The sequence below is a fragment of the Malaclemys terrapin genome, chromosome 6, assembly GCF_027887155.1.
Source record: "Malaclemys terrapin pileata isolate rMalTer1 chromosome 6, rMalTer1.hap1, whole genome shotgun sequence".
In the NCBI taxonomy this organism is placed as follows: domain Eukaryota; kingdom Metazoa; phylum Chordata; order Testudines; family Emydidae; genus Malaclemys; species Malaclemys terrapin.
In genome coordinates, this window is record NC_071510.1 from 44,916,652 (window position 1) to 45,060,830 (window position 144,179).

At 40.6% G+C, this 144,179-nt stretch overlaps 4 protein-coding genes and 1 long non-coding RNA gene across 8 annotated transcripts; 2 read left to right on the top strand and 3 right to left on the bottom strand.

Annotated features, from left to right (window-relative positions):
* Positions 1-1,745: 1,745 nt before the first annotated feature.
* Positions 1,746-19,735, bottom strand: ISCA1 (iron-sulfur cluster assembly 1). The gene is made up of 4 exons (XM_054031661.1): positions 19,555-19,735; positions 11,241-11,294; positions 5,965-6,070; positions 1,746-4,404 (listed from the first exon to the last, which is right to left on the bottom strand). Exons 1-4 carry the CDS (start codon positions 19,633-19,635, stop codon positions 4,256-4,258), a joined length of 390 nt encoding a protein of 129 aa, XP_053887636.1. The 5' UTR covers positions 19,636-19,735; the 3' UTR covers positions 1,746-4,255.
* A 68-nt stretch (positions 19,736-19,803) lies between these two features.
* On the top strand, positions 19,804-68,350 carry TUT7 (terminal uridylyl transferase 7). Of its 4 annotated transcripts, none has more exons than XM_054031656.1 (29): positions 19,804-19,878; positions 21,960-22,477; positions 29,736-29,914; positions 30,732-30,848; positions 31,979-32,156; positions 32,625-32,713; positions 33,216-33,267; positions 35,598-35,667; positions 36,566-36,692; positions 38,432-38,551; positions 39,626-39,760; positions 42,493-42,673; positions 43,013-44,160; positions 44,288-44,438; positions 45,193-45,279; positions 47,446-47,546; positions 48,221-48,278; positions 49,064-49,167; positions 51,629-51,718; positions 51,800-51,913; positions 52,042-52,119; positions 54,325-54,502; positions 55,767-55,814; positions 55,902-55,993; positions 56,871-56,986; positions 59,194-59,516; positions 64,455-64,531; positions 64,760-64,823; positions 67,316-68,350. In XM_054031656.1, the coding sequence occupies exons 2-29, from the start codon at positions 21,991-21,993 to the stop codon at positions 67,381-67,383; spliced, it is 4,632 nt and encodes a 1,543-aa protein (XP_053887631.1). In that variant the 5' UTR covers positions 19,804-19,878; positions 21,960-21,990; the 3' UTR covers positions 67,384-68,350. The 4 variants fall into 4 exon arrangements, with proteins under 4 accessions (XP_053887631.1, XP_053887633.1, XP_053887632.1 ...); XM_054031658.1 differs by having other exon boundaries at positions 45,196-45,279; XM_054031657.1 differs by lacking the exon at positions 19,804-19,878 and adding an exon at positions 19,928-20,744.
* Positions 52,773-85,355, bottom strand: LOC128839028 (terminal uridylyltransferase 7-like). Its single transcript, XM_054031663.1, has 5 exons — positions 85,216-85,355; positions 84,661-84,749; positions 84,099-84,150; positions 81,163-81,456; positions 52,773-54,011 (listed from the first exon to the last, which is right to left on the bottom strand). The coding sequence occupies exons 1-4, from the start codon at positions 85,337-85,339 to the stop codon at positions 81,449-81,451; spliced, it is 273 nt and encodes a 90-aa protein (XP_053887638.1). The 5' UTR covers positions 85,340-85,355; the 3' UTR covers positions 52,773-54,011; positions 81,163-81,448.
* Positions 85,356-93,725: 8,370 nt separating this feature from the next.
* LOC128839029 (uncharacterized) lies at positions 93,726-95,806 on the bottom strand. The gene is made up of 2 exons (XR_008445353.1): positions 95,371-95,806; positions 93,726-94,371 (listed from the first exon to the last, which is right to left on the bottom strand). It is a non-coding gene; the product is annotated as an uncharacterized LOC128839029 (long non-coding RNA).
* A 42-nt stretch (positions 95,807-95,848) lies between these two features.
* On the top strand, positions 95,849-112,089 carry LOC128839027 (iron-sulfur cluster assembly 1 homolog, mitochondrial). Its single transcript, XM_054031662.1, has 4 exons — positions 95,849-96,142; positions 105,585-105,638; positions 107,984-108,089; positions 109,519-112,089. The coding sequence occupies exons 1-4, from the start codon at positions 96,062-96,064 to the stop codon at positions 109,665-109,667; spliced, it is 390 nt and encodes a 129-aa protein (XP_053887637.1). The 5' UTR covers positions 95,849-96,061; the 3' UTR covers positions 109,668-112,089.
* The last annotated feature ends 32,090 nt before the right edge of the window (positions 112,090-144,179 follow it).

Below are 144,179 nucleotides of genomic sequence, written 5' to 3' on the forward strand. Positions count from 1 at the left end.
CCAGAAGTGACTTGTGCCAGATGAGCCTTAATTCCAGAAAGGGAAAGAGCATCACACTGAGGGTGACTATATCCATGTACTGTGTTTCTTTCCTCCTAAAGCCCTGGGATTAACCACATTCATTTCACACCTTTGAGCTCATGTACACTCTGCCCCATTAATCCATCTTGGACTATTAACATGCCAAATTTATTAACTGTTTTCAAACAGCTATTTCTCTTCCCGCAAAAGAACATGCCCTGACATTCCGCAAAGGGTGAATCTGGTAAAGTGAATTGCTATAGTCAATACTGAGCAAACAGCCGTGTTAAGATCCTGTACTTACAGCCAGCAGAGCTAGAAGACGCCTGCTGGAATTCCAGGCTTCCCAATTATATAAAACACTTGAATGTACCCTTCATGCATCATGAAACATTGAACTTTAAAATAATGACAAATGGATTTACAAAAACGTATTTCTCCTAATTTCTCCTATCACGCAGAAGTCCATATACGGTAACTAAGGTGGCCACTACAGGTGGAAGGATAATAAAGAGCATAATGCCTTCTAAAACTCAGCATAAAAAAATACAATGTGGTGTGTGTAGATTAGGGGTGTGAAAACTTTTTGGCCCAAGGGCCACATCTGGGTATGGAAATTGTATGACGGGCCATGAATGCTCACGAAATTGGGGATTGGGGTGCAGGCTCTGGGATGGGGCTGGGGCTGGGTATAAGGGGTTGGGGGGTGCAGGAGGGTGCTCCGGGCTGGGACTGATGGGTTCGGAGGGTGTGAGGGAGAATCAGGGCTGGAGCAAGGGGTTGGGGCACAGGAGGGGGTCAGGGGTGCAGATTCTGGGCGGCGCTTACCTCAAGCAGTGGCATGTTCCCTCTCCGGCTCCTACGCGGAGGTATGACCAGGCGGCTCTGCGTGCTGCCTCGTCCGCAGGTGCTGTCCCTGCAGTTCCCATTGACCTCAATTCCCAGCCAATGGGAGCTGCGGGGGTGGCGCTTGGGTCAGGGGCAGTGTGCAGAGCCCCCTGGCTACCCCTACATGTATGAGTTGGGGGGGGACCTGCCGCTGTTTCCAGGAGTTGCGCGGAGCCATGGCATGCACACAGCGGGGCAAGTCCTGGACCCCGTTCCCCAGCGGAAGCTCGAGGGCGGGATTATAATGTCCAAAGGGCTCGATGCAGCACACAGGCAGTAATTTTCCCACCCTTGGTGTAGATAAAGATTTTACTAGCACTTCTTTGGGATGACCTGGATAATTCTTGTTTTCTCTCACTTGTGAGTCGCACAGCCACTGCAAACTCATGCCAATAAAACCTTTATACCAACACCAGATCTATTCTATACAAAATCTTTTCCTACCCTTAGAGGAATCTATGATATGTATATTTGGCAGGTAGACATTTTAAAAATGAACATCTGGCTGCTTGAATTTCAGCCTTAAGAGAGAAAGTTGAACAGTTTAACAAAAAACTTAATTACCCTTTATCACCCTACTTTTCCCGTTAAGGTATAAAGATGACTTCAATGTATGTATATTCTCAGACTAGCAAAATATTTTCATTTTTATACTTAAAACTGACATTCTTATTACATACCTACTGTATTTTTCCAATGTTATTAGCACTTCGAAAACATGAAGTGAATATTCCTCAGTGAACATCATTTTACAAGCCATACAATGTTATGCTATAACTGAGCTACTTGTATGAGCCTGAAGTGCTCATTTTTTACAGCTGTGCAAAACAAGAGTATTTAATGTTATCAACAGGCAGTTATTTATTACAGTTGAGAACTCTACATACAGTACTGCACACATTATAGGTGGACTAATTAACAAAACTATATTCATACATAAGTTACTAGCATTTACATAAATGTACTTTAATAGATTGTGCGTTAGGTGTTTTAGTAAATACAACTCTCTTCAGAGACTATTTCACAGAATATGAAAGTATAAACTTTCACTCACAGAGCATATACACAAACCCATGAATATGCAAAAGCCCTCAAGAACTCAAAAACAGAGTTAGAGTGAATACAGAGATAGCACTTTTACCAACCACCTGTTACATTCTTCTTTTTTTTTTTTTTTTAATTTCCAGTAAGGAATAGATTTACAAATGAGAGAATTAGTCTATCATTGGGACTACTTTAGACATTAGCTCTACAACGTCACACAGACTTGATTTTTTTGGCAGGAATGGAGGACTGTGGCATTAGAAATTCAAATCTACTGAGCCTGTTGTCATGTTTTCCCCATATACTTTGTTGCTGTTCTATAACTACTATATATAATAATGCAACTATTTGTGTATGACAGCTGATAAAGGAAAACTCCAGTGTTTTTACATCAAAATTGCATACATTACAAAATAATTAAAATTCAAGTATGAATATTAATTAAGCAATACACGTGGAAGCTTCAACCTTCTATTCTTGTGGGCTGTGCTGACTACTGCAGGGAGGATGCCATAGATTTATCTCCTCCTCCCTCAACCAGTTCTAGCTGCATTTCCAGTCCCTCAACAGGTAACAGTCCACAGTTCTCCCTCTCAAGTACCAATAAACTGCTCTCCAGAATGAATCCACCCCTGGATAGTAAATCTCCAGGTTTTATGCCTTATTCAGTCCCATCTCCTTCCCCCACTCCAGCTCCTTCCTTATTTAAAGCCAGCATTCAGGTATTCCTTGTGAGCTCCCTTCCACCTCTGTCTCCTCCCCTGCCTCCCAACTTTCAGCTCAACTACTCTAGTAACAATATCTTCTTCCCCTCTCTACTCCTCCTGCAAGCTGCACAAGTGAGTGGCTTGGTGCATAGTGGCCACTTAAATTACTCTGGCTTTCCAGAAAGCCTGGAGAGATATTTACTGATACCTGAGTAGTTGGGGAGGAGGTGCTGAAGAATGATACATGTTGGGAAGATTGGTGTGTAGCCAGAAGGATCTTAATGTGCGAGAGGGAGATAAAACTAGTTTCTTTCTATCAAAGCAAATGGCTTCTTCCAAGCAATAAGTTTTTGTCTTCCCTTAAATTAATGCTTTGCGTCAGTTTAACAAAAAAGCTAATTTCATTGATTTTATACAAGTCAAAGATTCTGAGCTGTTTTTATAAACTACAGTGGAATTTTCCTTTTACAAAGTTATCTTCACCTCAAACAACTGTTGAACAGAATTTAGAGTCAACCTTACCAGGGAAAACCTAACATCTACTCAAGTTACCAATGAGGTTTCAGCTGTGACAGAAAGTAAGTCGTGAGTATGACGACAGGAAAGTGACAAAATTCCTTCCACCATCATAAAACAATTTCCTTGTTGGGTGACCAGACAGCATAGGGGGAATACATACATGTACTGGGTTGGAAGCAGTTTAGGAATTTTGCTGTCTTGGTCAACTGGGGGAAAAGACAGATACATGGGATGTGGGAAAAGTAGGCCTGTGCACATTCTGCCTTAACATTCAACTGGTTGAAGATGTTGCATTATTCTGGAACACCACACTACTTGTCTTCCTAGCTGCAACAAAGAGATTTCCTTTCCTTGTAGCAAGCACAAACATTTATATAGGCACTAAGATAACTCAAAATGAAAGGGTGAGCATAACTTTGGAGACTTGAATTAGCTCATTCCACTATGTAGCCACAGTTGGTGACATAACGTATGAAAATTTTCGCACTAGAAAGTAGGATTTCCTCCCTCTTAGAACTTACTGATTTTTCTTTGCAAACAGATCACCACTAAATCCATAATCAAAGCATCAAGGGGTGAAGACATTGGAAACATCTGTCAGATACATACCTTCTTTTGTGTGTGTGTTCTTTTTAAATGAGTATAAATTAATTCTGAAACCTATTCATACATATACAGTCCTACCATTTTCTTCTAATTAAAGCAGAATGCACATGGAGTCTGTTCTTACATCACACAATTTTTGGGTGACTGGTAGCGGTGAAGGAGAGGGAAATGACAAGAAAAGGAGAAATATTGAGATTTATTTCCCATCATATATGAAAACACAGAAGTGCTACTGCACCTCGCTGTTCTTACTGTCTAGAGCCCAATTCACCCCAAATTACTGCATAAATACACCAGTGCTGAAATTTAACACACAGGTTACATTTCCAAAATGCATTCGCTTTATTTTCCTTGAAATGCAGCCACATGTTACAAAGCCTAAAAACCTGAAAAATGTGACAGCTTTAGAAAGTCACACTGATGAAGAAGTGTTTCATGGTGTTAAAAGCCAAGATAATAATCCTGAGATTTCAGATGTTAAAGCTTTCTCCACAACCACATGTTCCTTTGATGTTTGGGTTATTGAAAACAAATTCACTGGATAGTTTGTCTTCTACGTAGTCCATTTCAGTTCCTAGAAGTGTCAGCTGTGCTTTCTTTTCAATAAACACTCTGACTCCTTGAATGGGACAAAAACAAAACAACTGTTATGTAATCTTGTGTTACAGTACATTCTGGTAGATAACTGATATAAAACGAAGCTAAAAACTGAGGTCTGTCAGTGAAATGTGCTGCATTTTCTTATTACTTTCAGGATATTCATCATTTACTTGCCTCTGTTAAAGAACTCCAGTTGAGATTACTATCACTTGCTATCTGTAAATGGTTGAGTATTGATATTATGGTGTATTTATTTACACTTCATGAAGGGTCAAGCCAATGTAATTGTGTAACTGTGTGATAAAGTGCAGCTTTGACACTCCCACAGACTGGAATAAGATGTAAATTTTTAATAGTGAGAGTAATTAACCCTTGGAAGAACTTAAAGGGCCATGGTGGATTCACCATCACTGACAATTGGAATTTTTTTTTTTAAAGACATATGATGTAGGAATTATTTTGGGGAAGTTCTATAGCCTGTGTTATACAGGAGGTCAGACTAGATGATCACAATGAACCCTTCTGACCTTGGTGTCTATGAATTATGTTCATTAATCCATTTCTACTGGGATTACTAACATTCCAAAGCTCTGCACTGCTTTCAAGCAGCTGACTTTTTAAAGAAAACCTGCCTCAAAAATATTTTATTTCCTTCTCAAATGGATTATCCTTCCCCTTGCCAAAGTTATATGGCTGAAGCTGAGTTACTAGCAATATTTAGTTCTGTACTAGTGGGAGGTGCAAGGTCCATCCTATATACTAGAAAGTAAAACGATCAGGGCTAGGAATTAGTGCTTCTCAAGTCTTAATAGCTGGAAATCCTGCCTGTTCCAATAACATACAGAAGTTTTACAGGCTGCAGGATGCTGAACATTAAGACTGCAGTTTTGATTTATAGACTATTTATGATTTCTCATTTTAATAAGCCAATTTGGCTTTGTAGATGAAAAAATACCAATAACGATGAACCCAAGGGAATCCATTAGTTTATATAAAAGCAGTGTTTTTGGAAGGTCCTTTGTTTCATCTGAGTATATTCAGTGCCAGTGTATATCAATGTAACTCAGGGATGCAGCAACCCCAGGGGCCTGGAGCCACCAAGGTTAGCCAAAAGAAGTAGGCTGTGCTGACAAAGAAGTGCTTGTGACAAAATCTGCTGGAGGATGTGCTCCACCAAGCAACCTGCACAAGGAGGATCCTATGATACTCAAGCATTAACTTAAAGCTGCCACCCCACCACCAGATGTAAACATAGCCTCCCAGGCCCTGGAGAACTCCAACCCATGGTACAGCCTGGACATATGGTGGGGAGGGAAAAGGATGCAATTTGTACCCTCTGGGCTAGCAGTATTTAATTTAATCCAGGAAGTTTTAACAAGTGGGTACTTTTACAATGGAATCTAAAGTGACAGCAACAGCAATTCTTACTAGGGTATTCTCTCAGTAATTTCATGCAGCTAGTAAATTCTAGCCTGTCTCTACTCCATTATAGTTTGGAAGTTCAGTAATCAAGTTATTTTGCACCTGCCCTCGCCAACCTTTTACTGCTTCAAATAGATACAAACAAATAAACACTCACCATCTTGAACTACTTCTTCATCGGAGTCGCCTTTTGTTTTTGTATAGTCTAAAGTGTATGAAAGTCCATTACACCCCCTTGTACGAACTCCAACTTTCACACCTACCTGAAATATAAGAGTTTTATTTAAATGTACAGTGTGCCAGCAGAGAGTTGGAAACTCAGTGCATGAATCAACTCGATAGCTACCACTCAGTGTTTTCCCCGTCATCTAGGGTTAAAATTAGGATGAATTCATTTTAGGAATGAAGAGCCAAAATGTTTTGGGTTTCTTTTTTTGGGGGGGAGGGGGAGGAGGTACAGACTGACTAGAAGAGGGAGTTGGAACTTTTAAGTTATAAATGCATAATATATACTCAAACTGAAGCCTAACTCCTATGCACTACACTAGTACAATTTATACCTATAATTCTACACTAGTGGTAGTAATAGTGATGAAAATGTCAATGAAGCAGAGGCACTTCTACCATCATATTGTCAGGGTTAGCCTGAACCCTGCTTCTACTACAAGTTCCATTCTACTTTTGCTATCACATGCAGTGTTGCAATGGTGGAAAACTACACATATAAGTTTTCCTATTGTGGACAAAGACCTACAGTATGTAAAAATAGCATTCTAATGTAATTCACTAATAAAACTGTTGGCAAACTTGTAGGTGTTTGGTCTTATAAGCAGTTTGGAAGAGAAAATCTTGCTTCAAAGCCAAATGGTTTTATGACTTCAAATGAGACAGTTTATGCTTATATAGTACTGTCAGTCCGCAACACTTTACAAACTTGAACACTCACTCATCATAGAAAGGAAGCCAGTTCTAGGGCTTAATGGGATGCATTCCAAATTCTCTCACCCGGCTCTCATCCGCCCCAGTAAAAATCACAGTACAGATCTTCTGCATGCCTGTTGCAATGAGTTGCAGGCTGGTGCTTACTTCTCCTCATTGTAGGAGCAATTGAAGCAATTTACGTAATGCTGGCAAGTTTGAGGCTGAGCCAAATACAGTTACATTTTCACAGCATTGCTATGCTGATTAGTGGAGAGAACCTCTATTTCACAGTATACTAAAAAGTTAGATGGGTTGCAATTTTCATTATCCATATTACCACTCAGACCTTCCTATTTTTAAGATCTGCTCAACATTGACCCAGGAAGCCACACTGACTCATAATTCAGTCCAGGGATGGCCCAGAACATTTTGGCACCTGAGGCGGGGAACTCAAATGACGCCCCATGCCTCCTCGCTTGGGCCAAAACTTTGAAAGGTCTCAATTCTGCCTTCTTCCTATTCTACTCCTCTCATGGTACTGCTCTTCTACCTACCCCAATAAAGGAGAACTAACAACTTAAAATGCCTTGTTCAAAAATTTTAAGTAACATTTAAGTTTCAAATGCCTGAACAGCAAATGTAACTTTTCTTGTCTGCATAGTAAACACTGGCATTTTTATCTTTCAAAGTGGTGCTTTCTGTGCCTTCTTGACTGCAAAGATTTGAACTGCTTCCTGAAGGTCCACAGTCTGGGCCAGCTCATGCTCTATTCAGATGGTTGCAAGGCCGACCAGCCTCTCTGGTGTCATTGTGGAGCGTGTTAGGATATAGATATTCAGGCCTGTCTGTAAAGGCCTATACTTTAAGAATTTACGGGTATTCTTATCACTTAGCTAGTTACAGAGGTATAAAAGAAAGAATCAAAATCACTGGCTGTCTGTGAAAGACCCTTCTCGTACTGGGACAGTCTGAGGCTCTGTTCTTAGGCTAAGTAAGGCCTTTGGCTAAGCAGCAGAGGCAGCCATAAGCTGAGAAGTGAACGGTCACATCCTCACATTCCCAAACTAGTCACATTAAAATAAGGCAATCTGGGGCTGTTAGGAAGATGATCCGATCTATCACCTCCAGATAAAGGGAAAAGCCTAGAACATGTAAAAGAAAATTTAGTTTGATAGTTTTCTGTCTGGTAAGAACTCACTTATCAATAAACACAGCTGGAAAACCCTTATGTCTGTATAAATGTAGTTGTAAAACCCTTATTTCTGTATAGATGTAGTTGTGAAATCCTCACTTCTGTATTGTTTTGCATGTTTATTTGCATGGTCTCTGTCTGGTTCTGTAATTGTTTCTGTCTGCGGTATAATTAATTTTGCTGGGTGTAAACTAATTAAGGTAGTGGAATATAATTGGTTAAATAACCATGTTACTGTATGTTAGAATTGGTTAGTTAAATTTCAGTAAAATGATTGGTTAAGGTATAGCTAAGCAAAACTCAAGTTTTACTATATAGTCTGCAGTCAATCAGGAAATAAGGGGGGGAATGGGAACAGGGAATGGGAACAGGGATGGCTCTGTGGTGTCAGAGCTGGGAAGGGGGACACTGAGGAAGGAAACTAGAATCATGCTTGCTGGAAGTTTACCCCAATAAACATAAAATTGTTTGCACCTTTGGACTTCGGGTATTGTTGCTCTCTGTTCATGCGAGAAGGACCAGGGAAGTGAGAGGGTGAAGGAATAAGCCCCCTAACAGAGTGTAGATGTGTTTTTATTAACTTCAGCTTGGAGAAGCTGCGTTCTCCACTGGCAACTGTTACAGGAAGTGTTAGAAGTTTGTGCAGAGCAACAAAAGCATTTGGAAAGAGGGTGGTCATCTTATTTGTGCACATATATTCCAGAACAGCCTTTGGAGTTGATCCTGCTGAAATGCATCTTGAAAGGGCTTTCATTTCATCACCTAAATCACTCGCATCAATATCGCGCATGTCATCATGTGTCAACATGGTCTCTAGTGCCCTGCATTGCTGGTGTAGGGCTTTTTCAGGTATAGTGAGGAGTTTTGGAATATCATACAACATCCCAAATATACTGCTGTGTTCCTTGAGCTGCATGAAACGTTCTTCAACTGACTGTATTGCACAATCTAGCACCTGGTTAAAGAATTCAACTTTGAATTGTTGTTTGGAGTCTCTCATGGGATTAACCCGTGCCTTGTAATCAAAATGTCTTCTTCTTCGGTGACTCTCGTATTCTTGAATGGGTGGGAAAATAGCTTCAGTGTGCCAACTTCTATGCACTCTTCAGAACGTTTTGAAATCCCTCATCTGACCGGTAAGACTGTAGGTATGACTTTGCTTTGTCCAGTTGTTCCATTGCTCCAGATATATCAAGGTCAACACCTTGGAGTCTCTTGCTTACAAACATTTATTTCAAACAGTATGTCATCCCACAACACTAAGCCACACAGAAATTTGAAGTTATGTATGTTTCTGGTGATTCCATTTCCCTCTGCCACTGTTCTCCCACAAACAGTTCCTGTCATAGCATTATCCTCCATAATGGCAACTATGGTATCATCTATCGTCCCAATTTGGTGTTTGATAGGCTTTATCGCCTCCACTCGACTTTCCCATTGTGTGGCACTCAGTGGTTTCAGTGTCAGAGAGGATGTTCCCATATGTTGCTTCAAAATTTGCCATCGATGAGCTGATGCAGAGAAAAATACATTGATGCTTTGAATTACATTAAAATATTCAGATGCTGCATCACTGACCATCAAGTTCAATGAATGAGAACAGCATGGGACAAAAAAAGCTCGAGGGTTTAACTCTCGGATCCATGTCTGCACTCCTCTGTTCTTTCCTCTCATGTTGGCACCATTATCGTAGCCCTGACCTCTCAGGTCAGCTATCGCAATCCCTGTATTTTCCAGCTTTTTAAGAAACACATTTGTCATACCAGCTCCTATAGTATCAGCAATGTCAAATTCTAGAAAATGCTCTCTGACAGTTACCATTGCGGGGACATTTTCACTAGGTTCTGTTGTTGTTACAAAATGCACCATTAAAGTCATTTATTCTGTATGGCTGATGTCAGGTGTGCAGTCCAGAATAACAGAGTAATATCTTACTGACTTCAAATTTGCCACAATCTTCTGTTTGACTTTTGTTGCCAGGAACTGTATGATCTCATTTTGAATTGTTTTTCCAAAGTAGTGGTGTGTGTACATTTCTTGGGTGGTGACTCTTCTTAGGTGTCTCTTCCTAGATGCTCCTGGACTACAGCATCAAACTCAGCCATCAGCTCCACAATTTTAAGGAAGTTTCCATTGTTTGGCACATACAGCTGATCTGAAGTGCCACACAGTGCTAGGTTTTGGGTAGCAAGCATTCTCACAATGGCAATGAGCCTTTTCAGAACATTTTGCCAGTAAAGAGACTCTGATGCAATCATCTATGGTGGCCTTTAACCTTAGTCTCATCTCAAGCTCTTTCCACTTATAGAATGCTCTCTGGTGATTTGCTGCCTTCTCATGGCATGCCAGATTTTTCCAGTCCTTTGTTCCTGTAGAACCCAATGTGGCTGGAACATTAGACTGGAAGAGTTTGCAACAAAAACAGTATGCAGCATTCTGGGTTTTTGAGTACATAAACCACGGCCTCTCCACTTTGTCACCATTGCAGATTTCACGCTTGTGTGTGTGATAAACAGAAAGCGAGAGAAGCAGTTGTGAGAGTGGCCCTGGTAAGAAGATAAGAGACAGACTTTCTTTTGGGCATAGTACTTGCTGGAGCAGACTTGGATCTCTGAGTAAGGAAAACACCTGCTGTTTGTTTTTACTGTGTTCAGAGAAACAGGACTTTGTGTACATTCTTGTAAATAAACAGGATCACACCAAAGAAATACCTGACTATTGGCATCAATGTATTCTCCTAATGGAAACAAGCAAGGCCCCAAATACTGGCTAACCCTCAGGCCAGAAGGGGCAACATTATGTGGACATAACATACTTCACAACAGAATAACCCGCTTTGAGAAATTCTAAATTTTCATAAATTATTTGAAGAATACCTTCACATCAATAGTTGGAGATCTCTTGCCATACTAGGAAATCATTACCTTACTAGCATCAACAGATTAGACTAGTTTCATTAAAGTGGCAATATGGACATACTTTAAAATTTTGTTAAACCTTTAAGAAATGCATGCTGGAGTTTAATCTGTCTCAAAGCTTATGACAGTTGACTTATTGTCATTATAGTCATTTTCCCCCACCTCATTTGATTTTTGTATATGAAAATAAAGCTTGTTGGATAAATGCATTTATTAAAAAATAACGGAAGATCTCATGTCTAAATGGTGTCCACAATGATTGTTTCAAGCTGTATTGTTTTACACTGATCACAAGTACTACACAGGACAGCTGTTAGTATAATAATAATTAAGAGTGCTCTTCATAAGGTAAGCTAAAAAATATTAGAATAGCATACAAGAATGCCATCCATTTGTACTTACATGATCAGGTTTATCTTTAAGAAGCTGTTTTATCTTATGTACAGCTGATGGAGTCTGAAAAATAAAAAGATTTTATTAACTTTTCCTTGCTTTGAAAAATGTTAAAAGTTCTGAATAATATTCAGTCGTTTATTGCTTCTACTGTCCATTACAAATAAAAACTCAGTTTCATTCCAGCTTCACAGCTCTCAAGTTTTCACTTTAGCGTATCCTCCCGCACATTAGAAATCCACCTCTCACATTGGAGTCACTAGTGAGAGTATAAACTAGCCATTCAACTTGTTGTGTTTTTACAATTAACATGCTAAATTGCCTAATTTTAAGCTGTCTGTCAGACGTAGACTCAGGGCTTGTCTACACTCACCGGAGGATCACGCTGCGGCGATTGATGCATCAGTGGTTGATTTAGCGGGTATAGTGAAAAGCCGCTAAATTGACCGCCGATCGCTCTCCACTAACGTACTCCACCTGATTGAGGAGAGTCAACGGGACCCCATGGTAAGTAGATCTAAGCTACGTTGATTTGAGTTACACTAGTCATATAACTCAAATTGCGTAGCTTAGATCAACTTTTCCCTTTAGTGTAGACAAGGTCTCATAGAATTAAACTGGTTAATGCACATGAGAATTTACGGAAAAGAGCAGAGTTTATAAATTAACTTCACCACAAGCTGAAAACATAATGTAAAGGGGATCAAATAACCCCCCGCTTTCCGCCAGACAGACTACACATTGGTAGATAATAAATGAATACATCACAGGAAGTTAGAGACTAAAATTTAGATTCCCTTTTTGAAAAATACAGTACTGAAAATTGAGAAACTTCTTGAGAAGCTCGCCACAAGATTTTTTTGTTAAGTTTGCAACCATATACTGCAATATTGTACTCGTGCATAAAACCCAGAAAATGTTAGTATGCCTTCATTGCCCAACCTGAGTGAAATGTTAGAATAACTAAACATAGATCGTGAGACTGAGAATTTTGAAATTCTTTCAGTTTAAGATGATAAAATAAGTTTTCTTGTGTTATTAAATTATGATCTTTAATCTAATAGTGTTTCTATGAGAAGCTAGCCAGACTTTGGCTCTGCAGAAATCAGTTTTATCAAGGTCTAGGTGCCACAGAACTGGCTTCAGAAACAAATAAAGCCATCAAAAAAATCTACTTTATATACCTGCAAGTTGCCTGATGTTCAATCACCAGGGGAACACAAGAATTGCAGTACCAGAGACCAAACACACTTAGCTCAATAGCATGTCTCCCATAGTGAAGATTGGCAACTAATGCAAAGGAAAATATACGCCCTCATAATGGTATAAATCTACCAAAAGAAACCCAAAATTGACAAATGCATTCTCCCACTTATCAATGGTGATCAGGAAATTTCCATGGTGAATGGGGGCAGTTTCTACAGAAGTTCAGTTTTCATTAATAAATAAATAAAAATCTTGCTTCTATAATTGTGAAGATAACCTTCTCAAGTCGAAATAACTGTATTCTGATGCAGTTTTCCTTCTGCATCTGATAAAACCATCAACTAAGTCTCATGTCCCGATCTTAGCACACAGCCCAAGCGAACAGATGCACTGAGGAGTTCTGAAGTTTAAACCATTGTGTGTCATAGTTCTGAGGGGTAAAACTATTACATCTATAATTTGTGATTTTTTAATCAATTCCTTCCAAGCCTGTCTCCCAAATCCTATATGCATTTGGAGTGTTGGCAGCTATTCAGATAAGTCTTCTGGATAATTTTTCCAGCTTAATCTATGTACTGAAGGGAAACTTCTTGACCCGAGCTGGAAATCAGTTTATGCCCCAATAATCCTTTGACTTCATGTTGTATTCTTGCCAGTAACTGTCACAGATAACCACTAGAAAATTTTTATTTTGTGGGTTTGTTTTTTTAAATTAAAAGAGATACGTAAGGTTATGAGTGCAAGATAATTTAAGTAATGTTATGGTTGAAACCTCAAATCACTCACCACACAAAAGGCAAGCTTCCTTCAAGACAATATCAATTTCCTCCAGAAACTCTGCAACATTAACAACCTCCCTCCGAACATCATCCTTGTCACCATGGAGGTCACCTCCGTACATGCCAACATCCCTCATCATAATGGCATTGCTGCCTATCTCAAATACTTACAAGAGAACTTACAACACTTGGATATCCACCCTAAACACATTGTCAAACTCACCCTTTTCATCCTCACTCACAACTTCACATTTAATACCACACACTTTGTCCAAACCATGGGAACAGAAATGGGTACTAGGATGGCTCCCCAATAAGTCAACCTCTGCATGGGCCACCTTGAGGAAGCATTTCTGGAAAAATTAACCATGAAACCAACAATATACCTGAGATAGACTGATAATATTTTCATTGTCTGGACAGAAGAGCTAAACTCCCTCAGATTTCCACCACAACTTGAACCACTACCGCCCATCCATCAAACTCTCTGTAGAACACTCCCACATCACTCCCCACACTAGCATCAACTTCCTGTACACCAGGGGTGAAAGTAACTTAAATTTCTTACGGTATGGTCGTATCACAACCCATCCCACCTCCACTCCTATACACTTTACTTCATAGATCCCTTTGCATAACTCTGATACAGTAGCTGTCCACTCGTTATATTCTAGAGTATTGGTAGTAGCTTTAAGGGTATGTCTACCCAGTTGACGTTAAAGCCATGGCAGTGCTTTAATGACGGCTATGTAGCTATACCCTTTTGTGGATGACTTTCAGCTTGTTCATTTGTTGAGGCCTGTGGGGTGTCACAGACCAGCAAACAGCAGCAAGCCCCTCCAGTGGGAAAGAGGTGCGAGATAGAGAAGTTTCAGCTGGGGCGCCAGATGCTGCAAAACCCAGCTTGTGTGCTGCCAACCCCACGGCTTGCCCCCCAGCCTCTGGCATGCCACAGCTGCCTGCAGCAGTCCCTGTTGCAGAGACTCCCCCAAAGAGCCCGGACACAGGAGAAGAAAGGAGCGTCCCTGGCTCTGGTTCTCCCCGATTGTAGCCAGGTGAGCTTTCCCTCCTGCAGCTGGCTGAATAATGAATGAACACAAGGGCTGGAAGCAGAGCGCAGTGCCCTGAGCACGGAGCGCAAAGACACCCTCCATCCTGCAGAATGCACACACCACTCGCTCCCCAAGCTGCCTCGTCCCCCAAGGGCCCTCGCATGTGGATCTGCATGTTGGAGAGCAGGCAGCCCGCAGGAGAACCAGCCCAAGAGCAAATCAGGTGGGGAGCAAGGGGCTTTCTGCACAATCACACTCCTGGGTCCTGCTTGTATTGTGCTCCTTAGACCCCCCCAGCCTGCTGTCTTTCGGCTCTCCTAATCTCCCAGGTCAACTATGATTCCCTCTCCAACTACGCTTAGGGGTGGTTGGTTTGCTTGCAGAGAGGGATGTTTGCTGCAAACATGTGATAAATCAGATTTTTTGTTATTACTTTAGTTAAACCTAGCCTATTTTACCAATTGGTACTAAATGCTTCAGCCACTTTCTTACCAGTACGTCGTATTGGCCTCTTACTTACTTTCACCTCTGCTATACACCACTATTAGCTTCAACAATTGACCCTACAAACGACATTATATAAAAAAACCCACGGATCACCACATTACCTGCACAGTTCCAGAAAAATCTGTTCTCTACAGCTAGATACTCAGATACCACAGAATATGCTATTAAGAGAAAGTCTCGGATACACTTCTTAATACACTTCAAACAAGGACACTCTACCAGAGAAGTAGATTGCACCATGGAAAAAGCCACCCAAATGCCCTGGAAAAAACCTGCTTCGATACAGGAAAAAAAAAAAAAAAAAGCCCAATGATGGCACACTGCTATCCCACCCCCACACTGGAATCCATCTGGGGTATCAAATAATTATAACCCATATTTAATGGCCACCACATCCTGAAAGAAATCTTTCCCAACCACACTCTTGGCCTTCAAACACCCCCCAGGCCTCGCCAAGCTGGGCATCAGAAGCAAGCTCCTCACAGACCAGGATACAGCAACTCAAAGTGGCACAAGAACTTACCACAACAACAGATGCAAAACTTACAGACATATCACCACTGCAATGATGATCAATTACTCCGCCCCCGATCACACCTTTCAAGATTCGTGGAACTACACATGCTTATCACAGTATGTGGTGTACATCCTCAAGCACATCAAATGCCCCAACAACTTGGGAGAAACCAGACAATTACTACTCTCTCAAATGACATTTGCATAGAAAAATGATAAAAGACAAAAACACTACCACCACGGGTAAACACTTTTCACTTTCAATATCTGTCCACAAAGGAAATCTGCACAATATCTTCAAAAGGCGAGCCTGGGAACTTAAATTCATAACTCTGCTAGACATCAAAAACAATGGATTCAACATGGACATTGCTGTAATGAGCCATAAAACCAATTTGTAACACCCATCTCCCGCCTGCTCAACCTTAACTGCCCACTTCAAATCCCTTATGCATACCAATCTAACCCTCAAATGACCACTTTAAGTGGCCTCTTGTGTTCTGCCATAAGTTTACCAATCTATCCCAACTTGTATTTAGCTCAGACACACTGATTTCCTTCCCCAGATCTGAAGGGCTCTGTGCAGCTCAAAAGCTTTACGTTCCACCAACTGAAGTTAATCCAATAAAAAAAATATTACCACACCTACCTTCTCACTCTCATAGTTGAAATTTAACATGAAAAAATGTCAGGCAATTCAAAGTTATGTTTTTCGAGAGCACTTGTATCTCACCTACTCTTTCTGTAAACTGTAATTTTTAGGACTGTTGATTAATCACAGTTAATTCATGTGATTCATTAAAAAAAATTAATTGCGATCAAAAAATGTATCATGATTAATCACAGTTTTAATCACACTGTTAAACAATAAAATACCAATTGAAATTTATTAAATATTTTTTGACGTTCTTCTACGTTTTCAAATATATTGATTTCAATTACAACACAGAATACAAAAGTGTACAGTGCTCACATAATATTATTTTTATTACAAATATTTGCACTGTAAAATGAGAAACAAAAAACAACAAAAAAAGTATTTTTCAATGCATCTCATACAATACCATAATGCAATCTCTTTATCGTGAAAGTGCAACTTACAAATATAGATTTTTTTTTGGTTACATAACTGCACTCAAACAAAACAATGTAAAACTTTAGAACCTACAAGTCCCACTCAGTCCTACTTCTTGTTCAGCCAATCATTCAGACAAACAAGTTTGTTTACATTTACAGGAGATAATGCTGCCTGATTCTTATTTAAAATGTCACCTGAAAGTGAGAACAGGCATTCATATTTCACTGTTGTAGCCATCACTGCAAGGTATTTACATGCCAGATATATTAAACATTCATATGCCCCTTCATGCTTCAGCCACCATTCCAGAGGACATGCTTCCATGATGATGACACTCATTAAAAAAATAATGCATTACTTAAATTTGTGACTGAATGACTTCGGGGAGAATAGTATGTCTCCTGCTCTATTTTACCTGCATTGTGCTATATATTTCATGGTATAGTAGCCTCAGATGATGACTCAGCACATGTTCATTTTAAGAACCCTTTCACTGCAGACTTGACAAAATGCAAAGAAGATACCAATGTGAGATTTTTAAAGATAGCTACAGCACTCGACCCAAGGTTTAAGAATCTGAAGTGCCTTCCAAAATATGAGAGAGATGAGGTGTGGAGCATGCTTTCAGAAGTCTTAAAAGAGCAACGCTCTAAAGTGGAAACTATAGAACGCGAACCACCAAAAAAGAAAATCAACTGTGTGCTCCTGGCATCTGACTCAGATGATGAAAGTGAACATGTGTCATTCTACACTACTTTGGATGGTTATCGAGCAGAACCTCTCATTAGCAGGGATGAATGTCTTTTGGAATGATGGTTGAAGCATGAAGGGACATATGAATCTTTACAACATCTGGCACATTGCGACACCGGCTACAACAGTGCCATGTGAACACCTGTTCTCACTTTCAGGTGACATTGTAAACAAGAAGCAGGCAGCATTATCTCCCGCAAATTGTAACCAAACTTGTTTGTCTGAGCGATTGTCTGAAGTAGGACTGAGTCGACTTGTAGGCTCTAAAAGTTTCACATTGTTTTATTTTTGAATGCAGTTATTTTTTGTACATAATTCTACATTTGTAAGTTCAACTTTAATGATAAAGAGATTGTAGTACAGTACTTGTATGAGGTGAATTGAAAAATAATATTTCTTTTGTTTTTTATAGCGCAAATATTTGTAATAAAAAATAAATATAAAGTGAGCACTGTACACTTTGTGTTCTGTGTTGTAATTGAAAGCAATATATTTGAAGATGTAGAAAACATCCACAATATTTAAATAAATGGTATTATATTATTAACAGTACGATTAATCGCGCAATTAATCGAGATTATTTTTTTTAATCACGATTAATGTTTTTAATTGCTTGCCAGCCCTACTAATTTTGTATTTCTTTATTTTTGGAGATGCAACACTTCAGATGTTAATATACTTTCCCTCATTAATTCACAAGTGTCCAATTTTAAGTCTTACTGATCAGTTACCCTCAATAATAGCCTGTAGCATGTGAGTTCTACAAGTTAAGCATGTCATTTAATAATCATACTCCTTTTGCTGATTTTGAAGGCCAACTTCTACACTAAATTATCTGCATACAACCCCTGTTTTAGAATGAACATTTTTTTCTGTGTGTTTATTTTGTTGCTCTTTTGACTGGGAGGTTGACAGTCAAAGTTCAGTGGCTGGTATGATGACATTAGTCATGGTTTCTCACTGAATAGCGAGGACTGTGTGAAGGTCGTCATCTTTCACCTTCCGAGAAGGCCATGAAATGGCTGATGGACCTACAATTGTATTAATAGAAGGTTGCTCTGAAGATGCCATGCACGAGAGAGAGAGAGAGAGAGAGAGAGAGAGACTGGGCAATGGAGGGCAGAATTAGGTCCTAACTTTTTTTTTTTTTTTTTTTTTTTAAATCCATCAAGTGCCACCCTTTATACAGTGGGGGAGAAGGATACATAAGAACATCTAAGTAGGCCTCTGTCTCTTTCATTTCTATCATTGGTCTTCTTACTATTGTCTTTTCTAAAGAAAGTAGTCCTTGTATCAGAAGCCCCCTCATTCACAAGTGTGCCTGCTCATTTCAGTGCCCTTCTCCGAGCCTTATTTCTGCATTTTTAGGTGAGGACATGCCATAGAGATCTATTCTGACATGACATCAAAAGAAAAAAAGCAACTGGCGGTCATAAGCATAAATCTTACCTATTTATACACTTATATGTACACATGCAAACACATTACAAGCAGTTCAATAGGGGCCTTAGTCGCATACAGCACAAGGAAAGTACCCTTAACGTAAAGTGCCCCATGTAAACCAGGGGCCACTTGAGAGGTACATTTCTATAGGGCAATCATGGATTAAAAAAATCTTGACTGTACTTTCTGCAGATAGGTAGAGAGAAATGCAGGGCTGACCTGTGCTAACATTGGTACAATTGACTTACCACCACCACAGCTTCGGCGACATCCCTGTATGGCTGAGTAGGTGGCATCATTTGCTAGAGTTTCTTGAATTGTTACTGGAGGCAACAATTTTGCCAACTCCAAACATTCAAAATAGTGAGTCAGTCTCGTAAAAATCACAAGACTGGTTTGAAATTTGAGGTTTAAAATATACACTTGTGCATGTGTGTGTATTTCATTACAGGGATCTTTTTGTGCGACTTCTGGTTCCCGAGCCCTTACCGTGCGTTTACTTGCCCCTTTCAAGCTTTCCTGCATAACCAGGAGAGGTGACAGCTCCTTTAAAGGTAAGTGAAAGCCAAGAGTCTCGTGTAATCTCGTGATTCCAGGAGCAGGGGCTTTACGGGAAAACATCAAATATCGCCAACGTCGCAATGAAACCTTGACAGTCGGCGACCCAGGATTCATCCCAGCCCGCCCGCCACAGCTCTGGCCTGCGACCCAACCGAGAGCGCTGGCCAGGCCCGCAGGCGAACAGCCCGCCCGGAGCGGGGTCCGGTCATTCGCTCCCTCGTGTCAGGAGCCCCCCCGGACTGCTGCTCAGGACAGGCCCTGGAACCGCCCTTCGCCGCGGCAGGGTCTGGACAGCCTCGCCCGGAGACGCGCCCCACACCCCGCCGGGCACCGGCTCCGCTCACCGCCACCCCGCGGCCCCGCAGACCTGGCCCTGGCCCTGGGGCTAACAGCCGCCGCGAGCGCGGCGCACCCCCCGCGATACTCACCAGAGTAAGGGCGGCCCGGGTGGCCTGTATCTTCCGCTTGCTCACGGCCCGGACCGTGGCTCTGACCACCGAGGAGGCCATTCCGCCCCTCAACCCCGTCCTCTCCTGCTGTCCATGGGCACAGGGCAGTGCGTTCTACTTTGCCTCTAGTGTCATGGCGGCCGGAGTGTGATGTCATCGCTGCGCGCCGGGCAGGTTGAGGTGCGTGATGACGGAGGGGGAGCGTTTCCGGAAGGGCTGCGCGGACGGGTTTGTGCAGGACTTCAGGCGCTTCCGCCTCGAGTCGGCACAATGAAGAGGGAGCAATAACCGGAAGAGCCGAGGGTGAGCGTCGTTCCCGGGGCCGCAGCTCTGCTTGAGCACTTCCCACGACCCCTCCGCGGCTGTTGGGCTCCCGAGCGCGCGAGCCTGACCCCCCCCCCCCCCCGGCGGTGACTGCGGAGCAGCTTCCCCGCCCCCTGGCCTTATGTCCCTACTCCCCCTCCCCCCTGCGGCCCGGCCTGTCTCGCTGCCCCGCGGCTCCTGGCACTCCCCGGGGAACCCCGTGCCGGGGCAGGCACGGGAGCAGGGGCTGGGCCCCTGAGTTCTTGCTAACCCCTCGTCCCCCGTTGCTGGCCCGGCCTCTCGACCCTAGCGGGCGGTAGTTGTGCGCTGCGGGGACCGGCTCCCCGGGGGCGGCGGGCCCCCCTCGCTGCCGGCCCGGTGAGGTGGCCTCACGGGTCGGCAGTTCGCAGCGCGAGTGTCTGGGCCAGGGCCGCCCGCTGCGAGCGGGGCTGGCGTATCCGCTGTCCTTGCTGGAGCCCGTCAGGTCCTGCGGGGGCGGGGAGGATGGAGAACGCGGGCGTGCCCTGCCAGGAAGGCAGCAGCGGCTTGACAGCTCAGCCTCGTGATTCCTGCCTAAGTGTAGGGCAAACCCCTCCTGTACTTTGACTCTCAGCTTCCTCCTGTGTGTGGTGCATTTCATAATCTCCCCTGGTTGGATGTGTATTTGGGTTTTTCTGGGACAACTATAAAACATGTTACTAGATCACTAATATATAGTTGTATGGCTGATTCTTTGTTAACTTTCCACACACTCCTTAGATTATTTTGAAGGGTGTAAAACTCTCTTTTTAGCCAGTAGCCTGGAGCAATTGTGGAGCTCCACAACACTGTGTAATCATGGATTTAGTATCAGTACATCCATCTAGGTATTTACCTAATTTATTATGTTTTAATTTTAAGTGCAACATCTGTGTGGTTTAGACCACTTCATTTGAAAATAACCTATTTTATTTATAGAAAAGTTCATAAAATATATGAGAGAGAGAGAATTCAAGACTTTGTGTCAGATGTACACAGGTATTTAGGTTCCTAAAGATGCAGGTGTAGGGCCTAGTAGGATTTATGAAAGCATTTCAGCAGGTTAGTCACCGAAGTCCCAATTAGGAAGCTAACTCACTCAGGGTACATCTGCACTGTGATAAAAGACCCATAGCATGGCCACAGCTGCTCTTGCAGCTCAGCCTGCAAGGGTATGAAATTGCAGTGTTCACAAGCAGGAGGGGGGGCCTCAGAGCTCAGGTTCCAGCCTGGACATCTATACTGAAATTTTTAGCCCTGCAACCTAAACTCTGCAAGCCTGAGTTAGCTGACCTAGGGTCTGTGAGTTAGTGCCTCAGTTTTTTTTTATTGTAGTGTAGACAGAAGGTTAGGTGCCTCATTGGATTTTTCAAAAGTGCCTGTCTGCATCTTTAGGTGTCTATATATATCTTTGTACATTTAGCCTTTTCTTCCTCTATGTGTGTGCTGCTGTATCTAAATCTAATAATTTTCAGTTGGGTGACATGTTTTGTTTACTCATCCCTGGGTTTAGCCCTTCAAAATGTTGTCTTAAATTTGAGTTAAAGCCTGAGGGTGGGGGGGAGATTGATGACAGGCACAGTTCAGTTTCAAATTAAATTAGTAGTATTGGTTTGATACAGAATAAAGAAATACAGTAAAAAGAAAATGCAAATACTTGACATTTAGTGATATAGATCTTGTTTGTGGATTTATCACCAAAAGCAAAAGGTGGGGTTGGGGAAGGGTGGATAGGTCAAAACAAAAAAGTTGATTGCTAATTTGAAAAAAACATTTTGTTTCAAAACGAATGTTGAAATAAAATGTTTCATCAAATTTATTTTTTGATTAAAACTATTTACCATATTTGCAAATAGTTTTGGTGCCCTGATATATTCATATTTTGGTAAATTTACCACTTGTTGGGGGAAAGAAATTGCCCAGCTCTAGTCTTTATACGATGTGCAAGGTGTACTGAGGAAAACCATGAGTTACTCATTTGCTAAACCTGTTACATTTTTATTCCTCTTTAATCTGTTGTTAAACAGTTGATTATTTAAAACTACCACCTTCTTTTTTTCCAGGTGCAAATCATTATATTGAAAATCAATTATAATGGGAGATGCTGCAAAAACTTGCTTTGCCAAAAGAAAAAAGGAGAGGGGAGTTCTAGATGAAGAGGAATTGAAGAGGAACCCTTTACAACAGGACTATCACCCCATGGAGGATTATGGACATGGCAAAAAAATAGATATGGGCTTTCCGAAGAAAAAGGGATCACAAGGTCACTGTGGAAACAGTCCCAGAAAAGGACCACATAGTATTCTGAGTAGCTCAAATTCTTTTAAAAACATGGGTCACAACCAAGGGGTAAGGATAAATGATACCCAAAAAGACCAAATTAAGAAATGGATATCCGATGACCATCGTGGCAATTCAGACAGCTGGAGAGAGTACAAATCTACAGTTGGGATTCCTGTGCTTAACAGGACAAGAAAAGACTCTTTTCATGAGGTAGAAGGTGCAGGAAGCAGAAATGTCAGAAGACAGCTTCAGAAAGACTTAAATGAAGAAATGTCAGACACACAGAAAGGAAACTCTGGTAATGAACACATTTTTTTACATAGTTTTTAAAGTAAAATCGATTACTGTGTGCTTGTCCAGAAAGTACAACTTTAAGGTTCACTGTTAATGCAAAAAACTAAATAAAACCATTTCTGTTCCTTAACACTTCTATCTTGCAAAGTACCGACTGTACTCAATGGCAGCATTTTAAGCAATATTGTTACAATATTTGATACAAAGATTGTTTTTATAAACTGGTAGTACTATGAAACCATCTTGTTGGTTTGATAAGTTAATCACTTTATAAACTTTAGACAAGTATATAATAACAACAAGTGTGATGTCCCAGTCTGCAACTTTAATATTCTGCATTTTTCCAAGCTACAGCTCGATATAAATCTCTCCAATCTTTAGGCAGTGTTGAAGAAGTTGCACAAGTGATTGATATTACTTGCTGCAAGACCATATGGTAAACTTACACACAACTTGTTCAGTAAATTAGCTAAAAAAAGTGAAAAGGAAATGGGAATAAGACAACATGGAAAATAGCTAACTTAATGTTATCTTCTCATGCAGGTAACTTCTATACATGTTTCAATCTGTAACTTTAAAATAAAACTATAAAAGTCTTACACTATTGTGTAAAATAGGAAGTTGTCATGGGGGGGAGGGGGCTTATTCTGATTTGAATAGGAACTTTTCCTCTGTGAGGAGAGAAGAAGAAGATCCACACTATAGAGACATATTCACCAATCTTGGCATAAAGTGTCCTGATAGCAAACTGACCTTCAAGTAGAGAAGTACTAAATTGATGGTGGGACACTGTAAACCACATGCTTAGAAAGGTTTTAGTTTTTTAAAAAGAACAATGAATGACTGACTTGTCTCTATTCTTCCCCTGCTGCCCCTCCTCGCCCCCAAAAGGGCGAGGAGTGTATTTTTTTTCCTTGTGCTAAACCTTGTAAAGTTTAACTATACTAACAGCTGCTATCTAGATGTTGTCTTTTGTTAAACTTCCTTGAGAACAAATGGATATAAACTGGCCGTCGGGAAGTTTAGGCTTTAAATTAGACGAAGGTTTCTAACCATCAGAGGGGTGAAATTCTGGAACAGCTTTCCGAGGGAAACAGTGGGGGCAAAAGACCTCTCTGGCTTTAAGATTAAGCTTGATACGTTTATGGAGGGGATGGTTTGACGGGATAACGTGATTTTAGTCAATAGGTCAATAACGTGCCATTGCTGGTAATTAGTAACAATGGTCAATGATGGGATATTAAAAGGTACTACAGAGAACTTTTTCCAGAGGGTCTGGCTGGAGAATCTTGCCCGCATGCTCGGGGTTCAGCTGATCGCCATATTTGGGGTCGGGAAGGAATTTTCCTCCAGGGTAGATTGGCAGAGGACCTGGAGGTTTTTCACCTTCCACCGCAGCATGGGGCAGGGGTCGCTTGGTGGGCAGGGGTCGCTTGGTGGGCAGGGGTCGCTTGCTGGAGGATTCTCTGCGACTTGAAGTCTTTAAATCATGATTTGGGGACTTCAACAGCTGAGTCAAGGGAGAGAATTATTCCAGGAGTGGGTGGGTCAGCTTTTGTGGCCTGCATTATGCGGGAGGTCAGACTAGATGATCATAATGATCCTTTCTGACTTAAAGTCTATGAGTCTATGTAAAGATTTGCAGTGCCATTGCACAGTGCTAGCGAGTGAGAACTAGAATAGCTTGATAAAAGGGGAATTTTGTTAAATTGGTATATGATAGCATTTTGTGTCTGGAGATATAAATGAGGTGACTGGCAATATTAGAACATGAGAATGGCCATACTGGGTCAAACCAATGGTCCATCTAGCCCAGTATCCTGTCTTCCAACAAGTGGTCGGTAACCAGGTGCTACAGAGGGAATGAACAGAACAGGGCTATTATTGAGTGATCCATCCTCTGTCCTTCAGTCCCAGCTTCTGGCAGTGAGAAGTTTATGGACACCCAGAGCCTGGAGTTGTCCCTGACCATTTTTGCTAATGGCCATTGATGGACCTAGTCTCCTAATTCTTTTTGGAACCCAGTTATACTCTTGGCCTTTGCAACATCCTCTGACAAATTCCACAGGTTGACTGTGCGTTGTGAGAAGAAATACTTCCTTATGGTTGTTTTAAACCTGCTGCCTTATTTTCATCGTGTGACCTCTAGTTCTTGTGGTATGTGAAGGGGTAAATAAGACTTCCTAATTCACTTTCTTCACACCATTCATGGCTTTATATATTTATATCCTCACTTAGTACTTCAGTATAGGCAAAATTAAAGATGATGAATACAGGTATTGAGAGGGTTTAATGAGGTATTGGTAAGAGAGAAATGGAACAGTAATGGAAGAACTAAAGAGAGAAAATATGGAGGAAAATGAGAAGTGAGGAAGAAATAAAGGCCATTTGACATTTAGCAGGATGATTAGGAACATTAATACAGAAAAGGTCAAAAGAGAATTCTTTGAGTTGTTGAGGTTGTGTGTGGGAGGGAGAAGGGGTGTCATTTTTGTTTCTTCATTTAAATTGGATATTTGTCTTCTGTCCTTCAACTGAAACTGTCTTCCAAATATTTCAAGAAAAATCATACTTATACCATAAAACAAATGCATAAATCAGGGGTTCTCAAACTGAGGGTTGTGACCCCACTGGGGGTCATAAGGTGGTTACAAGGGGGTCGCGAGCTGTCAGCTCGGTGGGGCTGACATCCCCAAACCCCCATTAAATTACCTCCCCCCATTTTTAATTTATAGGGAGGGGTCACAGTTAGAGGCTTGCTGTGTGAAAGGGGTAACCAGTACAAAAAGTTTGAAAACCACTGGCATAAATAATCTGTAACAAATTGTTTCCTGTATGAAAGCTTTAAATATGGTACTCTACAGTTAGATAACTTTAACACTAGTTGACAACAGTCCATCCTGAGGTAGACTTGGCTTTGACTCTCAGTCCCTGTGGCACACTTTAGCTGTGTCTACACTTAAAATGTGGCAGTGGCACAGCTACAGCACTTCAGTGTAGACACTTGCTGCAGTGATGGGAGGGGTTCTCACATCTCTGTTGTTAATCCACCTCTCTGAGAGGCAGTAGCTAGGTCAAGAGAAGAATTCTTCCATTGACCTACCGCTGTCTACTCCAGGGGTTAGGTCAGCATAGCCACATCTCCCAGGGGTGTGGATTTTTCACACTCCTGAGAGACGTAGCTATGCCGATCTAAGTTTCCAGCGTAGATCAGCCTTTAGTTGTCCTTAAGTTTTTATTACATCTCCCCATCCCTTCAACTCCTTCACTCAGTCAACTGCCATAGAACCTCTGGCTCCCATGTTCCGTCTGGTAGCTGCTTAAGCACCGTCTCCCTCTTTTACTAGAGGCGCTGTTGTTTGCCTCATTGCGGCTGGTTAAGCAGAACTGAACTGAGGGCAACCCGTAATGAATAAGTGAACCAGGTTTCAAGATTGAAGCTTAATCTTGGGCACTAAGGGTATGTCTGTACTGCCAAAGAAATCCTGCAGCAGCAAGTCTCAGAGCCCAGGTCAATTGATCCGAGCTGTTGCTACGGGGCTAAAAATAGCAGTGTAGATGTTCCCATTCAGGCTGGAGCCTGGGCTCTGAAACCCAGCAAGGCGGTGGATTACAGAACCCGGGTTCCAGGCCAAGCAAGAACATCTACACTGCTCTTTTTAGCCCCATAGTGTGAGCTTGTGTCAGTTGACCTGGGCTTTGAGACTGGCTGTTTTTTTGCAGTGTAGGTGTACCCTGAGCCTTTTGGTGGCTTCTTATGGAAATTCATAGCTAATATTTGTAAGCTTATATCCTCCTGTACTTGACCGATACTGAATGAGCATACAAATTTAAATATACCAGTTAAGTGGGACTATGCAGATCAAGTCACTGTATTAGATTTTCTATTCATTAAGCAGTAATTTCAGACCAAGTGTTAAGAGGATAGAATATTCAGATTGTGAGAGATTTGGTGGTGTAAGCTTTTTTGTTTCATTTTTAAAAACTAAAGGAAAGCTGATACAGTGAGGACATGGGATGAGTTGCTTCTTATACTCTGTTTAAATACTTAGTTTACCATTTAGTTGGTCTCAACCAATATTATACCTATCAACTAATGATAGGAGTTTTTACTCACTTTGCATATTGTTGTTTTATAAACAGCTATTTCAGTGCTCACAAAAATTAGTATTAACTTATGATGAGCAGCAGAATTCCATGCATTGTCACTTGTTTGATATCCAAATTTTATTAATCAGAGCATTTATATTGATCATGGAGAGGGAGAGTTCTGTAAGAGCATAACGACAGGACTATTGCAGAGCTCAAATGTTTTACTGCCATTAGCTAAAGAGTCAGTATGAAAGAATGGCAGGGAGGGGGTGACACCGAGTAAGTCAAAGTGGGGAAAAGTCAGTCAGAGTTCCTTCTCTACCTTTTTGCTTTCTAGCAGAGTACTATCTGGGCCTAGACCCTGCTTGCTCATTCCCTTTTACTATCTGCTTCTGGCTGGTAGGTACCAGATAAATTTGAAGGACACCTCACTAGCCTGCTGCTGGTAGGGAGAAAACGCACACTCTACCCAGCCTTGTTGCAGCTATGTGGAGATGGGGGTCTCTGCTCCTCTAGCCTTACTCCAGCCTCTTGTCTGCTGCAAGAATGGTGGGTTGTGTGGGTCTGCTTTTGGGTGTTGAGTTATACTTGCAGCCTCTGGTCATAGCTTTCTCTAAATGGCAGCTGAGTGAAATTTACATTATTCTTGTCAGTTACGCTGCTGCCCACAGGGTTCTGAACAGTAGCATTAAAGCTACATACATGGTGGTAAAGCAGGACTCCCAAAAGGATTAGAAACTTAAGATTTTATTGTTTTAAAGTTGAGCTGAAACTGATTGTTTAGACCGCTTGCTTCCTAGGAATATTTCCTACTTGCTATTGGCATGAGGGTGGTTAGATTTTTCCACGTTTTTACTTATTTATTGGCTATTGAGAGGCTTCTAAACAAATCTCGCATTGGTGAATTCTTAGAGTAGCTGGAACTATTGTTAATTTTGAAACTGTGATTCACATGCTCTTTAGCAGTGTGTAAAAGTCTTCTGGCCCCTCTCCCATCACTTTCTGCAGGATTTTAAGTTTAAAAAAAAAAAAAAAGTTTTTAGCCCATGATGTAAACAGATGCAGTATTATCTTCCTCAGTTTGCAGGGAGAGGGCTCTGTTGCTGGTAGCTTTGCCAAGCTATAGAAGAGTGACACTAACAAGGCTGTGATCAGTTTCATGGCTGCCTGTCAGAACCTTGAGATCCAGAGTTTGAAAACTCCCTTGAACCGAATGAATAGATATTTTGACCAGGTGAGTGGACTGAGTCAAGCTAGAGAGCTACTGGCTTGTTTTCTTGAGAGGGAAGAGAAGAAAGGTGGCCACTAAGCTGCTGTTGACTTCACAGGCTCTGAAGCCTAAGGAGTGGAGTGGGTTTCAGAGCCCAAGCTCCAGCCTGAGCCACAACTTCAAAGTGCTGTCTACACAGGTAGATTTTAGAACACTAGTGTGAGTCCTGCTAGCCCAAGTTTCAGAGTAGCAGCCGTGTTAGTCTGTATCCGCAAAAAGAACAGGAGTACTTGTGGCACCTTGGAGACTAACAAATTTATTAGAGCATAAGCTTTCGTGGACTACAGCCCACTTCTAATAAATTTGTTAGTCTCTAAGGTGCCACAAGTACTCCTGTTCTTTCTGCTAGGCCAAGATTGTCAATGTGGGCCGGGAGGTTTGCTTTTGCTTGATCCAAAATGCCGTGTAGACATATCCTTAGCCATTGGGTTAATTTGTCAATGAGCAGCAGTGAAATAAGTGTTTTTATACTGCTTTTGGAGGAAAGCTATGAACAGCAGATGCGGGCACTGGATTTATTCACTTAGGAGGATTATCTTTAAAAAAAAAAAAAAAAAAATGAGATGAGTAAAATACCAGAGACTTGTCTTTCCCAGCTATTGCAACAGACTGAAAGATATGGGTTCAAGGGCAACCTTCCTAAATATCAGAGCATGAATTCTCTTTCTCCTTGTTGGAGTTGGCTTCTAAAAATCAATACAGGAAAAAATCTTAGGCCTGTGGAAGTATTTCAGAGTAAGAAAGATTTTCAAAAGCATTTGGAAGAGCCCATTGTTCCGGCAACTTTATTTAGGTGCCTAAACTAGAGGTGAGCTGCAATCCTGCCTCTCATTTGAAAATCTGGCCTGTAGTTACTCATTCCTGCTGGAGCCAAAGATCACTTGTTTTTTTTATTTGTACACTTTGGACCAGTGACTATCAGCATTTTTGCAACAGTAAAGCTGCTCACAAAGCATAGATAGTATATTTACACCTAGACTTCTGCCACAAGCTTAACTGTAAACACAACAAATTTATCATACTGTCTATTTTGCAAGACTTAGCTGTATTAAGTTGTACATCCATTTTTACACAAGTGGATTACTTTATTGAGGTGAAAAAGGGGCTTTGCTTCCCTTTTCTGAGTTGCTAAAAGGGATCACTATCTTGTTTTTAATTTGCTATTTTATTTGTCTCTAGACAATCGTAGCCAATATACTGGTACAGTTGAACAGTGGGTGATACCACAAGAGCAATAAACTTGCATTTTTGGGTATAAAACAAATAATGTTGCCATAGTATCTTTACATGAGGGCTATACTTTACGTGGGAGTAAGGAAAGGGACTTCTGGGGGGAAATCTGCACTGTGTCTTATATACATGACACATGCACTTTTTACTGCCTGGGTATAATTTAGGTATAGGGGTGCTAACCTTCATGTCATTTTCTTAGGTATTTCAGTATTCTGAAGTATCAAAATTCCTATATTAAAATATTCAGGTTCAGAAGTGGGGACTCATCCAGTGTCAGTAATTCTGTAGGGATAGTATGTCATCTCATCTTAATCCCTTAGAACTTGTGAGTCTTAAACTGACCATAGAACCTGTTGCCATTGGCATTAACCAGTGTTGATCAAACAAGAATTTCTAAATAGCGTTACTGATTTTTTGTGGGTCAGACTGTTGGTTGATACTTCAGAGGTCATTCTCCAGTAGTCGGTAAAAGTCAAAACAAACATACCTTAGGATATAGTATGAATATGCACCACCGGGAAGTGGGAGGTATTGCAGTTGTCAGAGAAGATGCCTTGCACAGGACAGAAAAATCTTGTCTGCCTTATTTAGGGCATTAGTTTCACACTCATTCTGTTGTGTGCTCTGAAATGATGTTACAGTATATTTGTTCTGATGACTCTTTAAGAAATGAAGAAACATAGGAAACCAAGGAGATCAAGAAGGACCGGAAAAGAGGAGTATGATCAAGATGACTATATGGAAGGCCCGGTTATAGATGAGTCGATGCTATCAGTGAAGGAACTACTAGGGTTGCAGCAGGCTGAAGAGCGATTAAAGAGAGACTGCATTTACAGACTAAAGAAGGTGACAACACACTCTTTGTATATAGAGTATTTCCATATTTTATCACATAGGTTTTAATCTGTGAATTGAAGATCAAAGGCTTGCACTTTTACTGAAGAATTGCACTTTATTAAGCTAACGGGTCTGTTAGTGATCCAATCCATAACATTTTAACAAAATGGGTGTTCAGTGGCTGGAAATGAATAAAAAGAGGATTAGTGTACCCTTGCTTTTGACTATATTTAGTATTAGAATTTCCAAGTATCTCTCTATGTAATATTCAAATAGCTTGGCCCTAAGAATGGGGTTTGGTAGGGTTGCCACTCGTCCAGTTTTACCCAGACAGTCTGGTTTTTGGCGTCTGTGTCCGGGTGCAATTTAGGGTTGCCAGGTGCCCAATTTTCGACCAGGAAGTCTGGTCGAAAAGGGGACCTGGCTATCCTAAATGGCATCTAAACCAAAAGTTTGGTTACCACAGGGCGGGGGGAGACACCAGGTCATGCTAGCCTCTGCTCAGCTGGGGCCACTTCCTACCTGCAGGCGGGCTCCTTGAGAGGATCCAGCAACTGACTGGGAGGAGGAGGAGAGGAGCGAGCAATGCTGATAAGGCCTGGGGAAGCAGAGGCAGAGAAGGGGGTGGGCCTGGGGGAAGAGGCGGAGCAGGTGCTTGGCCTCGGGGGTCCAGTTACGAGCAATTAGAAAGGTGGCAATCCTAGGGCTAGGAAAGTGGGAGGGTGTACTTTTGGACTTCCTAGGACAATTTAACTAACCTTGACAGATGTGTGAAATGAAGGTAACATCTTTCTGTATCTTAGTGAATAAATTATCTCAATTTTAGCGTCCTCGAAACTACCCAACAGCCAAATATATCTGCAAATTATGTGATGCTTTGATTGAGTCAGTGACATTTGCTCATAAGCACATTAAAGAGAAGAAGCACAAGAAAAACATAAAGGTGAGTTAATGACACTTTTACAAATCCATGCTTTATATTTGTTTAAGTATTGTTATCCTGCTAATGATGATGCAATTATATTAGCCCTGAAGTCTTGCCTTGTTCTTACCATGCTTAATATTCTGCTAGTGTTATAGAGAGTGCTTCTCTATATAATGTCTACCAATGTCCATTGACATTAAGAAAAACGAATTATTTGCTTTTACCAAAAGTAATTTGAGACTTTTTTCCAGCATAGAGTGAACTCAAGACTGCCTCTAGGATATTACGGATATCTCCTAATAACTATACATTAAATGAAAGCTCCCTTTAATGATGATTCAGTATTATTGTGTAGGTCATAACTTTTAAAGTTTTGTAATAAAAAGCTGTAACAACTTAACCATATTTAGTGTTCATCAGTTGTGTTATAGTATAATGTATCTGCTCTCTTCTTAATATGTCATTTACTGGCGTTCTGACAGCTATAATATATTTGATTTTAAAATGAGTTGGTAAGAATGAATTTAAACATTTTAATTGCCATTTTCTACGTACGGCTCCTCCTGTAGCAGATTTTAGCCTAGATAAAATGAAAAGGTTCTTGAATACTCCAGTATGAGAGAATATATATCTATAATTAAAATAACAGCTTTAGCTTTATATTTATTTAAAACTATTGCTAGCATAACTGCACTTGGCATTTTATTATTACTGAAAGAAACTCCTGCTGCGCCTGCCCTTCTTTCCCGCCTTTGCCCCAGAAGACAAAAGGAATTGAAAGGCATGTACTGGGTTTCCCTTTTGTCTTCAACTTCATTATCCCATACCATTTCTTGTAAGGAGAAAGCGATATTTTTCTATCCTTTTATATAGGTGTATGGATTTTTGTAAATTATTGAAGCCTCGTGAAGTCTCTAACTCTCTTTATCTAGATAGATGATATACAATGATTCTTTCTACCTACCCTGGTTTCTCTAGACCTTAATTGTGTCCTAACACATCAACTGTTTGAAACTGGTTACTAGCTCCATAGTATAGATGGGCAGACAGAAATGTTTATGACAGTAGGTTGTTTGTACCCACCCCTACCTCATTAAAGCAATTGAAGAGAGTAATTTAAATATGTTAAAATATGGTTGTCCTTGAAGGAAAAGCAAGAAGAAGAACTGCTGACTACCCTGCCTCCACCAACACCTTCCCAGATACAAGCTATTGGCGTTGCCATTGAAAATGTAGTGCAAGAGTTTGGCTTAAATAATGAGGATTTGGAACAAAGACTCAAAATTAAAACAGCGATGGAAGATTTATTGCACCAAAAATTGCCAGGTATAACTCTGCCATTTGGTTTGATTGTCAAATATACTAAAAAGAAAAAGCATCTTTCTCCAGAAGAGTAATCTTAATCTCTAAAATTTTGACAAGTTGTACCACTAATATAATTTGATTTTGTCAGTATGTTCTGCTTGGTGATGTAGTGCCAACATTTTGGCCTGAAGGTTGCTCTAAATTACATCAACTGTCACTGACTTAGTGGCTGGGAATCAGCAGGGCTTAGAGGAGGCCCAAGCCATGCCCTGTTGGGTGAGGCCTCAGTCCCTTCATCAGCTGTAGGGATAAGGTGTAGGAACTGTTGTGCTACTGAAAGATACTTCAGAATTGGGGTGATCCTCTGATGGCTTTCTACACCAGTTCTAGGACTAGAATCTGCTGGCAAGACATTGCAAAATGGCTGCACTGGAACCCAAGATTTGGATTAAGATGTTGAGTAAATTCAAAAAATTCCTTTCTTTGCAGATTGCTCGCTAAGGCTGTACGGCTCCTCCTGTAGCAGATTTGGTTTCAAAACTTCTGATGTAAACATTGATGTCCAGTTTCCAGCCAATGTACGTAAGCACGTTTTTATTATAGATGTAAAATTGACTTTAATTGACTTTTATAGTGACGTTTAAGCAAGTAATAACAAAGATGCCAAGTGGTATTTACCAAAATGTATTGATCCAAGGGGAGCTATCGTTAACTAAAATCTTAACTAAAATCATCTTAATCTGTTGTGAAAGTAGTAGTAGTAGTGGTATTACTCTGTGCTAATAGCATCTTCAATCCAATGAACTCAAAGCACTTTACAAACACTAATGAGTTAAAACTCACCTCCCAGCAACTGTGAAGCAGATCAGGATATTTATACCCATTTTACAGATGGGGAAACTGGGCTATAGATGTTGTGACTTGCCTTAGGTCACACAGTGAGCCTGCACCAGACACAAGATCCTTCTCTGTCTTTTCAATATGAAAGTATTAGTTTAAACTACTGAAATATTTGAAAAATATTTTTTAATGATGGATTTTTAATAAACTTCTATTCTATTATATGACTCCATTTCACAGATGGCTCAACCAGATGTTCTCTTACTTGTACAAGAAAGTCTAAAGAATAGTGGTAAGAAATACTTGTTCACTGCTTTCAGTTTCATTTCAAAATCACCCCTTGCGATCATCACAATACTCTTTCTCTGAATGCAAAACATTTAAGTAGATGCATCAAATCAAATGCTTGCTTCATTTTTACAGAATAATGAAAGTCTGTCTCCGTATATAGTTTCATTCTTCTTATACACTAGTAAATTAACAGGTACAAGAGTAAAGGTATTAAGCTTACATAATTGGAGGAGGGAGCATTTTCTACATTGAATTTCAAAATGTCTTCACAGCTAAGGAAAACAGTTGGCGTTTTTATGTTGCTATATTTACTTGGTCAGTGATCTTGCAGAGTCTTAAGCATGTGAAGTAAATGAGACTACACAGTGCATGAAGTTAAGCAGGTGCCTAAGTCTTTGCAGGAGTGGTGCCTTGGATAGAATTATATGGTGGTAGCCTAAAATTCGGTGTACCACAACACTCTACGGTATAACATTCTGTAATGATCCACAAGCTCTTTCTGTGAGCACTGCTGATGGTAACACAGAAACAAAGGTTGATTGTAATATTCCTCTGCTAGTTCATAATGTAGTGCAAATCTCCCTAGGATAAGGTGTGCTCCTTTACATACCTTTATAGTCTCTCATCAACAGAAGATGGCCCAATAAAAGATATTACTTCACCTACCTTGTCTCTTTAATATCCTAGGACTGACGCGGCTACAACACTACATAATTAATGCTGTCAGACAAACTGTTTAGCTTGTCATGTGTAGCTTGTCATGTGTATTCTGACGAATGACTTACCCTTAATCGATAATGGTAGATACTAAATGCATCACTTGTATAATGTCTAAAGAATTTAGCTGCTTTAGTATTTCATTCAAATACTAGCTCCAGTATGCCTTTTTTTTGCATATCTTAATGTATTTATACCTTCCTCGCTAGTTATTTGCATAACCTGGGGGAGAATGAGATTAACTTTGTCCTTCCACTGTGGTTCAGCAATAAACAAACATTTGGGTATAAAATAGTAACCTGTGCTTTGGAACAGTGAACTCTAATTGGAAATTAGAACATGGAAGAAGGCATTTATGTGACAAGTTGCTTGTACTAAAATTGATAAAGAATAAAGCATTTCCTTCATCGTGCAAGGCCTCAGGAGCACTTCCCAGTTAATTTCTTGCTGTTCTGTAGTGTCATCAAAGAATGCTTCTACACTAATAGGTCGTGTGTGTGTGTGTGTGTGTGTGTGTGTGGTAGGTATTTGGTTGCCACTTTAAAGAAAGTCTGTAGGGGTTCATCCTGGGAAAGTAGGTGTTTTCATTTACTGTAGCTCTCCTAATCTGTCTTTCCTATAGCTGTGGAAAACATGCTGAACAAGGCAGCATATAAAGCAATAGATCTAGATCATTTTGACTGGCTGATTTCAAAGCTGTTTTGAACTGGTCAGCAATTTTAAAACCCTGAATGCATGATGTGCTGTAGTTTGTTGGCTATTTGAGCAGTGGCTGACCCCATAAATATAAAACAAAAAAACTAAGTAAACTGAGGTGATATCAGACTGAAGCCTATTTGAAAGGAAAAACGAGAATGTGAAGAGACCAACAATAAGAAGAACTGGGTGTGAGAATTGGATTGTATAAAGTTGATAGAGGAAAGGACAGAAAAAAACAGAAAGGTGGAATGATCCCAATAAAATAGACCTATTAAAGGCAGATTTATATAATGTCAATAGGGCTGGTGTAATATCTAGATAAGAGGTCTGAATAGGATATTGAGGAAAATTAGCTTAAATGGTTTCATTCTGTTTAACTGAGATTACCCTGCACCCCTTCATCTATCACTTTTGTAATGTTATCTGTTGCCTGAAAAAGCACTGAAATTATTCTGGATCTTTAACCTGACTACAGTAAAACCAACAACCTAGATGAATACATTGAAAACAATATTAAGCAGGTATGCTTATTGATAGCTAAAGTATACACTATTGAAAGGTGTTAAAAAAAATGCTACAAGGAAAAATTAAACAAAACTGCTAAGCCGCTGCCTCTTCTACCAACAATGTGATCTTGTTTAGAAACATTGCAAGTTTATATAGTTGGACCACATTTTTCCTTTCATATTTTCAAAATCTAAATTAACATGTCTGTCAATACTGACCCACCAGACTTAACTTTCTACTTTCATGCCTGAGTTGGTCAGATCTCTAATTAGAGGTGATACTTTTATGAGCCAGACTGATAGACCCTGAATTTATTTCTACTCCTTGCACTACATGAGTTTCTCCTTAAACACAAAGCTTTTTATTAATAATGTGCTTAATGTGGCTTTTTCTTTTTTCCCCCCCCAGAATCTTTTATTGATGTTGATGCAGATTTCCATGCTAGAGTACCAGTGGTGGTGTGCAGAGAAAAGCAAAGGTCTCCGTTGTCAATTTGTGTGTTCTAATAGCATATAGCAATGTAAATTACACATACCCACACCTGAAAAAATAACATTTCTGTACTAAATTATTACAGTTCCATGGATCTTGACACAAACACTTATGGGCAAGTCATTCCTAGCCTAGAATAAGAGGGTAAGGGTTATTTCTTCCTCAACCCCGTCTTCCCCAGTCCTCTTTTAAAAAACAAACAAAACAAAACCTTTTTATTTTTTCACTGCACTGGGGATGATTGCTAAAGTAGAACATTTCCTTTCTTCCCTTCTAGACAATGCAGATTTAATATCAAATGAAAAACCCTAAAAAACAATGCAAGGGGAGTTTAAATAGCTTTAGTGCTATGAGAAAAGGAGTGAGGCATTTTATTTTGCCCACTTACCACATACCACTTAAGATTCATGAAATATTGTGTAACTAGCTACTGATGTAGAATCTATCACCAGTTGTTTGCAGCTACTTGGTCTTTCATTAGTGATTTTTTTTTTTTCCCCTGCACTTGAAAATAGTTTATGAACTTCTTTAGTAATGGGGTTTGGTACAATGAAATTATTTTGATTCACGGAAGTAAATGACAGTGTATGATGTTTTAGTTCATTGACTAAATGATTTAGTTGCTTAAAAAAAATCTCCAGAAAGTGAGTGATGAATTGTTGTGAATTTTAAAATGATTTTGCTCTTGTAAAAGCTTAAAATGTTTAAATTGTAAAACTAAATACACAGGTTTTGTTTGCTTCCTTTAATTATAAAGGAATCTCTGAGGCTGTTAAATCTCTCATGATAGCCTCTATTTTGTGATAGGTTGTAAGATTTCATCTGACATATGGCTTTCCTTAAAACACCTGCAGGATTTTCAGGTTGTTTCTTTGTCATTGTAGTGGCCTTGTTTGTAAAGTAAGTGCAGGGAATGAAAATGCTTGTCTGACGACAAACCATTTGGCTACTCTTGGAAAACTAGAACCAACTCTTGTACCTCTAGTGATTGCCTTCAGGTACTGGGCAAAGGTGAGTCTTTTTTTGAAATAAAAAAACACAAATGGGTGTTTGTCTCAAACAGTTCTTTTTGTCCAACTCTTGTGTGATGAGTTTCTCAAAACAGGCACCTGGATAAAAGAAAGTAGGCAGTGTATAAAAGTTTAACCAAGATACATCGTGGTTTTCATGGCGTTCATATTTTTAGTCTAATGTCATGCTAGTAAATCTGCAGTTGTAGTTTAGGAATGTGATTGCTCTAAGTCTCTTCTTGGGGAAAAAGTTACTCTTTGGTCTGAAATTTTGCATGATCTAGAGCAGGGTTCTCCACCTTGAGGTATGCGGGCAGTCACAAACAGATTGCAGTTGCCCTGTCTTTCTGTTGCTACATTAGGTTAGCTAGGTGGTGCACCTTGCTATGGGAAAGGTGCTTCCAGTATTGAAAACTGAAAATTGCTGTTTAGATTGAGTGACTTTTTTTTTTCTAACTTTACAAGAAGAATCTAATCAGTTGCTTGAATGATCTAAATATAATAGTATTTCATGCTTTTAAGACACTTTCAGTTGTTTTATTCGGTTCTTATAATTCAAAAGTGTGTTTGAACTTTAAACATGACACACAGGTTATCCTCCTATGAGGAATACAATATTATGTGCAGTATATTATTTTCCTTGCCAATTATGTGCATGCACTGACTGAGATTATTTAATTGATGCACATATGAGTAGATAATTGCACTAAATTATAGTGTACACAGCAACCACACTGTGCCACATCGCCTTTCTAGTTAAAGATCTCTTTACATAGGCAGCATTTTGTATATGATAATAGAGGTTGATGTGAAACTCTAGCTGGAATTTCTTGACTTTGTACAAAAAAATCAACCATAATGTTGCTTAACAAGCTCTTTTGTTACATGCTTGCTGGGAGTCTAACTACATTAATAGCAACACTTTCAATTTATAAAGATGTTGGTATGCATATCTTCATCTGTTAGTTTTTAAAAAATTGCCTATGAAATCCCAACTTCTCTGCCCCTGAGGACCAGCTGCAAAAGTGATTCAAGTGCATAGAAGGGGAAGATTATTTATCAAGAATTCTTAAAAGTTTGTCAAATGATGTAATTTTCACATTTGAAGTTAATGGAAACAAATTAGGAAGAGTTGGTGTGGGGAAAAAATGAGTGAAATCTTAAATGGTGAAGTTTGAAGTCATAAATAACCCAATCATCTTTGTGAATGTTAGACAGTACTCTGGGTATACATACCAGATATGCCACCTTAAGTCTTGATTTCTGGAATAGCTTGAGACGATTACAGTACAAAGATAAGAGTCACAATTCTGAATTTATTATACAATAACTCTTTAAACTGAAAATAAGCAGTTTATTAAAGAAGCTGAAGGGAATTATGTCGAGATCTCATTGACTCAATGTCCCTTCACCCCCATTGAAAATCCCAACCATTGCATACAACCAATAGCTTGTATGGCTGGAAGTTTATCAGAATGGAATGCATACAAGAAAAGTGATTTCAATATTCTTATACTAGAACACTGGCTGTGATTTTAATGACTACATGAAGTCCTTTGGAACCAAACACATCCCACAACATCGGGACAAACTGGTTATATAAATCTTCGCTCTCTTAACAGTATTTAAGTTGACTGCCGGTTTTGCAAATAGGAGAATGATGATAGATACCAAAAAGACTATTTGTAATAAAAAGCCTGGTGCGGAAAAATGTTAATGTGTTTTTCAATTTTTTTATAGCTGTGTTGTGCTGATCGTCCTGAAGAAGGAGGTTTGCCAGCTTACGTGTTTGCTTTAATGGTCATTTTCTTTCTACAACAGAGGAAGGAACCATTTCTGCCTGTTTATTTGGGATTGTGGGTATGTGCTACTTAAGTATTACCAATCTGAGGGTGATATTTTCTAAATCTGTTATAATTTTAACTTACTTATTCCCTGCTTGTTTCTTGCCTGTCCCTTGTGCAAGAGAGTGACACTTAGTCACCAACAGCAAAATATCAATATAGTTTTTGTGTGCATAATATATGTTAACCTTTATTGTGGCATGTTCTTTTGGTTGAGCAATTTTAATTCCTCCCCCTTGTGCGCAGGCATTATGATGCCATCTTTAATTATGTGATCATATGCTATTTTCCACAGGATACTAGCCTCATTCAGTGCACGGAATGGATAGTGCTCACTTAATGAACAGTTGTTCGCTCTTTTGTTTTCTCTTTGTTCAGTGTGTGGCCTCATCTCCTTCGCTGCACAGTCCTGATTCACTTCTAATGCAGGTCCATACTGTGCACTGATGGGGCGGGGGTCCTATGGAAAAAAAAATGTGCAGTTATGCAGTTAAAGACTATCATAATACCTGTGCACAAAGGGATTCATTAAGGTGGTATCCTATGTGCAAAATTTTCAAAAACTACTCAGTAACTTTGAGTGGGACTTAGGCACTTAAAGTTTATCCTAGGCCTAGAACAGACTTCTTCAAACAATTATCTATTTTATTATTAGCATATTTCAGAGTTCTTTACACACTTGTCATTTACATACAGCTCTTGATCTTGGTAAAAGAATCAAAATCAATCTATGTATAAAATTGTATTTAAAGCCATGTGATGGAACCTCTAACAAAGTAAAGATACAACTATAAATCATAACTATATGGATATTGGGGTAATTTCTCATTTTGAAAATCTACTAATGAGTTGTTGTGTGAATTGGTAACATTTAATCAGAAAACAGATTAACTGGGGAGGAAGTACTCTATTGAATGACAATTCAGTAAGCCTGTTTTTATTATGGGTATAGTATATGATGATTTTTGTACGTCTTTAAAATACTGACTTTTTTTTCTGGATGATTAATACTATGGAAGAGGCTGGTTTGAAATCCTTCAGATAAAAAAGATGTCCAGTGTTTTTTCCTCTTTTCCTCTCCTCTCTCCAGATTGGAGGATTCTCATTAAACAAATTGGTGAACTTCAACCTTAAAGATGTTGAGAATGATATCGTGATCTGGGAGTATAATCCTGCTGTTAATGATGCTGATTCCCCAAAAGAAGCTTCTCCTAAAAGGGGCAAGGTCTGAACCATTTCAGTTACTTCAGTATTAATCTAGAAATCACTCTCAACAATGACCACCAATTTTTATTTTAAGTGAAGTAAAATTGTTTATGTATTGCGAAGCTAAACTTCATAATTTAGTGGCTGTATGCAGTGTTGTGGCCTTGTCAGTCCCAGGATATTAGAGACACAAAGTGGGTGGTAATAAAAATTTATTACCTCACCCACCTTGTCTCTAATTCAGTGACTGGTTTTCTGTGTGTATGCGACATCCTAGCATTTAAAGACAAATGTGACAACTACTAGGGGATCAGGACGTAATTCTCAGTCTTAAGGTATTTGTGATGCTTGCCAGAGATACCCAGGGTTGTAAGGCACCTCACTACCACTTGCCCACTGTGGATCACTCTCTGACTCCATCAGCTACTGGCAACACAAACTTTCCCCTTCAGGCCTCCACAGACCCCACTCACTCTTTCCAGGTTAGTGATAGGCACACTCCAACACCCGAGTCCTCCAAGCATGCCTGCAGTGTCCAGTTCCTAAACCACTGGACACTCACACAGTTACCAGACCCGCTGTTCCCAAAGGGACAGTACACCGCAGCTTCCCAGTTACTCCTTAGACCACAGCTCAGCTTAACACACAGCACTTAGATTTGTTTATTGTGAAAACAAGTATAATTTTACTTCACAAAAAAAGAGCCAGGGCCTACACTTAACTAACAACATATTTTTCCTGTCTCATAAAGGTTGCCTCACCCAAAAAAATCTTGTCCCAGCTTTTAGCAGCAAGGTTGGCTGTGACCCTCTGTTCATAAGAGATGCATGCTGTCAGCTTGTCTCCTAGGTGAAGGATGTAGTTTGTGTCTCTACAGTTACAGTACACAAATCCATTGTCTTAACTTGTGAACAGGATTCCCCTCCTCTCCTTCCATTAGTAGTTTTTTCCTCTGTGCTCCTTTCTGGTTGGTTTTTACAATCTCTTGATTAGCCTTGTGCTCAGATTGTAGATAGGCTTCCATTTGTGAAGTAGACAATACATAATACACTTGACTAGCCACCCAGAGATAAGCATCTCTTCTCTCTTGCCTGACAAGAGAATGTTTATCCCCTTCTGTTGAGCTGCCTTAACTCTCACTGAAAATTATGTGCTTAAGGTCTATGTGTACCTAACTCCTTACATATTGTCGGTGTACACATCTCACGATGATTATGACGATCAGTGTGACACAGGTTTTCATTAGAGACCTTACATGACACTCTTTGGTGAACCAGTATGCAGATAACAGATCTAGGAGATCCCTGTAAACCTCAGCCAGTTGGTACCAAGAGGTCCCAGGGTCATAGTATTGGGTTAATAATATCTGTTAAACTAGGGGACAACCGTAGTTGACAGAATTCAAAAAATCCTATTTCAAACTTGACTATGTCTAATGAGTAACTTAATTTCGAATTACTGTTGCACGATAATTGCTCCTCTTTATTTTTCTTATCTAATAACATTGCTCTTTTTAGAAATAGAATACCTGTATAAATTCAGTTCTAATCGCACATGGGAGTGTTTTATAATAAAGAAGTTACATAAATTTAATCCAATAATGGCTAACATTTATAATTTTAAGTGTAAAATACTCCATGATCTTTTCTAAAGAGATCTTATTTGGTAAAATACTAAGCAATCTTTATATAGATAAAATATGAAATCTTTAAAAATAATTTGTGCTGTGTTTATTAATCAGAGCCATTATAAAATCACATAAACTAAATTCTTACCAAGTATATTAAGATAATGTATAGCCATGAAAGCTAGGACCACCTGAACAGGACTAATCTAAGGAAAAGCATAATGTACACTAAAAGACTGTCAATAATTTGTCATAATACCAAAATGGACTAGTACTGAATCCCAGTATCCGCAGTGTCTTTTGCTTCATGCCAAATTATTGATTGTTTGCCCTGAAAAACAACTCTAACCAAAGAGGACAAACTTTCAGAGTTGGCAGAATAAATATCCAAAAACATTCTAAACTATGTAATTTGCTCTGTCGCTTCCCCTTCTTGCTTGAGGTGCACATTTTGTGCCTGTACATTTAAATGACCATAGAAGGTGATTCTTTCTGAAAAATGATTTGCATCTGATGAGGTTATATAGTTCATCCTAACTGATGTTTTTATGATCTGAAATGCTTACTTTGAAATGTATTAATTATAGCACAAGAACATTTTTATTTAAATACACAATCATGATTAATATTAGCCATAATCATAAATGTCACTGTCCAACCATTATTAAATTTGGTTTATAAGTGTTTGAGGTATTAGTTATCTTAATTTACACTACCTCTTTAAATTGTCCTTTTCTGTAGCTGTAAAATGTGTATTTAACTCTCATAATGTTGTAGTTTCCCTTGTTTGAGTAGAGCATTAATTTTTATTGTTGAGACCTGAACACTCATTGCAGAGGTAATTTCTAGCCATTGTATTATCTGTTATGGCTTCATTACAATATTATCATTGTGACTTTTCCTCCACACCACTTCAACACTTAAGTTACAAGTTTATTTAAAAACTTATACTGTTACTCTGCATTTTTACTTGACTCCGTGTGCGTGCATATAGGTATCGGTGACTGTGTGTGAGTGAAAAGCAAGTTTTAGACTGGCAGAATGATTTTTCTGCCCCCCAAAAGAGGGTTTTTCATACACCTTAAAACTGAAGAGGGTTTAAGCTTTTGCTTTCTAATTAACAGGTTCCCTTAGTGTTTGATTCAGGACACCAGTGTTCAGCACCAGTTGGGCAGCTTTGGGTAGAACTGCTTCGCTTCTATGCGTTGGAGTTTAATTTGGCTGATCTGGTCATCAGTATACGACTCAAAGAAGCAGTGTCTCGTGAATCAAAGGACTGGCCTAAAAAGCGCATTGCTGTGGAAGGTACCTTAAGTCTGTCAATTAAGAGTTATCGGCCCTCTGACTTAGCAAGTACACTGTCAGATATGTTAGAAAAACAATTTCAGCCATATGTTTCAGTATGATACGATTAAATGTATTAAGTGGCATATGATACATATACAGTTTACGCCACTTAGTCTAGAGCTCTGTATTTATTGCTAATGTGTTCCTAAAACAGTGTATTAACTTAATTGACAATATATCTAAATGTTGTAAGAGAAAACCGGTCTAATCTAACCTGTCTTTGCTTCTTCTGTATATCCATCAATGAAGTTATAGATTTCTGTATTCAGTTAGCTCCTGGCTTTCTTTTTCTTTCAGACCCTTACTCAGTAAAGAGGAATGTGGCAAGAACTCTGAACAGTCAGCTAGTATATGAATATATTCTTCACTGCTTAAGGGCAACTTACAAATATTTTGCTTTGCCCCACAAAAAACCTACAAAATCCAGCCCAAAAAAGCCTTTGAATGTCAATGAGGAGACATCACAAAGATTAGAACCTGAAAAGGATGCCATAAAGCATGATGCCACTGATAAGCAAAATGTAGCTGACAAAATGGGGGAAGTGATAGCAGCGGATTGTATTAATATTACTGATGGAAGTATAGACATGCCTGAGGCATGTACAATTGATCCTTCAAAGGTGTTTGTCTCTGAAGGCCTGACTGAAGAAGAATTGGCAGATGATATAGGACATTTGGGAATTGCCCAGGAAGATTCAGACTTTGTAACTGAAGAGATGATTTCTGGTGATAATGAGGACTCTAAACCAACCTGTGTAGAGACAGAGAGTGGAAATGATGATGAGGAGGAAGAACATGACCAAGATAAGAAATGGCAGAAAAATGTGATAGTTATTGATCAAGGCTTGGATGAATACAGTGAAAATGGAGATCTCCCTATTCCAGCAAATGAGCATGATATTGAAACATACAGTATTTCAGAGACTGAAGATGTTCAGAGCACTGTAGTCACAGAGAGGGATGAGTTTGGTTTAGAGTGCAATGTAATAATACTCAGTGATAAGGCTGAGATGGATGAGGAGAGCACAGAGGAGATTGATGAACTGGATGATTCCCTGAACAAATTTGCACCTTCATTACAAGACCAGATATCTGAAATCAATAACTCAGATGAGGATGGGGAGGAAGAGGAGGGAGAACAGTCTCTTATCCTAAACCAAACAGAATGTGGTGGTATTGTGACTGCTGAAGATGAGCTGGACAATACTTACACTGCATCTGGGGATGAAGATGCACTGTCTGAAGAAGAAGAAGAATTGTCCGTCTCTGTTAAATATGAAGAGACAGAGCTGGGAAAAAATGTAGATAAATCTCTAAGGGTAGATTTGAATGAAGGGGATTTTGTAGAGAAAGGAAGCCTTTGTGAAGAGGGCATACTAATAGGACAATTTCTGGAATCTGAGCTCTTTTATGAATTTAATAAACCTGCTTTCACAAAGGGCAAGGTAAGCTCTTAACATCTAACCACCAGGAAATATTGCTAACAGTTTAGGACATATTATATCTAAGTATAGTTCTGATACATTAAAGGGCCATAGATTTAAAAAAATGTCTTGCTTTCTATTCACACAGTCTCCTATGGTGGTATGTAGCTTGTGCAAACGAGAAGGTCACCTAAAGAGGGATTGTCCAGAAGACTTCAAAAAAATTGAGCTAGACCCTTTGCCAGCGTTGACACCCAAGTTTTCAAATATTTTAGATCAAGTTTGCATCCAGTGTTACAGTAAGTCATCAATACAGCACTCTTTCAGTATGTTTGTGGAAAATATGAATTAGTTAGCTAGATTTTAATAGTACTGTAGGGAATTCTCTTAGGTCAATAGTATCAGTGGAGCTGGGTTTTGAAAGTAGCAAAACTAGTACAAAAGGTAAGATTCTATAGGGTAATGACATTAGTTTAATTGCTAAATTGCACCTGATATTGTTACATTCATAAGTCTAAATTGTACCTCCAAAGAGTAAAAATCCAAAGTGTGTAGGCTGATCTCATGACTCCTTGAATTAAACATGGAGTCAATGAAAGCTGCTGGATATTTGATATTCTTGAAATTTAGGCATCTACACATAGACTTCAGAGCCTATATGAGGCATCCTTTTTCAAAAAATGTTGTCCGACACTCTTTAGTGCGGTTGTTTGTGTGGTATTTTGTATCTCATTACCAGAAACTGCTGTTTGAAAGCACAAGGCAACATATTTCTACAAAGAACAATATGCTGATTTCAGATTTTTGGAACCATTTCCCCCCCATTTATTTGGTCTTTCAATATGGCACCCTTCACTTCTGACCGGACAAAATGTACTGTTTTCCTAATGTGTTTTTTTTCTTTGACTTAGTATTTTTCTTCTTCCACCTACTCCTCCCTCTCTTCCCCTCCCACATCAATTTCCTTTTTTTTCCCCTTCCTGTCACTTAACTGTGGCAATGTTTTTACATACTTTGCCTGAATTGGTGTGTTTCTGGCTTTTTTTTTTAAAGAAGATTTTGCTCCAAATATTATAGAGGATCAGGCTCGTGAACATATACGGCAAAATCTGGAAAGCTTCATCAGACAGGAGTTTCCAGGTAATTGTGTAGATTCTTTCATACTCGTATTTAGTTGTTGTTTTTTTTTTCCCCAAGTTCCACTTTTTTAATATTTTCAACAATTTCATTTTACCAGTATAAATAACAAAGTTAGCTAATTTAAACTTCTTAAAATATTCTGTTGCGTAAGGTTATACTATATGACTTTAAATTAAATTGGAATATTTTCTGTTGCAATAATCTCAGCTCACTGTTACAGCTTGATGTCTCCACCTCATACGTTATGCCCTCCCTCCTGGAGCTTGTGCTCTTTCTTAAAACAAACAAAAAGCTCCAAAAATATGTCAGTTTATTTTTTTTTACATCCTGTTGGTGAGAAATAGTGAAAAGATCATGACATCAACAGGAATGAACAACAGCCATTTTAGAAACCAGTAATCACAATTTTATAATAAAACTTTCATAACTAGCATTTTCGTTGCAAATTTGTCAGTCAAGCTTCGCTGTTTCAGTCATTGTATTCATTCTTGTAAGACTGCTACAGACTTTCTGAAACGCCTGTCACACCATCTTGGAATTTTGATCAGGCCAAAAGTATCCCCTTTCTTTTCAGTTAATCTAAGAAATAGCTTTATTTTTCTGCCCTTATTCTCAGTATAGAAAGAAAAATGTACTGTCTGTATATTACAGGCAGTCATATTATCTTGTGTGGGCCCAGGAGAGCAATTTGCTCTCGGATTATTCTAAAGCAGAGGCATAACACTTGGCTATCAGCAAAGCTCAGTAGACTGGAGCTATGGTTTCCATTTCTGGAAATATATAGGGTAACCACCTGGGCTTCAGTTCATAGTCTTGCCAAATTTGTATGCAGGCTGGATGTGGAATCTTTGGCCGAAGATTGTTGCACCTGTAAAGACTTGTCTTAACCCGAAGAGAGTTCTTGTATCACTTATCCAGATCCTCAAGGATTTAGCTCAAATTCTCGTGCTAATAATCTAGTTAGTATGCCATTTAATTTTTTCCTGGGTGTGTCAGACTCCCATTTGATCCTGGGTAAATTTCTTAATCTCTGTATCTTCATTCCGAATTGTAAAATGGGGATTCTTCCCTACCTCAGAGGGGTGACATGAAGTTAAATTCATTATTTCTGAACTACTCAAACACTGTAAGTATCATGGTTATACAGGAGGTCACATTAAATTATCATAGTGTTTTCTTCTGTCCTTGAAATCTGTGAAAAGTCAGTTAAATATATTAACTTTGATATTCATCCTAAATTTTATATTTAATCTTAATTTTCATGTTATAGCTAAGACTGGTGGCTTGTCACCAGAGGAGGGTAGGGATGTGGGGGCTATGCTAATCACTGATTTAGTTACTTCCAGGCTCTTTTCCAATCCAAATCCCCATTACTATTCAGACCGCTACAGGGGCCTGAAAATCATCTATCACTACTGCACCTGCTCCCTAGGCCTCTGCAGGATACTAAAGTTGTTCAAAAATTAACAAAAGCCAGAAAAGAGACGTTGCAGGGATACTGTCATCTTGTAAAACAAATTGAAATATGAACATTTTGTGCATACTCTGGCTATAAAGAACACCTAAGATTAACTGAAAGAATATATTGGGGGAGGGATTTTTTCAATTTACACTTGTTCATTTTTCAGCACCTAATGTATCGCTATAGCGCTTTCTCTCTCTCTCCTCCCCCTCCAGTATCTTCGTTCCTGAAAAGAGCCCTTTAAACATCAGTAAGAAAGCAGAGAAGCCCTCATTCTATAGAAAACTGACAAAAGGAAATTTTCAGGATATACTGTTTAAATAGTGGTTTACCTTATGCTCAGCTTAGTCAACTTCCAAAAATACAAATTGACAGTGACCCTTTTAAAACAAGATTGCTTTTTTATTGTTCGCAAACCTTTTTTTCTTAATGCCAAAAATGTTGAAAATTTTGCTGTATTGTTTAGTCATTGTTTTGACAAAAATGCCTTTTATTTATTACTCTTAAAATTTAGTGAATTAGACCAGTAACTTTATAATGTTATCTATAGAAAATCAAGAAATATGCCCTATATTTAATAAATATTCCTTGTAAAGTCCATTATTACAGGAAAGTGGTGTTCAACATTGGCCAAATCAGACCCTAGCTATTAAAACTGGACTGATGGTATGTCAGATGTAGTTATAGTATCATGTCCTTTACAGGAACCAGGTTGAACTTGTTTGGCTCATCAAAAAATGGCTTTGGCTTCAAACAAAGTGACCTTGATATCTGTATGACAATTGATGGACTGGAAACTTCTGAGGTAGACTTAGAGCTCTTTTGTATAACTTGTACTGGTATTCTATAGACACAGTTATTGTTGCTGTGAACACTGTCTCTTGACATCCTTTTGCAAAAAGGACTTGCACAATAGCTGAAAATGTAAATAGAACTTCTACCAAAAAAAGTAAATTGGCTAGTGTCTTGCTGCTAAGTCAGCTAATCTGATTTAAGATTTTCTTCCTTTACCACTGAGCTTATTCATGGATTCTTCAGTGAAGTGATAATATTGTTTGACATGGAAATGAATGAGGCACATCTGGTTCAGCATCACAGTGTTGATGCATGGTAAGCTAGAAAAAGAAGATGGGGTGAGAAAGAAGCAAGTCTTTCTTTTCCGTTGATATAAATTAGCAAATGCTTTAAATGCATGTTTATAAACTCTTTTAAGAACATTAGGGTATCCTTTAGTGTTGACTTGAACATACTTTGCATTTTGAAACTGTCTGGTATGAATGCCGCTCAGTGTACAATTTAGGTGTCTTTTTAATGATATGGCTTTAAGCCTAATGACAGGCAATGAATGGCACATCAACTGAAATGGCTTGGCTAGGACACGTTCTAATAGTAATGATTACGTGTAGCTTTTCTAGAATTTTGAGGTTGGCACAAGATATTATCAGTGCACTGAAATGTTTTTTTTTCTCTCCTTTTCAGGGACTTGATTGCATAAGAATAATTGAAGAATTAGCAAGAGTACTTAAGAAACATTCAGGTAACTTTCTAGAGAATAAGAGTGGGTAGTTTTGTGTACATGAATTTGTAAACTATTTATGGAGTCAGAAGGTTCAGGGTATAAGTACACAGATATTAAGATAACACTGAACTCTTTAGTGCATTAGTTAGCAGGATTGGGAACTTAGATTGTGAACATTTGTAGCTCTTCATTGCATGACTAGGCCATTGAAGTGTTCTAAGGTTTGTAGGAACAGGCCTAAATTAAACTCTGATACTGTGTTAACATACATGAAAACAAGTTGTAAGTTACAAGTTTGACCTTCAGACAGTGGTTATAGGTTTTTATTTACATATCCATTGTTTGTTGACAAGTAATAATAATAATATTAATAATGCTGAAGATGGCACACACTATACATTAGTTTAATGCAACAATATATTCCTGTAAATCACATTTAAATGCCTTTTCATGAGGATTTCATACATTTTAAAATTAACTCACTCTATACCAGATAAGTATTTATGCTATTTTGCTATTTAAACAGTTTAGTTTTCAGCTAACGTTAAGTGAAAACTAATGCCAGAAATGCTATGAATAATGAAGTGTTTAAAATCAATATTAAAATATAAATTAATTTACGATATGTATAAAATAAATTAATTTATTTTATTTTTTATATATATAATATGCAGAGTTAAAAGATAGCTTTGATATCTGCCCACAGGCTTTTAAAGAGATCTGCTGAAATTTTTGTAAGCTCTTGGTGGTAGTTTTGATACCGTTATTGTTGTATTAAAGTGAAAGCCCAAATTCCTTCCTAGGTCTAAGAAATGTCTTGCCAATAACAACTGCTAAAGTGCCAATTGTCAAGTTCTTCCATGTGAGAAGCGGTCTTGAAGTAGACATCAGTTTATATAATACACTGGTAAGATAACGATTATAAATCACCTATTCCAGTTGGATTTTTAGGTTCTAATCCTCCATTTGACTCTTTCTAGGTGAAGTCAAAGGAGGCAGAGCAGCCGTTTTCTGCTAAGATGATAGTAAATTTAGTTAGCTTAATAATAGCAAACACCAGTGTTTTGGAGTATATTGATCCTTTTGTCGGACTTGCAGGGAAAGGAGTAACCTCCTGAGCAGAGAGAAGACCATAGCTGCATGTGTTAAGTGTGGGGATTGTCAAGGTATCAGGGCTGTCTCATCTCTTATAAAATAAGTAGTTTTCCATTGCACGCTATGCTCTGGAGAATTAGGCTGGTGAAAGGTAGAAAATATTAGCTAGAAAAAATCTTCCTTTTACCTGATTCAAATCTAGCCACACAAGGCTTTTTAACTCTGAGGGTTTTAATTCTAGATTATCTGGATTGTGGGTTTAGGAACTGCCCCAGAATTTATGCTCTACAGCATGCCTACAGTAGTAGCTTCATGCTTCACTATTCTGAGGTATTATCCTTTTGGATGCTTCTGCATATTGTTTGTGAACAGATGAAAGTTAAAAATCTTGATAAGCTCCTCCCACCAGAGCAGGTGGTAACCCCACTCTCCTAATGAACACTTCCTTTCTGAATAAAATCGGTTTTAATGTGCAGAACTAGATAAATGGTTTTGCTGCACTCCTAATAACTGCAGCATTTCCCTTTTAATTCAGCGCACTTAACACAAACACACACACACACACACACACACACACACACTCGATTAATTGTGCTGTTAATAATAGAATAACATTTATTTAAATATTTTTGGTTGTTTTCTACATTTTCAAATTGATTGATTTCAATTACAACACAGAATACAAAGTGTACAGTGCTCACTGTATATTTTTGATTACAAGTATTTGCACTGTAGAAAACAAAAATAGTATTTTTCAATTCACCTAATACAAGTACTGTAGTGCCATCTCTTTATCATGAAAGTTGAACGTACAAATGTAGAATTATGTACAAGAAAATAACTGCATTCAAAAATAAAACAATGTAAAACTTTTAGAGCCTATAAGTCCTCAGTCCTGTTTCAGCCAATCGCTCAGACAAACAAGTTTGGTTACAATTTGCAGGAGATAATGCTGCCTGCTTCTTGTTTACAATGTCACCTGAAAGTGAGAACAGATGTTCATATGGTACTGTTGTAGCCGGCGTCACAAGATATTTACATGCCAAATGTGCTAAAGATTCATGCTTGTGCTTCAACCACCATTCCAGAGGACATGCGTCCATGCTGATGATGGGTTCTGCTCAATAATGATCCAAAGCAGAGCGGACCGACGCATGTTCATTTTCATCATCTGAGTCAGATGCCACCAGCAGAAGGTTGATTTTCTTTTTTGGTGGTTCGCGTTCTGTAGTTTCCGAATTGGAGTGTTGCTCTTTTAAGACTTCTGAAAGCATGCTCCACACCTTGTCTCTCTCAAGATTTTGGACAGCGCTTCAGATTCTTAAACCTTGGGTTGAGTGCTGTAGCTATTTTTAGAAATCTCACATTGGTACCTTCTTTGAGTTTTGTCAAATCTGCTGTAAAAGTGTTCTTAAAACGAACATGTGCTTGGTCATCATCCGAGACTGCTATAACATGAACTATATGGCAGAATGCAGGTAAAACAGAACAGGAGACGTACAATTCTCCCCCCAAGTTGTTCACTCACAAATTTAATTAACACATTTTTTTAACAAGCGTCATCAGCATGGAAGCATGCCCTCTGCAATGGTGGCCGAAGCATGAAGGGGCATATGAATGTTTAGCATATCTGGCACATAAATACTTTGCAACGCCAGCTATAAAAGTGCCATGTGAACACCTGTTCTCACTTTCAAGTGACATTGTAAATAAGAAGGAGAGTATCTCCCGTAAATGTAAACAAACTTGTTTGTCTTAGCGATTGGCTGCACAAGAAGTAGGACTGAGTGGACTTATAGGCTCTAAAGTTTTACATTATTTTGTTTTTGAGTGCAGTTATGTAACAAAAAAAAGTACATTTGTATTTTCTTTCATGATAGAGATTTCACGATGATATTTGTAGGAGGTGAATTGAAAAATACTGTTTCTCATATTTACAGTGCAAATTCAATTTAAAATTATCTAAAGTGAGCACGGTACACTTTGTATTCTGTGTTGTAATAGAAAACAAAATATTGGAAAATATTTAATATATTTCAATTGGTATTCTATTGTTTAACAGTGCAATAAAATTTTTTTTAGTTAACCGCGTGAGTTGCCCTCATACATATGCAAGATTTTCGAGCCAAGTGGTTGTGAATCATTGTAGGTCTGTGCTCCTCTCAAGTAAATAAGTCGTTTTCAAAGCCTCCCTGATCAGAGGCTTTAGCTAACTACCACTTTTTCGGCCTCACTCCCTGTTTCCCACACTTGACTTCCATATTTATTTACAGGCCCTGCATAACACAAGACTCTTGTCCTCTTATGCAGCGATTGATTCCAGAGTAAAATATCTGTGTTACACAATGAAGGTCTTTACAAAGGTGAGTCACACTTACTTCAGGCATTCTGGAAGTGATAACACCCACAGTAAAAAGTTTTATAATTAGCTTTTCTCTTTCCAGATGTGTGACATTGGAGATGCATCTAGAGGTAGCCTTTCCTCCTATGCATATACTCTTATGGTGCTTTATTTTCTTCAGCAGCGAAATCCACCAGTCATTCCTGTTCTCCAAGAGGTACCGTATGTCAAGAAATAAATTGGTCCCAGTTAAATTTTTTGTGTGTGCATTATTGACCCAAAATAGGGATCAAAAACATCAAGTCTGAACAGCCATTCGCTGACTAGTTAACTTTCCGTTCTTAGATCTACAAGGAGCCAAAGAAGCCTGAAATTTTAGTTGATGGTTGGAATGTTTATTTCTTTGACAAAATAGATGAGTTGGTGAGTCTTTTATATTCACTTTTCTGACATAGCATTATTGTGTAATAACTCTGTAAAGTGAAACTAACTCCTGGTAAGGCATGTATTCAAAAAATGCAGTAGATGAATGTAAAAGCTAGTTACTAACAATGACATTTGCTAATATATTTTGCATATGGGCTGAAAAAGAGAACTTATCATTTAGTTATATAAAATGTCAGCTATTATTGGACATAGCTGTGTCAGCCTTTACACTTGGAAATGTGAAGCGATACTTCAGCATCTCGCTTTAGTAATCCAAACACGTTTAGAACTATATTGATAATATTCTTAAAAGAATCTGCTAAATATTTTTCAGCTGTTAAATGAAGCCAGATATTGTTCTAAAACCAGGTGCCTTAGGACATGATATTTTGTTTGGAGGAGAAAAGGATAACATTATTCAAGACAGGAGTACTTGTGGCACCTTAGAGACTAACAAATTTATTAGAGCATAAGCTTTCGTGGACTACAGCCCACTTCTTCGGATGCATATAGAATGGAACATATATTGAGGAGATATATATACAAACATACAGAGAGCATAAACAGGTGGGAGTTGTCTTACAACTCTGAGAGGCCAATTAATTAAGAGGAAAAAAAAAAAAACTTTTGAAGTGATGATCAAGCTAGCCCAGTACAGACAGTTTGATAGTCTGTTTTTGAAGTTTTTCTGTTGTAATATAGCCACCCGCAGGTCTGTCACTGAATGACCAGACAGGTTAAAGTGTTCTCCCACTGGTTTTTGAGTATTTTGATTCCTGATGTCAGATTTGTGTCCATTAATTCTTTTGCGTAGAGACTGTCCGGTTTGGCCAATGTACATGGCAGAGGGGCATTGCTGGCACATGATGGCATATATCACATTGGTAGATGTGCAGGTGAACAAGCCCCTGATGGTATGGCTGATGTGATTAGGTCCTATGATGATGTCACTTGAATAGATATGTGGACAGAGTTGGCATCAAAAACAGACTCCAAAGAGAGACTGCTGAGCTAGAATTGATATGCAAACTAGACACAATCAACTCCGGTTTGAATAAGGACTGGGAATGGCTGAGCCATTACAAACATTGACTCTATCTCCCCTTGTAAGTATTCTCACACTTCTTATCAAACTGTCTGTACTGGGCTAGCTTGATTATCACTTCAAAAGTTTTTTTTCTCTTAATTAATTGGCCTCTCAGAGTTGGTAAGACAACTCCCACCTGTTTATGCTCTCTGTATGTGTGTATATATATCTCCTCAATATATGTTCCATTCTATATGCATCCGAAGAAGTGGGCTGTAGTCCACGAAAGCTTATGCTCTAATAAATTTGTTAGTCTCTAAGGTGCCACAAGTACTCCTGTTCTTCTTTTTGCGGATACAGACTAACACGGCTGTTACTCTGAAACCTGTCATTATTCAAGACAGAGAGCCAAGCATGAAACTTGAAAGCAGAGTATCTTCTTTGTAAAAGGGCATGCCAGAAAACTTTTGTGTAGAACTGTACATATTCGTATTTATTGGCTTAGCCTAATAAAATACAAAATCTCTGATTTTATTAAAACACTTGAAGCTGAGATTTCCAAGGCAGTATAGGGGATAAAGCCATTCACTTAAAATTATTTGACATATAATGGAAATGTGTGAAAATCTCAGTTTTGTGCTGTCAAGCAACCATAACATAGTTAGTCGTCTACAGTACAAGAGACCAGTACACCTGTGAATAAATATTTTTGCCAAACCTGAATGCTTTGCATTCAACAGTAATCATATCAGGTTTGTTAAAGAATAATTGCTGATGTGCCAGACTGCTGCCTTCTTCCCCACCTGATGATAGGCGACACAACTCTTCAATGGAATAACTTCATGTTGAAGGGGCACCCAGCCTAAATGTAAATTAACAATATATATATCAATGTTGCATGCTATCAAAAATAAACAGTAAGTTGTTTAAAAAACACATTGCTAATCTTCACACTAAGAATACCTACCAACCATTTAAACAGCAAAATTTGATTATGAATATTAACCTTCAAACTATAAAAGGATGGAAAGTGATTTAGAATAACTCTCTAAACCAAACTTGTGTATAACCACAATTGTGTGTAATTTAACACTCCCAAATTATGAATGTGCATTTGCTTAATCTGTCTGAATCACTGAATCTCAGAGGAAAATATTTCTTGTTCTAACTTCCAGCCAGCCTGTTGGCCAGACTATGGTTCAAACACTGAATCTGTTGGGGAGCTATGGCTGGGACTTCTCCGCTTCTACACAGAAGAATTTGATTTCAAAGAACATGTTATCTGCATCAGAAGAAAAAATCTGCTTACAACTTTCAAGAAGCAGTGGACCTCCAAATATATTGTTATTGAAGGTATTGTAGGAGTTAATACATAGCTCATTGATGTATGGAATTGCTTAAAAATCCATTTGAATGAACCTGCTCTTCTTGCATATTGTTTTTCACTTTCATCCTGCTGGATTAGGATCTCCTCCTCCTAAATAGATTGAGTGAACTCCTGACTCTTCAGAAATTAGGCACAAAAACCCCCATTGACTTCAGTAGGGTTGGAATTTAGCCCTTATTTTTCAACTGAAATAAAGTTGAAAAGCGAATTTTACATTTTATTTTGTTTGGAGATCATTGTTTAGAGAGGATCATTTTTGTTTGAGGGTTGACTATCAGAATGGTTAAGAAAACTGGAATTCAGTCCATAGTCTGTCTGTCTCTCACTCTGTAATCTTTTTCCTGGTTCTTCAGAATCTGTTTGATTTTTAGCTTGCTTCTACTCCAACTCCACTTAGTTCTTATAATCATATCCCTTGTTTGGAAAATATTAACTGTCAATTAAAATCAGTTTGACTGGCTGAAACATTTCTTCAGTTAGCTTTTGTATAGCATTATGCAGAATGTTGTAATGATGCAATGCATTATGTTTTAAATCAGTTCCTTTTTGTTAGAAGACCGAAACCCTAATCCAGCAAAATATGTAAATACCTGCTTAGCTTTTATGCATATGAATAATCACTCTGAGGTAAAATTTAGTTTAAGTTCACCAAATATTTAAGTGCTGTATTTCAACAGGGTCCATATGCAGGAAATTTTGTTTTGTCAGGGTCAATATGTGGGAAATCTTGTCAGTGCAGACATTATTTTTCTAGCTGATCTAACTTTGATAGAAAGGTGGGGGGGGGGTTCTCTCACCTTCAAAAATTGCTCTTTTTCAACATTTTGGTCAATTTGGTTCATAGCTGGACTGCTGAGATTCTGTCTTTTGAATATATTCTCTTTCAGTATATGGAGAAATCAATTCCAGGGTAATGATTCCGCATCAGAAATAGCAACATTAGATTGTTTGTTTGTGTTCATATTAATCAGTTTGGAGGAGGGATAGCTCAGTGGTTTGAGCATTGGCCTGCTAAACCCAGGGTTGTGAGTTCAATCCTTGAGGGGGCCACTTAGGGATCTGGGGCAAAATCAGTACTTGCTTCACGGTCCGGCTAGTGAAGGCAGGGGTCTGGACTCGATGACCTTTCAAGGTCCCTTCCAGTTCTAGGAGATAGGATATCTCCATTAATTTAATTTATCTTTCACTTTCATATGAACTTTAGTAATACCTACAAATTTCTTCACACAGATCCCTTTGATTTGAACCACAATCTTGGAGCTGGCTTATCAAGAAAAAGTAAGTTACCCGGTCCACAAGCATTGCACAAATCTGCTGAGGGTCTTGTTCATTTAGACAATTAAGTTTTTTTCTTTTATTTCCTAGTGACAAATTTTATAATGAAGGCTTTTATCAATGGCAGAAGGGTATTTGGTACCCCAATAAAAGGATTTCCTAAAGAATATCCCTCAAAAATGGTAAGTGTCTTTAGAATATAGCGATACAAACTCATTCACCCTCTACATTGGTATCGAAGTCCCTTAGCTACTGTGAAGCTTCACACATGGCTCAGATGAAAACAATTGCACTCTGTTAAGAACTTATTGTAATTTATGCATGGCAAGCAGAGAGTTTCCTTTCAAATTTCAGTGGTAACTTCCATAGTGGTGGTTCTTTTGGCTTTTGCTATAAGTTATTGATGGATTGTTTTATTTTTTTAACACTTCCATTGTGGCAGCACCTGGTAACATCAACCAGGTTGGGGCTCCATTGTACAAGCATAGAGTAAATCGTAGTCTGTCCCAAACAGCTTAGTCTAAAATGTGTTGTGTTAAACAGGCTGTCCTAGAGCAAAGCAGCAGCCAGTGCGTCAGAGAGCCAGTTAGGACAAGCCCTCACCTGTAACCATGTTATACAGCTCTGACTTGCAGTCCTATTACAGAGCGTGGGACATGGTTGTAACTTTGTTCTCATTCAGACTAGAACGTTCATAGCCACAAACGAGGTCAAGAAGGCTAAACTGAGTTCTTTGTAGAGCTGCGGTCAGGTAATGGCCTTCCTGATTCTATAGTAGGCACCATAACAGAGTGATACAAAGCACACCTACTGAAAGGTCTCCCATGTAGGCACTCTTTGCCGGCAGGAGACAGCTCTTCTGCCAGCAAAATAAATCCACCCCGAATGAGCAGCGGTAGCTTTGTCGGTTTTTTTTTTTTTTCCCCCCAACCCCCTTGATCAACAAAAAGGCTATGTCTAATCATAGCTGGCTTAGGTTTCCAAGTCTTGAAGAAGGAAAAAAAAAAAAAAAAAAAAAAAAAAAAAGTAGGTGCACAACACTACATTCTTTCCTTTTAGGAATACTTCTTTGACCCAGAAGTCCTGACAGAAGGAGAACTGGCCCCAAATGATAGATGCTGCAGAATTTGTGGTAAAATTGGGCACTTCATGAAAGACTGTCCCATGCGGAGAAAGTATGTATATTTTTAAGGGTTCTGTGTTTTTGGTAGTTCAGGGCTCTTTACCTTTATTTGGAAGGTGGATTCCTTAAGTAATTCTAGAGTAGAAATAGTAATTTGACATTGCAGAGCATTTTCCCTTATTAAACAGAGAATAAGTGTTTCACTTAACTTTGAATTGTTTTAACTTCTGTTGGGTTGTCACTCCTATTACTTGTCTCAATGTCTTTTAGTGTTTTTGTATAGCAATATTATTTCATAAATTCTGAAATACATGTTTCACCCAATGGGCTGTTCTGCTATCTTAGGGATAATATTCACGCTGGTTTAAAAAGCAATAGCATTAGTTGGAGAGAATCTGAATGCGAAGCTGACTAGCTTTGTGCTGGAGAGAGAGAGCTCATGAAAACTTCCTATATGTTTTGTTTAATAGCTTCTATTTATGGAATCCAAGAGCTTCCCAGCAAAGTACGTGTTGTGGTGATTACTGATGCCTAAAAGCAAGCAAAAGGCACCACAACATGAGTTTAGATATCTGCTCCCTAAAACAGAGCCTAGTTTACACACAAGAGCAAGGCTTCCTGGACTTGGTAAACATGTTCAAGATTCAGTCTTTACTACAGGAGACAAATGCTAAACTGATATTTTAAGGAATCCTGGGCTTTAGATGGTAAACTCCCTGAGCTTGCAGTTAAAATGGGTAATGCAGAAATCACCACTGAAGCAGGTAAAGATGGAAAATCATAAAATGGTGAAAAGCATCAAATAAATTTAAGAGGAGGAAATCATAAAAGCTTTAGTTGAAGGTGAATGGAAAATATGTTAGCCCAAAAAAGTCAAACCCAGACATGTGTATTATGAGTCCGGTGGAGGAATACAAAGGGGTTTGTATAAATTTTTGAGATGTTGGATTCGAGAGAGAGTGAAAATTGACACAGTGGAGGGCCCAGTGTTTAAGGGGCTTGGATTACTGATAGAAATGTAAAAGTAACAGAAATCAGATTCATCCCTCTAGTTAGAAAATTTGAGCAGAACCGCTAAAATAGTCCAGTGTTGATCAGATAATGTTCTTCACCAACTGACTCCAAGGACATGGGCTATTGCAGTAAGGGATTGCCTCCTTCAGAATGCTTTCCTTGAAGGGAAAATGTGACTCAGTGGTATTCCTATCCATGTTAAAGACATGAAACAAACCTGTTTTCTGTGGAACCAATTGGCCTGAAGATCTTCAAACAAGCTTTAAAAAAGCAGCAACAAAACACTTCCTTGGAGGCTAGCAAATCAGGAACACAAGCAGAGACTGTCTGAAGTATCCTTTTCTGTATATTGTTTTATATTTGATTAGTGAATTGTGAAATGGATATTGCTGAGACATCTAGGTTAAGAACCAAGCATCCTGTGCCTAAGCAAATATAACATAGCAGAAGTCACAAATAAAGAATATTGGGTATATTTTCAAAAGCCTCTAAGTGGCTCTGGAACACAATAATTTTTTAAACTACCACAATTTGTTCGAATTTTAATGCCATTAAATTTCTTTTTAGCATTTTGCTTAGAGCCTTTCTCTTAAGTGGATGGACTGCAGCAGCCATTGCCACCTTAAGTAATATTTTAGATGTTTATTATATTGTGATTAAACTTGTTTGTGCATAGTTAATTGTCTTTGTTAGATTCCAAGTTAGCGTTAAAGTAAACTTTGAATATAGTGTGTGAGCACTCAACTGAGCTCTAAACTAAATGTCATTCTTCCTTAATTTTTAATATAATTTTTCTTATTTGTATAATAATGCTGTCAGTCCAAATTTGAACAAATTTAATCCAATTCAATTGTGGACTGAGCACTTTATATTCAGGGTTTTGTAAAAAGGAAGAAGTTTGTACAGCTAGATTAGAAATCCATGAAAATTATTCCTAGAGTTAGACACTTTGGTTGTAAAGATGTCTTGCTTTTTAACCATGGTTGATGGTATGGTGCTTCTTTACTACATATTGCTCATATTTTCCATTAGAGTTCAGCAGAAAGTTTTCCTTAAGTACATAAATTAATATTATTAAATTTACTTAATATTTTATGTTGGTTTTCCCACCATGTAGACTTCTAGAAAAAAGAGAGATACTTTTATTCATTTTTGTTGCATGTTGCAGAAATCTTCTTAAAGATTTCTTGTCTCCATCTACTGACAGAGCCTATTTGCTTTTCTGTCACTGTTTTGCTTCTGCAGGTTGAGACGACGACATGATCATGAAGATATTAAAAACCAAAGGTATATAGAGAACAACGAGAAAAGAAGCAAAGAGGACAAAGAAACCCAAAATAAAACTACAGAAAAAGATACCTCAATGAAGGAAGGAACGATCCTATGTACACCTCAGAAAAACAAACTAGGGATGGCAACAATGGACACGGGAAGAGACAAGGCTTCCAGGCAGTCAGCAGAGAAGTGGAAGCGGCAGGAGGACAGGGACTTAAGAGAAAAACGTTGTTTTATCTGTGGGAGAGAAGGCCACATTAAAAAGGAGTGCCCACAGTATAAAGGAGCTGCAGGTATGAAACCCAAATACACTCTTAAGACATCTTAGACAGACCCTATAATTTTGGAGTATTTAACGAGATTGACTAAATGGGTCTGGATTAATGTCTCGTCAAATATACTGAGCGTACATAGTACTGAATGCTACTTTTTTTAAAGGGACAGGATGCAATTGTCCAATTTCCCTTCTTAGTCGTCTGCCTGCCTTAAGGACACTCCCTGTCGTCTAGAAAGACTAGACATGATTTCCACTAGAGCCAGAAAACAGGCTGCATAGCCCAGTCCTCAAAAGTATTTAGGCTCCTAAATTAGATTGAAATCAATGGAACGTAGGTGCCTAAATACCTTTGAGGATCTGGGCCTGTGTGTGGGGAAGAATTAGTTTTCCTATTTCCAGAGGCTGTTTCCACTTCCCTCAGAATTCCTGTTAGCTCCATTTTCAAACTTTAGATTCCATTTCAGTGCATCATACGTCCATGAAGGCTGGCCACAGAGCTATGCTCATCATCTTAAACTACTGCATTCTGAATAAGTTTAAGCATTTGACATAAATGCTTCCCCCATAAATTGTTTTAAACAATTCCCAGTAAGCACAAAGTGGTTACTACTCAACAGGATATGGAAATGAAGCTTTTCAAATCAGCAGCCAGGCAGAGGGGATCCATTTCCTGCAGCAACCATTGTCATCTTGTGGAGGCAATGCTACTTTTTCTCAAAGACCACTGATTCAGGGAGGACTTTCAGACTGACATGGAACACCTAGGATGAGGCCAGTTCCTCCTTGAAAGAGAAGACAATTGCCAAAGAGTCTTGGTATGCTGGGTTGATCCCTTATCCAATTTCCTGAACAGACAGATCTTTCCTCCTCATCCTGCTGAGATGTAGTATCTTAGAATCATAAGGGATCTCAAGAGGTCATCTAGTCCAGTCCCCTGCACTCATGGCAGGACTAAGTATTAGCTAGACCATCCTTGACAGGTGTATGTCTAACCTGCTCTTAAAAATCTCCAATGATAGAGATTCTACAGCCTCCCTAGGCAATTTATTCCAGTGCTTAACTACCCTGAATTTTAGGAAGTTTTTCCCTAATGTCCAACCTAAACTGCCCTTGTTGTAATTGAAGCCCATTGCTTCTTGCCCTATCCTCAAAGGTTAAGGAGAATACTTTTTTTCCCTCCTCCTTGTAACAGCCTTTTATGTATTTAAAAACTGTTATGTCCCCCCCTCTTAGTCTTCTCTTCTATAGACTAAACAAACCCAATTGTTTTAATCTTCCCTGTTGGGCATGTTTTCTAGACCTTTGATCATTTTTGTTGCTCTTCTCTGGACTTTCTCTAGTTTGTCCACATCTTTCCTGAAATGTGGTGCCCAGAGCTGGACACACTATTCCAGTTGAGGCCCACTCAGTGCAGAGTAGAGTAGAAGAATTACTTTTTGTGTCTTGCTTACAACACTCCTGCTAGTACATCCCAGATTATTATTATTATTATTTTGCAACAGTGTTACACTGTTGATTCATATTTAGTTTGTAATCCACTATGACCCCCCAGGTCCCTTTCTGCAGTACTCCTTCCTAGGCAGTCATTTTCCATTTTGTATGTGTGCAACTCATTGTTCCTTTCAAAGTGGAGTACTTTGCATTTGTACTTTTTGAATTTCATCCTGTTTACTTCAGACTATTTCTCCTGTTTGTCCAGATCATTTTGAATTTCAATCCCATCCTCCAAAGAACTTGCAATCCCTTCCAGCTTGGTATTGTCCATAAACATTATAAGTGTACACTCTATGCCATTATCTAAATCGTTGATGAAGATATTGAACAGAACTCATCCCTGAGGGACTGCACTCGATATGCCCTTCCAGCTTACTGTGAACCACTGATAACTGCTCTCTGGGAGCGTTTTTCCAGCCAGTTAGGCCCCTACTTTATAGTAGCTCCATCTCGGGTGTGTTTCTGTAGTTTTATGAGACGGTCATGCAAAGCAGTATCAAAAGCTTTACTAAAGTCAAGATATACCACATCTATTGCTTCCCCCCAATCCACAAGGCTTGTTACTCTCTCAAAGAAAGTTATTAGGTTGGTTTGACACGATTTGTTCTTGAAAAATCCATGTTGCCTGTTACTTATCATCTTATTATCTTCTAGGTATTTGTAAATTGATTTCTTAATTATTTGCTCCATTATCTTTCCAGGTACCAAAGTTAAGCTGACTGGTCTGTAATTCTCTGGTTGGTTCATATTTCCCTTTTTATAGATGGGCACTATATTTGCCCTTTTTCAGTCCTCTGGACTCTCTCCCGTCTTCCATGACTTTTCAAAGATAATTGTTAATGGCTCGCATATCTCCTCAGTCAGCTTCTTGAGTATTTTAAGATGTATTTCCTCAGGCCCTGGTGACTTGAAGACATCTAACTTGTCTAATATCAGAGGGGTAGCTGTGTTGGTCTGTATCTACAAAAAACAACGAGGACTCTGGTGGCACCTTAAAGACTAACAGATTTATTTGGGAATAAGCTTTCGATGTATCTGAAGTGTTGGGTTTTTACCCACGAAAGCTAATGCCCCAAAAATTTTTTTAGTCTTTAAGGTGCCACCGGAGTTTTCGTTGTAACTTGTCTAAGTAATTTTTAACTTGTTCTTTCCCTATTTTAGCCTCTGATCCTACCTAATTTTCACTGGCATTCATTATGTTAGACATCTAATCACCACCAACCTTCTTTGTGAAAACCTGAAACGAAGTCATATAGCACTTATGCCATTTCCACATTTTCTGTTATTCCCCCCTCATTGAGTAACAGGGCTACCCCGTCCTTGGTCTTCCTCTTGCTTCTAATGTATTTGTAGAACGTTTTCGTCTACTGTTTACGTCTCCTACAATACCTTCAATAACAATATATTTGGAGGTCCACTGCTTCTTGAAAGTTGTAAGCAGATTTTTTCTTCTGATGCAGATAACATGTTCTTTGAAATCAAATTCTTCTGTGTAGAAGCGGAGAAGTCCCAGCCATAGCTCCCCAACAGATTCAGTGTTTGAACCATAGTCTGGCCAACAGGCTGGCTGGAAGTTAGAACAAGAAATATTTTCCTCTGAGATTCAGTGTGGCTTGGCCTTTCTAATTTTGTTTGTATACACTTGTGTTATTTGTTTATATTCATCCTTTGTAATTTGACCTAGTTTCCACTTTTTGTAGGACTTGTATAAAGTAGAAAAGGTGAGGGGGTGCCCCCTCATTAATCACTAGCCTCTGAAGGAATACAGAATTGCGGTATCTCCCGAGTGGTAAGATGCCCTCCTTGGAACCTTTACATAAGCCCCCAAGGTATTTAAAGCCACTGAAAAAAGTTCCTCTTCTTCCTGGCCATTTAAAGTGGCATTTGTCATACCAATCGTCTCCATGAGGAGTCTCTCAAATCAGGCCTGTTCTACACTACAGCATTTCTCCGGCTGATGTAAGTCGCCCACTACACTGACCTAACAACTCCACCTGTGAGAGAGGCATAGTTCTTAGGTCCATGTAATTAGGGCAGTGTAGTGTCTGTGTAGATACTGCATTACTTACATCACCTGTTGGCTGTCAACTAAAGCTGCCAGCCCTGCACGTGACTCAGAACTGGAGTCGCTCTGATACCCCGGAGTGGCTCCAGCTGTCAGTGCCCCACAATGTCTCACAGTTAAGTTGGTGGTAACACTCCTGGCGGGGATGCACAACATTGTCAGAGGGCATAGTGTGGACATGAACCACAGCAGTAATTACTGCGGTGGCTGTATGTCGACCTAACTTTGGTTGAGTTAATTTTCTTGTGTACACTTGCCCCTAGTAAGAAAGCTGTCTTGCGTTCTTTTACAAGAATAAGGTTGGATGACATCACTCTTTCTACCTCAAGAGAGTATGCTACCAACAATGTAATCCTTTTGGCAGAAGACAAATGGCACAAATATACATGTTAACAGCTTAAAGCTAATTTTTTCTATGTATTTTTCTTAATCAAGCTTGGGTGAAGAAGAAAAAAAGGTGTTCAAGGATTCTAGCCAAGTAGATCTGAAATGAAGTTTCATATCCGTGCTGCACCCAGTTTCTGACCCTGAGTCACTTGTCTAGTTTTCCACATCACTGTGCATCAGATGTAAACGTCTTGTACTTAGTTCAGAGATGCAAAGCCTTGACAGTGTCTTTTTTCACATTTCCCCTTGCCCACTCATTCTGCCAATACTAGTTACATTCTGCCAGTGCCACCTTATCTCTCACGTTTCTCCATGTCTCTCTTAAATCCTGTGCCCTATCCTTGGAATTCACTTCCAAAACCTAATTGGTCTGATTTCCTCGTACCTCATTCACATTCCTCTTAAAAATTCACTTCTACTGTCCCATCTCTGAAGTGTGATGTAGGGAGAGTGAAGACACTAAAATATATTTTATGCATTCAAGTATTCATTGCTGTGGGAGCAGCTTCAGCTGTTTTTCAGTCCAGGTGACCTGCTGTATATTGAGCTTTGTCACTTCTAGCATATAAGTGTGGTGATGAGGTTGTCGAATGTATATGTAAACTACATTAATCACGGAGAGGTGGCTGTTGCCTATCATTACGTGTGTGGGGGGGGAGGGTGGTCCTGCTGAAAAATCTTTTGTACTCTGGAAATTGTTTTCTGTGTGGCCCCAGAAGTGTTCTCTATGATTTAGGATTCAATTCCCTGGTCTCCCTTGGATTTCCTGTATGACCTTGGGCAAGTCACTTCTCTATCTGTGCCTAAGTTCTGTCAAATGGGATAGTTCTTCCCTACTTCTTAAGGGTGTTGAGGTTAAATACACTAAAGATTGAGAGATGCTGGGATACTATGGTGATGGGGGAGAGGGAGGCATGCATACAAGTGTCTTTTTAGAGATAATGATCAGTTGTTGGAGATTCTATTTTTACCTTTTCAGTAAATTTTCACTTTATTTTAATTTCTCAGGCGGATCAAAGTCAGAAAGTCTGTGTGGATCCCCTTCTTCACCCAGTGCTGTTAAACATGCTGGCAGACTAAATCAGGTAAACACTGCATAATTTTCTGAATCACGTTCTTCTTAAGTATACTTACTACCATTTACAGTAGCAAGCTACAGTTTGGCTCAAGTTTTCAACTACGGTACACTTCTTTTTTTTTTTTTTTTTTTTTTTTTGTAGGTACAACGCTGTTTATCTGTAATCCAATCAACTGTTCCCTGCCTAATAGTTGAATTTTATATGTTTGCTTATCTCTGTATACCTCTCTTTTAGGGAATACTTTTACATGAGGAAAAAAAGAAACAAAAAGGAAAAGTGTTCTTGAGTCCCCAAACAGGTTTGTATATTAGATTCCACTGAACAGCAATGCAGATATTAACTTCTGATTAATAACATTTTGCTGGGGACCAATCCTGTCCCATTGACTTTTTAATGTTAGTGGGATTCAGATATTGGCAGCAGCATGCTGCTTATCAAGAACATTTTTTTAAGAAGAAAGCTGCAGGCAGGTTTTCACTGTTGCAGCCAGAGGAGGCGGCACTGGGACATGCTGAGCGCACCCATCACATGCAGGTTTGCAAGACCGCAGCCACAGAGGAAAAAGTGGGAAGATATGCATTCTCTGCCTGCAAATCTCCTATGCAGTCCTTGTGTGCAGGGAGGTGAGGGGGGGCAGGGCAGTCAGGGCCGGCTCTCGCTTTTGTGCCGCCCCAGGCCAGAGTGCCGGGGGGAGGGCGGCGAGCCTGCCGTGGCTCCGCTGGTGGCCAGAGCGCCGGGAGGAGGGCGGAGAGCCCGGCCCAGGCTCCGCTCTCCCCGGCGGCCAGAGTGCCGGGAGGAGGGCGGAGAGCCTGCCGCGGCTCCACTCTCCCCGGTGGTGAGAGCGCGGGGGGAGGGCGGAGAGCCCGCCGCGGCTCCTCTCTCCCTGGCGGCCAGAGCGCCGGGCGGAGGGCGGAGTGGTGGCCAGAGCGCTGGGGGGAGAGCCCGCTGCGGCTCCGCTCTCCCCGGTGGCCAGAGCGCCAGGGGGAGGGCAGCGAGCTGGCCGGGGCTCTGCTCTCCCCGGTGGCCAGAGCGCCGGGAGGAGGGCGGAGTGGAGGGCGGAGAGCTGGGAGGAGGGCGGAGAGCCCGCCGCGGCTCCGCTCTCCCCCGTGGCCAGAGCGCCGGGTGGAGGGCGGAGAGCCCGCCGCGGCTCCGCTCTCCCCGGCGGCCAGAGCGCCGGGAGGAGGGCGGAGTGGTGGCCAGAGCGCTGGGGGGAGAGCCCGCTGTGGCTCCGCTCTCCCCGGCGACCAGAGCGCCGGGGGGAGGGCAGCGAGCTGGCCGGGGCTCCGCTCTCCCCGGTGGCCAGAGCGCCGGGGGGAGGGCGGAGAGCCGGGAGGAGGGCGGAGAGCCCGCCACGGCTCCGCTCTCCCCCGTGGCCAGAGCGCCGGCCCTGAGGGCAGTAGCTGGAGGGCAGCTGGATGCCAGATCTGCATGGTAGCTCTCCCTGTGCTCTTCAGGCTGCAGCTTGCTAGGGGGTGCAGCCAGGAAAGGAAGCAGTGGGATGTGCTGAGTCGTGATCCCCAGAGAGCACAGCGAGAAGTACAGTGCAGCCCCCTCTCCCTGCTGCTGACCTACCCGCAGGCAAGGTGCAGGACTGCAGCCAGGGAATGTACTTTAAAGCACTTCCTTCCTTAGCTGCAGCCTTGCAAACCCACCTTCCACTTATTGGCAGCTGCTGGATAATGGCAACATTTTGCTGTTGACCAAGGGGTTGCTAATAAGCAGAATCTACTGTAACTTGAATTTCTTAATGTACATTACAGTACCTACAGAGCTCTGTCTTCTGTGTTGATACTGAAGGCAGTTTAGACTTGTTGCTAGCACCCTTTGGGCTAAGCCCAGCCTTTGTCCACCAGAAGTTTTTCCCTCTGGCAGCAGAACCAGGAGGCAGTTCAGCTCTCCCCTACTTTGGTTAGTTTTATTTCTTTATTTACAATCAATAGTTATTTGGTTTGTTTTTTATGGGGGAACTGGGGTGTGGGGGTGACAGCAGAGTACACTATTTTTGTTTGTATCAATTCCTTTCCCTTCTGTCCTCCTGTTTCTGCCTACTTGGGTCTTTTTATGTATCTTGGAGTGTTCCTTTCAAGGATCATATATGAGACCTCCCTCAAAGAAAGCCTAAATAACCCTCAATTGATCCTCTGGATTTCTAAGGGGCCAGGGCATTAAAGCAGTTTTTGTACAAACCAACTACCAATCAGATTAGGAGACAGCAGCCCGATCATGACAAAGGATAGTTAAGCTCAAGAGAGTGCTTTAAAAACAACGCAAACCACTGCCTGCCTGAAAGGTAAAAAAGCTCCCTTACTAGGGGATCATACTTGCACCAGATCCCCATGCTGTGAATTCTGTGTTAAAAGCAGAATAGGACAGTAACCCCCTTACACATCTGTTTCACTCGCTTAAAAAAATAAATTTTAATCAGGTATTATGGCCAACTTTTAAAAAATGACTAGTGGTTATTTGTTTTTGCCTGCCCAAAGCTTGACACCTCATAGCAGTCTGATTTTTGTCAGATGGGTGCTTGATGCTCTTTCAGCAGGGAAATAGGTGTTCCCTGACCCTCTGAAAGTCAGAAGTTGAGGTGTCAATCTTTAGTTTACCATGGTTGAATCTAATCTGGCTCAGACCAAGTGTGTCCAGTTTGTTCTTTCACCCTACAGTGGAACATAAAATGTGGAGCACACTTAAGATTTTGGAAGCATGGCTTGTTTTTGTGTTCAGATCATTGCTTTTCTACTTGGTTACAAATTCAATAAAGTGACATTTTCTTTTTTGGTTTCTGTTTAGGCAGCCTTTCCAGTAAATACATGGCTCAGGGAAAAGCCTCACAGAAGAACACCCAACAGGAATCATGAGGGGATTGAAGAACTCTGAAATTGCAATACAGGCCATCCATTCACTTCAAAAATTAGGTTCATTTTGGCTAAAGCTTCTGGGCTCACAAGACAGCAGCACAAAACAATCTTCAATTTAAGTTTAAAGAAAACATGGTATTTTATTTTAATTAGATTGCTAAAAGTCAGAGGCAATGGATTTTAATGCAGTGCTCCTACCTTGGACTCCTGCTCTTAATAGATTATTTGAACATTTTAATAGAAAGCCATGATGTCTGTATTTGTTTACTAGGTAAAACATGTAGATAAGAGCAGGTGCTCATTTTCAAGATTTTAATGTTCAACCTGACCCTTTCAAAGTGCACCAAAATTGTGTGCAAGCCAAATATAATGTTTTATTTTTCTTCAAAAATTGACTTTTTGAAGGAGGAAATGCTATTTATTAATGTTGATTGTTTACTGAATCCTTGTGTAAAGTGTTTAAAATGTTTGTGGACTACTACTGATGTATTTGCAAACATTTTATCTGCAGAGAATTGAACACACAAACATTAGTAAACTTTTTTGTGAAACACCTGTGGACACACTGCCACTGAGTTGGTTTTTTTCCATCTGTGATTTTGAGTTAATATGCTGCTGTGCTTGTGTACAGTAAAAGACTGAGAAGCAGGTTAGTCCTGTTTGCTGCTGCTAAGAATCTTTCCCATAGCCTATAAAATACAACAGACAAAATTGCTAAAAGGCAGAAAAAAGTGATAATCAGCAATTGGGGAGGGGTGTTTAAATGCTTTTCCTAAAACATGAAGAGGATCCAACTGCCAGCCAAGGATTTAATTAGTTTTGTCATCTTACGATTTACTTGAAGTCCTTTTGGAACTGGTACTGTACCTTCATACCCTGTTTGGGAGGGGGGAATCAATACAGGGTAAAAAATGAAACCACTGTTATTTATGACTTTGAAATAAAAAAACAAAAGTTAAACTTGAAATTTCTACATTTCTCTTTATCTTGTACTTACAATTCCAAGTGTAAAATTCAATAGGAACATAGGATAATATATTTTTACTCTAACTACTTATTTAAAGGTGTTATGTTTTAAGACTAATAGTTCCTTTCACCAAATGTCTACATCTTTATTGAAGTTGTAAGCTGGGATTTTCAAAGGGGCCAAGGGAGTTAGGTCCCCAACTTTCATTGAGTGTGTGTGTACATATAGCTTAAAATTCATCACTTCATAAATCTGTTCTCTTACACATTAAGAGAAATTTTAGCCAAAGACTAACAGAAAATGACCACGTTCAGGTGATGAAGTGCTAGACAAACATTCCAACTTCATAGCTAATGCTACTTTATCATAAAACTAAAATTCAGTCTTTCCTCTGTGGGCTACTTACGGTTTTTGTTGTACTGTTTATTTGCCTGGCAGCAAAATATAAAAGTTGCTGTGTTCTGTGTATACAATGGCTCAATTAACCCTCTATTCAAAGTTTTCTTTGATTGTGGATGAGAGTGAAAGATAAAAGCTTTTATGGAGCTAAGTGCATTCAGAGACCCCATACCCCTTCCATAGATATTAATAAAAATCATTATTTGCTCCCTATCCCATAGCCGCTCCCTTCCCCCTTGGTACCTTTTGCCATGAAACATTCAAGTATACAATTTTCCTTGCTCAACTTGACTTCAGCTGAAGGCTGGTTCTATGGATGCCCTCATCTTTCCCCCTTCTACTCTAGCCCAGGTTATTGTTGGGTTTTTCTCTTGTTCCTTTGGGGAGCTAGCTGGAGAGGGAGGTGTTTCTCTAGGCAGCTGTGAATGCAGGACTCCTCCCGGAGCCTGGGAACCACAATCCCAAACCTGAAGCTCATGTCAAAGCTACTAAAGCCACCAGTACTTTGGAGATGAAGTTCACTTTACAACTCGTGTATGGGATATGACAGGATTTTTTTTTTTTTTGCTGATCCTGCAAGCCTTCCATATGCTGAACTTGGGAGTTCCTCACAGGGCTCAGTCAAGTTCCCACTGAAGTAATCAAGAGACTGTAGTTAAGATACAGGCAACAATTTAACTCAAGAGAAGATATATTAAATAAAAATACACAAATAAACTGCAATCAGGATATTCAGTCAATATAAAACAAAGTGATTAAACTACTCCATCCTAATATAATATCAGACAGGATAGCCAATTCAGGTGAATGATTTTACATTCCTTGCTCATCCTAAAGTCCCCATAAACTCCAAAGGAATTTGTGTGTGCAAAGGAAATGCAGGGTTAGGCTCTAAATTAGCTTTCTCATGGAGAAAGGTGCAGAAAAATTCAGAGTAATACAGACAAAAACATACACTACATATCAATTGCAACAAGTTTGGGATGACTTTTTAAAAAATAATCTATTCCACATTCTCCTTTCAGATACATATAAAGGCAGCATGTCTAATCATTAGAGCACAGGCTGAGGTGTTGATAAAATGAGTTCTAGTCTCAGCATCACAGAGGGGATAATTATTTCATAAGGTTACGCTGTGAAGAATAGTTTGCTTGTCAGCTACGTTGGAGAATGTAGACCAATACATAAATCCTAGTATTTATTTAAGTGACTGGTGACTTTCTTAACACTTTGTTAGCTATCTAAAGGTGGGTCAAAGAATCAAACTCCAAATTATTAATTTGGCCGCCAGTGTGTAGCCAAAGGATCTGAGTCACACTAATGGCAGCACATGGTAAGAGAGAAATAATAAGGTATGTTGTGTTGAATACATTAGAAAGAAGAGACAATAGGGGATCTGCCTATTTGCATGTACAAGTACTTTATTTGTTATGCACAACTCAGCTGTCAAACCCAATTACTGTGTGGATTTCCTCCTCCTTTTAGAATCTTGTCCCAAAATTTTAAAACACAGCCTTAGGCGCAAAATACTGAATTTGAATCAATCTGCAGTAGAACTGATGTGACCCTAAAGGCACTTCATAGCTGGTGGGATTTTTGTTCTGCAGAGTAGTTACTTTACTGAGGAATTGCATGCTAGTAGTGCTTTTTTCTGATAGGAGCTTCACTTTTACAAAACTGGGATTATTATATAACCAAATCTCTAGTGGATGGCAGAGTCAGAAAAGCTGAATTTTCCTGGGGGCAGGGAGGAGAAACCACAGTAAAAAGAAAATATTGCCATGCAAAACATTAAACAAACACTACACTTTCTCCCTCAAAACATACAGCATTACATTTTGAGGTTACATCACCTTTACACTGTGGTATGTACGCTATATACCCACAGCAGTCAGCATGTGTTATCTAGAAAGCAAATGAGTAGAGTGATGTGTCAAGTTTAAAGGAAAACTAAAAATTCAAAGAAAGTAACAGGGAAAATTAGCATCTCTGTCCTAGCATCTCTAGAGTTAATTTTAACAGGCACTTAATATAACACCCATTATAATGAAGGTTTCAAAATAGTTTGTTACAACTTCCTATTTTCACATGCTAATACTTTTCTGAATAATTATCTGAGGCTGAAATTTTTGAGGCATGGACTCTGCTTGAGTAAGTGTCTAATTTTATTTAAAATTTGGCTTTAGAATTTAGGTTAAAATGGCTATTTAGATGCCTACAATTATTTGGGGTAATAGAACTGACCATTAAATACCACAGGTGGGGGTTGGCTGGAAGTATTGCCTGTGCATTCCCAGACTTTCTAATATTTAGGGTTTTGTTAGTAAATTTATGATTGGAAGGTTTCAAAATATTTGGGTGAGTGCTTAGTGTTTATATGCTTCAATTTTTTATTGTCTTTTTTTTTTTTTGTTCACAGGAAAACTTATATGTAAATTATAGTGGAGGATACCTTCAGTGATGATCCACTTCTCCAGTTGGATTTTAGCAGATTACTTTTTTGTAAATAGGATTAGAATTACAAGTCCCTGAAATGATCTATAAAAACTCTGCTTTAAGACTGAGGGCCTGAGCCAACTCTCATTGAAGTCCATGGGGATTTGCTTATTTATGTGATGTCTGTTCCATTAGTAAAACCCTTGATTTTCTATATGGAGACCTCCAATTGAACATATTTAGACGAGCATATTGCACTTTTAATTGTAATATTCATAATGTGTTGCTGACACTGAAGAGAGGCTGTATGCTTGCTCTGTTAGCCAATTTGTATACACAATTATGGTCCACGCACACACAGATGTACTTTTGTATGCACAGTTAGCCATTACTCTTTGATACTAAATATTCCTAAATATAAATCAAGATGGCAGTTGTTTAAACTCACCTGATATAGTTTTCTTTAGCTATAGAGAAAACAGCTTTTCCTTCTTACATCTCCTTGGAATGTTTCATGTCTGTCTTCAATCATCTTTCACTGCACCACCCCCATGCCTTTGCTGAATATTTGACATACTTCTTATCTTTCCTACGCAGTGGGATAGTTTGCTTTTGTGTCCTTAATAATGTCTCTTTGAAAAACTCCCAACTGTCTACAATTGTTTTTCCCCTTAGATATGCTTCCCATGGGATCTTACCTACCAACTCTGAGTTTGTTAAAGTCTGTCTTCTTGAAATCCATTGTCTTCATTTTGCTGTTCTCCCTCCTACCATTCCTTAGAATTAGGAACTCTATCTTTTCATGATCACTTTCAAATACTCAACCAGTTCCTCCCTATTTGTCAAAATCAAATCTAGAACAGCCTCTCCTCTAGTAGCTTTCTCCACCTTCCGAAATAAAAAATTGTCTCCAATACATTCCAAGAACTTGTTGGATAATCTGTGCCCTGCTGTTTTATTTTCCCTATGGATGTCTGAGTAGTTGAAGTCCCCCCCCACCACCTGTGCTTTGGATGATTTTGATAGTTTAAAAAAGCCTCATCTATCTCTTCTTCCTGGTTTGGTGGTCTGTAGTAGACCCCTACTATGACATCACCCTTGTTTTTACCCCTTTTATCCTTACCCAGAAACTCACAAGTCTGTCTCCTATTTCCACCTCACTCTCAGTCCAAGTGTATATATTTTTAATATATAAGGCAACACCTTCTCCCATTTTTCCATGCCTGTCCTTCCAGAGCAAGCTGTACCCTTCTATACCAATATTCCAGTCATGCGTATTATCCCAAGTCTCTGTGATGCCAACTGTCATAGTTGTTTATTTACTAGCATTTCGAGTTCTTCCTGCTTATTCCCCATACTTCTCACACTAGCATACAGACAACTAAGATATTGATATGATTTCTTCCCCTCCCCCCGTTCTGTCTTGACTCTCATTTATCTCTGCTATAACACCCCACACTCCCTCCAAATTCCAACCCTTCTCCGAGGTCTCCATGTTTTTGACTTACCTGTGGGCTTCGGTCACCTGCCCCCTTTGAACCTAGTTTAAAGCCCTCCTCACTAGGTTTGCCAGTCTGTATCCAAATACATTGTGATAAATGAAGGGGGTGGCGGGGCAGCTCCCTTTTAGGGACACTCAGCCAGCCAGTTAGCTGTAAAACCCCTCTTGGTAGCTGTTCTCTGCTTGCTTTACCTGCAAAGGGTTAAAAAGCCTCCCTGCATAGATACACCACCAAAAAAAAAAAAAAAAAAAAAAAAAAAAAAAAGTGGGCACCTGACCAGAAGAGCCAATGGGAGGGCTAAAACTTCTTAAAATTGTGAAAAACCTTCCCTTTGTTGTCTGTTCTCTCTGGGCTGCAGGGACATGGAGCAGGAATGCTGTGTAAGGTTTGAACCAGGTATGAAAAATTATCTTCCATACCTAGAAGGAATCACTGGGACAGGGAATGTTTAGGTAGACACGATCAGGTTTATTTCTTTATTTTGGCTTGTGGCTCTGCTTTGTGCTAACCCCAGATGCTTTTGTTTGCTTGTAACCTTTAAGCTGAACCTCCAAAAAAGCTATTTTAGGTGCTTAATTTTTGGAATTGCTCCTTTAAAATCTATCAAAAGCCTCAGTTCTAAATGTATTTTCTTCATCTTTGTTTTTAATAAAATCTACCTTTTTTTAAGAACAGAATTGGATTTTTGGTGGCCTAAGAGGTTTGTGCATGTTGTTTAATTAGCTGATGGCAACAGCTAATTTCCTTTTTCTTTCTCAGCTCTTTCCTGGAGGTAGGTGAAAGGGCTTAAGAGGTTCAAGGGGGTTTTTTGCATTTGGGTGGTGGCAGCGTTTACCAAGCCAAGGTCAGAGAAAAGTTGTAAACTTGGGAGTGTATATACAAGCCTGGAGTGGCACGTATTAATTTTTAAAATCCTTGCAGGTCCCCACCTTCTGCACTCAACGTGCCAGATTGGGGAATCAGCCTTGACATATACTCTTCCCCTTCCTGGATGGCAGGAAAGAGATCACTTGATCATTACCTGTTAGTTTCACTCCCTCTGGGGCACCTGGCATTGGCCACTGTCGGTAGACAGGATACTGGGCTAGATGGACCTTTAGTCTGACCCAGTATGGCCGTTCTTATGATAGCTGGACCCCATCTCTGCTTAGCAGTCCTTCTTCCTGGAACAGCAGCCCATGGTCAAGGAAGCTGAAGCCCTCCTGGCAACACCATCTTCGCAGCCAGGCATTCATCTCCAGGACACATCTGTCTCTGCCTAGGCCCCTACCCTTGCCCGGAAGGATCGAAGAGAATGCCATCTGCACTCCCAACTCCTTCACCCTTACTCCCAGAGCCCTGTAGTCACTTTTCATTTGTTGAAGGTCATACCCCACAGTATCATTAGTACCCACATGGATAAGTAGCATGGGGTAGTAGTCAGAGGACTGGATGATCCTCAGCAATCCCTCCATAACATCTCAGATAAATACAGTAGGAACAAAACCAAGGAGAGAGGGCATGAGACTCAGTAGCTGCACATGGTGCAGGACAGGTAACTCCAAAGCCATGCACACAACACCTCCTACAAATCCCAGTGAAAGACTACCATGGGAACAGAAGCAAAGAGGAAAAAAATACATGTCAGCAGTGCCCCCACATGTGTAATATATATACTGTCTTTGCTCCTCCATTTTCAACACTGGCAGCTCCTCACTGCACAGAATATATTAAACTGGAGTGTAGGACAATGGGGAACAGAGACATCAAGAGAGCATGAGAAGCTGTGGTGTACCAAGGCAGGTGCAGCAAGCTATCTAACACAAATTAACACTGTCTGCTAACTCACAGCTCCTTCTATATCACACTGATGAGACTGAATATGGGATGGGACAAAAGGGATCTTTTCTGTAACACTATCAAAGACACTGGAGGTGATAATTCACATTTCTTCTGCTTTCAGTAGTGGGACTTACGTAAAACTCAAAGATGTATACGAGGGGTCGGCAGCCTTTCAGAAGTGGTGTGCCAAGCAAGTCTTCATTTATTCACTCTGATTTAAGGTTTTGTGTGCCAGTAATACATTTTAATGTTTTTAGAAGGTCTCTTTCTTTAAGTCTATATTATATAACTAAACTACTGTTGTATGTAAAGTAAATAAGGTTTTTAAGAAGTTTAAGAAGCTTCATTTAAAATTAAATTAAAAAGCAGAGTCCCCCAGACCGGTGGCCAGGACCCAGGCAGTGTGAGTGCCACTGAAAATCAGTTTGCGTGCCGCAGATTGCCTACCCCTGATGTACACCTTAGTTTTTTGTTTTAGCTCTTAACACAGATGAAGCTACATCAGTCACACACATGTGTAAGTCATCACCACACAGCTTCACTATAGCCAATCAAATAAGTGTACTTATTAACTAGTTTCAATACACTCCATCCTATTGGCATAGTAGCTGTGACATGAGCCTCAGGTTTGGGATTTTGGTTTTCAGGCTACGGGAGGAGTCCTGCATGCATAGCTGTCTAGAGAAACGCCCTCCCTCTCCAACTAGCACTCCAAAGGAACAAGAAAAAAATCCAACAACCCCCCCAGGCTGGAGTGGAAGGGGGAACGATGGCTTCTCCTTCGAGGGGAGGGGGTCCCTGTAGGTGCTCCACTTCAGGTATCCATGCACTCTGCACTTGTAATTGGAGATTGTAGCAGTGCCCAGTGAGATCACGCATGCGCTGTCGCTGTCTCGTGCTGCCTGAGGCAGTTACATAGTGCTGCATGACCAATCATACCTCAGTTCCTTCTCTACTGCCTTTGGCTTGAGGCGGAGCAATTAGCAGCGCCGCTTACCTACTTTTAGATAACATAGCTTTATAGTTAATAGTCAAGCAAGACAGTCAATCACTCTTACCCTTTATACTTATTTATCTCCCTTATTAGGAAAATAAGTTTAGGCTTCTATAATGTTACTGCTCCCCTTCTCAATCTGGCATGCCCAGATTGCTGGGCTTTAAATGCTGCCTGACTTGCAAACTGTCAATCCCTATTTCTGACTGACATGCACAGTATGTTTACTATCTGGGCGAAATACATATCCCTCAAAAGCGTCCACATTGCAGTACTCTAAAGGCCAGAACAAGAAAAGTGAGAGGTCTTCAATCTAAGATCCTTATGATGGAGAAATCTCTGCAACCTGCCTCGGACCCTGCCTGGCCAATGGTCGCCATTGGCAGCCTCTGACAGAGGTCTTGCCTCAACAACCCCTACGAAAGAGCCTTTGTCCAAGAAGGCTACAAAAAAGTAGGCTCAGACTTCATCACAGCAGGAATCGGCTAAGAAAAAAGCGTTCCCCAACCACCAAGACTACGTCAGTACCGACAGCACTCGGACCTTCCGGTACCGCGAGTTCCCGGAGAGTGAAAGACCGTAAGTGGGCAAGCTCTGATGGAGGCTCATAGGGCAAGGTAAAACCCTCCACCCAGGGGTGGCCCTAGAGTAGCTGCCAGCAACTGGCACCCTAGGCGAACCATGCAATAGGTGCCCCCAACCTCTACAGGCAGATCTAGGCTGAGGTTTTTGGTAAACTGGGAAACATTTTTCCCCTTTTTTCCTTTTAATGTTTAAGTTTAAAAAAAAAAAAAAAAAAGAGGCTTAATTATTCGGTTTGTCCGTCCGTCTGTCCAACCAATGTTTCTCACATAAGATAAAATAGAGACATGAAATTTTCAGAATAGATTTGTACACAGCTAGATGATATTTCAGTCCAATTTCAAATAAAAATGCATTAAAAATGTTAATTATAATTTTTATTATTACAAATCCAAAATCATCCATGACACTATCCTGCTTTAACTGCCATTACCACCACATCCAATATAGAAAGAAATAAGAAAACTCTTCAATGAACTTTAACCTGTATTTACAAAACACTCCAAATAAAAAACACTCTGTGCTCCTAAAACATGACTTTTCTTGCTTTAAGTTTTGAAAATTCAGTCACTAGTTCTTTTAGATCCAGTTTTCCAGCTATTTCATGCTCTATTGACATTGTGGCAAGTCCAACAAGTCTCTCTTGCACCATTGTTGAATGCAGATATGTTTTTATCAATTTTAACTTTGAGAAGCTACATTCCCCACTAGCTACAGAAACTGGCAAAGTTAAAAGAATGAGTAGAGCTATAAAAATGTTTGGAAAACTATGAGTTTATTTTCACAAACAAACTTCAATACTTCTTTAGGAGTCGAATGCTTCTTAAGTCGTCTTGAAAAAGCCTGAAGCTCACTACACAAATCTGTAGCATCAATGTCTTTTGAATTTTCATGAGTCAATGCTGACTCCAGTTTTATACAAAAATCTCTTATCTGTTCTGCTGTTTTCTTTTGCAAGCTGTAGATATCATATAGAAAGCCAAATATTGACTAGCTGCTGCATCTGTTGAAATCTTTCATCAACCTAGTGAATAGCAGTATCAAGGACTGCGAAGTAGAAATTCACTTTGAGCCTTTGTTTTGGGTTCTGAATGCATGTGTCTAGTCCTTCATACGAAAACTAATGTTTCTTTTGCCAAATGCGAACTGGCTTTGGTTCAAATTCTGTCGGAAAGTCTATTTCTTCAGCAAGCTTGAGAGAATCTACCGGTGTTCTTTCGAACCCTTCATCACTTCTGAATTCTTCTGGAATAGTTTTGTTTGCTGCAGTTTTTGAATAGCAGAATGTATGTTCAAGTTCTTTTCCTGAAGCTGCTTACTAGTGAGATTAATCTTGAAAAGGATATTACAGTATACCACAAAATGAGTGAAGTCACAAATTTGAACTTGGAAAGGCCATTTGCAAGGGCTTTTGCATCTGAAGGTGCTGTATTGCCAGATGATCCAGTAAAGCTAGTATCATCAGAAATTTCAATTAGGGCATCATAAATTTTTCCAAATTCATAGCGAAGAGGCTTCAAAGCATCAATGCGACCCTCCCGTCTTGTCTGACTAAGTGGTTTCACAGTTAGAGAATTCACACGGCGAGTCAGAATCTTGGCATGTTGAACCTGAGAAAAACACGAACACATTGCACCAGGTCAAAGAAACTGCTTGCCTCCAAACAGCATTTAGCAGCATCATTGACAACCAAATTCATAGTGTGCGCACTGCAAGGAATGAAAAAGGCCCTAGGATTGATTTCCATCATTCTCCTTTGCACACTATTGTCTTTACCCTTCATATTACTCCCATTATCAATGGCCACGTAAGTTTTCAACAGATAATGACATTGTTTCAAGCTCTTGAGGAATAGTTTCAGTCATAAATGCTCCAGTCGTCTCCTTCAGTGGTATGAAACCCCAAAAAGGTTCCTTTATGAGCACTTCAACATTATCTTCATCTGCAGACTTTTCTATATCCACAAAACAAATGATCATCGTCATTTGTTCAGCATGACTCACATCTGGTGTACAGTCCAGTATTATTGAAAAGTATTTTTCAGAATGGGCAGCTTCTACAATTTTCTTTTTAATGGCATTTGCTAAGATTTGAATCAGTTCATTTTGCATATTTTTTCCTAAGTAATGAACCTGTGTTTCATGATCAGTTATTTTACGTAGATGCTTCTTCATGACTGGATCAAACAAAATTAGGTATTCAACATTACCTGGAGTGTATAATTTTTCATTTCTACTGTGACCACGGAATGCTAAATTTTGCCCACTGAGAACTCTCACTAAAGCTATCAGATGCTCTAATATTTGTTGCCAATATTCTTCTTTTTCCTTAATCACACATAAATTTTCTGATAGTTTTTCCTTTTTTCAATCATAATTCAAGTTCTTTCCAATTTTAAAAACATTCCAAATGTTCTGTACTTTTCATGTGAAGAGAGAATTGAAGATGTTTTTCCAGTCCTTCGAACCATTTTCAGTAAGTGATGTACCCATTGCTTGATTTCTAAACAACTTGCAGCAAAAGCAAAACACAGAGTCCTTCGACACTGAATATTGTAACCAGTTTCAATTAATTTCTTCCCCATTAATGAGTTTCTTCTTGTAATGCTGAGCAGAGAATTTTTTTTTTATTTCCTTCCTTAGGGAAGGGAAATTCATTAACTTGTTTGGGTTCATGTTCCATGAGAATTTGCTGCACACTGTTACCACATCTGGGCCATGAAGCTGGGTCCCCATACTGTAACTTGTTTGTAACTTCTTCATCCTTTCTTCATTTACTTCAATTTCTGCATATGTCTCTGAAGGTGAATAAATTGCCTCCACTTCCATATCAGTCTGATGCTGTGAGCTGCCTTCATCTAGAAGTAAGTTTCCATCAACTTGAGTTTCCAAACTGCTTTTTTGTGGATATGAGCTACCCTCATCTCGAAGTAATATACCTTCATCTTGATGTTCCAAACTGCTTCCATGTGGATGTGAGCTAACCTCCTCTCCAAGTAAAATTCCTTCATCTGGATGCTGTGAACTGCTTCCATCTTTATTTGGATTAAAGAGAAGATATTTCAGGAAGGATCCCTGCTGTTTTGCTTGGTACTTTTCCTTCTCAGCCTTTTATTTACGATACTCAGCTCCTGAGGGTTTTTTTTTTCCTCTTTCTGCCATGGGGTATTTGAATATTGTTATGTACTGTGCTCCAGATTGCAAGCATTATAGCGTTAAGGATGGCTGACACACTCATCACATGGTTGGCGATTTAAACCACATTGCAGCCATCCCAACACATCTTTTCACTGCTTAAAAGTTCAGTGATTAGTAACATACACTCACTTACCTATTAAAACAGTTAATTACAGCATTTACACAGAAACAAAATTACCTTTTTCGACATTATAACCCGATACCGGTTGTTTGGAAAGTAATCCCCTTCCTCATGGTTACCCACTTGGAGTGTGACGTCATCACTTTTGTCGTTTATTAAGCGTTAATGCTGTTACTTTTCTTTTAGGGACCTTATTTACTACATGTGAACCAGTTATAACAAAGAAAAGTTCATAATTATACAGCCCGATAATAACGCTAAGGTTTAATAACGCCAAAGATTCAGCATTATAAATCCAAAATGTGAGTAAGATGTTATTCTTTATTCTTCGGCACCAAAAAAAAAACCCCACAATTTTCCACAGTATTCACTCGATTCTTAACCATCTACCTGCGACGTGTGTTAAAATGACCGCTTGACATGTATCAACTCACAATATCTCCACTGTACATGAATTTCCGGCTATGCGACCTTGATGTATATTCAAGTTAGGTGTCACTAGCATTGCAGCTCTTGCCACTGGCGGATGTGTTTCACTGTGGCGGAGTTATTGCTTATCAAAAATGCAGAATGGGTCATCTTGACCCTACGTCGCAAATTTAAATTTTTTTTTGCTAAAATATTATTTATTTTTGCAGTAAATAAAAGATTTGATATATTAATAAATTCTCAGAAATGTAGAGAAATTAATAATAATTCATATTCCCTCCGTACGTACACGGGAATTGAAATAATGACATTTTTGTTATTTTAGATGAAAAAAAATACAAATTTCATTTTTTTTACATGTTATTTTTTCCCTCGAATTTGGTGCCCCATTTAACTTGGCACCCTAGGCAACCACCTAGTTCGCTTATATGGACGGGCTGCCTCTGTCTCAGTACCCAGAGAGCCAAAAAGACACTTGGCACTGAGCGGCACAATGGCACCACCTGTGGTACCTACACAGCACAACACAAGCTCCACAGCACCGGCGGCTACTACTCACACTCCCGTACCGCCAGCAATGCTGACATTGGTACTGGCATTCATAGTACCACACCAATTCCCACCTCCCATGTTATTCCCACCAAATTGGTCCTACTGGGACCCGTGGGCAGTATACAGGGCCCAACATCGTAAGCCCCCCAGCCCACCAAGTTCTAGAGCACCACAATCTCTATCATCACCTATACCAGGATCCTCAGAAGCGCAGGAGGATGTGACTGAAGAAACTGAGGAAACCTCAGACCAAGAAGCCTTACCATCAGCGAACCTGTCATCTTCATCACCAGATGAAACTATAATGCCCCCACCCCATACCACAGTGGATGACTTAAAGCAATTCCAGGAACTCTTCAAAAGGGTGGCAGTCCCTGGACATATTCCTAGAAGAGGTACTTGAATCGCAGCACAAACTACTGGATATACTTCAGACATCTACCTCAGCAAAGATAGTGTTGCTGATTAACGATGCTATGATGGAGCCTGCCAAAACCATCTGGCAGACACAAGCAACATCACCCCCATCATGCAAAAGATAGTATTTCTTATCCTATGTGCCATCTAAAGGAGTGGAGTTCTTGTTAACACACACCAAAGGGGAAAGCAACACCATACTAGAACAACCCCATATGATAGAGAATGAAGAAGTTAGACCTCTTTGGTCACAAGGCATAGTCATCTGCAGCACTGCAGTTTCGCATAGCTAATTATGAAGCCCAACTGTCAAAATACACACACATATATTTTGAGAATGTCAGAATTCATTGGCAGCTTACCGGAAGACGAAAAAGAACAATTTAAAGCCAACATCGCCGAAGGCCATCTCATTGCTAGGACAGCGTCGCAGGGCTCACGTGACTCTGCGGAAACAGCAGCACGCTCCATTGCAACATCAGCGATCGTGCACCGTGCATCAAGGCTCCATCTCTTGCGGTTCCTGAGAGAGGTGCAGTCAACAGTCGAGGACCTGCCCTTTGAAGGCCCAAAACTATTTGCGGCCAAAACTGATGAGTCCCTTCATTCTCTGAAGGACTTTAGGGTAACATTAAAATCCCTGAGCATCTACACACCTGCAAATAAAAAGAAACAGGTCAGGTATTATACACAGAGATTCCCATTGCCACCGTACACACAACCGCACAGGCAGTTTGATCAACACCACAAGCAAAGCAGACCAGACATCGACAAAACCAGAATCAATCTTCGATGTCCCAACAATTCACCTCGAGACAGCACTCTTGGAGGTGTGGTCAAGGGCACAAGACAATCACTCATTCTAATGCTGGAACTATTTCCTGACCATTTGGATATTGCTTGTCACTGTTTTACCAAGTCTGGCGCACCATCACTGCAGACAAAGGGGTTTTGGAAATTATCCAAACTGGTTATTTCATCCCTTTTATCTCCATCCCACCACCCCATCTTCCCTCCTCATCCCTCTTTAGGGACCCCTCTCACAAGTACCTGCTGCAACAAGAAAAAAACCACATTATACACCTAGGCGCAGTGGCACCAGTACCCACACAGCACAGAGGCAAAGGGTTTTACTCACACTATTTTCTAGCACAGAAAAAGACGGGCGGGTGGAGGCCCATCCTGGACTTAAGAAAACTCAACAAATTTGTAAAACCCAATATTTCAAAATGGTGACACTAACAACTATAATTCTAGCATTAGAAAAGGGGGACTGGCTCTCGGCCCTCAATCTACAGGACACGTATTTCCATGTTACCATCCATCCATCCCACAGAAGATTCCTAAGGTTCACCCTAGGAAAACAACACTTCCAATACAAAGTACTACGCTTCAGCTTATTGACCGTCCCAAGGCCTTTCTCCAAAGTTTTAGCATTTTTTCCCCATATTCAAATTCAGCATATTTCCATATCTGAATGACTGCCTCATAAAGGCACCAACACAACATGAAGCAATAAATGCCACACAAAGTACGATACCCTTTTTTATGATTACAAATAAACACACAAAAGTCAACACTGATATCTATCCAGAAAATGGAATTCATTGGAGCTGGTCTTGACTGTTCAACAGCTACAGCAACCCTACCTCATCAACACTTCATCACACTCATCAACTTAATATCAACATCAGAGGGGTAGCCGTGTTAGTCTGAATCTGTAAAAAGCAACAGAGGGTCCTGTGGCACCTTTGAGACTAACAGAAGTACTGGGAGCATAAGCTTTCGTGGGTAAGAACCTCACTTCTTCAGATGACTTGCATCTGAAGAAGTGAGGTTCTTACCCACGAAAGCTTATGCTCCCAGTACTTCTGTTAGTCTCAAAGGTGCCACAGGACCCTCTGTTGCTTAATATCAACAGTGACAGACAGTCCACAAACATCTGCCAGAACATGCCTACAACTGTTGGGACATATGTCAGTAACGATGTTTGTCGTCAGTCACGCCAGGCTACACGTGAGATTGTAAAAAATGACAAGAAAGGAGCAGAGGAAAAAACTACTAATGGGAGGAGAGGAGGGGAATCCTGTTCACGAGTTAAGACAATGGATTTTTGTATTGTAACTGTAGAGATACAAACTGCATCCTTCACCTAGGAGACAAACTGACAGCATGCATCTCTTATGAACAGAGGGTCACAGCCAACCTTGCTGCTAAAAGCTGGGACAAAGATTTTTTGGGTGAGACAACCTTCATGAGACAGGAAAAATGTGTTAGTTAGTTAGGCCCTGGCTCTTTTTTGTTAAGTAAACTTAGATTTGTTTATAGTGAAAACAAGTGTAAGTGTTGTGTGTTAAGCTGAGCTGTGGTCTAAGGAGTAACTGGGAAGCTGTAGTGTACTGTCCCTTTGGGAACAGCAAGTCTGGTAATTGTGTGAGTGTCCAATGGTTTAGGGACTGGACACTGCAGGCATGCTTGGAGGACTCGGGTGTTGGAGTGTGCCTATCACTAACCTGGAAAGAGTGAGTGGGGTCTGTAGAAGCCTGGAAGGGAAAGTTTGTGTTGCCAGTAGCTGATGGAGTCAGAGAGTGATCCACATGTAGTGTTGTTGTAGCCGTGTCAGTCCCAGAGACAAGGTAGGTGAGGTAATCTCTTTTATTGGACCAGCTTCTGTTGATGAGAGACTCTAAGGTACGTAAAGGAGCACACCTTACCCTATGGAGATTTGCACTACATTATGAGCTAGCAGAGGAATATTACAATCAACCTTTGTTTCTGTGATACCATCAGCAGTGCTCACAGAAAGAGCTTGGGGATTATTATAGAATGTTACATCTTAGAGTGTTGTGGTACACAGAATTTTAGGCTACCATCATATAATTCTATCCAAGGCACCTGCAAGGACTTAAGCATGTGAAGTAAATGAGACTACACAGTGCAGGAAGTTAAGCAGGTGCCTAAGTCTCTGCAAGATCACTGACTAAGTAAATATAGCAACATAAAAACTCCAACTGTTTTCCTTAGCTGTGAAGACATTTTGGAATTCAATGTAGAAAATGCTCCCTCCTCCAATTATATAAGCTTAATACCTTTACTCTTGTACCTGTTAATTTACTAGTGTATAAGAAGAATGAAACTATATATGGAGACAGACTTTCATTATTCTGGAAAAATGAAGTAAGCATTTGATTTGATGCATCTATTTAATAAAAGTTTTGCATTCAGTGAAAGAATATTGTGATAATGGCAAGGGGTGATTATGAAATGAAACTGAAAGCAGTGAACAAGTATTTCTTACCACTATTCTTCAGACTTTCTTGTACAAGTAAGAGAACATCTGGTTGAGCCATCTGTGAAATGGAATCAAAATAACAGAAGTTTATTATTTAAACTACTGAAAATTTTGAAAAAATGTAATTTTTAATGATGGATTTTTAATACTTTCATATTGAAAAGACAGAGGAGGATCTTGTGGTTGGCACAGGATCACTGTGACACCTAAGGCAAGTCACATCTATCGCTCAGTTTCCCCATATGTAAAATGGGTATAAATATCCTGATCTGCCTCACAGGGTTGCTGGGAGCTGAGGTTTAACTCATTAGTGTTTGTGAAGTGCTTTGAGTCCCTTGGACTGAAGATGCTATTAGCACAGAGTAATACCACTACTACTACTACTTTAACAACGGATTAAAATGATTTTAGTTAAGAAACAGATAACGATAACTCCCCTTGGATCGATACATTTTTGTAAATAAAAATCGCATTATCACTTGGCACCTTTGTTATTACTTGCTTAAATGTTACTATAAAAGTCAATTAAAGCCAATTTTACATCTATAATAAAAATGTGCTCACTTACATTGGCTGGAAACTGGACATCAATGTTTACATCAGAAGTTTTGAAACCAAATCTGCTACAGGAGGAGCCGTACAGCCTTAGCGAGCAATCTGCAAAGAAAGGAATTTTTTGAATTTACTCAACGTCTTAATACAAATCTTGGGTTGGAGTGCAGCCATTTTGCAATGCCTTGCCATCAGATTCTAGTCCTAGAACTGATATAGACAGCCATCAGAGGATCACCCCAATTGTGAAGTATCTTTCAGTAGCATAACAGTTCCTACACCTTATCCCTACAGCTGGTGAAGGGATTAATCCACACCCAACAGGGCCTGGCTTGGGCCTCCTCTAAACCCTGCTGATTCCCAGCCACTAAGTCAGTGACAGTTGATGTAATTTAGAGCAACCTTCAGGCCAAAATGTTGGCACTACATCACCAAGCAGAACATACTGACAAAATCAAATTATATTAGTGGTACAACTTGTCAAAATTTTAGAGATTAAGTTACTCTTGTGGAGAAAGATGCTTTTTCTTTTTAGTATATTTGACAATCAAACCAAATGGCAGAGTTATACCTGGCAATTTTTGGTGCAATAAATCTTCCATCGCTGTTTTAATTTTGAGCCTTTGTTCCAAATCCTCATTACTTAAGCCAAACTCTTGCACTACGTTTTCAATGACAATACCAATAGCTTGCATCTGGGAAGGTGCTGGTAGTCAGGTAGTCAGCAGTTCTTCTTCTTGCTCTTCCTTCAAGGACAACCAAATGACTCTCTTCAATTGCTTTAATGGGCTAGGGGTAGGTATGCACAACCTACCACCATAAACATTTCTGTCTGCCCATCTATATTATGGAGCTAGTAACCAGTTTCAAACAGTTGATGTGTTAAGACACCATTAAGGTCTAGAGAAACCAGGGTAGGTAGAAAGAATTATTGGATATCTTCTATCTAGATAAAGAGTTAGAGACTTCACGAGGCTTCAATAATTTACAAAAATCCATACACCTATATAAAAGGCATAGAAAAACATCCCTTTCTCCTTATAAGGAGTGGTATGGGATAATGGTATGGGATAGTGGTACAGGAAACCCTGTACATGCCTTTCAATTCCTTTTGTCTTCTGGGGCAAAGGCGAGGAAGAAGGGCAGGCACAGCAGGAGTTTCTTTCAGTAATAATAAAATGTCAAGTGCAGTTATGCTAGCAATAGTTTTAAATAAATATAAAGCTAAAGCTATTTTAATTATTGATTTTGCTATATATTCTCTCATACTGGAGTATTCAAGAACCTTTTCATTTTATCTAGGCTATTTTCAAAATGCCAATTAAAATTTTTAAATTCATTCTTACCAACTCATTCTAAATCAAGTATATTATGGCTGTCAGAACTCCAGTAAATGACATATTAAGAAGAGAGCAGATACATTTAATTATACTATTACACAACTCGTGAACAACAAATAAGGTTAAATTGTTACAGCTTTTTATTACAAAACTTTAAAAGTTATGACCTACACAATAATACTGAATCATCATTAAAGGGAGCTTTCATTTAATGTATAGTTATTAGGAGATATCAGTAATCTCCTAGCGGCAGTCCTGAGTTCACTCTATGCTGGGAAAAAAGTCTCAAACTACGTATTTGTTGCTTTTACCAATGTCAATGGACGTTGGTAGACATTATATAGAGAAGCACTCTATGCAACACTAGCAGAATATTAAGCATGGTAAGAACAAGGCAAGACTTCAGGGTTAATATAATTGTATCATCATTAGCAGGATAACAATACTTAAACAAATATAAAGCATGGATATGTAAAAGTGTCATTAACTCACCTTTATGTTTTTCTTGTAATTCTTCTCTTTAATGTGTTTATAAGCAAATGTCACTGACTCAATCAAAGCATCACATAATTTGCAGGTATACTTGGCTGTTGAGTACTTTCGAGGACACTAAAATTGAGATAGGCAATCAACTAAGATATAGAAAGATGTTACCTTCATTTAACACATCTGGCAAGGTCAGTTAGATTGTCCTAGGACAGGGGTGGGCAAACTTTTTGGCCAGAGGGCCACATCTGGGTGGGGAAATTGCATGCAGGGCCATGAATGTAGGCCTGGGGCAGGGGGTTGGGGTGTGGGAGGGGGTGCGGGGTTCAGGACAGGGGGTGGGGCGCAGGAGGGGTGCAGGGTGCAGCAGGGGGCTCAGGGCAGGGGTTTGGGTGTGGGCTCTGGCCCGGCGCCACTTACCTGGAGCGGCTCTGGGGTGGCAGGGGTACGCAGTGGGGCTAAGACAGGCTCCCTGACTGCCCTGGCCCCGCGCCACTCCTGGAAGCATCCAGAACCACGTCCCTGCAGCCCCTTGGCGGGGAAGGGGGACAGAGGGCTCTGCCATTGCCCTCGTCTGCGGGTACCTCCCCCGAAGCTCCCATTGGCCATGGTTCCCCGGCCTTTATAATTTCTGGTAACCAGACTCCCGAGGCCCCACTCCTGCTCCGCCTCTTCCCCCAGGCCTGCCCCCTTCTCTGCCTCTTCTTCCCAAGACTCTATCAGCATCGCTCACTCCTCTCCCCTCCTCCCCATCATTTGTTGGATCGTCTCAAGGAGCCTGCCCACAGGTAGGAGGTGGCCACAGCTGAGCAGAGGCTAGTGTGACATGGCACTCCCCCTACCTTGTGGTAACCAAACTTTTGGTTTGGGTGCCATTTAGGGTTGCCAGGTCCCCTTTTCGACCAGACTTCCTGGTTGAAAATCAGGCATTTGGCAACCCTAAATGGCACCCGGACACAGACGCCAAAAAACGGACTGAGACGGGTGGCAACCCTACCTAACCCTAAACCTAGGGCCAAGCTATCTGAATATTACATAGAGAGATACTTGGAAATTCGAATACTAAATGTAGTCAAAAGCAAAGGTACACTAATCCTCTTTTTATTCATTTCCAGCCACTGAACCCCCATTTTGTTAAAATGTTATGGATTGGATCACTAACAGACCCTTTAGCTTAATAAAGTGCAATTCTTCAGTAAAAGTGCAAGCCTTTGATCTTCAATTCACAGATTAAAACCTATGTGTTTTATACCCAGAAATGAAAGCTTCTTGCTCTTGTGGTATCACCCACTGTTCAACTGTACCAGTATATTGGCTACAATTGTCTAGAAACGATTAAAATAGCAAATTAAAAACAAGACAGTGATCCCTTTTGGTTACTCAGAAAAGGGAAGGAAAGCCTCTTTTTCACCTCAAAGTAATCCACTTACGTAAAAATGGATGTACTATCTTAGTTGCATTAAGTTTTGCAAAATACACTGTATGATAAATTGGTTGTGTTTACAGCTAAGCTTGTGGCAGAAGTCTAGGTGTAAATATACTATCTATGCTTTGTGAGCAGCTTAATCAGCATTTTTGCAACAGTAGTTACTGGTTTAAAGTGTACAAATAAAAAAAACAAGTGATCTTTGGCTCCAGGAGGAATGAGTAACTACAGGTCAGATTTTCAAATGAGAGCCAGGATTACAGCTCACCTCTAGTTTAGGCACCCTAGTAGTGGGCTCTTCCAAGTGCTTTTGAAAAAATCTTTCTTACTCTGAAATCCTTCCACCGGCATCAGATTTTTTCCTGCATTGATTTTTAGAAGCTAACTCCAACAAGCAGAAAGAGAATTCATGCTCTGATATTTAGGAAGGTTGCCCTTGAACCACACATCTTTCAAGAAGCACTGTCAACTTTCATATTGTACTTTTTAAAAAACAACATTGCTATAAGGAACGCTTAAAATTACTAGCGTTGAAAAAATTGGGATTTATTTTTCCAATTTATTTGGGCATTTGATAGCACTTTGTCTAGCTAGCTTCCCATTTGTGTAGGCCATCCCCAGCAAGAGGAAAAATTAAAACAAACCCAAACATTTGATTGTGAAACCACAAAAAATGGCAAGGAGATTCAGCATATATAGTGTCTCAAACTACTTTTAATTGAAATGATTCAAACGAGATTTCAAGGTGATGAAAGGAATGCCATATCAGCTTCTGTCTAGGAATTGTCTTATGCTTTTTAACCCCTGAAAATGAAAAAATGCTGGTCTCTGTCCTCTGCAATTCCATCTCTCCCTAATAACGTCATCCTTCCTTCAGTCTGCTGCAATAACTGGGAAAGACAAATCTCTGGTATTTTACTCATTTCTCAACTTTTTTTTTTTTTTAAAGACATTCCTCCTCACCCAATAACTCCAGTGCCTGCATCTGCTGTTCACAGCTTTCGTCCAACAGCAGTATAAAAACATTCATTTCACTGATGCTCATAGACTGGCTTGACAAATTAGCCCAATGGCTAAGGATATGTCTACACAGCATTTTGGATCAAGCAGAAGTGAACCTCCCAGCCCACGTTTACAATCTTGGGCTAGCAGGACTCACACTAGTGTTCTAAAAACTACCTGTGTAGACAGCACTTTGAAGTTGTGTCTCAGGCTGGAGCTTGGGCTCTGAAACCCACTCCACTCCTTAGGCTTCAGAGCCTGTGAATTCAACAGCAGCTTAGTGGCCACCTTTCTGCTCTTCCCTCTCAAGAAAACAAGCCAGTAGCTCTCTAGCTTGACTCAGTCCACTCACCTGGTCAAAATATCTATTCATTCGGTTCAAGGGAGTTTTCAAACTCTGGATCTCAGGGTTCTGACAGGCAGCCATGAAATTGATCACAGCCTTGTTAGTGTCACTCTTCTATAGCTTGGCAAAGCTACCAGCAACAGAGCCCTCTCCCTGCAAACTGAGGAAGATAATACTGCATCTGTTTACATCATGGGCTAAAAACTTTTTTAAAAACTTAAAATCCTGCAGAAAGTGATGGGAGAGGGGCCAGAAGACTTTTCAACATTGTTGAAGAGCATGTGAATCACACAGTGGAAGTTTCAAAATTAACAATAGTTTCCAGCTACTCTAAGAATTCACCAATGCGAGATTTGTTTAGAAGCCTCTCAACAGCCAATAAATAAGTCAAAACTTGGAAAAATCTAACCACCCACATGCCAATAGCAAGTAGGAAATATTCCTGGCAAGCAGGAGGTCTAAACCAGGGGTGGGCAAACTATGGCCCGTGGGCCAGATCCGGCTGCCGAATGTCCCTGCGGCCCCTTGCCTCCAGGCACCTCCCCCGGCAGCTCCCATTGGCCGAGAACAGGGAACCACGGCCAATGGGAGCTTCAGGGAAGGTACCTGGAGGTGTGGCAAGGGCAGCACACGCGGCGCTCCCTCCCCCAGGGGCCACAGCGCTTCCTGGAGCGGAGCCAGAGCCAGGTCCAGGGCCAGGGCCAGGGCAGGCATGCAGGAAGCCTGCCCTGGTCCCATGCGTGCCGCTGCCACCCTGGAGCCCGAACCCCTCCTGCATCCCGCCCCCTGCTCAACTTTTAAAAAATAAAATCTTAAATTTCTAATCCTTTTGGGAGTCCTGCTTTAGCACCATGTATGTAGCTTTAATGCTACTGTTCAGAACCCTGTGGGCAGCAGCGTAACTGACAAGAATAATGTAAATTTCACTCAGCTGCCATTTAGAGAAAGCTATGACCAGAGGCTGCAAGTATAACTCAACACCCAAAAGGAGACCCACACAACCCACCATTCTTGCACCAGACAAGAGGCTGGAGTAAGGCTAGAGGAGCAGAGATCCCATCTCCATATAGCTGCAACAAGGCTGGCCAGAGTGTGCATTTTCTCCCTACCAGCAGCAGGCTAGTGAGGTGTCCTTCAAATTTATCTGGTACCTACCAGCCAGAAGCTGATAGTAAACAAGGAATGAGCAAGCAGGCTCTAGGGATAGTACTCTGCTAGAAGTCCTAGTAGCAAAAAGGAAGTCTGAATGGGTTTTCCCCATTTTGACTCTGTCACCCCCTCCTTGCCATTCTTTCATACTGACTCTCTAGCTTAGGGGTGGGCACCTTTTTGGCCCGAGGGCCACATCGGGAAATAGAAATTGTATGGCGGGCCATGAATGCTCACAAAATTGGGGTTGGGGTGCAGGAGGGAGTGTGGGGTCTGGGGTGGGGATGGGGATGAGGAGTTTGGGGTTGTGGTGTAGGAGGGTGCTCTGGGCTGGGACTGAGGGCTTCAGAGGGTGGGAGGGGGATCAGGGCTGGGGCAGGGGTGCAGGAAGGGGTGCAGGTTCCGGCTGGGGGTGCAGGTTCTGGGGATGAGAGGTTTGGGGTGTACGAGGGTGCTCCGTATTGGGATCGAGGGGTTTGGAGAGCAGAAGGGAGATCAGGGCTGGGGCAGGGGATTGGGATTGGGTGCAGGCTCCGAGCAGCGCTTACCTCAAGTGGCTCCCGGAAGCAGTGGCATGTCCCTTCTCTGGCTCCTACGCATGGAGCGGCCCCCGACCCTCCTAGTGCCGGAGTGGGGCCAGGTGGCTGTTTCCGGGAGCTGGTGTGGCCCCAGAACCGGCTGGAGTGCCGGAGCAGGGCCAAGCCGCATGGTGGGGCCCCCGACCCAGCCCCCCAGGTGGAGTGCCGGAGTGGGGCCAAGCCCCAGATCCCGCTCCGCAGCAGGAGCTCGTGGGCCAGCATAAAACGACTTGCAGACTGGATCTGGCCCATGGGCCGTAGTTTGCCCACCCCTGCTCTAGCTAACGGCAGTAAAACATTTGAGCTCTGCAGTCCTGTCGTTATGCTCTTACAGAACTCTACCTCCCCTTGATCAATATAAATGCTCTGATTAATGAAATCTGCATATCAAATAAGTGATAATGAGTGGAATTCTGCTGCTTATCATAAGTTAATACTAATTTTTGTGAGCACTGAAATAGCTGTTTATAAAACAACAATATGCAAAGTGAGTAAAAACTCCTATCATTAGTTGATAGCTATAATATTGGTTGAGACCAACTAAATGGTAAACTAAGTATTTAAACAGAGCATAAGAAGCAACTCATCCCATGTCCTCACTGTATCAGCTTTCCTTTAGCTCTTAAAAATGAAATAAGAAAGCTATGAATTTCCATAAGAGGCCACAAAAGGTTCAGGGTACATCTACACTGCAAAAGAAAAAGAAAAACAAAAAACCACCACACCGAAACAGCCAGTCTCAAAGCCCAGGGCAACTGACACAGGCTCACACTATGGGGCTAAAAAGAGCAGTGTAGATGTTCTTGCTTGGCCTGGAACCCGGGTTCTGTAATCCACCGCCTTGCTAGGTTTCAGAGCCCAGGCTCCAGCCTCAGTGGGAACATCTACACTGCTATTTTTAGCCCCGTAGCAACAGCTCGGGTCAATTGACCTGGGCTCTGAGACTTGCTGCTGCAGGATTTCTTTGGCAGTACAGACATACCCTTAGTGCCCTAGATTAAGCTTCAATCTTGAAACCTGGTTCACTTATTCATTACGGGTTGCCCTCAGTTCAGTTCTGCTTAACCAACCGCAATGAGGCAAACAACAGCGCCTCTAGTAAAAGAGGGACAGTGCTTGAGAAGCTACCAGATGGAACATGGGAGCGAGAGGTTCTATGGCAGTTGACTGAGTGAAGGAGTTGAAGGGATGGGAAGATGTAATAAAAACTTGTTAAGGACAACTAAGGGCTGGTCTATGCTGGAAACTTAGATTGGCATAGTTACGTCTCTCAGGAGTGTGAAAAATCCACACCCCTGGGAGATGTGGCTATGCTGACCTAACCCCTGGAGTAGACATTTGTCAGGGACACAACTCCAGGCTCTGGGTGTCCATAAACTTCTCACTGCCAGAAGCTGGGACTGGAGGACAGGGGATGAATCACTCGATAATAGCCCTGTTCTGTTCATTCCCTCTGTAGCACCTGGCACCGGCCACTTGTTGGAAGACATGATACTGGGCTAGATGGACCATTGGCTTGACCCAGTAAGGCTGTTCTTACATTGTCAGTCACCTCATTTATATCTCCAGAGACAAAATGCTATCATATACCAGTTTAATGAAATTCCCCTTTTATCAAGCTATACTAGTTCTCACTCACTAGCACTGCGCAATGGCACTGCAAATCTTCACATCAAGGAAGTTTAACAAAAGACAACGTCTAGATAGTTAAACTTTACAAGGTTTAGCACAATGGAAAAAATACACACTCCTCGCCCTTTTTGGGGCGAGGAGGGGCAGCAGGGGAAGAATAGAGACAAGTCATTCATTGTTCTTTTTAATGAACTAAAACCTTTCTAAGCATGTGGTTTACACTGTTTCACCATCCAATTTAGTGCTTCTCTACTTGAAGGTCACTATGCTATCAGAATAACATTTTATGCCAAGATTGGTGAATATGTCTCTATAGTAAGAAGCAACAGAGGGTCCTGTGGCACCTTTGAGACTAACAGAAGTATTGGGAGCATAAGCTTTCGTGGGTAAGAACCTCACTTCTTCAGATGCAAGTTCTTACCCACGAAAGCTTATGCTCCCAATACTTCTGTTAGTCTCAAAGGTGCCACAGGACCCTCTGTTGCTTTTTACAGATTCAGACTAACACGGCTACCCCTCTGATACTTGATGTCTCTATAGTGTGGATCTTCTTCTTCTCTCCTTATAGAGGAAAAGTTCCTATTCAAATCAGAATAAGCCTTCCACCCCGCCCCCCCATAACAACTTCCCATTTTACACAATAGTGTAAGGCTTTTATTTTAAAGTTACAGATTGAAACATGTACAGAAGTTACCTGCATGAGAAGATAACATATTAAGTTAGCTATTTTCCATGTTGTCTTATTCCCATTTCCTTTTCACCTTTTTTAGCTAATTTACTGAACAAGTTGTGTGTAAGTTTACCATGTGGTCTTGGAGCAAGTAATGTCAATCACTTGTGCAACTTCTTCAACACTGCCTAAATACTGGAGAAATTTATATTAAGTTGTATATTTAATTTATATTAAGTTGGAAAAATTCAGAATATTAAAGTTGCAGACTGGGACATCACACTTATTATTATATACTTGTCTAAAGTTTATAAAGTGATTAACTTATCAAACCAACAAGATGGTTTCATAGTACGACCAGTTTGTAAAAACAATCTTTGTATCAAATATTGTAACAATATTGCTTAAAATGCTGCCATTGAGTACAGTTGATACATTGCAAGACAGAAGTGTTACGGAACAGAAATGGTTTTATTTAGCTTTTTGCATTAACAGTGAACCTTAAAGTTGTACTTTCTGGACAAGCACACAGTAATCGATTTTACTTTAAAAAACTATGTAAAAAATGTGTTCATTACCACAGTTTCCTTTCTGTGTGTCTGACATTTCTTCATTTAAGTCTTTCTGAAGCTGTCTTCTGACATTTCTGCTTCCTGCACCTTCTACCTCATGAAAAGAGTCTTTTCTTGTCCTGTTAAGCACAGGAATCCCAACTGTAGATTTGTACTCTCTCCAGCTGTCTGAATTGCCACGATGGTCATCGGATATCCATTTCTTAATTTGGTCTTTTTGGGTATCATTTATTCTTACTCCTTGGTTGTGACCCATGTTTTTAAAAGAATTGGAGCTACTCAGAATACTATGTGGTCCTTTTCTGGGACTGTTTCCAAGTGACCTTGTGTTCCCTTTTTCTTCGGAAAGCCCATATCTATTTTTTTTTTTTTTTGCCATGTCCATAATCCTCGATGGGGTGGTAGTCCTGTTGGGTTCCTCTTCAATTTCTCTTCATCTAAAACTCCCCTCTCCCTTTTTCTTTTGGCAAAGCAAGGTTTTGTGGCATCTCCCACTGTAATTGATTTTCAATATAATAATTTGCACCTGGAAAAAAAAGAAAGTACTTTTAAATAATCAAATGTTTAACAACAGATTAAAGGCAGGGAAAAACATAACAGGTTTAGGAAATGAGTAACTGATGGTTTTCCTCAGTACACCTTGCACATTGTTAAAAGACTAGAGCTGGGCAATTTCTTTCCCCCAGCAAGTAGTAAATTTGCCAAAATATGAATTTATCAGGGCACCAAAACTATTTGCAAATATGGTAAATAGTTTTAATCAAAAAAGATTTTTTTTGACATGATGAAACATTTTATTTCAACATTCGTTTTGAAACAAAATGTTTTTTTCAACTTGGCAATCAAAACTTTTTTGTTTTGACCTATCCACCATTTTTTCCCCCCTTTGCTTTTGGTGAGAAATCCACAAATAAGATCTATATCACTAAACGTCAAGCATTTGCATTTCTTTTTACTGTATTTCTTTATTCTGTATCAAAGCAATACTACTAATTTAATTTGAAACTGAACTGTGCCTGTCATCATTCCCCTCTCCCTCCCCCCGGAAGCTGTAACTCAAATTTAAGACAACATTTTGAAGGACTAAAACCAGGCATGAGTAAATGAAACATGTCACCCATCTGAAAACTATTAGGTTTAGATATAGCAGCACATACGTAGAGGAAGAAAACGGTAGATGTACAAAGGTATATATAGACACTTAAAGATGCAGGCAGGCACTTTTGAAATATCCAATGTGGCACCTAACCTTATGTCTAGTGCAAATGTACCCTGAGTGAGTTAGCTTCCTAATTGGGACTTTGGTGACTAACCTGTTGAAATGCTTTCATAAATCCTACTAGGCCCTACACCTGCATCTTTAGGTACCTAAATACCTGTGTACATCCGACACAGTCTTGAATTCTCTCTCTCTCATATATTTTATGAAATTTTCTATAAATAAAATAGGTTATTTTCAAATGAAGTGGTCTAAACCACACAGACGTTGCACTTAAAATTAAGACATAATAAATTAGGTGAATACCTAGATGGATGTACTGGTACTAAATCCATGATTACACAGTGTTGTGGAGCTTCACAATTGCTCCAGGCTACTGGCTAAAGAGAGAATTTTACACCCTTCAAAATAACTTTCCACACACTCCTTAGATTAACAAACAATCAGCCATACAACCATATATTAGTGATCTAGCAACATGTTCACTCTCCATCCTCCCCGCCCCCTCAGGACCTGACGGGCTCCAGCAAGGACAGCGGATACGCCAGCCCCGCTTGCAGCGGGCGGCCCTGGCCCAGACACTGCGCGGGGGGGGAGGGGGAGTAGGGACATAAGGCCAGGGGGCGGGGAAGCTGCTCCGCGGTCACCGCCGGGGGGGGGGGGGGGTCAGGCTCGCGCGCTCGGGAGCCCAACAGCCGCGGAGGGGTCGTGGGAAGTGCTCGAGCAGAGCTGCGGCCCCGGGAACGACGCTCACCCTCGGCTCTTCCGGTTATTGCTCCCTCTTCATTGTGCCGACTCGAGGCGGAAGCGCCTGAAGTCCTGCACAAACCCGTCCGCGCAGCCCTTCCGGAAACGCTCCCCCTCCGTCATCACGCACCTCAACCTGCCCGGCGCGCAGCGATGACATCACACTCCGGCCGCCATGACACTAGAGGCAAAGTAGAACGCACTGCCCTGTGCCCATGGACAGCAGGAGAGGACGGGGTTGAGGGGCGGAATGGCCTCCTCGGTGGTCAGAGCCACGGTCCGGGCCGTGAGCAAGCGGAAGATACAGGCCACCCGGGCCGCCCTTACTCTGGTGAGTATCGCGGGGGGTGCGCCGCGCTCGCGGCGGCTGTTAGCCCCAGGGCCAGGGCCAGGTCTGCGGGGCCGCGGGGTGGCGGTGAGCGGAGCCGGTGCCCGGCGGGGTGTGGGGCGCGTCTCCGGGCGAGGCTGTCCAGACCCTGCCGCGGCGAAGGGCGGTTCCAGGGCCTGTCCTGAGCAGCAGTCCGGGGGGGCTCCTGACACGAGGGAGCGAATGACCGGACCCCGCTCCGGGCGGGCTGTTCGCCTGCGGGCCTGGCCAGCGCTCTCGGTTGGGTCGCAGGCCAGAGCTGTGGCGGGCGGGCTGGGATGAATCCTGGGTCGCCGACTATCAAGGTTTCATTGCGAGGTTGGCGATATTTGATGTTTTCCCGTAAAGCCCCTGCTCCTGGAATCACGAGATTACACGAGACTCTTGGCTTTCACTTACCTTTAAAGGAGCTGTCACCTCTCGTGGTTATGCAGGAAAGCTTGAAAGGGGCAAGTAAACGCACGGTAAGGGCTCGGGAACCAGAAGACGCACAAAAAGATCCCTGTAATGAAATACACACACATGCACAAGTGTATATTTTAAACCTCAAATTTCAAACCAGTCTTCTGATTTTTACGAGACTGACTCACTATTTTGAATGTTTGGAGTTGGCAAAATTGTTGCCTCCAGTAACAATTCAAAAATCTCTAGCAAATGATGCCACCTACTCAGCCATACAGGGATGTCGCCGAAGCTGTGGCTAAGGTATTACAATATGTTAACAAGGGCAGGGGGCATGGGAAGAAGCTGTGGTGGTGGCAAGTCAATTGTACCAATGTTAGCACAGGTCAGCCCTGCATTTCTCTCTACCCATCTGCACAAAGTACAGTCAAGATTTTTTTAAATCCGCGATTACCCTTTAGAAATGTACCTCTCATGTGGCCCCTGGTTTACATGGCACTTTACGTTAAGGGTACTTTCCTTACTAAGGCCCCCATTGAACGGCCTGTAATGTGTTTGCGTATGTACATATAAGTGTGTATGTGTATGACCTATTTTTATATATATAAGATTTGTGCTTATGACCGCCAATTTGCTTTTTTTTATTTTGATGTCATGTCAGAATAGATCTCAACGGCATGTCATCATCTAAACATTCAGAAATAAGGCTCAGAGAAGGGCACTGAAATGAGCAGGCACACAGGGGTGGGGGGGGGGGCAAGTGGGGCAATTTGCCCCAGGCTCCACAGGGGTCCCTATGAGAATATAGTATTCTATGGTATTGCAACTTTTTTTAAAAGTTTTTAAAGCCCCAAAATTGCTTTGCCCCGGGCCCCCTGAATCCTCTGGGTGGCCCTGCAGGCACACTTGTGAATGAAGGGGCTTCTGATACAAGGACGACTATCTCTAGAGAAGACAATAGTAAGAAGACCAATGATAGAAACGAAAGAGACAGAGGCCTACTGAGATGTTCTTATATATCCTTCCCCCCACAGTATATAGGGTGGCCCTTGATGGATTTTTTTGTTTTGTTTTAAAAAGCAAAGTTAGGACCTAATTCTGCTCTCCATTGCCCATTCTGTCTCTCTCGTGCATGGTGTCTGCAGAGCAACATTCTATTAATATAATTGTAGGTCCATCAATAGTTGAAAGATGACGACCTTCACACAGTCCTCGCTGTTAAGTGAGAAACCATGACTAACATCTTCAAATGAGCCATTGAACTTTTACTGTCAACTTCCCGTCAAAAGAACAACAAAATAAGCAAAAAATAAAATAAAAAATGCTCATTCTAAAACTGATTGTATGGAGAAAATTGAGTGTGGAAGTTGACCTTCAAAATCGACAAAATTATTATTGAGGGAACTTGATCTGTAAGACTTATAATTGGATATTTGTGAATTAAAGGGGGGAAATATATTAACATCTGAAGTGTTGCGTCTCCAAAAATAAAGAAATAGAAAATTAGTAGGGCTGGCAAGCAACTAAAAAACTTGATTGCGACTAATTGTGCAATTTAAAAAAAATTGCGTGATTAATCACACTGTTAATAGAATACCATTTATTTAAATATTTTGGATGTTTTCTACATTTTCAAATATATTGATTTCAATTACAACACAGAACACAAAGTGTACAGAGCTCACTTTATATTTATTTTTTATTATAAATATTTGTGGTATAAAAACAAAGAAATAATTATTTTTCAGTTCCCCTCATACAAGTACAGTTCTGTAATACAATCTCTTTATCGTGGAAGTTGAACTTACAAATGTAGAATTATGTACAAAAAAATAACTGCATTCAAAAATAAAACAATGTAAAACTTTGGAGCCTACAAGTCCATTCAGTCAGTCACTCAGACAAACAAGTTTGGTTACATTTGCAGGAGATAATGCTGCCAGCTTCTTGTTTACAGTGTCACTTGAAGTGAGAACAGGTGTTCTCATGGCACTGTTGTAGCCGGTGTTGCAATGTGCCAGATGCGTTAAAGCTTCATGTGTCCCTCCATGCTTCAGTCACCATTCCAAAAGACATGCATCCATGCTAATGAGGGGTTCTGTTCAATAACCATCCAAAGCATGTTCACTTTCATCATCTGAGTCAGATGCCACCAGTAGATTATTGATTTTCTTTCTTGGTGGTTTGCATTCTGTAGTTTCCAGATCGGCACATTGCTCTTTTAAGACTTCTGAAAGCATGCTCCACACCTCATCTCTCTCATATTTTGGAAGGCACTTCAGATTCTTAAACCTTGGGTCGAGTGCTGTAGCTATCTTTAGAAATCTCACATTGGTATCTTCTTTGCATTTTGTCAAATCTGCAGTGAAAGGGTTCTTAAAATGAGTAACATGTGCTGAGTCATCATCCGAGACTGCTGTAACATTCAATATATAGCAGAATGTGGGTAAAATGGAGCAGGAGACATACTGTTCTCCCTGAAGCAATTCAGTCACAAATTTAATTAATACATTATTTTTTTATCGAGTGTCATCAGCATGCAAGCATGTCCTCTGGAATGGTGGCTGAAGCATGATGGGGCATACAAGTATTTAGCATATCTGGCATGTAAATACCTTGCAATGATGGCTATAACAGTGCCATGCGAACACCTGTTCTCACTTTCAGGTAACATTGTAAATAAGAAGCAGGCAGCATTATCTCCAGTAAATGTAAATAAACTTGTTTGTCTTAGCGATTGGCTGAATAAGAAGTAGGACTGAATGGGACTTGTAGGCTCTAAAGTTTTACTTTGTTTTGTTTTTGAGTGCAGTTAGGTAACAAAAAAAAAAATCTGCATTTGGAAGTTGTACTTGCTGGATAATGAGATTACATTATGGTATTGTATGAGGTGCATTGAAAAACAATTTTTTTGTCATTTTACAGTACAAATATTTGTAATAAAAATAGTAAGTGAGCAGTGTACACTTTTGTATTCTGTGTTGTAATTGAAATCAATATATTTGAAAACATAGAAGAACATCCAAAAATATTTAATAAATTTCAATTTAAAATTGGTATTTTATTGTTTAACAGTGCAGTTTTAAAACTGCAATTAATTGTGATTAATTTTTTTTAGTTAATCGGATCAGTCCTAAAAATTAGAGTTTACAGAAAGAGGAGGTGAGATACAAGTGCTTTCAAAAACATAATTTTGAATTGCCTGACATTTTTTCATGTTAAATTTCAACTATGAGAGTGAGAAGGTAGTTGAGGTAATATTTTTTTTTATTGGATTAACTTCAGTTGGTGGAACATACAAGCTTTTGAGCTGCACAGAGCCCTTCAGATCTGGGGAAGAAAATCAGTGTGTCTGAGCTAAATACAAGTTGGGATAGATTGGTAAACTTATGGCAGAACACAAGAGGCCACTTAAAGTGGTCATTTGAGGGTTAGATTGGTATGCATAAGGGATTTGAAGTGGGCAGTTAAGGTTGAGCAGGCGGGGAAGAGGGGTTACAAATTGGTTTTATGGCTCATTACAACAATGTCTATGTTGAGTCCATGGTTTTTGATGTCTAGCAGAGGTGGGCAAACTTATGAATTTAAGTTCCCAGGCTCGCCTTTTGAAGATGTGCAGATTTCCTTTGTGGATAGATATTGAAAGTGAAAAGTGTTTGCCCATGGGTGGTGAAGTGTTTTTGTCTTTTATCATTTTTCTATGCAAGTTCATTCGACAGCGTAGTGATTGTCTGGTTTCTCCCAAGTTGTTGGGGCATTTGATGTGCTAGAGCAGAGGTGGGCAAACTGCGGCCCACAGGCCACATCTGGCCCGTGGGACCCTCCTGCCCAGCCCCTGAGCTCCTGTCCGGGGAGGCTAGCCCCCGGCCCCTCCCCTGCCGTTCTCCCCTCCCCCGCAGCCTCAGCTCGCCCCGGCACAGTGCTCTGGGCAGCGGGGCTCTGAGTTCCTGGGGCAGTGCAGCTGCAAAGCCCAGCCTGACCCGGTCTCTGTGCTGCGTGGTGGTGGCGGCGGCATGGCCCAGCTCCAGCCGGGCGGCGTGGCTGTAGCGCCACCAGCCACCGGTGCTCCAGGCAGTGTGGTAAGGGGGCAGGGAGCAGGGGGGTTGGATAGAGGGCAGGGGAGTTCAGGGTGGTGGTCAGGGGGCAGTGGTGTGGATAGGGTTTGGGGCAGTCAGAGGGGAAAACGGGGGGTTGAATGGGGACAGGGGTCCCGGGGGGGGGGGGAGTCAGGAAGGAGTGGGGGTTGGATGGGCCAGTGGGGGGCAGTCGGGGCAGGGGTTCCTGGGGCAATCGGGACAGGAAAAAGGGGTGGTTGGATGGGGCAGAGGTCCCGGGGGGCCGTCAGGAATGAGAGGAGGGGTTGGGTGGGGCGGCAGGGGGCAGTCAGGGGCGGGGGTTCTAGGGGTGGTCAGGGACCAGGGAGCGGCGGGGGGGTGTGGATAGGGCAGGGGTCCCTGGGAGGCCATCAGGGAATGGGGGGGTTGGATGGGGCAGGAGTCCCGGGGAGGGCGGATAGGCGGTGGGGACTAGGCCACGACCCCCTCCCCTAACCGGCCCTCCATACAATTTCCGAAACCCGATGCGGCTCTCAGGCCAAAATGTTTGTCCGCCCCTGTGCTAGAGGATGTACAGCACATATTGTGAAAAGCATGTGTTACACCATGAATCTTGAAACATGTGTTCATGGGGGGAGTAATTGATCATCACTGCAGTGGTGATATGTCTGCAAGTTTTGCATCTGTTACTCTGGTTTCTCTTCAAATCGTATAAATCTTTTGCCTTTTACTAAAGTTCTTGTGCCACTTCGAGCTGGTGTATCCTGGTCTGTGGGGAGCTTGCTTCTGATGCCCAGCTTGGCGAGGCCTGGGGGGTGTTTGAAGGCCAAGTGTGTGGTTGGGAAAGATTTCTTTCAGGATGTGGTGGCCATTAAATATGGGTTATAATTATTTGATACCCCAGATGGATTTCAGTGTGGGGCGGTAGCAGTGTGCCATCAATGCGCTTGTTTGTTTGCTTCTCTGTCGAAGCAGGTTTTTTCCAGGCCATTTGGGTGGCTTTTTTCATGGTGCAATCTACTTCTCTGGTAGTGTGTTAAGGAGTGTATCCTAGACTTTCTCTTCAAAGCATATTCTGTGGTATCTGAGTATCTGGCTGTAGAGAACAGATTTTTCTGGTGTGTCTGAGGTGTTTGCTGGATCTGCGGAGGTAATGGGGTAATCCGTGGGTTTCTTGTGTAATGTCATTTGTAGGGTTCCATTGTTGAAGCCAATCATGGTGAAAGTAAGCCGGTACAGGCCAGTACGGCATACCAGTAAGAAAGTGGCTGAAGCATTCAGTACCAGTTGGTAAAATAGGCTAGGTTTAACTGCAGTAATAACAAAAAATCTGATTTATCACTTGTTTGCAGGAAACATCCCTCTCTGTAAGCAAACCGACCACCCCTAAGCGTAGTTGGAGAGGGAATCAGAGTTGACCTGGGAGATTAGGAGAGCTGAAAGGCAGCAGGTAGGGCGTGGGGGGGTGTCTAAGGAGCGCAATGTGAGCAGGACCCAGGAGTGTGATTGTAACCCACCCGGTTCACTCTTGGGCTGGCTCTCCTGAGGGCCACCTGCACTCCAGCATGCAGAGCCACACACGCGCGTCCTTGGGGGACGAGGCAGCTTGGGGAGCAAGTGTTGTGTGCACGCTGCAGGAAGGAGGGGTGGCTTTGTGCTCTGTGCCCAGGGTGCTGCGTTCTGCTTCCAGCCCTTGGGTTCGTTCATTTTTTAGCCAGCTGCAGGAGGGAAAGCTCACCTGGCTGCAATCGGGGAGAACCAGAGCCAGGGACGCTCCTTCCTTCTCCTGTGTCCGGGCTCTTTGGGGGAGTCTCTGCAGCAGTCCCTGTTGTAGGCAGCTGTGGAGTGCCAGAGGCGGGGAGGAGGGGACAAGGTGTGGGGCTTGGCAGCAAGCTGGGTTCTGAGGCAGCTGGCGCCCCGAGTGAAACTTCTCCATCACGCACCTCTTTCCCACTGGAGGGGCTTGCTGCTGTTTGCTGGTCTGTGACACCCCACAGGCCTCAACAAATGAACAAGCTAAAAGTCATCCACAAAAGGGTATGTCTACTTAGCAGTCATTAAAGCGCTGCCGTGTAGTTGTGGCTCCAGCACTGCGAGACTAATAAAACCACCTCCGCGAGGGGAATAGCTACCAGCGCTGGGAGCATGGCTCGGTACGCTGTAGCACTGTCTACAGTGCAACTTTACAGCGCTGAATTTGCATCTCAGAGGGGGTGTTTTTCACACACGAGTGAGAAAAGCTTCAGCGCTGTAAGTGGCAGTGTAGACAGTGCTACAGTGCTGGGAGCTATTCCCCTCGTGGATGTGGTTTTATTACTGCATGGGGAGAGCTCTTTCCCAGCACTTGAGCCGCGGCGCTTTAACATCAGCTGTGTAGACATACCTTTAAAGCTACTACTAATACTCTAGTAGACAGCTGCTGTATCAGAGTTATGCAAAGGGATCCATGAAGTTAAGTATGTAGGAGTGGAGTTGGGAAGAGAGGTTGCGATATGACCGTACCAGTAAGAAATTTGAGTTACTTTCACCCCTGGTGTACAGGAAGTTGATTCTGGTGTGGGGAGTGATGTGGGAGTGTTCTAGAGAGAGTTTGATGGATGGGTGGTGGTGGTGGTTCAAGTCGTAGTGAAAATCTGAAGGAGTTTAGGTCTTCTGTCCAGACAATGAAAATATTATCAGTCTATCTCAGGTATATCATTGATTTCATGATTAGTTTTTCCAGAAATTCTTCCTCAAGGTGGCCTATGCAGAGGTTGACTTATTGGGGAGCCATCCTAGTACCCATTTCTGTTCCCATGGTTTGGACAAAGTGTGTGGTATTAAATGTGAAGTTGTGAGTGAGGATGAAATGGGTGAGTTTGACAATGTGTTTAGGATGGATATCCAAGTGTTGTAAGTTCTCTTGTAGGTATTTTAGGTAGGCAGCAATGCCATTATGATGAGGGATGTTGGCGTGTACGGAGGTGACCACCATGGTGGCAAGAATGATGTTCAGAGGGAGGTTGTCAACGTTGCAGAGTTTCTGGAGGAAGTTGATATTGTCTTGAAGGAAGCTTGCCTTTTGTGTAGTGAGTGATTTGGGGTTTCAACCATAACATTATTTTAATTATCTTGCACTCATAACCTTACGTATCTCTTTTAATTTAAAAAAAACAAACCTACAAAATAAAAAAAATTCTAGTGATTATCTGTGACAGTTACTGGCAAGAATACAATATGAAGCCAAAGGACTATTTGGGCATAAACTGATTTCCAGCTCGGGTCAAGAAGTTTCCCTTCAGTATATAGATTAACCTTGAAAAATTATCCAGAAGACTTATCTGAATAGCTGCCAACACTCCAAATGCATATAGAATTTGGGGGACAGGCTTGGAAGGAATTGATTAAAAATTTACAAATTACAGATGTAAAGCTTTACTCCTCAAAACTAAGACACAAAATGGTTTAAACTTCAGAACGCCTCAGTGCATGATCTGCTCACTTGGGCTGTGTGCTGAGATTGACTGTGAGTTGACTTCACAACTATAAAAAGCACCTTTTTTTTTTTTTTTTTTTTTTTTAAAGAAAACTAAACTTCTGTAGAGACTGCCCCCTATTCACCATGGAAATTTCTTGTTCACCATTGATAAGCGGGAGAATATATTTGTCAATTTTGGGTTTCTTTTGGTAGATTTATACCATTATGAGGGCTTATATTTTTATTTGCATTAGCTGCCAATTTTCACTATGGGAGACATGCTGTTGAACTAGATGTGTTTGGTCTCTGGTATTGCAATTCCTGTGTTCCCCTGGTGATTGAACATCAGGCAACTTGCAGGTATATAAAGTAGACTTCTTTGGCTTTATTTGTTTCTGAAGCCAGTTCTGTGGCACCTAGACCTAGACCTTGATAAGACTGATTTCTGCAGAGCCAGAGTCTGGCTAGCTTCTCATAGAAACTGTTAGATTAAAGATCATAGTTTAACAATACATTTTCTTGTGTTATATCTTAAACTGAAAGAATTTCAAAATTCTCAGTCTCATGATCTATGTTTAGTTATTCTAACATTTCACTCAGCACGATATTGCAGTATATGGTTGCAAACTTAAAAAAATTAAAAATCTTGTGGCGAGCTTCTCAAGAAGTTTCTCAGTTTTCAGTCTGTATTTTTCAAAAAGAGAATCTAAATTTTAGTCCCAAACTTCCTGTGATGTTCATTTACTATCTACAAATGTGTAGTCTGTCTGGTGGAAAGCAGGGGGTTATTTGATCACCTTTATATTATGTTTTCAGCTTATGGTGAAGTTAATTTATAAACTCTGCTCTTTTCAGTAAATCCTCATGTTCATTAACCAGGTTAATTCTATGAGGCCTTGTCTACACTAAAGGGAAAAGTTGATCTAAGCTACACAATTTGAGTTATGTGAATAGCATAACTCAAATTGACGTAGCTTAGATCTACTTACTGTGGGGTCCACACTATGCGATGTTGACGGGAGATGCTCTCCCGTTGCCTCCCCCTACTTTTCTCAATCAGTTGGAGTACATTAGTCAACGGGAGACCGACCATCGATAGCTCTCCTGGGTCTTCACTATATTCACTAAATTAACCACTGATGCATCGATCGCTGCAGCATCGATCCTCCGGTAAGTGTAGACAAGCTCTGAGTCTACGTCTGAAAAACAGCTTAAAATTATGCAATTTAGGATGTTAATTGTAGTTTGAAATCGCAAAACACAACAAGTTGAATGGCTAGTTTATACTCTCGCTAGTGACACCAATGCGAGAGGTGAACTTTTAACATGTGGGAGGAGAGGCTGAACTGAAAACTTGAGAGCTGTGAAGCTGGAATGAAATTGAGTTTTTATTTGCAATGGACAGTAGAAGAAGTAAAAGACTGAATATTATTCAGAACTTTTAACATTTTTCAAAGCAGGAAAAAGTTAATAAAATCTCTTTATTTTTCAGACTCCGTCAGCTGTACATAAGATAAAACAGCTTCTTAAAGATAAACCTGAGCATGTAAGTACAAATGGAAGGCATTCTTGTATGCTATTCTAATATTTTTTAGCTTACCTTATGAAAAGCACTCTTATTTATTATTATACTAGCAGCTGTCTGTGAAGTACTTGTAATCAGTATAAAACAATGCAGCTTGAAACAATCATTGTGGACACCATTTAGACATGAGATCTTCCTTTATTTTTTAATAAATGCATTTATCCAACAAACTTTATTTTCATATACAAAAATCAAATGAGGTGGGGGAAAATGACTATAATGACAATAAGTCAACTGTCATAATCTTTGAGACAGATTAAACTCCAGCGTGCTTTCCTTAAAGGTTTAACAAAATTTTAAAGTATGTTCATACTACCACTTTAATGAAACTAATCTAATTTGTTGATGCTAATAAGGTAATGATTTCCTAGTATGGTAAGAGATCTCCAACTGCTGATGTGAAGGTATTCTTCAAATAATTTAATGAAACTTCTAAATTTCTCAAAGCAGGTTATTTTGTTGTGAAGTATGTTATGTCCACATAATGTTGCCCCTTCTGGCCTGAGGGTTAGCCAGTATTTGGGGCCTTGCTTGTTTCCATTAGGAGAAGACATTGATGCCAATAGTCAGGTATTTCTTTGGTGTGATCCCGTTTATTTACAAGAATGTACACAAAGTCCTGTTTCTCTGAACACAGTAAAAACAAACAGCAGGTGTTTTCCTTACTCAGAGATCCAAGTCTGCTCCAGCAATTACTATGCCCAAAAGAAAGTCTGTCTCTTATCTTCTTACCAGGGTCACTCTCACAACTACTTCTCTCGCTTTCTATTTATCTCACACACAACTACAACCAGTCAAGTCCCTTGTCCCTGTGTTTGTAACTAGTCCCAAGGAACCCTCTTAGCCCACGTGGTTTAGCTTCTGATCAACATTGCCATGTGGCTGTTGCCTTGGGTGGTAGCTTGCTTGTTTCCAGTTATCACTACATACAGGGGCATTTAATTGTTACATGCCCATCAGTTTTTACAAGGTCTGTGATTGTCATAAATTAAAGATCTTGTTGGTGGCAGCCATTAACGCTGTCCAACACAATAATTATACAGGTTATTTCTCTTCCTCCTTTACTCATAATTATGTAGTAAAGATTTCATGTGTAGGGTACAATATGGCTGTTCGGAATAGACAGTGTCACTGTGCAGAGTGTTTTCTGGTCCACGTGTCTCTGGCAGCTACTCTTCAACTGTTGTTTATGCAGATGTTCTTTTGGTCTGATCTATGTGTAGTTAGTAGTTAGAATAGATTAACTGAATTATGAGTCAGAATGGTTTGCTGGGTCAATGTTGAGCAGATCTTAAAAGTGGGAAGACTGAGTTGTGAAGACTGAGTGGTAATATGGTTAATGAAAATTGCAATCCATGTAACTTTTTAATATACTGTGAAATAGAAATATACTAATCAGCATAACTATGCTGTGAAAATGTAACTGTATTTGGCTCACCCTCAAACTTGCCAGCATTACGTAAATTGCTTCAATTGCTCCTACAATGAGGAGAAGTAAGTGCCAGCCTGCAACTCATTGCAACAGGCATGCAGAAGATCTGTACTGTGATTTTTACTGGGGCGGATGAGAGCCGGGTGAGAGAATTTGGAATGCATCCCATTAAGCCCTAGAACTGGCTTCCTTTCTATGGTGAGTGTTCAAGTTTGTAAAGTGTTGTGGACTGACAGTACTATATAAACAAACTGTCTCATTTGAAGTCATAAATCCATTTGGCTTTGAAGCAAGATTTTCTCATCCACTGCGTATAAGACGAAACACCTACAAGGGTGCCAGCAGTTTTACTAGTGAATAACATTAGAATGCTATTTTTACACACTGTAGGTCTTTGTCCACAACAGGAAAACGTATATGTGTAGCTTTCCACCATTGCAACACTGCATGAGATAGCAAAAGTAGAATGGAAGTAGTAGTAGAAGCAGGGCTCAGGCTAACCCTGACAATATGATGGTAGAAGTGCCTCTGCTCCATTGACATTTTCACCACTATTACTACCACTAGTGTAGAATTATAGGTATAAATTGTACTAGTGTAGTGCATAGGAGTTAGGCTTCAGTTTGAGTATATATTATGCATTTTATAACTTAAAAGTTCTGATTCACTTTTTTAGTCGGTCTGTACCAAAAAAAAGAAACCCAAGACATTTTGGCTCTTCATTCCTAAAATGAATTCATGCTAATTTTAACCCTAGATGACAGGGGGAAAACATTGAGTGGTAGCTATCGAGTTGATTCGAGCACTGAGTTTCCAACTCTCTGCTGGCGCACTGTACATTTAAATAAAAGTGAATAAAACTCTTATATTTCAGGTAGGTGTGAAAGTTGGAGTCCGTACGAGGGGGTGTAATGGACTTTCATACATGTTAGAATATACAAAAACAAAAGGCGACTCCGATGAAGAAGTAGTTCAAGATGGTGAGTGTTTATTTGTTTTTTATCTATTTGAAGCAGTAAATAGGGGGGAAGGTAGATGCAGAATAACTTGATTACTAAACTTCCAAACTGTAATGTAGAAGAGAGACAGGCTAGAATTTACTAGCTGCATGAAATTACTGGGAGAAATCCTTGGATACCCTAGTAGGAATTGCTGTTGCTGTGACTTTAGATTCCATTGTAAAAGTACCCACTTGTTAAAACTTCCTGGATTAAATTAAATACTGCTAGCCCAGAGGGTACAAATTGCATCCTTTTCCATCCCCACCATATGCCCAGGCTGTACCATGGGTTGGAGTTCTCCAGGGCCTGGGAGGCTATGTTTACATCTGGTGGTGGGGTGGCAGCTTTAAGTTAATGCTTGAGTATCATAGGATCCTCCTTGTGCAGGTTGCTTGGTGGAGCACATCCTCCAGCAGATTTTGTCACAAGCACTTCTTTGTCAGCACAGCCTACTTCTTTTGGCTAACCTTGGTGGCTCCAGGCCCCTGGGGTTGCTGCATCCGTGGGTTATGTTGATATACACTGGCACTGAATATACTCAGATGAAACAAAGGACCTTCCAAACACACTGCTTTTATATAAACTAATGGATTCCCTTCTTGGGTTTATCATTGGTATTTTTTGGAATGTTAGTAATCCCAGTAGAAATGGATTAATGAACATAATTCATAGACACCAAGGTCAGAGGGGTTCATTGTGATCATCTAGTCTGACCTCCTGTGTAACACAGGCCATAGGACTTCCCAAAAATAATTCCTATATCCTATGTCTTAAAAAAAAAAATGCAATCTTGATTTAACAATTGTCAGTGATGGTGAATCCACCATGGACCTTTAAATTCTTCCAAGGGTTAATTACTCTCACTGCACCTCTACCCCGATATAACACGACCTGATATAACATAAATTCAGATATAACACAGTAAAGCAGCGCTCCTCGGGGGTGGGGCTGCACACTCTGGCGAATCAAAGCAAGTTTGTTATAATGCGGTTTCACCTATAACGCAGTAAGATTTTTTTGGCTCCCGAGGACAGCGTTATATCGGGGTAGAGGTGTATTAAAAATTTACATCTTATTCTAGTCTGTGGGAGTGTGAAAGCTGCACTTGATCGCACAGTTACACAATTACATTGGCATGACCCCTCATGAAGTGTAAATAAATATACCATAATATCAGTACTCAACCATTTACAGATACCAAGTGATAGTAATCTCAACTTGAGTTCTTTAGCAGAGGCAAGAAAAGGATGAATATCCTGAAAGTAGTAAGAAAATGCAGCAATAATTTCACTGACAGACTCAGTTTTTAGCTTCGTTTTATATCCGTTATCTACCAGAGTGTACTGTAACACAAGACCTGTGTCAGATTACATAACAGTGGTTTTTTTTTTTTTTTGTCCCATTCAAGGAGTCAGAGTGTTTATTGAAAAGAAAGCACAGCTGACGCTTCTAGGAACTGAAATGGACTATGTAGAAGACAAACTATCCAGTGAATTTGTTTTCAATAACCCAAACATCAAAGGAACATGTGGCTGTGGAGAAAGCTTTAACATTTGAAATCTCAGGACTATTATCTTGGCTTATAACACCATGAAACACTTCTTCATCAGTGTGACTTTCTAAAGCTGTCACATTTCTTTCAGGTTTTTAGGCTTTGTAAAGTGTTGCTGCATTTCAAGGAAAATAAAGCGAATGCATTTTGGAAATGTAACCTGTGTGTTAAATTTCAGCACTGGTGTATCTATGCAGTAATTTGGGGTGAATTTGGCTCTAGACAGTAAGAACAGCAAGGTGCAGTAGCATTTCTATGTTTTCATATGTGAAGGGAAATAAATCTCAATATTCCTCCTTTTCTTGTGATTTCCCTCTCCTTCACCCCTACCAGCCCTCCAAAAAGTGTTTGTAAGAACACACTCTGCATGCATTCTGCTTTAATTAGAAGAAAATGGTAGGACTGTATATGTACGAATAGGCTTCAGAATTAACTTACTCATTTAAAAAGAACACACACACAAAAGAAGGTATGTATCTGACAGAGGTTTCCAATGTCTTCACCCCTTGATAGTTGAGTATGGATTTACTGGTGATCTGTTCTCAAAGAAAAATTAATAAGCTCTAAGAGGGAGGATATCCTGCCTTCTAGTGTGAAAATTTTCATGTTATGTCACCAACTGTGGCTACATCTTGGAATGAGCTAATTCAAGTCTCTAAAGTTATGCTCACCCTTTCATTGTGAGTTATCTTAGTGCCTATGTAAATGTTTTCCTTTCTTTGTAGCAAGCACAATCTCCTTGCTGCAGCCAGGAAGACAAGTAGTGTGGTGTTCCAGAATAATGCAACATCTTCAACTTTTTGAATGTTAAGGCAGAATGTGCACAGGCCTCCTTTTCCCACATCCCATGTATCTATCTTTGCCCCCAGTTGACCAAGACAGCAAAATTCCTAAACTGCTTCCAACCCAGGCCCTCGCTTTTTGCAGTACATGTATGTGTTCCTCCCTATGCTGTCTGGTCACCCAAGGAAATTGTTTAATGATGGTGGAAGGAATTTTGTCACTTCCTGTGATCATACTCATGACTGACTTTCTGTCAGAGCTCAAACCTCATTGGTAACTTGAGTAGATGTTAAGTTTTCCCTGGTAAGGTTGACTCCAAATTCTGTTCAACAATTGTTTGGGGTGAAGGTAACTTTGTAAAAGGAAAATTTCACTGTAGTTTAAAAAACACTTCAGAATCTTTGAGCTGTATAAAATCAATGAAATTAGCTTTTTTGTTAAACTGATACGGCTATTAAGTTAAAGGAAGATAAAACTTATTGCATGGAAGAAGCCATTTGCTTTGATAGAAACTAGTTTAATCCCCCTCTCACTCATTAAGATCCCTCCGGAAAGCCAGGGTAATTTAAGTGGCCACAAATGCACCAATCCACTCACTTGTGCAGCTTGCAGGAGGAGTAGAGAGGGGAAGAAGATATTGTTACTAGAGTAGTTGAGCTGAAAGTTGGGGGGCAGGGGAGGAGACGGAGGTGGAAGGGAGCTCACAAGGAATACCTGAATGCTGGCTTTAAATAAGGAAGGAGCTGGAGTGGGGCAAGGAGATAGGACTGAATAAGGCATAAAGCCTGGAGATTGACTGTCCAAGGGTGAATTTATTCTGGGGCGCTGTTTGTTGGTACTTGAGAGGGAGAACTGTGGGCTGTTACCGGTTGAGGGAGTGGAAATGCAGCTAGAACTGGCTGAGGGAGGAGGAGATAAATCTATGGCATCCTCCCTGCAGTAGTCAGCATAGCCCACAAGAATAGAAAGTTGAAGCTTCCACGTGTATTGCTTAATTAATATTCATACTTGAATTTTAATTATTTTGTAATGTATGCAATTTTGATGTAAAAACACTGGAGTTTTCCTTTATCAGCTGTCATACACAAATAGTTGCTTTATTATATATAGTAGTTATAGAACAGTAACAAAGTATATGGGGAAAACATGACAACAGGCTCAGTAGATTTGAATTTCTAATGCCACAGTCCTCCATTCCTGCCAAAAAAATCAAGTCTGTGTGACGTTGTAGAGCTAATGTCTAAAGTAGTCCCAATGATAGACTAATTTTCTCATTTGTAAATCTATTCCTTACTTTTTTTTTTTTTTTTTAATTTTCCAGTAACAGGGGGTTGGTAAAAGTGCTATCCCTGTATTCACTCTAACTCTGTTTTTGAGTTCTTGAGGGCTTTTGCATATTCATGGGTTCGTGTATATGCTCTGTGAAAGTTTATGCTTTTATATTCTGTGAAATAGTCTCTGAAGAGAGTTGTCATATTTACTAAAGCAACTAACGCACAATGTATTAAAGAACATTTATGTAAATGCAAATAACTTATGTATGAATATAGTTTTGTTAATCAGTCCACCTATAATGTGTATGTAGAGTTCTCAGCTGTAATAAATATTTACCTGTTGGTAAACATTAAATACTCTTGTTTTGCACAGCTGTAACAAATGAGCACTTCAGGCTCATACAAGTAACTCCGTTATAGCATAACACTGAATGGCTTGTAAACTGATGTTCACCGAGGAATATTCACTTCATGTTTTCTAAGTACTAATAACACTGGAAAAATACGGTAGGTATGTAATAAGAATACCATTGTTTTAAGTATAAAATGAAAATATTTTGCTAGTCTCAGAATATACATACATTGAAGTTACTTTTATATCTTAACAGGAAAAGTAGGGTGATAAAGGGTAATTAAGTTTTTTGTTAAACTGTTCAACTTTCTCTCTTAAGGTTGAAATTCAAGCAGCCAGATGTTCATTTTTAAAATGTCTACCTGTCAAATATACATATAGATTCCTCTAAGGGGAGGAAAAGATTTTGTGTAGAATAGATCTTGTGTTGGCATAAAGGTTTTATTGGCATGAGTGTGCAATGGCTGTGTGACTCACAAGTGGGAGAAACCATGAATTATCCAGGTCATCCCAAAGAAGTGCTAGTAAAATCTTTATCTACACCAGGGGTGGGCAAACTATGGCCTGGGGGCTGCATGTGGCCCTTCAGACGTTTTAATCCGGCCCTCGAGCTCCTGCCGGGGAGCGGGGTCTGGGGCTGTGCCCCGCTGTGTGCGTGCCGTGGTTCCATGCAGCTCCTGGAAACAGTGGCAGGTCCCACCTCTGGCTCGTACATGTCGGGGCAGCCAGGGGGCTCCGCATGCTGCCCCTGCCCCAGGTGCTGCTCCCACAGCTCCCATTGGCTGGGAACCAACACCAATGGGAGCTGCAGGGACAGCACCTGTGGATGGGGCAGTGCACAGAGCTGCCTGCTCATGTCTCTGCATAGGAGCCGGAGAGGGAACATGCCACTGCTTCCAAGAGCTGCTTGAGGTAAGCACTGCCTGGAGTCTGCACCCCTGACACCCTCCTGTGCCCTAACCCCCTGCCTCAGCCCTGATTCCCCTCCCACCCTTTGAACCCCTGGTTCCCAGCCCAGAGCACCCTCCTGCACGCCCAGCCCCTCATACCCAGCCCCACCCCAGAGCCTGCACCCCTAGCCAGAGCCCTCACCCCAACCCCCAATTTTGTATGGCGGGCCATGAATGCTCACAATTTCCATACCCAGATGTGGCCCTTGGGCCAAAAAGTTTTCACACCCCTAATCTATACACACCACATTGTATTTTTTTTTTTTTTTTTTATGCTGAGTTTTAGAAGGCATTTTATTATCCTTCCAGCTGTAGTGGCCACCTTAGTTACCATGTACAGACTTCTGCGTGACAGGAGAAATTAGGAGAAATATTTTTGTAAATCCATTGGTTATTTTGAAGTTCAATATCTTGTGATGCATGAAGGGTACATTCAAATATTTTATATAATTGGGGAGCCTGGAATTCCAGCAGGCGTCTTCTAGCTCTGCTGGCTGTAAGTACAGGATCTTAACACGGCTGTTTTCTCAGTATTGACTATAGCAATTCACTTTACCAGATTCACCCTTTGCGGAATGTCAGGGCATGTTCTTTTGCGGGAAGAGAAATAGCTGTTTGAAAACAGTTAATAAATTTGGCATGTTAATAGTCCAAGATGGATTAATGGGGCAGAGTGTACATGAGCTCAAAGGTGTGAAATGAATGTGGTTAATCCCAGGGCTTTAGGAGGAAAGAAACACAGTACATGGATATAGTCACCCTCAGTGTGATGCTCTTTCCCTTTCTGGAATTAAGGCTCATCTGGCACAAGTCACTTCTGGTTACATTCTTTCACTTTTTTTTTTTTTTTTAAATTGCCACTTCACCAGTGAGGTAACTACAAATTTGTAAAAGTACTTCATCTGTATTGGTTATCTGACCACTGAGTAGTCTCATTCCTGGTGCTATATTATCTTTTAATGACATTGAATTTTATACAGTCGTCTCTGAGGGGTTTGCTGTAGGAGAGCCCCCCACCTCGGGGGAATAAACTGGTAAAGTATGTACTTACAGATGATTTTTTTGTTCCTGAAAGGTATTAACAAGAATTCTTGAAAATATGTTGTAGTCACTACCTGTGTAGACCATTTTTTTTCCATCCTACACAAACGTGTTTTCCTTGTTGGTGTATAAAGTCATCTGCTGCACAGTGAGTGAATGAATTATTTCAGAATTTACTTCTTGGTGATTCCCTGACTTCACCTCTTTTTTTAAACTGGAAAAAATGTCAATGCTGTATTTCTTAACTTGTGCTTCTTGTAAATAGTAGACTTCAGACTCAGTATTTCTTGCATTTTAGGATTGCTATTTCATCTTGGTCAGCCAAGAGGACAGAATACAAGTAGTAAAGTCGCCTGGCAAGATCCTATATAAATTTAAAACTTGATTAAAAAAATCAAATTTGCTACATGAATAGCAACATTGTTAAATACCAGGTATTTCAGTATAAGGGCAAATAGTGATCAATTTGACGAAATATGAAGTACTTTCAACATATACAATCCCTATAGAAGTTAAAAGGACATTTGGGTCTAATTGGATTTCATATTAGTGTTTTGTTATTGCATAAGGTCTTGAAAGTGAAATTGTCTAGAAACAAAAGATTAGTGTTTTCATTACATAAGATCAAAGAAATACACAAACAGCATATATGATAATGTATTAGATTTTTAATTCCTTTCAAATTTCAATCTAAGGATTTTCTCAGGTTAAAATTTATTTATTTTTAAATAAGTATCCTTTTAAACTTGCTGCCTCTAAACTATTATGCACTGGGTCTACCCAGTTTGATAGAGGTTTTTGAAATTTAGGATCCTGAATTTCAATAGGTATTTAGCTTCCCAAAAGAAGGAGCCCCTTTGACTTCAGAAAAGCCCTACTTAGAATTGCAAAGAAATATTTGACAAAGATACAGGATTGTCACCTTCATATGTTTTGCAAAGTTCTTCGACATGGATCCACTCCTGGCAATTTTATCTGAGATTGGATCCTTTTGGCCAGCAATCCATTGGGGCCACGCCTCTATCTTCATGCCACCTGAGGGCATGAAGGACAGAACAGTCCCAATGACCCCCCTGATCCTTCTTACCAAATGTGGCATTGTGATGGAACCCATCCAGTGTCGTCCTGTTTCTCTGCACTGTGCTAGTATTAGTTCATACTGTTAGTTTTGATTATTTTGTATATAAAAATTTATTTTAAGTGGTTAGGCACCCACACCTGGGGCTTTAGCAATATGGCAGAAGCAAAATCCTTAGTATTCCGAACATGCTTTTTCTACAAAGCTTCATTACTATTTAATGACAGGCATTTCTGGTGCCTATTTTGCCTCTGAGAGTGATGTTCCATATGTCACTCCTCTGGACAAATTCTGTATCCTCCCCCCAGTACTTATATTCCTTCCCACCCTGGTCCTATTGGACATGTTGAGGTGTACAACCCATTTCACATAAGCCTGCATCAGCAGCAGACAGCTGCTGGTTAGGCATAGAGTGGAATCTGTATGGGCAATCCCCAGAAGACAGAATCTTATCTTACAGTAACTGTTTCTTCAAGATGATATGGATTCCCCACCCACCCTCATTCCCTGCTACCATGTGTCTGACTCCTCTGAGATTCTGCATTACAGAAGGGTCTGAAAGATGCTTTGGCCCACTCTGCTGTTTATGCCCTTTGACATGCAGGGCTCAGATGTAATCGCGGTGGACATTGCTAGCCAAAAGAATCCCAACTCACATGCATGGGGTACATACATGCCAAGAATGAAATCCATCTTGAAGAATCAGTTGCTGTATGATAAGTAACTGTTCTTTCATTTAAAATGAAATGTAAGGCAGCAACTTTGGTTTGGTTCTTTAGGGGAAAGCTATTTTAAGTACTGAGGTCAAAATACATGCTTTAAGTTACACACCTAAATTAATGTTCGGGTACCTCCAGAGAAGTAGGCTGTACTTTTTACTGACTTAACTTTGACTTGGTGGTGCTCATCATCTCAGGAAATCAGAATTGGTATCTTGTTTTAATAAGGTTGAAATTTCATTTTTATTTTGACTCCATCAACAGTCAAAATGTTTCAACTATCATAATATAGTGGAAACATTTCTATTACAAAACAGAAGCTGAAATGACAATGACAACATAAAACATTTTATTGGAGTGTTTGTATTTATTATATAAGAGAACACCTTAGAGATCTTGCTAGAGCAAATATATATATAAACTCTCATTTAAGAACACAATATTTTCAATTTACTTTTTGCAGTGTCTGAAATCAGTTGCCAAACACAGAATGTTTGGCAATTACTTTTGTTTGAGTTTGGTTTCCCTAATAAAATAAATTATAGACCGAGATACTGAGTTCCCCAAATGCCAGGAACTTTGAATGCCTAGTTAAAAGTAATAGAGGAGAGGGAATTCACTATATCAAATATATAGATTAGAGGAGAGCATGAGCTGACATGAAGCCACCTTGCAAATGAGCATGGTGTAAAGTAGCCCATCCATCATGCGCACACACACAACTGTGTCATGGGGTTATGAGTTTGAGGTTCTTGAACTGGCTTTCCACACCAGGATGAATTTCACCCTTTATCTCAGATAAAAGGGAATTAAAAAATCCTCCATTTGATATTTGGGAGTAAATTTGAAATAACTCCAACAAAAACCCTCTCCTAATTGAAGTTCAAATGGATAGTTGTTAACAGGTATCAACCAAATGTGACTTGTCCATATACCAATCTACAAGGCTGCCAAACTCCTCTCTTGAAATGTATAGTTATATAGTATGAGATTTTAGGCACTTAAAAAGGGAGCCTATGTTTGAAATATAGATCCCAAGTATACAAAAGTCTTGTACCATATTATACTACTGTGGAGATTTTCCTTTACCTCACAGAACTATTCTCTTCTTCACTGGTTCAAAGTTTTAGTTCTTTCATATTACAAGCATGTACAGCTGCCTGCCACAGGGTGGCAGCAAGCTTCCAAACCCTATTTTTCAACACGACTCATTTCTCCTCAAGTCCATATTTTAAACTGGCTTATGGTGTATTACATGTATTTAAATAACTGTATATTGTGTATTGGTGATGGCTACTATCTTAAGCAATACTGTTCATGTTTTTGTATATATACACACACATTTCTTTCTGTAAGTTTGCCAGGTCTTGAAAGGTAAGAGATGGTACAGAAATCCAGATACCCCTCCATGGTCTGGGAGAAAGAAAGCCTTAGCTGTTGCCTTGCTGTGGGCAAGGACCCATGTCCCACTACCTTTTGATTAGGGGTTTAGGCTACAGCTCCCCTGCAATTCCCTGTTCTCTCAGCAAGTCTGACCCACAGTCCAGCCCCTGCAGTTTGCTTCTCTCCAAGGCCTACGAGCAATGAGTGCCAGCAGTTACAAGTGACCATCCTGCTTTTTCAAAAAAAAAAAAAAAAAGACTACATTTATTGGAGGATAAAAGCAACACTGAGAAAACATAAACCAATAAAAGGATCTGAACACTTTAGCGGTAGCTCCCCCATCAGTCCTATGGAGACCTAGCAGGTTCCAGTCCTTCCAATCCATCAGCAGAGTTGGGTCTGCCCCTTGGATAAAAGGCCTTAGAATCCTAGAAGATTAGGGTTGGAAGAGACCTCAGGAGGTCATCTAGTCCAACTCCCTGCACAAAGCAGGACCAACCCCAACTAAATCATCCCAGCTAGGGCTTTGTCAAGCCGGGCCTTAAAAACCTCTAAGAATGGAGATTCTACCACCTCCGTAGGTAACCCATTCCAGTGCTTCACCACCCTCCTAGTGAACTACTTTTTCCTATTATCTAACCTAGACCTCCCCCACTGCAACTTGAGACCATTGCGCCTTGTTCTGTCATCTGCCACCACTGAGAACAGCCTAGCTCCATGCTCTTTGGAACCCCCCTTCAGATGGTTGAAGACTGCTATCAAATTCCCACCCTCTCATTTCTTCTGCAGACTAAATAAACACAGTTCCCTCAGCCTCTCCTCATATGCCCTAGCCCCCTAATAATTTTTGTTGTCCTCTGCTGGACTCTCTCCAGTATGTCCACATCCTTTTTGTAGTGGGGAGGCCAAAAACTGGACACAGTAGTCCAGATGTGGCCTCACCAGTGCCAAATAGAGGGGAATAATCACTTCCCTCGATCTGCTGGTAATGCTCCACTAATGCAGCCCAATATTCTGTTAACCTTCTTGGCAGTGAGGGCACACCGTTGACTCTTATCCAGCTTCTCGTCCACTGTAATCTCCAGGTCCTTTTCTGCAGAACTGCTGCTTAGCCAGTTGGTCCCCAGCCTGTAGCAGTGCATGGGATTCTTCTGTCCTAAGTGCAGGACTCTGCACTTGTCCTTGTTGAACCTCAGATTTCTTTTGGCCCAATCTCTCAGTCCTTGTTCATTTGTTAAATCAAAAAGAAGGCTCATGTCAGTTCATGGTGGACCTTTATACTTCCAGTTCTCTTTATCCCTGCATCTCTTGAAACACAGCCTGAACCAGTATATGCCAACCACCCCATGGGGCTGTAATTCTCTAGGGCTGTTTAGAGTTCCAGGAACTGCAGAAATTACCCCCACTTCATTGTTTGTAGCTCCTGGAGGAGCTGTGGTAACTCTCCCTCATGGAGTATATGCAATCCCTAGCCCACCACAATACACAGAATCTACACAAAGTTCATAGGATAGTCCCCAAAGATACTGCATGTGGTTGCCAAATCTGTCAACATCCTCCATAGCTGGTTTAAATTATCATATTAGTTCAATCTAGCCATTGAGAGAGGCAAATGTGCACAGGATGCACAATATACAAAGGCCCCCAGGCACCCTCCTGTTTAGGGGTTCACATCTGTTTTATTTTTAACTGATGCAGGCTTAACACATCTGTCATGTCATGTCATCTCAAAGTCAATGGTGGTGAAGCATTGTTTATTCAAGATGTTGCTTTCTGGAATGTCGATACAAGTTCTGAAGTTCACATTTTCTTTATGATTCACAGAACTTGATAAATTCATTTATAAATTTGTGTGGTAGAGCAAACTATTTACCTGTTTATTTGCTTGACATTCTTAGAAATGTTAAGGAGTCTGGTGGCACCTTAAAGACTAACAGATTTATTTGGGCATAAGCTTTCGTGAGTAAAAACCTCACTTCTTCGGATGCATAGAGTGAAAGCTACAGATGCCTGCATGCATCTCTATTTCACTCTATGCATCCGAAGAAGTGAGGTTTTTACCCACGAAAGCTTATGCCCAAATAAATCTGTTAGTCTTTAAGGTGCCACCAGACTCCTTGTTGTTTGTGTAGATACAGACTAACACGGCTACCCCCTGATATTAGAAATGTTAGTGTTTAAATACTTCAGAGGACTTATAGTCTATATCGAAAGGGTTAACACTCCCCCCCCCCCCCAAATGACCTAAGTGAAAGCGCTGTATGGCAAACCAAAACATTGATTTGCTGGGATTTGCTCTGGGTGGGTGGGGTGGAGGTACACTATCTTGGAAAGAGATTCACTCAGCATTTTGTGAGAAATTGTAAATTAATTTGTTCATCTGGTCACAACTATTTTGAAGGGAATTAGGAAATTAAAGTAATATAATTTAACTGGTTTGATCTAGAATAAAGGAAGGCAAGAGACGTTGCAAGATTCAAGAAATACTGAAGGACATGGATGTTTTGTGTAGCCTAACAGCACTAGATCAAATGAGTGTACCAGATACACACAAATTATAGATATTAGACAAACTGACTTTAGACTGTAAACTCTACAACTACAAGCATGAGTATTTGGTATCAAGTACAACAGTCTATAATCCACTAACCTTTCTGTGTCCTACGACTGCAGAGCTGTGGACTGCCCACTTCACCTCGAATTATCTGTTACAACACGTTAACTCCTTATGCTAAACAATTTGTTTCACCTTGAATTTAGCTGTGACTCTCAGAGTACCTTTCCCAGACCAAGAAGAACTCTGTGTGAGCTCAAAAGCTTGTGTCTTTCCCCAACAGAAGTTGATCCTATAAAAGACATTACCTCACTCATCTTGACTAATAATTTTTTTGGTTTCTGCCTGTAGCTAGATCATTATCCACAGATCTGAACTAATTACACATCTCTAAATGTTAGAAACAAAGTGATATCTAATAGTTTAATCAGCAATTGGCATTGCTGTGAATAATAATTGTCAAGATACAACTGTTTTCCAGTGGTGGCTTTAGGCTGATCCTGGCTACATATCCAGGGGTTCACCACACAAGTACCAAAGTTGCCCACACCTTACCCACCAGCTACAGCACCGCTGGGCCATTTACAGGTGGGCAGAGAGCTGGATAGTACCTTGCAATTCTCACTTTTCATAGAAGTTCACTGGGCCTGCTGCTCGTGAACTATATCTTGATTCATACTGTATTTATAACTGAATTTGAGAAATTAGTTATTCTCACTAGATGGCAGCAGATTCAAAATAATACATTTGAAAAAAAAAATTACCCAAAGAACTGGTTCATCAGAGCGGTGCATAAGAGTTTCCCTTTACATAGAAATGCTCAGGTCTTGCAAAATTTCTGTTTATTCTTCCTCTTCATACATCCTAGACACAGAAGCCATGATGTATTTTCTTGACAGAGAAATTAGCAGTACCATAGCTGATTACCTTCATTCCTTTAAAAAGAACCCTGCAGCTTCATTATTTGATATTTTCTTTAGAACTAGAAAAACTGTTGGACCCCGAAATGTCTTGTATCTACGGCAACGTTGTAAGTTAAATCACTTTGGAAATAAGTGGCCCCACACTAATCTCTCTCTTACTGGTATAAGAGAGGACAAACTCCCCCTAAATCTGTGGAGTTACTCTGGTATAACACTGGAGTAAGTGAGATTAGAAACAGGCCCCAAAACTACTTTGAAGTACTTTTATTTGTATCTAAAATTCACCTTTTCTTACTCTTCTTTTCCCCATTTAATCTTTCTACGAGAGTAGCTGTGTGTGACGGGTTGGATCACAGAAACCCCCTTGGGAGCTGCCACCCGATGTGCAAAGACTACCCCTGCTTCTGTTTTCCCTGCCAGCTCAGGACTCCAGCACCCTGTCTTGCTGAGCCAGCCACTCCTGTCTGGCTCTAACACAGATGCAGGGTCTGAATCACTTGTCCCAAAGCTGCAAGTTTACCTGAAAACAGTTCACAGTAGTGTGCTTGTCTTTAGCACTCAGATGCCCAACTCCCAATGGGGTCTAAACCCAGATAAATCCGTTTTACCCTGCATAAAGCTTATGCAGGGCAAACTCATAAATTGTTCGCCCTCTATAACACTGATAGAGAGATATGCACAGTTGTTTGCTCCCCCAGGTATTAATACATACTCTGAGTGAATTACTAAATAGAAAGTGATTTTATTAAATACAGACAGTAGGATTTAAGTGGTTCAAAGTAGTAACAGACAGAACAAAGTAAGTCACCAAGCAAAATAAAATAAAATGCGCAAATCTATGCCTAATCAAACTGAATACAGATAATCTCACCCTCAGAGATGCTTCAATAAGTTTTTTCTCAGACTGGACACCTTCCAGGCCTGGGCACAATTCTTTCCCCTGGTACAGCTCTTGTTCCAGCTCAGGTGGTAGCTAGGGGATTCTTCATGATGGCTTCTCCTCTCTCTGTTCTCTTCCCCCCTTTATATATCTTTTGCATAAGGCGGGAACTCTTTGTCTCTCTGGGTTTCCACCCCTCCTCACTGGAAAAGCACCAGGTTAAAGATGGATTCCAGTTCAGGTGACATGATCACATGTCACTGCAAGACTTCATTACTCACTTGCCAGCACACACATATACAGGAAGACTCACAGGTAAATACAGCCATCTGCAGACAATCTGAGTCATCAAGATTCCAAACCATCATTAATGGTCCACACTTTACACAATTACAATAGGCCCTCAGAGTTACATTTTATATTTCTAGTTTTAGATACAAGAATGGTACATTTATACAAATCAGATGATCATACTCCGTAGATTATAAGCTTTGTAATGATACCTTACAAGAGACCTTTTGCATGAGGCATATCCCAGTTACTTACATTCACTTATTACCGTATTTTCTCTAAAACTATCTCAGTTACATTATATTGACTTATTATCAAGTTTTTTATAAAACCATATAGACTGCACAACGTCACACTGTGTTCAGAGGCAGGCAGATTATTTTTCACATATAAAGACAACAAAGCTTCTGTGGGCTGATAAAAACTTACATCAGTGTAAATCAGGGATAACGCCAATAAAGTCAGAGACATTACACTTGTCAGTGACAAAGACATGGGTGTTACGTGTCCTGGGTTGCTGCTGGGTTTAAGAGGACAAAACTGGCCCTCTAAATCCTACACTCAGGCACCAGAACACTATGGGCCTGATTCTCTACTTTCTTGCACCTTCTGTTGCACATTTACAGCTGTGCAAAGTGAGTGTGAAATGCTACTGTTCTGAGCTGCAACTCTTTACATCCACTTTGTTTGCACTCATTTTGCTCAGATGACCACACAAGGTGTGGTAAATGACCACACAAGGTGCAAAGCAGTGGAGCATCACACCCAGTCTCCATCCCAGGCCTTGTCTAGTCTATATTGCTAGAGTTATAGTGGCAAACCTTCCTCTCCCACAGTGGGGACACAACTTAGAATGCTTTTGCTGGTATAGCTTAATTCCAGTTCACCAAATGAAAAAAGCTATACTGATTTTTTTTTTTGCTGGTATAACTACACTAAGGCTTTTGCCAGCATAGCTACGTCAATTAGCTCCTAACTGACATAGCTATGCCAGCAAATCTTTTAAGCATAGACCAGCCTCCAGTCTCTGTATTCCCCTGTGATGGGATAGTGAGTTCTGGGTGGGACAGTATTCCGGGGCAGCAATTCAGGACATGTGCTCACCTCATAAAATCTACCTCTCCTACTCTTACAGCTACCAGAAGGTTTTGATGAGGTTGCTGATGTTATGGAAATTATTAAGTAATCTCCTGCATCCCACTGATTCCTAAATAGCCAGCTAACTGGAACATTTTATTATTGTTTGATTATATTAGATAGTTTTACAATCCCCACTTGTGCTCCATTTGCTAGGTCATCTAATTTCTCAAACACCATCATCCTAAATTAGAAATGCAGAATGTAACAGCTAATCACTTTAACAGTGGTAGGAGGAGTATATATAATTTTACTATTGACTGATTTATTTTTAGCTTTCAGAAAGAACTTAAGTGTTAAAACAAAATGTAAATGTAAATATATATATATATATTTGTGTGTGTGTGTGTGTGTATCTAGCTATCTAGAGATAGATATAACGGGCCAGATCCTCAGCTGATGGAACTGGTGATGTCAGTGGTGGAGAGGCACTACCGAGCACAATTCAGGACACGAGTCCATTGGGCAAGAGATTCTTCTGGGGCAAGCAGCTCTGTAGCCCCTCTATACCTTGTGGGGAAGAATCCTCCCCTCCCTGTCCAGCTAGTCAAAGTGGGGGCTGACATGTGGGTTTACTCACCACAGCCCTACAAAATACTGTATGAATCTTTGGCTTCATTAAAAATGAAAAAGTAGCCAACTGGATCTCCCAGTGTGTCCTGTCTTATCTTAGGGAGCATGATGGATAACCAATTGAACATGAACACTGCATGTGATGCAGTTGCTGAGAGAGCTAACAAAATCCTTGAATCTATAAGCAGGAGAATATCAAGTAGGGGTAGAGAGGGGGTATTATTTCTGTATACAGATTAGTGAGACCATTAATGAATATTGTATCCAGTTCTGGTGTCCACATTTCAAAAAGGATGCTGCAAAATGGACAGGGTTCAGAAAAGAGCTATAAGAATGCTTTACAGACTGGAAAACATGCTTCATGATTAAAAAATGTAAGAACCTCAGTCTATTTAGTTTATCCAAGGGAAGAGGTCTTCCCCATGATTAAGCCACATTTCTGAAAGTTAAAGGCTTTTTAATTTAGCAGGGAGTTGGATCCTGACAATGCTCCAAATCGAGAGAGGGAGAGGCACCTGGAAGCAGAGAATGAGAGATAAAAAAAGGCGTATGGAACATTGGTGACTAAAGTCATTTTTGGCAGAATTTTCCCTTTCTAGCCCATGTAGTCTCAGGAGAGCAGTTGACATCAGAAAATTTGGATTTAGCCCCAGTGAGCAGTAAACACATGGCACTGGTTTTTAAGGAAATGTGAACACCATTATTTGATGTTTTTTCCAAATGTTGAATGTGCATGATTCCTTTGTGAAAAATTGACTGTCTCTCTACTAAAGGACCACAACCCAGTAGAAAGCCAGTTATTTACAACAGACAAACAAGTGATTGTATTTTAACATGTATGTCTAAAACAATGATCATCATAGTACTGTATATCCAATGTTAGTAATGTTATGTTAATTTATCTATAAGTATAAAACTGCATATATGAGATTTTGGGAAAAGATATTTCAGAGATGGAGAAATTGGCTGTTGGGAATATCAAAAATGTAAACTCTTAAACCAAAATTTTGAGTTAAATCTGTGTGTTTGATGTTGGCTCTTTAGATATGTGGCTTACGTGTGAGAACAGGTTTGTGTTGGAAGGGAATATGTTATGGTGAGGTTTAGGATGGAAATGTGGATGTGTATTGTTAAGTGTGGTTGTGAAGAAAGTGTGTGGGTGACTCGGAAACTAATACAATGGAGGTGCAAGTTGTTAGCCACAACCCTGCAGGTTCATTCAACATAAGAACTAGTATATTTGCCTCAGCCCTGGAGCAGAGCCTTTCTGCTTTTAGCAAATCTTTTGTGATTTATAAGAATAAGCAAACATGATATATGAATTCTTTAATAAAAATAGATAGCATCTTGAATGCAAAGAGAAAGGACATGAGATTCTTAATTACAATCAAACTTGTATTTATCATGCTTCAACCATTAACCTGGAGTCCATCGTGGGAAACCAAAACAGAAATATAATGTCCCAAGCAAACAAAACAATCAAAGCCCACTGTGCTCCAATCCCGGTGATTGTTTTTAGAATGGGGAGCTCCCAAATTCCCTGGAGTCCCAGTTGGACACTCAGAAGTTCTGTGAAGCAGCAACAGATTAAGGGCCATGTTCTGATATCTTTACTCGTGTTGGGTAGCACCTTGCTCATTAGTCATGTTGACTTTAGCGGTACTCTTTGTCGAGTGAGGTACTATTCCTCATGAATAAAGGTATCAGAATCCGGCCCTGAATTATAATTCCCTAGACTTTTGGTGTTTGTATTAATGAGAAATGCACTTGAAAAAGCTTAAATACAAATTATCCAAGTTTTTTTGTGATGGATTTATATGTCTGTGTGAGTGTATGTATGGTGGTTATGTTAGCTTGTTGCCACAAAGCCAGTAGAGGCAAATACATGACATTGCTTTTCAGTGGCTCCTATGTACTGTAAAGATATGTTTTCCCAGGGTGTGCTTTTTAAAAAGTAGTTTGTTTTTCAATTTTAGTTTGCTAGGAATTAAACAATGATGACTTGTAAACTCTGCTGGGGGAAAAAAAAGGAAATACCCAAAAAAAGCCTTAAACAAAAAGGCTACTTTAGGTAATAGATGAATTTAAACTACTGTATCATGGGTGCCCGGTGTTCTGAGAGGTGGCTAAACATCTATAGACTGATGGTCATAAAAATCACATGGGGACTTTAGGAGAAAAACACCTGCAGCACTGCATTATAGTGTGAGCCTGCTGTAGAAATCCAAAATAAATTTAGCATTTGCTATTTCTCATTTATTATCATTTTTGATCAGCTAGCCAAGTGGGCAACTGCAGATGTGATAAGAGTTTAATAAATTAGAGGAAATTTTTATTAAAATTGAAATTGCTCCATAAAGCTCATTAAGTGGGAGACGTCATGTGGCATACAGCTTTGCTGCAGTAATAGCTTCCTTTCCATCCATCAACTGCTTCACATGTAAAATGCTGACTCCATGTGGAATCAAGGTTTTAGTGTGGTTTAAATGGGAAGTATCTTCAAGATCAGCTACTCTGCCATCTTTTTCTGATGATGTCTAGAGCTGTGCTTATTCAGTGGCTTCATTAAGCAACCTTAGCAAATGGGGCGCCTATGGACTTCCTGGCAGAGATCAGAGATGCCCTACCCCAGATAGTAATGCCATTCACCCTCCCTGGGGTGAATCTCACCCTGTTATTCAACAGGCCTGGCTGGTTCAGGCCTATCCCACTGTCCCTGCTTCAGCCCAGTGATGTGCAAGATGCACAAAATGTGAAGAAACACCTATGGTTTTATATGAACACAAGAATGGCCATACTGGCTCAGACCAATGGTCCATCTAGCACAGCATTCTGTCTTCTCGCTGTGGCCAGTGCCAAATGCTTCACAGGGAATGAACAGAACAGTGCAATTATTGAGTGATCCATCCCATGTTGTCCAGTCCCAGCTTCTGGCAGTCAGAGGTTTAAGGACACCCCGAAGAGGGGGCTGCATCCCTGAAATCTTGGCTAATAGCCACTGATTGACTTATCCTTCATTAACTTATCTAATTCTTTTTTGAATCCATCCATACTTTTGGCCTTCGTCACATATCCTGGCAATGAGTTCCACAGGTTGACTGTTTGTTGTGTGAAGAAGTACTTCCTTGTGTTTGTTTTAAACCTGCTACCTATTAATTTCATCAAGTGACCTCTAGTTCTTGTTATGTGAAGAGGTAAATAAGACTTCCTTATTCACTTTCTCCATACCAGTCATGATTTTATAGACCTCTATCATATCCCCCCTTAGTTGTCTCTTTTCTAAAATGACTAATCCCAGTCTTTTTAATCTCTCCTCATATGGATGCCATTCCCTAATCATTTTTGTTGTCCTTCTCTTCACCTTTTCCAATTCTAATATAGTTTTTTTGAGACTGGGCAACAAGAACTGCATGCAATATTCAAGATGTGGGTGTACCATGGATTTATATAGTGGCATTATGATATTTTCTGTCTGTATTTACTATACTTTTGTAAATTCCTGCTAGGAAGGAGTGGGAAATTTTCTGGAGTGATATCTTTCTGTTTTTCTACTGAAAAAAACAAACTAATTTCGATGCTGGCAAAAGTTAATAATTTGGCCAAACATGGGATTCAACAACATGTTGCATTTGTATAGCACTTTTTGTCTGAGGATCTAAAAGATCATTTCAGACATTATTGGAATCATCCTATTACACCCCAGTGTGATGGGTATAGGGTGACCAGATGTCCTGTTTTTATAGGGACAGTCCCAATATTTGGGCCTTTTTCTTATAAGGGCTCCTATTAACCCCTCCCCCATCCCAATTTTTCACACTTGCTATCTAGTCACCCTAGATGGGTAAATGTTATTATCCACATCCTACTTAGAGAAACTGAGGCACAGAGCGATGAAGTGACTTGCCTGAGGTCACAGGGTGAGTCACTGGCAGTGCTGGGAATAGCAACCAAATCTCTTGACTCCCCATTCAATGTCTTAACCACAATACACCATATGGCCTCTGCAGAGAGTTCTCTTACACCTGGATCGCTGCTTTTTTGTTTTACGGTTTAGACTCAAAGTATTGTCACAAAATCATAAGTGCTACAAAACTGAGTTTACACCTTGGAGAACATATCCCCATTGCAAGACATCACCTCCATTGGATTTTCTGTATCCCTACACTTGGATTGGTTCTATTTGTAGGCAGTATTTGACTCTGGCCAACAGCAGAAGGCAGCAAGAAGTATGTTAGTATCTGCACATCTGTGATGTATAGAGGGAATATATAGTACAGAGTGCAGCTAGTGACAAACTGAAATTAAAGAAGTTCCCTTTTGGGTTTTTTTGGCAACAGTTAAACATGCACCAACAGCACACCTTCCATTGCTGATATTTTGAAACTAGAACAGGAGCGTTCTTCAAACCGCAGTCCTATAACGTAATGAAGAATACACACAGCTGCAGTAACAACCACATAATTATTTAATTAGTTTTTGACAGCTTCAAATTGCACAGGCAAAGGAATGCATGAACCACACGTGGAAACCTGCCAACAAAGGTTCTACATGTACGCAGATGGCTTTAGCTATTGTAAATGCAAAGCTAGGTTACTGTACTTTTACTGCAGAACCTAATGGCAAATCATGCACTGCAGATTTTTATCAGAGGGAAATAATAGCATATGTCATTATTTGCCCCCTGTTCATATCATAGTATTGCTTGCGGAGATCAGAGAAAGAACATTTTAGTATCAGGTTAAGTAATCTGCAAGTAATGAATACTTTGGCATTTTAAAGCTCCCAGCGAGCAATTATAATACCACTAATTACCATTTATATACCCCTTTATATTTCAAATCACTTTACAGATATGAACTAATTAATACTGCTTTGAGGTAGGTAGGTATTGTTATCCTCATTTTGCAAAAGGGAAACTGAGGCACAGAGAGGTTAAATAAAATTGCCCAAGGCCAGACTGAGTCAGTGGCAAATCTGGTATAAAGCTAAGGATTTCCTGAGCTCCCATGCTCAAACCACAAATTCTGAGTACAGGAAAATGGGAAGAAAAAAAGTGCCTTCAGACGCTAAAAGGGAACTGCTGAGGATGGAATTAGCATTAGCAATGATCTGCTTCTGGAATACAGATTATTCCAAAAAGAAGGAATATAATTTAGAAATTAAGTGAAGCATGATGTACTGTAAATATCTGCTCTTATGCTGCTGCAAAAGCCGATACCCATCTCATAAGTCACTCTGAAGGGTTTGTAATTTCCATGACTCGCAAGCTCCATGATTTTATATTAGAGGGGAAGTGATTTCTCATTAGTGCACCTACATAAGGTAAAATAAGAATGGACTCCAACCCCCAAATGAACCCAAACTTTGTCCGAGGTTCAAAAAGTGAAGTCCACTTTTTTCACATAGCTGCAGTTTTCATCTTTTCCAGCCTTTGCTTTTTGCTGGAATAGGAAATGCTTAAAACCCACAAGAAAAGGTTATCCTTCAAGAGCCATATGAAATGTTCACAACAAAACCCCAAGGCATGTGTAACACATGTGGTTTCAGGTTGTGTAAGAAAATCAAAACCAAGTCAGGGCCCAGGTTCAAGCAAATCTGAACTGATTCATGGTTTCAAGTTAAAACCATGCAAAATGTGCACTTTGGCAGGGACTGAGATGAAAACTGGCAGATTCAAATGAGCTTCATGCACGCAATTATTATTTATGCATCAATTACGTTGGGGCAAATCCCCAAAATCATCTTGCTGACCCTTCTCCAGATCTTCAGGTTGGTCCTGTGTGCAACGTATGATTAGGGTAGACTGGAATCAGCTACATTTTGGGGAAGGAAGTGATTTTGAAGGTGCTCTCCTTTCCCATCCAAAAGGGAAGGCCAGCTCTCCTGATTAATATTTTCAGCTCACTATGCGGTTGGTAAGGAGCAACTGCTGCTCACTCAGGCACCTGCTGAGCCATGGGCTCTAGCCAATTGCTTTTGTCACAGCCATGACAGTTACTACAATGGGAACATCTGTCCTGCATCCCAGACTAGTGCCATTAGGAGTAAACCAACAAGTGTTCCACCAAGGCACCAGAAGGAAGAGGTAGATCATGCTGCTGTGCAATAAGTGAGAATCCTGCAGCTGGTGCAGCTTCCTTCTCAGACCCCCCTGCCCGGGCTGCTCATGGAATTTGTAAAGCCAGTTGTGGAAGGGAATTTGGAGCCTCACTCCTAGGTTACCTGCTTCCCTACCTGATTTATCACACACCAAGTAAGAAAGGCTGCCAACAATCAAAGGAGACCTACCCACCTAAAGGACCAAAGGGGACCCATTTTCCAATTGACCTCTGTTATAGGATATGTACACCCCATCCCCCTTTTAGGGTGGGGCAGGGTTGTGATACCACTGCCATTGCAGTCTCCCTGACAGTCTTTAGGCCAAAAGCAGTGCAACCCAGAGGCTGGAGACAGTATAGCGGCCACTGGGGTCAGGGTAGTGCAGCCCAATGGTCAGAGTCAATTACAGCAGCCCTCATGTTCAGGCCAGCACAGCCTAGCTGCCAGAGTCAATATAACCATCCTCAGGTGTAGGGCAATATGGCATAGTGGCCAGGGTCCATATAACAGCCATTTGGTACAGGGTACTGCTGCCTAATGGCCAAACTCAATATCACAGCCCCTAGACGCAGGGCAGTGTGGCCCAATGTCTAGTACCCGGGGAGGAGGAAGGGGCCGCCACTAGGGGGATGGTAGCCCAGGTAGGGAGGCCCAGGCCCACCCAACTCCACTGGGCCTCAATCCAGGGCCCTGACAGTGGCAGAGTGGTCCACCACTGGGTCATCGGGGACTCCCACCAAAACACACTGACCTCACTCGGGTGGGAGGTACCACTCGCACACCCTCCCTGGGTCACTTCCTACCATGCTTCCAGATGCTGTAGTCCGTTGAGCATCAGGGTTTCCAGGCTCGTCAGTGTGGGTGATTCCCTGTGGCTCCGTCGGCTCCAGCCCTCTAGTCCAGCTCTCAGGGTCTCCAGTTCCTGCAGGCAAAGGCTGTGATGGCTCTTCTGCTGGAACCTCCACCCAAGGTCCTTCCCCTACAGTGATCAGCCTAGAATGAGCTGGGCTGCTCCCTTTTATACTGAGGCAATAGTTGGAGCATGCCCAGCATGGTCTGAGGGGCGGGACTGCCGCTGCCCATAGTGTGAGGTTAACCCTCTCTTGTCCAGTGCGGGATATGCACACCCCATCACGACCTCCCAGCCCACCATAAAAGGGGACCTCCTTCTCATCAACAGGAAAATTGACCTGTTACCATAGCTAGTAACAGGGGAAGCAGGACATCCGCTTGCTCCATTGCTGTTTCTGTGAAGAACAGCTGTCATAGAAGAAACCCATTTAGAGAAGTATCAGAGGGGTAGCCGTGTTAGTCTGAATCTGTAAAAAGCAACAGAGGGTCCTGTGGCACCTTTAAGACTAACAGAAGTATTGGGAGCATAAGCTGTGCATCTGAAGAAGTGAGGTTCTTACCCACGAAAGCTTATGCTCCCAATACTTCTGTTAGTCTTAAAGGTGCCACAGGACCATCTAGAGAAGTTTCCATGAGGTGGTAGGGAGAAGGAAGTATGGTGGGTTGAGGGGACAAGTGGGAGTGTGGAAGGATTGTTGGGCAGAAGGTGAGAAAGAGTATGAAATTGTTGGATTTTTGAGTAGTGAGAATGAGTATAGAATTGATGGTTTTCTTGGGATGGAGTGAAATAGTAGTTTACTCAGGGAACGTCACACATTTCACCTGCTAAATGAAGTAGCATATTTTTAGGGAGCCTCTTGTTAAAATAACCTTATTTTACTTAAGTTTTTGTCTGATTAAGAACTGAAAAGTCACAAAGGTTATATTAGAAATGTCTGAGTAGTCAGAGACTCCTTCTGATGAAAATATACAAACAAAAATGTTTGAAAAATTTAATTATTAGTCAGGATGTCTGCTTCAGTGTGTCCTGGTGGAGATCTGAGCAATAACACAGGGAACACACTTGAAAACATCATTACATTTTGCAAACTTTTTTAGATGTAATAGAGACAGAGAAGCCAATTATTGGTACTATTATTTAGACTCCATGATCTAAAACTAAAGCTATAGGGATGATGTCAAGATAAAAATTATGGGCTAAATTCTGGTGTTGTCTGGGTGTAATTCAGTACAATTTGTCCCTGTATCTTAATTATGTTTTTAGTACTTCAGATTATTTAAACTGAAAGGTTTTAAAATCAACCTTACTTTTAACAATCTATACTTTTTGCTTGCTTTTAACATTTCACACATCACGAGCAATGAAAATTGGTGAGCCCATTTACAATTGTGGTTATAATAATGTAAACAGAATAAAGTATTCTCTTTACAACCTGGTGCAATTTCTGTTCCTCCTACTCTGGCACAATACTGCAATGTTTGGGGAATACTGAAATGTGAAAAGCTGTTTTTACTGAAGTAAAAAAACAACCACAACCACCATGAAAACACTTCTATTCAGATTGGGCCAAAATTTCAGTGAAGAACAGAGCAAATATGCCCAATGTGCATGGGCACCCTGGCATACTTATGTGAGTGTAAATTGGATAACTACATATCAAACTACCCGATGGCATATACAACTTCCCTATTTTGCTGTGCAATGCATGTTTTCAGTTGCACCAGTTATGGCCACGTTTGGCAGCTAATCCCTCCAAAGCTCTGATTCTCCACCCTTGATTCACTTTGATTAGGTATGAGATCCTAAATAACAGTTCTGCACGTGGAATGTTTGCAGGATTCTGTCCCCATGTTTGCTCACCTCCCACTGTTTTTCTTCCCAACCTTCAGTTTGTGCCTTTAAACAACATGTCTTTTGCTTACAAAAGTTTAATCCAACATGATTTTGCTCCAAATGCTAACAAATGCCTACTATGCATAATTCATACCTATTATTACTTTCATAGAATCAAATAAATTAGAAAAGAAAGGGACCAACTAGAGCCATCTATTATCCTGCTTCTGTAAGATCAAACCCCACAGCACATTTACATACCTTGTCCTGTCTAATTGTAAATTCCCCAGCTGATGGGACTTGTATCACTTCCCTTAGAACATTTCAAACAAGCACCTTTGTGCTTTCTCCCATGGTATCCCTCGTGCTTGAGGGGAGCTCTCCATTAATGTCCGCAAAGCTACCTCATTATCCTCCTTCAAAACTGTCCTTACAACTCTCCTTTGCTGTGATGCCTACAAAAAACTTGACCATGTTTAGATTGGTAGTGTGCCGAGACCACCACCTGTCATGCTGACCAATATTGTTTCTTTGTACTTCCCTGTCTGCCTACATCTGTCTTAAACTTAGCTTGTAAGTTCTTTGGGGGCAGGGACAGTCTTTTTGTTCTGCATTTGTACAGTAAGGTCCTGGGCTATGACTAGGGCTCTGAAGTGCAATGGTAATACAAACCGATCATGATTATTTTTTCCCCCACTGCGTAAAACATCACATCTTTTAAGCCCTGATTCAGCAAGGTACTTTAAAGCACATTGCCTAACTTAAAGCACGTCCATATGCTTTAAAGTACCTTACTTAATTGGGGCCTTCAAAAGCAGCAGGGAATGAAAATTCCCCTTCATTCAGATTAATTTGGTCAGTGTAGTTATCTTTACTAGCAGAAATGGAAAATATGAAAGTATCAAATTAAGTTCACGTAAGCAGAGAGGAAGTGGAACATCTGTTCTGCTTCATCCCAAAAACTTTTCTTTGCTTATCTTGCAAGGTTTGTCAACATAATTATAACAAATAGAGAAGATCAATTCAAAAAATGATTTTTTTTTAAAGAAAACACATGAGGGTGTATTATTTTGGGGAAAGCATACTTATTTGTAATGAGGGCAGCACAAAAATGTCAACCTTTTTGTTTAAAATGTTCCCTAGCTATGTCTGAGCCTGCACTTATGTTGAATTGCTAGTGTTTAACAATGAGATTACTTGTTCTACAAAAAAAAAAAAAAAAAAAAAAAAGAGTGAGAGAGAAAAGAATTGAGTTGAATCTACTGTTCTCCCAAACCACAGCTTCTCAGCTTTGTAAAGTCAAACATATGGGCATGTTTCCCACTGCAAAATCAGCATAAGTATCTCCTTAAGCACCATTTCATTCCTAAATAAAAATAAAAAAATAAGGGTTGGCAGTTTCTCATTAATGTTCCATTCATAATTTGATATGATACCAAACAATCTTGAGCCTCATTGTCAACATGTTATGTTTAAAAAGGGGATTAGCAAATAAATTTTCATGTAGGAGACCGATCTTTTATTGAATATTAATTTGTATCAAAGTTCCTAGAACACTGTTGGCACTGTACTACTACGTCTTATTCTACCTCCCTTTCTCATTGTGAGTAGCACCTGACTCCATAAGTAGCCCCATTGACTTTAATGGGGCTACTTACAGAGTATGAGGCTACTCAAGCAGAGTAAAAGTAGCATAACCTGGCCCTTAACAATTAACTGTCATCACTCTGTATTTTCCACTCCTCACCCCGCCAGCAAAAATGAACTAGCACTATTTTACAGATTATTCACATTGTAGTCATAATGGGCTGTGTTTTCTAACTTCTAATTTCATTCCACAGTGGACAACTATTTGCTGTACCTCTTTTGGATTATGGTTAAATGGCAAGTATTGATTTAAAGGATGGCGCTCACCCACTCTGTTAACTACCTTACCTGTCAGTTTGAGCTGATGGGAATAACTGCCATTGACAGTTTTGCTTCCTGGCAGCCAGTTTTTGTCATCTCAGAAGCTAATTTTTCCTGGTATGGTGGGAAAAGAGAACAAACAAGGAAATGCTTTCAAAATTACCAGCTATTAAAGAACAATCACTTTTCATAATCCACATCTGGGCTACATCCAGGTTCCCTTAATTAGCTACAAGTGTACTGCCGGCTGCTGTCTCAAATTTTCACTGAATGTACTGGTTTAATCTGAAAGTTATTTTGATGCACAAGTGAAAGAATATTACACTGATGGTTAAGGAGATTAGATGCTACAAAGCAGTAACAACTCAATGTAACTATTTTTCAACTTTTAGAACTAAGATGCCCTTTTATTTCATGAAGGATTAATTGTCAGCAGAAAAATATTTAACTAGTCAGTAAACACCACTAAAGGCTCATCTGGATCCCCATTAAGGCTTCTGTCTATACTCTGGGTGACTTAATTCAGAATCCTCTTAGGTTTCAGCAACTTTTTTTTTAAACTCCTGATGTGCAGGTGAATTTAAGGGAGTAAATGGTTCACACACTTTCAAGCCCTGTTCATGTTACAAATACAATAATATTTTTGTAACTAGTGCATAACAGTTACATCAAACATGGTTTGAGTGGCATCCGCACAATAGCCTATCTTCCTCACAATCTTGGCTGACCTGTGTTTGTACATCCACACCCACCACATTGCCTCACCATGTTTGTATTAATGTATTCTGGGAAAGTTTGGGTAGCTGGCCCATACTACCTCAGTAGGTGACAGAATACATAGAGGGCATGCACAAGGGATGACACTGCAGCTCGAGGAGCAATGCATTCTGGAGTATCCTGCCAAATGTATTACACAGGCACAGTCCTCTCTACATTGCAAACAAAGTGCCGAACCAGTTACAGAAAATAAACCATGTAGTGTTTCTCCCATTGCCAAAGGGGAAACACTGCTAGGGTTACAAATCGAATATTAACTATATGATGTGCAGACATGGACCATGCTTAGAGCCTACTGTGCCACTAATCAGTGTAAACATTGGAGTGTAGACAAGATGCTAGAGGGTCATTGAAATTGTAACTTCCAAAGGCGCTCTGTCTTCAGACTAACTGGAGCATTTCCTAGGACTTAGAGAGCGGTGACAGGACAGCAAATCCATGACCATTAGAGCCCAAGGAAAAAAATCTTCCTGGTTAGGGTGCTGGATTCTTTGGAGAGGATGAGTGTTCTGAACAATAGCAGCGCTTTGCATAGCCTGTGCATAGCTGCTGCTGCTTCCCTATGTCATTGCTAAAATCTTCCCAGATGACCTTGCTCTCAATCAGGAAATGAGAGCAGGTCCCATTAAAGCTAAAATACAATTTTAAAAAATGAATGGATACAATGACTTTCAAAAAGACAGATTCAAGGTTAATTCCTTAGGGCCTTTAGAACTGGCAGACCTGTGTTGGAGGGGAGATATTTTCAGTGCTGCCTAGTTCGTCTTTTTAGTTATTTTGACGCATCTTGGGCTTTGTGTACAGAGTTTATTGAATTCTCATTCTCTTTCTTCATGGTGAAAGTTCCTTTGATGGTGATTGGGCCAGAAAATTTGCCAGGAGGGAATGAGCCCATTGTCTGCAAGAAGCTTTATTTTTCTCTAAGGAGGATATACTGTATCCATTATATTACCCCCAAATTCCTATCTAAATATTGATTGATTCTTAACAAATGGGTGTTGTCTAAGAAAAGAGAACCAGAGAATAAAAGCCAGACAGTTATTACTGTAACAAAAGTGGCAGAGCTCTATAGTGAGGAGGGATCCCAGCAGATAAACCCAGGTGAGGTATACAAAACAGTTGTGTTCAAGTTATTTGAAAAAGCTTACTCAATCAGAGGTACCTAATATTCCAACTTTGATTCACCTCATTGTTCTAAGATATGGAAAGAGAACTAAGAAAAGTGAAGGATCTCAAATACAAAGCTGGTTGAAAAATTTTCTATCAAAACTGTTTTTTGATGGAAACTGAGATTTTGATTAAATATTTTTAATGTATTTATTTATCTTTACAAAAAGTGTCTGCTTTACACAGACATTTTTGACCTGTCAGAAACTGAATATCTGAAAAGTTTTCAGTTGGAAACTAAAACATTTTGATTCAGAAATGCTGCCATACATGGGAGTTGTAGTTCAGGTGCTCCAAAACTCCATTTAGCTCTATGGGCCAGGCTCCCCTTCTCCTATGGTGCATCACAGTCCAGGGATTCCAGTGACAAATTTTGGCAGATTAGCAAGAAGTGGACCATCACCCATCCTAGGAGATGGAGCCTGGCGAGGGAGCCATCTTGTAGAGGAGAATGGGGAAATGAGGTACCTGAACTACAGCTCCTCTGAGGCACCACAGAGGCATTTCCAGATCAAAATGTTCAGTTTTCAGATGAAAATTTTCCACTTTCAATTTTTCAGTGAATTTTCTACTCATATCATACTGCTAAACTGATAAGTGGGACAGGAATCATGTAGATGGGCCACATGGCCTCCTTTTCTGTTCCAAAATATTTTTTATTTTACTATTATTCCCCCCTCCGCTTCCCCCCCCGGCCCAATCCAAGTCCCACCTTCCTTTGCTTTTATTAAAGGCCATCTACATAAGATGTGTAAGTATGTTGTTTGCCATCTTGTTGGTTTGAGTTCTTTCAATCAGATATAATGTGAACTGAACTCCTCAGAGTCAACTTTTCAATTAGCTTTGTTACACAGCGCTGCTTTATCAAAGGCTCTCTGCTGTTGACCCAATTTTTGTTTGTTTTTATTTTGAATATAGAAATAAAACTATTCTTGAGGTTAAGTTTAGCATTATTTTAATTCAAAACTGCAGAAAAAAACCCTGAGATGGTTTCCCACCCCCCTTCCTCTGAATTTTTCTTCCTTGGCACCTCATTAAAGGCCTGATCCAGTTCTCAGTGACGTCAATGGAAATCTTTCCATGGGCAAGAGTAGATGATCAGTATCCAAATGAAAGTGTAAAAATGTCTAAAAAGCATAATTTTGTACAAAGAAAATAATAAAAAGCACCGGGCACTTGGGCAGAAAAGTTATGTTGGCAGGTTTTACCTTGTTATCTACATTCCTGGGAACGAGTCTGGTAGACCCTTGGTACTGTTCCTTGCTTACCTAAGCTCCTTTCTGGAATGAATGGGAGAGAAGCACCTGAAGTGTTCATTTTTCTTTCCAGATCAATATGTAACATAGACCTGTTTTTTAAGCCAAGTTTCATAATACATATGAACAGTTTGTCCATCAGTGTTCCCTTAATGTTGTATTGTCTTGTTTTAAATAAAATAAGAAATCTTTGGATCCGGTTCTCCTCTCACACTATTGTAAATCAGGAGTGGATCTTTCGAAGTCAATGGTCTCACATGTGATATAAGCAAAGGACCAGCTGCTCCCTGCAGCACTATCCCATCCCCAACCGTGCTCCACTGCAGAGCCCTGACCCTGCAAACTCCAACAATGGGGCACCTGCAGGACTCTAAGGGAGTTATCAAGGTGGCACTCCATCCATTCCATATGGGTAGAGGTGAGGAACAGAGTTCAACCTGCAGGGAGTATGCCTAAGCCCTGGGGTTTCAAAGAGCTTCCTCTTTTAGTATTCCCCAGCTTCTTTTCTAAAACTCCCTATCCCTCATTCATTGTTTTGAAACGTTGACTTCAAACTCAAACTTGAATTTCATCTTTTTGCTATACAAGGCCAGACCTTCAGCTGGGGGGACTTGGTTTGGCTTCATTTGTTTCACTGGAGCTATGCCTATTTAATGCACTGAGAGTCTGGATCACAGAATCTGCCCAGGTTTCTGCACATTGCAACAGTTTGTAAAGGAATCCATCCAAAATATGCTATTAAACCTCTTCAATCCCCAGTAATTAGTGGCACCAGTTTGACGTTTATGTTTTGTTGGTATTGTACAGTATATTAACTGAGGAACCAAGTTAAAAATCTTTTCTTCTTCTCTCCATGTTTTTTATTTGGCCAGCTTAACTAAAACATTCTCCAGGAAAACTAATTCTGTAAAGTAGACATCACCAGTTCCAAATGACCTAGCTGTGTGATTCTTGAAGATGTATTTAAGACAAATTGGAACCTTATGAACTATCAAAGCTCCCCACCAGAAACAAATGTCAGTATGATGGATATCTAGAAATTCTCCTTTTAAAGCCATTTTTAAAAAGTCAAGTTCCAATCTTTAAGTTCCTGGGAGAAACCTTGCTAAATTGCTTCCCATTGTCCAGTTACTTAAAATACCCTAACCAGAAACAACTCAACTATATTCATGAAAAAAGAAAAAGAAAAACCAGGTGAGTCATATGCAACAAAATTTTTGGTGAAAATGTGGTTGGTGGTTTTTTTTTTGTTGGTGTTTCCATTTTATTAGCCAAGAGGAAAGACAATGGGGGGATAAAACAATGTCTGAGGCTTACTGCTTTTGAGTAAGTTGTACATTTCAACATTACTATTTCTACAGCACTAAGAGCGGTGTGGCCTTGACAAATTTTGGTCCTGATTCAAGATAGCACTTACTCATATGCTTAAATCTATCCTTAATCAGGAAAGCACATAAGCTTAAATTTAAGCATGTGCATAAATCTCCTTGAAGTCAATGGGACTTAAGCATGTGCTTAATTTTGAGCACATGCTTAAATGCTTTGCTCAATAGAGATGCTTTCCTGAATTAGGGTCTTGGAGGGCCAGATTCAACAGTACATTCTGCCATGTTTGCACCACTCTGTTGATGTGAAGCTGTTGTAATCCAAGGCAGATTTTTGGCTGTGCTGCTTTGCCTCGCTGGAATGTGCTGGTGATTCTGGCTCAGAAAAGGTACAAAGAACAAATATTTTCAATATACATCAAACCCCCTAAAGATAACCCAACAACCCACAATGAAACTGGCCAGACTAAATGAAGGAGAAAAAGTATTAAAAATAAAAGCTTTTTTTAAAGGAAAACATCATATTGTGTAATTTGCTAGCATTTCTGTGAGTGCGGTAGAAGTATTTTATGTATTGAAACAAATACCGGGGCTTGGCATGTCTTATTAGTTTTGACTTCACACAGAGCTTTCTCTCCTAATGCCAGGAAAAAGTGTATTTCTAATTCAGCAAATAAATATACTGATAGCCTCAAGGCAATTTTGCAGAGGTTGTCAGAACTGTTTGACTCAATTTGTTCTAAGACACAAACATGAGTTATGCTTTCTTGTTGCTACCTGTGAGTTCCTCACAGTCGATGGCCATCTAAGACAGCTGTGATGCCAGTCTGGCGGCATTACAGTGGCAGCTGCCTCATTTGCTGGCTCCTAATAGCATGTGGGTGAAGAAAAATAGTGATAGTTTGGCCGAATTAAATATAACACCTTCCAAAATATCAGTCAGGCAGCATTAGTCTAATCCAATAAAAATGGGTTCTCCTTTAGTGTTAGCCATTAAAAAAAACACATCATGGTTCAAAATGTAAAAAGGAGGTTTTCAGAGAGTTTACCAATCCAAGATGTGAATGGGAGCTGCATGCTTGGAATGATGACCTGAGAAGGTTCTTACAGTTTGTACTTTTTTGTCCCATTGACATTTTGGGATTTTGCATGGGAGTGCATGACTGGATGGAATAGTAACAGCTGAACAAACTTATTTGAAAGATGTAAGTCAAAGCCCGGGCTTCGTGGTAAGCTACCAGAGAGGAGGATCACACCTTAAGAACAGCTTAAGAGACCATTGAGCATTCATACCTTGTATACACTGGAAGAATTAGAATACATTAGACAACTACAAGCAATGAGGCCATTGCACTAGTAGTAGCAACACTGTAAGTGCCAATATAGACAGGGCCAGATCTGTCACTACAAGGAGGTTTTTGGAGCCTCTGTCTCTCCAGCTCTCACCCACTTCTTCCCCTATCAGATTGCAGAACTGGCATTAGCTCAACTGCAGAACTGCGGTGAATCTGGCACAGGGTGTACTGTGCCCAGACAGATAGGAGAGAGGCCGATAACATAATTAGTGAACACAAAGGACCTGGTTCTCAGTTACACTAAGCCCACACTGCTTCTGGTAGTGCAAGGGGGCTTTAATGTAAATGAGAATCAGATCCAGAGTGTGCAGACATACTGGTGCAGGAGGACTTTGTATAAGTTGAGCTTCTACTGTAACAATGTCAAGTACTGTATTGCAGTGAGGGCAATTTATTAGTGTGGATCTCACCTGAGAAGCAGAGAAAGAATTGAGGGAGGTACTGTGAAGATAAACAGCATGTGCAGTAGTTTAGCTGAGGAGAAACTAAGGCAGAAACTAAGGTGAGAGACACAGGATGCAAATCTTAAAAAAAAAAAAAAAAGTAAAAAATGGAATATTGTCCTGTGGAAAGTCATGGAACAGAGGCTGGCGTGGAATAATCTTGTAATAATGAACTGTTGAACGATGTGTGTCCTGGAATGCTTAGTGAATCCAAGAATGGACAGTTAGCAGAGTGTATTTTGTCAATTGTCAATTTATTACTATCCCAGACTTTGTAAAGAGAAAAAGTATCTTGGTGATGGAAACATTTCCTGTTCAAACTGTATTATCCAGATTCCTTCAATATAATAAAAAACAGTTATGCTGGGGATTTAGGTGAAATTCATTCAACAAGAAAATAATTTAACATCTGAATTTGTCATCTATGGATAGCAAACAGAATGTATTTCTTTAAAAAGGAAAAAAAATAGTACTGGGAGTGGATTATAGACAATAAAAATCAGAGTAAAACTCAGTAATTACAGATTAATTTGCTGCATATCAGGTTAGGAATATATTCTTTTTAACATAGTTGTGGTATATTATGCAAAGCAAAAATCTGCATCTTTTCCTTTCATACAGCCAGCTTTGCAGGGGGGTTAAATTCTTTAATAAAACGTGGGAAAGAAACAAAGATTTACAGCAATGTTACTCTACACACAGAAGGAAAAATAGATCTGTTATGATGCAACTTTGCTCCCCACTGAAATTCTGGAAATCTTAGAACTGTTTTGTTGCATATAGTTCAAAGATGTATTCCTGTGCCAATATGCAGGCTTTTAAATATATGATCTCATGTACATAAAAATTAGTATAGACCTCCTTAAGTATTGTATCACATTTGCTTTGGAGAAACTGGGCATAGGAAGGAGAAGCGAGGGGCTGAGAAGACAAAGTCCACTGAAAAAAATAGCGTGAATGATGGAGCAGAGAGGAGGCAGCATGCAAAACAAAAACTGAGACTGAAAAGAGTGGTAAAGAGGGGGTGAAGGGGAAAAGAGTTTAATTAAAAATTACTAGTCCATATAATGTACATAGGCTTCCATTTGTGCCAGACTAGCTTTGGGGGAAATTCTTCTATTCTTGACTTCCGTTAGATAGAAAAACCTGTTTTCTTTCAAAATGGAATCACCATTGACTAAAAAGGTTTAAACAACAGGAAGAACAGGTTCTAACACTCAGATTAGTTCTAGAAACCTCCAAATAGTTTGTGAGGTTCTCATAATGCTACACTCCACAAGGCTTGTCTGAACTGCTGAGAAAGCTTGTCTTCATGAGATCACCAGTTCAGTTTTGCAGAACAAAGACAAGCACCAGAACATTTGGGTGCTCATCCACATGGAACAGCCAAACCTTTTCTGATTTGCTCATCACCTTTTAAAATAGAGGAAACTTGCAACAAATACACATTGAGACAGAATGTATCAATGATACATGGTCAATATTTTTTACTGAGTCCTCTTCGCTATTAGTGAAGATAGTTCAGGCAGTGCAAAGAGAGCCAAGGCTTGCTTCAAATCCCCACTGGGGATTCCCCTGCTATGAGGACAATCCTTGTTAGGAGCAAAACCAGCTTCTGTGCCACCCAACCCACAGCTACCTTGGGTCAGGGTCATGTCAGGGGCAGAGAGAGGTGAAGGAGGAGTGATCAGAGGGTGCTTCACCCAGTAGTCCCCCAGCTGTCTCATGGTTCCTTGGGAACCACTGTTAGAGAATGCATATTACAGCAGCCTCTAGGCTACTCTTATTTGCACCAAGGGCTGGACAGAGAATTAGGGACACATGACCATCTTCCTGCCAGCCCCTCTTATGCTGTGTCCTGCTTCCCAATTGTATTTTAACAAGGGAGTGTTTTCTTTGCTTCCCAGCCTTCCCTTCTACATGCATCAGCACTAATGTTATGATACTTGCTAGTGATGTCACAGACTGTTGCCTTGATGATGATTATGATGTAAAAAATTCCACATTATGGACTCAATTATGGCCATCTTTTATAGCTGCTCTGGGAGGAAAGGGAAGGAGACAAGACAACTCCTTTCCCTTTAGCACAACTGTGTAGGAGGCATCCATAATTTGTTTGTTAGTGTTTCCAGAGCATTAAGCAAGGAGGTTAGCAGATACTAGTAAATGGGTCAGCAGGGGCATTTTGGGGAAGATGGGGGTGTGGTCTCTGTGCCACTGCCCCCCTGCAGCGCTGTGAGGAGCACAGGCTATGCTTGTAGGAAAAGAGCAGCAGCTGCTGCTCCTAAGCATGCTCCCTCCAGCACTCAGAGGCATTAGGTGTAATGTCTACAGGGCCCTGTGGCCATGCTGTGCTCCCCCTTCCCACACTCACCTAGGCTGTGGTTCATAGAGCTGTAAATGTACTCTATGACCTCACCGCAGGATCGCCTTCTTCTGGTTGGAGTATACTGGGATTAATTCCTTTATAAATTGCATTCATGTAATAGCAGTAATTAGCAAACATGGAAATAAACATGAAAACACATGGGAGGTTTAAATTAGGTTTTTTTGAGCTGGCTGTACTATTTTACATTTTCCTGAGAAACTTCAAGTCCCTTCTTAAATACAACCCTTCCCCTCTCTTTCCCCTGGCATCCTAGGCCTTGTCTACACTATCACGGTAAGTCAACATAAATTATGTTACTCCAGCTACGTTTATAATGTAGCTGGAGTCGCCGTAGCTTAGGCTGACTTACTGTAGTGTCTTCACTGTGCTGTGTCAATAGGAGACGCTCTCCCGTCGATTTACCTTAATCTTCTTGTTTCGGTGGAGTACTGGAGTTGATTGGAGAGTGTTCTGTGGTAGATTTAGTGGGTCTTCACTAGACCCGCTAAATCGACCCCTGCTGCATCAATTGCAGCAGCATCGATCTGCTGTAAGTGTAGACATTGCCCTAGAAACAAAGAAACCCAGCTTAACAAATGGTATTCTGTGTTAGGAAATAAATGTAAAGCACATCACCTTGAAATAGTCACATATCATTAAGCACTGAACCCTCTAGGCAAACTACTTCTACTTGCACTCACACTAAGGACATTTGGATTCACACAGGGGCAGCGAGTTATATGGGCCCATGGTGCCCAGGCTACAGCAATATTCAGGGCCTGGGGGCCCAGCTCCACCAATGTTTGGGGCCAGGTCTCTCCCCCACCCCCACCTGCCGCCCCCGCACGCCTCCCCTATGTGTCCCCTGGCCCCACTTGCTGCCCCCACGCACCTCCCCCAGGCCCGGAGTGTCCCTGCCTCTCCCCTGCAGCTCCCCACTGACTCTGCTCTGCTGGCTCCCGGCATCAACTGCTGCTGCAGGGTCCTAGTGTCCCCCATTCACTAGTGACGGGGCAGGCTGCCCTTAACCTGCCCTTCAACCTCGGACCCTTCCCTTTTCCGGCGGGACCCTCCACCAGCACAGGGCCCCCCTGCCTGCAGTCACCGCTCCTGCCCCACGTTGGGCATGGGGTAGCCCCATCCCCCACCCCCAGTGAGGCTACAGTGAGGGGCAGCAGCAGGGGAGGAGGTGAAT

Coding starts and splice junctions, on each gene's coding strand:
- TUT7 (XM_054031656.1), top strand. CDS start 21,991: ATGGGAGATGCTGCAAAAACTTGCTTTGCCAAAAGAAAAAAGGAGAGG. Junction 42,674..43,012: donor AAAGCGCATTGCTGTGGAAG/GTACCTTAAGTC, acceptor TTTTTCTTTCAG/ACCCTTACTCAGTAAAGAGG. Junction 44,161..44,287: donor CTGCTTTCACAAAGGGCAAG/GTAAGCTCTTAA, acceptor CTATTCACACAG/TCTCCTATGGTGGTATGTAG.
- LOC128839027 (XM_054031662.1), top strand. CDS start 96,062: ATGGCCTCCTCGGTGGTCAGAGCCACGGTCCGGGCCGTGAGCAAGCGG. Junction 96,143..105,584: donor CCCGGGCCGCCCTTACTCTG/GTGAGTATCGCG, acceptor TTTATTTTTCAG/ACTCCGTCAGCTGTACATAA. Junction 108,090..109,518: donor TGAAGAAGTAGTTCAAGATG/GTGAGTGTTTAT, acceptor GTCCCATTCAAG/GAGTCAGAGTGTTTATTGAA.
- ISCA1 (XM_054031661.1), bottom strand. CDS start 19,635: ATGGCCTCCTCGGTGGTCAGAGCCACGGTCCGGGCCGTGAGCAAGCGG. Junction 11,295..19,554: donor CCCGGGCCGCCCTTACTCTG/GTGAGTATCGCG, acceptor TTTATTTTTCAG/ACTCCATCAGCTGTACATAA. Junction 6,071..11,240: donor TTAAAGATAAACCTGATCAT/GTAAGTACAAAT, acceptor CTTATATTTCAG/GTAGGTGTGAAAGTTGGAGT.
- LOC128839028 (XM_054031663.1), bottom strand. CDS start 85,339: ATGCAAGCTATTGGTATTGTCATTGAAAACGTAGTGCAAGAGTTTGGC. Junction 84,750..85,215: donor ATTGCACCAAAAATTGCCAG/GTATAACTCTGC, acceptor CTTTCTTTGCAG/ATTGCTCGCTAAGGCTGTAC. Junction 84,151..84,660: donor ATGTCCAGTTTCCAGCCAAT/GTAAGTGAGCAC, acceptor TCCATTTCACAG/ATGGCTCAACCAGATGTTCT.